At 48.7% G+C, this 142,600-nt stretch overlaps 1 protein-coding gene and 1 pseudogene across 4 annotated transcripts; one reads left to right on the top strand and one right to left on the bottom strand.

Annotated features, from left to right (window-relative positions):
* Window positions 1-50,492: 50,492 nt before the first annotated feature.
* Window positions 50,493-109,334, top strand: ADCYAP1R1 (ADCYAP receptor type I). 4 transcript variants are annotated; one of them, XM_032758390.1, is made up of 17 exons: window positions 50,493-50,862; window positions 61,356-61,477; window positions 63,004-63,109; window positions 75,838-75,945; window positions 78,456-78,476; window positions 79,553-79,594; window positions 82,003-82,112; window positions 82,599-82,696; window positions 83,172-83,304; window positions 84,228-84,381; window positions 84,787-84,847; window positions 85,471-85,540; window positions 90,520-90,611; window positions 98,021-98,101; window positions 101,107-101,236; window positions 102,738-102,779; window positions 104,378-109,334. In XM_032758390.1, exons 2-17 carry the CDS (start codon window positions 61,427-61,429, stop codon window positions 104,564-104,566), a joined length of 1,488 nt encoding a protein of 495 aa, XP_032614281.1. In that variant the 5' UTR covers window positions 50,493-50,862; window positions 61,356-61,426; the 3' UTR covers window positions 104,567-109,334. The 4 variants fall into 4 exon arrangements, with proteins under 4 accessions (XP_032614281.1, XP_032614280.1, XP_032614282.1 ...); XM_032758389.2 differs by having other exon boundaries at window positions 98,018-98,101; XM_058445927.1 differs by lacking the exon at window positions 98,021-98,101 and adding an exon at window positions 93,570-93,653 and having other exon boundaries at window positions 50,511-50,862.
* Window positions 109,335-116,636: 7,302 nt separating this feature from the next.
* On the bottom strand, window positions 116,637-118,499 carry LOC116812591 (small integral membrane protein 14-like; annotated as a pseudogene).
* Window positions 118,500-142,600: the final 24,101 nt, after the last annotated feature.

The following is a 142,600-nucleotide window of genomic DNA, read 5'->3' as shown; positions in this document are numbered from 1 at the left end:
GAGGGGAAGGGTTGGTTGTTCATGGAATAATTGTGCAAATAGCTAATTCTTTCCTATTCCAGACATTGGTGACAGACTGCATTTTTAAAGCATGTCACATGTGTCACCTTAATTAATCCTCACAAAACCCCGGGCACTATCAGCATCTCATTTTACAAATGGGAAAATTGAGGCACAAAGAGATGATGTGACTTGACCAAGGTTACTCCGCTGATAAGGAGGAGGGGTAGTACCATCAGTTGGAGAAGGTGTGTGAAGAGGAAACCTCTGGGGAAAGGTTAGGGAGCAGGAGACAGTCACGTGAGCTGCCTTCTGAAGTCTTACCCCTCAGTTTGGAGTGACTTTGGGACACTTATTTGCACACTTCAGTGAAAAATAAAAACTCCTTTTTGAGGTCCAGAGAGAATTTAGTCTGAGGAGGATAAGCCCTACAAAATGTGGTTATTGAGACAACCAAAAAAGTCAGTCAAAGTGGACAATCATAAACAATGACAAACACCTTAAATATTTGAGACAACTTAAAAATCATATATATTCATTAAGCACTCTTTTTTTTTATTATACTTTAGGGTTTTAGGGTACATGTGCACAATGTGCAGGTTTGTTACATATGTATCCATGTGCCATGTTGATTTCCTGCACCCATTAACTCGTCATTTAGCATTAGGTGTATCTCCTAATGCTGTCCCTCCCCCCTCCCCCCACCCCACAACAGTCCCCGGAGTGTGATGTTCCCCTTCCTGTGTCCATGAGTTCTCATTGTTCAATTCCCACCTATGAGTGAGAACTCATTAAGCACTCTTGATGTGTGGCCAAGGCCTCTTTTTTGAACAGGAGTCTGCTGGCTGATGAGAGTTCTTTTATATCTTTATTTTTAAAAAACCACATGCATCATGTCTCATCTTTGATTTCCTGTTTTGGTTTCTTTATAGAGTAGGGAAAGCATAAAATCCCTCGCTGGGTGTCATAAGGGCTGAGTCCCCATTCCCTAGCTCTCTTTCTTTCTGTGCATCGTGTAGGATGGCTCTTTGGTTCCCATCTGGAGTTAGTTATGGCCACATGACTTGACTTGATCAGTGGACTGTAATAGAAACGATGAGTGTCGCTTCTGGGCAGACGCTTTAAGAGTTGGCTGAGGCCGGGTGCAGTGGCTCACACCTGTAATCCCAGCACTTTGGGAGGTGGAGGCAGGTGAATCATCTGAGGTCAGGAGTTGGATACCAGCCTGGCCAACATGGTGAAACCCCATCTCTACTAAAAATACAAAAAGTAGCTGGGTGCAGTGGCAGGCACCTGTAATCCCAGCTACTCAGGAGGTTGAGGTAGGAGAATTGCTTGAACCTGGGAGGCAGAGACTGCAGTGAGTTGACATTGCGCCATTGCACTCCAGCCTGGGCAACAGAGTAAGACCCTGTCTCGGAAAAAAAAAAAAGAAGAAGAAAAAGAAGAGTTGGCTGGGCATGGTGGCTCAGGCCTGTATTCTCAACACTTTGGGAGGCCAAGGTAGGAGGATTGCTGGAGCCCAAAAGTTTGAGATTTGAGTGAGCTATGATTGCACTACTGTACTAGAGCCTGGCTGACAGACTGAGATCCTGTCTCTATTTTTTTCAGAAGAGTCAATACATACTTCACCATGTACCTACAACCTCAGGTACTGGAAAAGTTTCAGATATATTGGAGGAACCATCCATCTGGGCCTGAGGCAGAGCCCCATTTAACCCATGGCAGGCATGTAGCATGAGTAAGAAAAAAACCTGTGTGAGATTTAAACTACTGAGATTTCAAGGATATTTGTTACTGCAGCCTCCCCTTTCTTATCCTAACTGACACACTCATGAAGTTCTATGAGTATAGTCTTGTTCTTGACTAGATGTATTTAGATACGTTTCTCCAGTATTTTAATATGGGTCTCACTCAGACCTCATTCCACAACAATTCTTTTTAGATACTTGCTTTTACTGTGTGATATTCAGGAACCCAGCCCTTCTTCCTGATGTTACTTCTATAGTGAAAATATGGAACTGCAAGGAGGCATCCACTGTGCATGTACAGGGCAGCTCTTATGGGTATGGTCATCTGGAGCATCCTGAGGTCAGGTACAAGGCCCTTCTCTTCTCCTAGTTGAGAGAGACAATTTCTCCTGTTGTGAGAGACAATTTGCCATGGTCCATGAGAACATTTTCCATGGACCCATCCCTGAACATTCCTGCTGGGTGTGCCGAGAATGCAAGGGTCTGGTCACTCTTTACCCGGGCTGTTTTGCAGGGCTGTATTTGCCATGAGCAGCCATGAGAGATACAGTAACACCTCCCACCAGGAAAAGACCAGGTTTCTTTCCACTTGCAAGAGAAGTGGCAAATGTTCCAAGCTCAGTGTTACTCTCCTGTAACGCGATCCACTGGGTGACTCACCATCACAGGCCCTTTGCATTGTCTTTGTGGGACTTGGGTGACGTCGGAGAACCGAAGCAATCCTATGCAGCTCTGGCTAGTACTTTTGCTGTGAGTGATGAAGGCCTTTGTCTCTGACCCAGGAGTGTTGTATCTTTGGCTGGCATCCATGGAACAATAGCAGGCTAACTTGTTAGCTTGTAAATTTGGTAAAAATCTCAGACACTGCACTGTTCCTGACATCCCAACTCCAATTCAGCATAGGACTGGGCACGTAGTGGAATGATGGGAAGTAAGGCTTGTGCTTTTCACTTATTGATCTTGGGGTGAGGGAGTCCCAGGACAGCCTTTCTCCATACCTAATTCTCTGGTGGCCATTTCACTTCCTGAGCCTCTGTTTTACCCTCTGCAATGGGGATAACAATCTAGGACCCGTGGCGCACACTCAGGGCTGTTAGATTTGAGAGTCTGGGGGAAGATAAATGTTGCTGTCTCGTAAGCACCAGCTGACTTCTGTCTTTTCTTGAGATAATGCTAGTAAACTTAGACCCCTCCCAGAGAGACTTAGGGCAGAGGAAGGAAGAACTCACTGTCAGTGAGAAAGAGGAAAGTGACTAGGAGAGATCCAGTTGGCTGTGGAGTCTTCCTTTCTGGAGCTCTGCACAAACAAGACAGGAACTTGCATGGTTTCAGGAGGCAAGGTCAGACTGGATACCTCCCAGGGCTCTGTTTGGAATGGGAAGCATGACACCCACCTCCAAGAAGCTGATGGGAAGGACTTGCCCTAGTTTCTAGCCAAGAATTTGAGTTTGCTATGTCAGGACAGCAGCAGTGGCCTAGCAAAGGTAGATGGCAGCCAGAAACAACGTGAGATGCATGTGCCATCTCTCCCTAGGCAGTGCTGGAATTTGTCCCCAAACACATACCTAGCAAAGACAGGGTGCATTCATGCATTTCACATTTAATAAATCTTGAAAAAATAACTCAGTGCAAAATTGAGGTAAAAAGAGAAGCGATAGTTGTTTGTCTGCACCCTCTCCAACTGTGGCATCTTTGCTGTGCCCTCAATAACTGTCACATGGGAACCTGTGTGCCCCTGAATTCCTCCGCTACACTTCAGGGAAGGAGGCTGGCTTAGGGAAGAGTGATTTGTGTATGCTCACAGGTCGGACTGGAAGGTGAGAGAGAGACGAGGTGGTAGGATGGCTGCAGCAGCCCTGGTGAAAGGTGAGGAGGGCCTGAACTAGGGAGAAGTTCAAGGACGTTGGTGAGGTCTACTTCTCAGCTGGGGATGCAGCTTCTGACTGTCTGTGGGGCCCCAGGGTGGCATCCATGAAAACCCTTGTGTTTGCTCAGCCCCTGCATCTGGCTGAGGGCTTCCTCTTCTGCAGAGGATTCTGGGAAAGGTTGCCCCTGCCAGCCTTTCGTCCTCAGGGATGGGGGTTGGGCCAGGCTCAGGAACCTAGCCTGGGCCTCGCCATCCCAGACCCTCCCCACGCCACACCAAGGAAGGGCCTGTCACCAGGAGAAGTATGACCCTCCCGTGTCTGAGTCCTCATTTCACTTACAGCTCAGCACTAATCCAATTGCTGGCTCTAACCTAATTCTCCATTGTTGCTAGAGTCCTTTGCCTGCCGATATTAAAAATCTTTTCATTTAATTGTGCAGAAGATAGATCCTCCTCAGCCATCAGGTGGTAAATATAGAATAGCTGATGTGTAGCTCTAATTTCTTCCCTGGCAGGCCTCCTGCAGTTCTGAGTAATTGGGGACCAAGAAGCTCTGGGAGGAAGGAGACAGGAAGGAGAGAAGAGGGAGGCAGGGCGAGGAGCTGGGACCTTGCTATTGTCAGGAGGTTACAGATCAAAGGGATCTGGTCAGTATGTCCATTTCTGCAGGGCCAGTTGTTTTTCTTCTGAATCTCTCATGCTACCTGGTGACTGCGGTCCTGAGATGTTGCAGGAGAATCACGTGTTCCTCCACCATGGGAGATCCAGATGCACCATCCGAATGTATCTTTGGCGAAGGTCTTGGGATCCCCAGGTCACCAAGAACCACAGCTATTTGATACACCAAGACCCTTTGTGATGATTGAGTGTAAGCCTCTGGTTTGGGGACCATATAGTTTCCCAGCCAGGCACTGAAAGAGTTGATGACAGACAACAAGCATCTTGATTTCTATCCAAGGAAGGAAAACTATGTGGAACACTGTGGTCACTGTGTGTTCCCATAGGAGAGGGACAGTGGCATTGAAGTGAGGCTCCAGGAGCCATTAGGAGGCTCAGGGTCCTCTCTCATTCACCCAGCAGAGGGCAGGGCTCCAGTTAAAGTTACTGGCCTCACACTTGGCCACCAAGGAAGAAGGAAGCATCCTAGGAAGAGCCACTGGTCACCAGACACTGCCTCTCTGGTGGCTCAGTCCCAACTGGGGCTTTCCAGGACTTCACAGCTTCCAGGACTCCCTGGTGCCCTGAAGAACATGGCAGACTACTCCGTCTCTTGGAGGGAGGACTGCAGCTTCCTCTCAACTGCATGCTGAACTGCTGTGAGCTCCCAGCTCCTCATGCCTGTCCATTGGCAGACCTGAGCTTCTGAGACTGCTCCTGCTTCCCTGTAAGAAGTTTTTGCTGCACTTCAGCTCTTGGACCCCCTTCTCTCCACCCCACCCTCTCACAGGCTGTGGGGGCATTCCTCTTCCCCGACTGGGGACCTCAGGTAGCCTTTCCTTCCCTTTTCCCTCCTGCCTCAGAGGGAGACACAGATATTTCATGGGAGTGCTGGTTTCCTGAGCACTTGGGGGATTCTCAGGGCTCCATCCCCGCCTGGCCCCATCACCCCAGGCCCTCTGGGTAGGTCTGTGCTCTCTGACTCCGCCCCCTGTACTCTCCAAGACCAGCTCCTCCTCTCCCCCACTAATACTGGGTTTTGCAACCCCCTCTTCCCCACCCTTCTCTACCTGCTGATCCAAGATCCTTGGGGGAAGAGGAGGGAACCCTTACGGCTTGGGAGCTGCTGAATCCTCTGACCAGGGGATCCTGAAGAAGGTGACTAAGGTGGTTTCCAAGACCTTGGCCTGGAATATTCCCACTGCCCTTCTCTGTGAGTTATTCTCCTCTACGGCTCCTGCATCTTCGGAACAAACAACAGCAGAGCATGTGACTGCTGGAAATGCCCAGATGGCTCCAGTCACAGGATCCCTGCATGTCCGGGCCAGAATGGCCAGCACAGCTGTCCCCTTCCCTGTTCTCAGGTGAGGAAATGAATAGCATGTGGGAAGGCCACCCAAGCTCATGCAGTGGCTCCATGCTAGGACCCCAGCTTCCCGGCTCCAGTCTAGACGCTAGACATTTCTGTTCCTCTTGTGAGAATGATAGAGAACTCACAAGGACAGGGGTCAGGATGACAGAGTGTCAAAACCAACTCTCCCCTCTGTCAGCGTTGTGACCTCCAGCAAGTTACTCAACCTCTCTGGGCCTCAATTTCCTCATCTGTAAAATTAGGGTGATAATGGTATCTCCCTCTTGAGGTGACACGAGAATCTGCTTAGATAACCCTTCCAAAGCTCCAGCATGCTATCTCGCACATGGTAAGTGATAATTAGCTATCACACAAAATTCAGCTCCATTGGATTGAAAATTTCTCCTCAAACTAATGTGAGGAGCATTAGCTTTTCAAGCAATGAGCAGGCATTTAATTTACTCCCTTGGAAAATTGAAGGGTTCTGCGTCGGGGAACTATTTGGATGACTTTTCCAGAAAAAGAAGGTTGTGCAGATGTCTTTTTTGCCGTCATAGAAGTTTCCCAGCATAGAACAGGGGCAATGGAGTCCTTCTGCTCATCTAGACGCTGCCCCTGGAAGCAGAGGGAGCCACCCAGGCCAGGCTGCTGCTGGTTTTACTCTGGAAGGCCTGCAGAAGCTCAGGGCTGCCCCGACTGCAGCCTGTCCTGCATCTCCGGCTGTGCAGGGCTGTGGGAATCCCTGCCCTGCCTCCCTGGAGGCTTCAGAGCAATGACTACACCCCACGGTTCAGGCCCTGGCAGGGCTTCAAGCAAAACTGCTGATGTTTACTAGGGCTGGGGCTAAAGAGTGCCTACTCACCTGGGCTGCAAAATTTAAGGAGTGCCCCAAACCCCATAATCAAAATACATAATAATGTCCTATATTTACAAAACAAAATTAATTTAAAAATCCATGATGAACAAAACATCAAACTTAAGTAAAGGCAGCATTTGACCTTGTGCAGGCAGGAGCCTGAGAACGAGTGCCTTTCTCATTTTGCCCTACCCCAGCCCTGAGTCCTGGGGCTCCTCCCAGATCAGTGGAGTTGGCCTCTCTGGGAATGGGATCAAGATGGGAATATTTGGGAAAAGCTCTGCAGATAATTCTGCTATCAGAGGTTTGAGTACTCCCACTCTGAAAGAAATAATAAACGAAAACCAAGGGTTGCAGAGGGGAAGGGATGGGAGATGCCATGTGGTCCCTTCACAAGGGACTGCAACTGTTTAAGAGTTATATGCAGACAGACAAGAGAGGTCCCATAGGCCAAGGGGACTGCCATTCTGCTCTTCCACCTCCATCCCTTTGGGACATTCTCTGTGAATTCTCTTAGAATTCAGAAACTCCTAGAATGATTAGCTGATATGACAAATTAACTTGCTCTGTCTTTGGAGACCCTTTGCTCTATCGTCTCCTATCCCAGAAAACTAGGGTCCCTCCCTCTGCTCATCCACATCCCACACAGACTTCTAGGCCCAGCCCCATGTCTTCTCTCTTCCAGGAAGCCCTTCCCAATGCCTCCTGTTCCGGGATCTCTCCCTCCATTCCTTCTCCAGCACACATTTGAGATCCTACTATATGACAGGCCGGATTATGGATATACAGGGATTGAATTTTTAAAAAACTGTATGTGGGGAATTCAGATAATATCTTCACATAATTAAATTCTACTAGAAGGTTTAGAATGAAAAGCAGCAATCTTTGTTCCCTGTTTCTCCAAGTCCAGTGCCTCCTTTAGGTTCTGATCACCCTTAATTCTCCTGGGTGTTTCCTCTAGTATTTAACTCAATTTTTAAATATACGCTAACACAGCATTTTTTTTGATACGTCAATTTTGGGCATTAGCTTTTGCTATGGTAAATAGCAGGTGAAGCTCCCATCTCCCTCCTGCTTCTCTCCCCCTATCGTCTCATCATCATCATTATGTTCCAATTTTTCATTGAGGACAAGCACTATCGAGGCCATTGCACATTATGACTATGCATTCTTTTTTATACAGCCTTCCTTTGTTCTGGAGTTAATAATCCCCTTTTTAACTCGCCTGATGTCTAGTATCTATTGTTAATTTTTTCTAAGTGCGCCACATCTCTGCCACTCACTAATCAGAAATCGTCTCCGTTCAATCGAATGTATCCATTTCGTTTTCCCCTCTGTTTCCTGGCTCTTCTCTGAACTCCTTGCTTGCTGGGTCTGCTACTCGACTGTCCTCTTAGGACCTTTCTCTTCTGCCTGAGATTTACCTTCTCTGTCCTTCTCCGTTAAGTTTCTCATTTCTGGAATCTCTTTTCTTTCTCTTCCTTGGTTTGTTCCCTGTTTTGGTTGCATACATCCTCCCATAGTGTTCTGAGAAAGGGGACATAGGAAGCAACATGTTCAGTGCTTTTACATCTGAAACGCCTGAAAATGTGTTACTCTCTGCACATTTGATTGATGGCTTCCCAGGGCATAGGTTACCTAGGTTGGAAATACTTTTACCTCACAGTCTCAAAAGTCCTGACCATTGTCTTCTAATTCCCAGGATTGCTAAAAAGCAACCTAATGTCATTTTGATTTTTGCCCTTGGTAACTTGCTTTGTCACTGTGTTAGGCCATTCTCGCAGTGTCATAAATTCCTGAGACTGGGTCATTTATAAAGAAAAGAGATTGAATTGGCTCATGGTTCTGTAGGCTGTGCAGGAAGCATGATGCTGGCACCTGCTCAGCTTCTGGGAGGTCTCAGGAGACTTACAATCATGGTGGAAGGCAAGGGGGAGCAGGCATGTTACATGGCAAGAGCAGGAGCAAAAGAGAGGGAGGGGAGGTACTACACACTTTCAATTAACCAGATCTCAGGGGAACTCACTCACTATCACAAAAGACTGTACCAAGGGGACGGTGCTACACCATTCATGAGAACTCCTTTCCCATGATCCAATCACCTCCCACCAGGCTCCTCCTCCAACACTGGGAATTACATTTCAATATGAGTTTTGGGTGGAGACACAGATCCAAACCAAACCAGTCACCTTGGAGGCTTCTCAGATGTCTTCACTGCCCTCCCTCTGTTTGTCTGTGCATCCTTTTTCATCCATTGTGCTCGGCACTGAGTATCCCTTTTATTCCAGAAACCCTGTCCTTCTAGGCCAGTAAACTTTTATGTGTAATTTCTCTGATAATTTCTTCTTAATTTCCTCTCATCTTATGTTCTGAAATTTTCTTCAGCCAGATGTTGGGCTTCCTACAATGGAGCTCTAATTTTTATTGTTCTATTTCCCCCTATGTTCCATATCTTTTACTTTTTAAAATTTTTTAAAATAAATTTCTTGTACTTTATCTCTCATTCTTCTATTGATTTGGTAACTTATTAATACTTTAAAAAAATTTTCCAAGAGCTCATTTTTCTTCTCTGTTCCTTCTTCAAAGCTTTCTTGTGTCTGGATTTTATATATATATATATATATATATTTCATTAAGAACGTTAATCATAGTTTCTGTTGTTATTGAAGTTTTCTTCTGTTCCCTGCATTGTCTCTATTTTCTCTAAGTTATTTTTTTCAGTTTCCTTGTTTGGATGTTGGACTTTAATGTTGGAGGATTTTCTCACATGTCTGGTGATCCTTGACTGCCAGTTCATATTTAAGAGAGACTCTCAGAGGCTGACTGAAGCCCTCTGTGCCTGGGCAGGGTGGGGCTACCAGTGGGATTCACACGGCAAGCCTGCCTTTCTGTTAGGGGATGCCCAAATGTCAGATCTTACCTTTTTCTGTGGCTTTGTTCAGGCCACAAAAAAAAATTGTGCGGGCCACAAAAAAAATTCTTCTTCTTGAGAAGAATCAACATCCTTCCTGAGTGGCAGCTACTGGCTCTCTGTGATGCAGAAGCAGTAGTGGGAATCACCTGGGAGATGTTTCAGAAGCGAAATTCCATAGGACTTATTTTTTTTCCTAAAGTTAGGGATTTTTTTTTTTGTTTGCTTGTTGTTTACTTAGTTTTCTATATACCTATCATGAATTTTTCCTCAAAATCTGCAACAAAACCTAAAATGGCTTTCAATTCTGCCACCCTCTTCAGGGAATCTATCAGTTCAAATTGTTATTCTTTTTTTTGGAGACATGCCCCTTAGAGCCTCCTGTTCCTGGCTGGAAGGGCTGCTTTCCAGGTCTCCCCAGCTATCATTCTAGAACTGTCCTTCCTCATCTTGTTGAAGGCTTTCTTCTCCTCTCTTTCTAATCAGCTCCACTGTGTCTTGGAGGCAATGGCTTCCAACTTCTTTGCTAAATTCCTTGTTTGGGTGTAGCACACTCTCCAGTAACTTCCTGAAAAGCATATACAGAAGGTACATTTTGTGACTCCTTTTATGTCTGGTTGTGTATTTATTTCACTTTTATTTACTCTTTGTTTTATCTACAAGATGGATAGTTTTGTTAGGTATGATATTCTAGGTTGCAAAAAAATTTCTCTCAAAGATTTTGAAGGCATTGCTCAATTGTTTTCCCATTTCCAGTACTTGCTGTTGAAAGGTCTCATGCCATGCTCAGTCCTTGTCCTTTGTCCTTTGTATGTGACCCATTCTCCCCCTTGTTTTTAGTTTCTTCTGCCCCTGATATTCTGAATTTCATGATCATGTGCCTTGGTATGGATTCTCTATGAGTTGTCCTATGATTCATGGGTGCTTTCAAAGCAGAAACTAATATCCTTGGGTTCTAGAAAATCTTGTATCATCTCTTTGAAAAATCTCCTCCTTTTGCTTTCACTTGCTGGAACTCCTGTTAGTAAGGGGTTAGCGCTTAATGATTTGAACCTCCCATTTCATATAAAAGATATTTATATCTCTCTTATTTTCTAACTTGTCATCTTGTTCTATTTTCCAAAAGATATTTTCAACTTAATCTTTCAGCCTTTCAGTTGAACTTTTTTATTTTTATTTTTATTTTTTTTGAGACATAGTCTCTCTCTTTTGCCCAGGCTGGAGTGCAGTGGGGCAATCTTGGCTCACTGCCACTTCCATCTTCTGGGTTCAAGTGATTCTCCTGCTTCAGCCTCCCAAGTAGCTGCGATTACAGGTGTGCACCACCACGCCTGGCTAATTTTTTGTATTTCTAGTAGAGATGGGGTTTCACTATGTTGGCCAGCCTGGTCTCAAACTCCTGACCTCAAGTAATCCACCTGCCTCAGCCTCCCAAAGTGGTGGGATTACAGGTGTGAGCCACCGGGCCCCACCTCAATTGAATTTTTAATTTAAGCTATGATATTTTTCTTTTTACTTTCTAGAAACTTTTGCTTATTCTCTGGATGTTTCTTATAAAAATAGGTTGGGTGCAGTGGCTCATGCCTGTAATCCCTGCACTTTGGTAGGCTGAGGTGGGTGGATCACCTGAGGTCAGAAGTTTGAGACCAGCCTGGCCAACATGATGAAACCCCATCTCTACTAAAAATACAAAAAAAAATTAGCCGGGCATGGTGGCAGGCGCCTGTAATCCCAGCTACTCAGGAGGCTGAGGCAGGAGAATCTCTTGAACCTGGGGGGTGGTGGTGGCAGTGAGCTGAGATCACGCCACTACACTCCAGCCTGGGCGACAAGAGCGAAACTCTGTCTCGAAAAAAAAAAAAAAAAAGTAGTATTCTGTTCTTCCCCATTCTGCCAGCCAACCCCATGTATCCAATATATTTTATTAATTTTCTAAGGGTATTAGCTATATTTTTAGTTTTTTCTCCTATTTGTCTCTGTTTCCTTGAAGTCTCTGTCTCTGTCTGTCTAGTCCTTTCCTAGCTCCTCCTCTCTGGCTGATGTCTTTCACGTAGAAGACATTTCTAAAATGTTTGGGGACCCTTGGCAGGAGTCTAAGACAGAGGCACCAACAATCTGACAGGAGAGTATGTGTGCATAGTCAGGGCTTGTCCTGGCACGGGCTTTCCTGGAGGTGATCAGGTGGCAAGTCTAAGTGCTTCTAGGTCTTTTTCCTCTTGGGCTGGCTAGCTTTTCCAGAGAGGAGCTGTCTAATTTCTCTCTGGGGATGGTTAGTGTTCTGCAAGTGGAGTAGCAGCTAGGGGCTGGAGTCTCACAATTCTGTGCATAATCCCGTTTTCAGTATGGTGTCTCATCCTCCACCCTGCTTCACAGCCCCAGAGTCACCAAGACCTGAGACCTCCGAGTGCATTTCTTGTGAGAGTAAACTTTCCTTCCTCAGCCAGGTGGGAAGGGAATTTAAGAGTGCAATGGGGAGTGTTTAAGTCCTTGTTTAAGTCCTTTTTTAAGGAGACGTTCACCACTCCTTCTGTGTTCAGCCTCACTCCTACTTTCAGAGGAACTGGGAGCTCTACGTCCTGAGCCTTTCCAGGTGCCCAGGCGGATTCCATCCCCCAACAAGCACTTAGCTTTCCGCCTTCTCAGCTCTGCCAAGGCAGTTACTGTTCCTCCACTTTCCTTTTCAAACATGTTGGTTCCCATTGTCTCCTCTAGTTGTCTTTTCCTGTCAGTGGGGGCTTTGCAGGAGTCTGTGTAGAGAATATAAATGACTGTGGAAGATCCAGAAGTCTCCTGAAGGCCATCTAGAGAGGGCCTCATAAGCCTCCTGGCCCCTCTCCATGCTGACCACCCCTGGTTCCACTCACCAGCCCAACTCTTTCCTCAGAGGCCTGGGTGTGTGGTGTGGACCACAGGCCGCTCACATTCAACATCGCTGAAGCTGATCTCATCCCCACTCCCTTCAAAGTTGGTCTTTCTCTTGTGTCCTGCTATAGGGGATACCCCTGCCATTCACCTTATGCATCCCACCAAGACAGGCAGCCATCATGCACTTCAAATTCCGCTTTCTCTTGACTCTGGTCACCCTCTTTCACTGCCACCTTGACCAGTCTGGCCCGTGCATCAGTTCTCCACTGGACTGCAGCTGCCTCTTAAGTGGTATCGTTCTCCCAAGTCTGGCTCAGAGAGACACCTCTCCATCTCATCATGCTGCTCATGCCCAAATACATATGGAAGCTCCCTGGCGGTTCCTCACTGCCCCAGCCCAGGAGGCTTGTCATCAAGCCCGTCTGCTGCATCCCCGCTTCCCACCCTGAGTGCTCTGGAGTCCAAATAGTGCTCATCACACTTGACGTCTCACCTCGAGCCCTCAGAGTTGTCCCTGTCTCTTCTCCCTGTTCCTTCCCTGTCTCTTCTGTCTTCTCCTTCTCCTCTCCTCTTTTCCTCTGCCTGACTTCCCTTCTTCATCAGGTGTCAGCTTAAATGTCACTCCCCCAGAAAGCCTTCCACAACTCTGCAGCCCTCCCCACCTCACCAAAATTGCATGGGTGCCCCTTCTGCTCATCCTTCTTCATGCTGCAACATCCTCCCCTGGCCTTGTCCTGTCTTCCCATCATGCTGCAAGCTCTGTGAAAGCAGGCTCCTGACTGCCCTGCCCAGGGTGTGTGAACCTGCCCACCCTGCCTCCAGAGGCTGGCCTAGTGCCCGGCAGAAAGTAGGCATGGAGTTGTTAAACCTGTTAATTAATGTTATAGTTAATTTATAATTATATATAGATTGTATGTTATGTATTCATATAAATGTATTTTATATATAATTATACAGGTTATAAATGAATGTTACAAGGTATTTAGTGTTCAATTAAATACTTGTTAAATTATGGATGGGTGAAGTTCATTGTGGTCTGGGCAGGGGGCAGCATTTTACCTGAGGAGGGAGAACTGCCTTAGTTTTCAGGAGCCTGTGATGAGTGAGAAGTCCCTGCTAATTACTGTGCTCTGGCCTCAGAGGGACCCAGATCTGGGTTACCACGGACCCCAAGGAGAAAGGTGCGTCCAGAGTAAGCGGGGATATTTCTTCTGCTGCTCTTGCTGTGACGGTGGCTGTGCCCCTCCTGTCGCACCTCTCTGCTTTCACAGTCTTCCCATCGCAGCTCTAATTGGGACCCCAGAGAGGCTGGGCACAGATCCAGGGCTGGGTGGGTGGAGAAACTGTCACTAGCATGTGCCGACTCCTCCACCTCCACCTGGGCCTCAGTGAGAAGCTCAGTGAGGTGCAGCCACCTCAGTGGGGAACAGTCCCTGGCAGTGCCCCAGCCCTTTCCCCATTGCCACTGCCACTGCTGTCACTGCTTCCCCCATAGCCTCTTAATGAAATATCATCTCCCAGTATTTCCCCAAACCACCTTCTTCTCCCTTCTTCTCACCATTCCCACCACCCCTGCCAGCCATAGATTAGGCTCCAGCATGTCTGGTCTATGTTTTATTTGCCCCCACTTGGCACGTTGCCTGTCCTGGGTGGGCAGGAAGCAGGAGTACAGGATGGCCAAGGGCAGAGACTTTGGAGCAGCTGCCTGGATTTGAAAACCAGAGTCCCATCACTGCTCCATGCCTCAGTGTTCTCACCTATAAAATGTGTATGAATATAACACTAGCAAATTAGATTGTTGTACGGATTAAACCAGCTGTTGCATGCAAAGTGCTAAGAACTGTGTCCAGCACACATGAGCCTTACAAAAGTGTTGCCAATTATCACAAAGTGGGCACTCAGGAAAGGTTTGCTGGGTGGAATTGTGTCAGGGTGCTGGAGGTGGGCTGTCCCTTTGGCTCTGGACAGCCACAGCTTCCTGGCAGGTCCCCTTGTGTCCTGCTAACCCCCTCCCAATCTGGCCTCTCCACTGTCAGATTGCCAAGGCTTTCAGGAGCCTGAGATTTGCATGCTCTGGCCCCTTCCCACTTCTCTGTTTTTCTCAGCCATACACACACAAACATGTGCACACACACATGCATGTATATGTGCACATGTGCACACACACATATGTACACACAAGGTACATATATATGCACATGCACACACACCCTTCCCATGGGTCCCCTATGCTCCTGGCTGTTCCCATCCTCTAGGCTTTGCTAGGTCCTCTCTGCCTGCCAGCTGCTGCCCCTGCTTTTTGCCCCATGAGGTCCTCATGCTGGCCTTGGTTCTGTTGTCACTTTCTCTGGGATGCCTCTTCTGCTCAGATAGCTCACATTCAGGGAGAGCTGAATCATACTCACCCACCTCATTACTCTTACCTGAAGCTCCCTGAGGAGACCTTCCATCTCCCATGCAGTGATGGAGCCATAACTGTTTACCTGGGGGCGTCCCTATCTGTCAGTGAGCATCTAAAGCCCTTCTTGGGTGTTAGGGGCAGGTGTAAATCCCACAGGGCACAGCAACTTCCTTTTGTCTCTTAGCTTCCCTCCCCAGACTCAGGGGCCACGGGGCCCCAGGTAGAGGCAGCTCCTTGACCTGCCCCCATTGGCTGGGCCTTGGCCACCTGCTGGGGCTCAGCCCCCACCTGCCTCTGCTCCTGACCTCCACGCCCACCACCTCTCCTTCCTCCTCACCCTTACTTCCTTCATTCCACAACCTGAATTGGGAGCCTGGGGTCTGAGGTGAAGGCGAGGTCCCACGGAGGCACAATCTGGTGGGACATCATCATGCCATGCTCTCCACCACTGTTCATCCAATTGTCTCCTTGTTCAGGAGGCTAATGCCCAGGGAGGAGACACTGTGCCAAGGGAGCTGAGGGCAGAGCTAGGCCTAGACGCCACTTCTCTCTGCTCACACGTCCAAATATGGGCTCTAAGGCTCACTATCTGCCCTTTCCCATCACCTCAGTCCCACTGTTCCTCCCCCAACACTCCTTCCCACTCCTGCTGCCCAACCACCGCTTTTCAGAAGCTGCCCCACCCCAGGGGAATGGGATGGAGGGCAAGATGTTGGTGATGACTGTCCTTCAGCTCACAAGGTGAGCATTCAGGCAGTGGCCCATGCTGGTGGTTTGTCCCCTGAAGGGACTGGTGTGGGCAGTGGCTGGGGTTGAGCAGAGAGTCAGACTCACTCCCTTCTTCATCTTGTGTGATCTCAGAGAAGTAGAAAATGCTCCCCAGTGTTCAGCCTGGCTCCTCAAGACTGAAATGCCACTGTCACAGGCCTGCTCCTCATGCCACTTGAAGCCTTATCAGTCACTTATACTTTGGTGTGAATGAAGGAAGTGGGGTAGGGAGTGAAGTGGGAGGATTTAGGGAACCAGAAAGGGAGATGCCTTGTCTGAAGTCACACAGCCTGTGCCAGGCAGAGCGGGGCAGCTTCTGAACCTACATACCTGGGCTACAGCTGCTCCTCTGAGCCTTGCACTGCACCCTCCCCGCAGTCCTCTGCTCACCATCCCGAATAGTGCCAGATCAGATGGATACTATTGAGAAGCCCTGGATCAGCTGTAAGCCACCAGTGAGTATGAAGAAAAATGGAGTGCAGCCCAGGAGGGAAAATGGAACAGTCCCTTTGGAATTGCCCCACCCACTCTGCCTCTGGTTCCTTGCAGATTACCAAATTCTCAGCACTGTGCTTTTTTGGGGGGATATAGGGGAAGGGCCTTGCCCCCCTTCCCTCCTAGTGGAGGGTGGAGTTTTGTTGTTTTTGCAGTGTTTTTGGCATCAAAGGTGAACTCTGGTTGTCATGGGAACTCCAGCAGAGGGAGGGAGGGAGAGGGCCTGAGGGGGCTGAATTAATTCCAGTGTCGGCTGGTTCTCCAAGTGGGAATCTGCAGCGGGTAAAGAGTGAGGGTCCCAGGAAAGACCCTCACCCAGGAAGGCCCCTTAGTGCCCCACGTCTCACATGCCCAGCCTGGCTCCAGGAAGGCTCCCGTGTCTGCCATGCAAGCATTCTTCCTTTTGGGAGGAGGCATGGGCTTCCCCTGATGCCACAGGAGGTTCTGGGTCTAGAGAAGTTTGTCTTAGCGTGGGTGAAGAAAGGGGAGGAGGGAGCCCCCCAGAGAATGTTAGCAGGCTGGGGACCTGTGCAGACCCTTCAGTCCTGTTGGGGCAGCAGGGAGCAGCAAGTAGGGCAGGGCCAGGCAGTCCTCTGAGTGGCTTGAGAACCCCAACTCAATTGCTAGAAGCCTCAGGCTGGGACATCCAATAAGAGCACAGGACCAGGCAAGTGGTGGGTCGACATGTTGTACTTTCCAAGGAAATAGTTTCCTTTTGCTATCTTTTCTAAAACAACCTCTCATCCTCCAGTTCAATTTTCTACCTTTGATAGTGACACAGTGATAGAGTAATCATTCTCTACTAAAGCAACAGCTCAGGTCCAGTGGTAGATGCCAGCTGGCATTAGGGATGGGGAGCAATGGGGATTGGTGAGGAGTGTGGTTAAAGGGAGAGCTTTGGTTCTGGATGAAGGGAGTGTTCTACATGCTGCATCTGACTGCTGTCACATGCTGGGTCAATGCTGCCAGATTGTCCAACTGCTCAGACAAAGCCAGAAATACAGATTATGTAGGCTTCCCTGACGTTTGCCTTTTTCCTTACTATAGTCCTCATTCCAGCTTCCTCTGCCCACCTAGACCCAAGCCTTCTCAAGATCGTGGATGAGGGAACCCTTGCTGTTACCTTGAACAGTTAAGATAAACCAAGCCCTTAGAAATGGTCTCATTTGTCTCATCCTGCTACAGATAGGGAAACTGGGGCCCAGTGGGGCAGAGATCTCCTTAGCCAAAGGCACTGAATGGGTTAGTGGCAAGCTGCAGCTGGAGGTATCCGGGGCAGATAAACAGAAGGATGACCCAAGAATGCATGTGCTCCTGCGAGTATGTGACAAGCGATGTGTCCCATCAAGGTGAGATGAGACCACAAAGGTGTGAGAATGATGTTAATTTTAGCCCACATTTATTGGGACAGGCACCAGAACAAGCAGGGTTTGGGTCTATTGAAAAGATACTTTATTTTTGTACCACACAGGCCCTTTAAACTGTATTATGGGAGAAATCTTTGCTTGCTTTATGAGCTGAAAACTCAGGCAGGTCCCATGTTTTTTCTGCTCACTCCTATGTCACAGACAAGATGTTCATTAAAATTCTGAAATTGATTTAATGGCACATCTTTTCCCCATGCCAGACTCAGGGCTGGAACCTGCAGTGGAAGGGGCAGGGGGTGGGGACATAGCCAGTTTCTTTGTTCTCCTTGGCCTTCTCTCTTCCAGCCGCCCTCCAGTTTATAAGCCAGTTTCTGACCCCTCCTGGGTGTGGGTAGGGCAGGAGGGAGGTGGCAGAGAGGGCTGGTAATGGGAGGCAAAGTCTTGCTGGAACTGGCTTTGCACTCTCTGGGCCTGGCAGGTGGGTAGCACCAGCTCCTCTTCTGCAATATTCAGTGGGGGCCACCTCTATTCTGCCCCCCTGGGGAAGGAGATGGCATTCATCATGGGCAGCAATGCCCACCCCACAGCCCACCACAGCCATAGGGCCCACATCATCTGGAGCATCCCAAGGAACTTGATCTGTGCCTCACATAGCCTCTCTTGGTCTTAGTTTCCTCATCTGTTAAATAAAGAGCCTTGTATAAGGTTGTCTTCCTGTGGCGAGGAGCAGTCAGGTCCTCCAAGGAGCAGGGGGCAAGAGAGCCTTTTCTCCTGGCTCTCACCTGGGCTCAAGCAGAAGACCAAAGCCACTTCTGAGCTGCTGGGGGACTCCTGAATTCATCCCTCCACCAGCCCCCAGGACCTTTAGAGCTCCTGCTATCTGCCAGGGGCCCCTCCCGGCTCCTGTGGTCTCCCACTTCCTACCATTTCATGAACCAGGAGGGAGGTCAGAAGGCCCCGCCCTCACCCACACTTCCTCCATAACACCACCAATGCCAGCAGGAGGAGCAGCTGAGCATTCAGGGGTGGGGCGGTGGGGGGTGTGGGGAGGGCCTGGGAAGACGTGAGGCAGGAGTACTTGACACCAGGTGACGCTTTGGACTTTCTCCTCCTCCTTGTCCCCCATCTCCTGACCCTAGCCCGTCACCCAGGACAAGGCCATGCTGATAGGAAGCTGGCTATGGATCAGCGTGAGGACCCTAGAGGGCCAAGTCAGTGCCCAGATGTGAGGTGCAGGGGTACAGGGTGAGGAGCCCAGCTGGAAGCTGGTGCCAGTCTTGGTGGAGGAGAATTTGCTATGAAAGAGTGGATAATGGGTGGAGGCTTCCCAGCTGGGAGGGGAGAACTCTGTGCCTTCTTTCCACCTCAGTCAGAGAGCTACGGAAGCAGTGCCTTCCCTTCCTTGTTTGTACCCCTGGCTTCCCTGGGCATCAGCTGTGCTGGCTGGGGACAGGAGTGTGGGGTGGCGTAGAGATTGGGTGGGAGATGGGTCCATCCTCAGGAGTTCCTGATCCTCTTTCAAGCCTCAGCACAGATGTCATAAATGCCCTGGTAGGTAGGTCATCAACACATCCATGTTCAAATGAGATGAATCAGCTCAGGGTCATCGGGAAGTTCACCAGCAGGCTTTCCAAATACCAGAGAACAGGCCCATTCCTCAGGCTCCACGAGCCTCTCTATGGAAGCCTCTATATGCCCTTCACACACTGAGAGGAATTGCCACTCCTCTGCCACCCGGGGCCTAGGCTGTGTCCTTTTCACCTCTGACCCCCAGGCCCAGGCCTCGTACCTGGCACAGAATAGGCATTGGATCGGTGTTTGCAGAATGAATGAATGAATGCAGGAGGAAGGTAGATGGAAAGAAGAGAGGAGAGAGAGAAGGGGCAGGTGTCCTGGAGGAGAGGCTAGGCATGGGTGTCACTTCTGGCCAGGTGGGACCCTCTGGCTAGAAGTGACCAGAGAAGGTGGGGCAGGGGGTCTAGGATGTTTGAGCCCAAGATCTGCCCATGCTGGCTTTTGTGCTGTAAGCTCTGCAGCCAGAGTGAGCAGCAACACACCTTCCTCATTCTCACACTGTCTGGGAGGGGAAGCCACTTTCATGGGGGAGGGGCAGGTAGACATATGGAGATTTGGGGAAACACAAAAGGGAGAGAGCAGGAGGAGTGAGCCAGAGGCAGCTCCAGTTGGAAAAGGATGGAGGGAGAGGAAGGGTCGGGTGGAGACCTGGAGAAAAGAAAGAGGCCAAGAGGGAGGCAGAAGGGAGAAGCAATGGAGGGCCTGGCAGGGTTTTGTTCTCCCCATTCCTTACCCTTGGTTGGACAAAACAGAATGTCCCTGTTTATAGGAAATGCTAAAATGTACCTTCTTCAGGAATGACACCTGGTTCACATGAGCTGGTGACCACTCTGAGCCATCCAGGTTCATTCCCTCTCTCTCCAGGTATCTGGTCCTTGTAGTCACGGGGCATTGAGTGGTCTGTGAGGGGTCATGGCCTAGTGTACATTGGAGATCAGATTGTCTGGGCTCAAATATCTGCCTGCTGCTGACTAAATGATTCTAGGGGCAACTAGCTTGAATGCTGTCTCCCTCAGTTTGTCCATCTATAAGCTGGAGATAATAAAATAACCATCTTAAGGTGGTGATGTGACGTTTGAACGAGATAATCTAAGTAGAGTGCTGAGCCCGGGGCATCATAGGGTCTGCATAAATATGTATTATTATTATTATTATTATTATTATTATTATTATTTTGAGATGGTGTCTCGCTCTGTCACCCAGGCTGGAGTGCAATGGCGCAATCTCAGCTCACTGCAACCTCTGCCTCCTGGGTTCAAGCGATTCTCCTGCCTCAGCCTCCTGAGTAGCTGGGATTACAGACATGTGCCACCACCCTGGTTAATTTTTGCATTTTTTGTAGAGACAGGGTTTTGTCATGTTGGCCAGGCTGGTCTCGAACTCCTGACCTCAGGTCATCCACCCGTCTCTGCCTCATGAAGTGCTGGGATTACAAGTGTGAGCCAGTATGCCTGGTCAAATATGTACTATTATTGCTTGGGGTGCTTCAAACAGATGCAGAGACAGCAGGCAACATTTAACTCCTGCACACCTGTCTCCTTATTCACAGAAAAGAGGAGAATGAGCCTGGCTCAGACAGCCTGCCGTGGATGGTGAGAGAATCCATGTTGATGATGGACTGTAACAGTGACTGTTTCCAATGACTGGCTTCCTCCTTGGCTTTAAAAAACATTTCTCATCCTTTGAGGGAGGTATTAATGTCCATTGTACAGATGAGGAAACTAAGGCTGAGAGAAGACAGGTAGTTTGCCCAGAGCCACATGGAGGATCTCACCAGCTGGGGAGGCTGGGACCCCCTGTGCCTGGGGAGACTCCTTTCAATTTGATCTCTGGAGAGAAACCTTAGGGGGTGTCGAGGGCTGAGGACATGGTGGGGAGGAGAGAGGACAGGTTCAGTTCCTGCCCGACAACTCTCATTATCTGTCCCACTTATTGCTCCTTGCTGATTCTGAACAGCATGTACCAGGTCTTAATGCTACAATCACCTGCCTATTTGAGGAGAAAATTGGACTAAAATGGCCTGGAGCTTTCAGCCTACAGTTCAGGAGAAAGGCGGGTGATGAGCAGCACACGGAGCAGGGAGGAAGAGAACAGCTTTCGAATCAAAGGGTGTCAGCAAGGCCCGAGAACACCCATCAGTCCCAGGTACATGCTGGAGGAGAAGAAAATGCCAGAGTCAGGGGGCCTGGCCCAGGCTTCTCCCCTGCAAGATGCAGGCTCCTAAACCCCTCCCCCAACAAGACATGGTACAAAACTCACCCAGAACCACCGGAGGCCCAGAGTTTTTCCCCGAGACATAAAGCTGTTGTTCAGGCCAGGTAAGAGCCAATGGCACGAAGTGGTCTTTCCAGATGCTGGAGGGTGGTTTGCCCTGTACTCCCTCCCCCGAGTTCTGGACCCCCTTGGGAGACATCTCTAATTACATAGTCCCCCGTCCCACAGAGATTGTGCTGTGTCCTAGTTCAAGTGTTGGCTGAGAGTTACTGGCAAGAAGGAGAAGGTCAGGACCCACACTCTGGGGACCACCCTCCTTGAAGGGGAGGGGCGAGGCTCACCCAGGGAGGCAGAGGAGGAGTGGCAGTGGGTGGGATCAAAGAGGCTGAGGGGTGTGGTCATAGGTGTCCAGTGCTACAGAGACAGAGTAAGGTGAGGCACGAGGCTAGCAGGCCCAGTGACCAGGAAGTCATGGGGACTCTGAGTCCTCCTGGGGGCAGCTGATGGAAAAGCCCAAGTCTCAGAAGCCAAGTCAGGCCTGCCATTGTCAGCACCCCTTGGGTAGGCTGGGGTCTCCAAGCTGTCCTGGGAAGAATGTGGGGCTGCACTACTCCAGGCCCCCAAAGTCCCATCTTGTGATTATGGATGGGGAATCTGACTCACAGCAGCTCTACCCTATCCCAGCGCATTTGCCTTGGGTCTTGGCCAGCTGCCCTCCTACCTACTTTTCTCTCTTCCTCCCACTCTCAGAGCCAGAGGACTAGACCACCACAGGCCTGAGTGCATCCTCATTCCTGCCCTCTCCCAGGACTTAGGATTTTCTCTTTCCGGGAGTGCAGGAGTACTCAGACTGAGCCTGAATTTTATGCTGCAGCTCAGACCTCTGATTTCATAGATCGCTGATGACTGGGCTTGGGGGTGTTAGACTTTTAAGAGGAGGCTCAGGCTGAGACCAGACTTTGAAGTGACAAAGTCCACCAGCAAGTTGTCTATAGGAGCACTGGCTGGGGCAGCATGAATGGCTGTATGTTGCCCTCCCCGTCACAGTGGTCAAAAATCAGTGCTCACAGCTATGTCAAAGGTTGAGGGAAGGAGTCTACACCCTTGATAGTGGGGAGCTGATAGCACAGCCTCCTTGAGGAACATGTAGGGGCCACCTGGTGATCTGGGCAGTGACTGAGTCATCCTTGCAGCCACTGGGCCTGGAACATCCAGTCCCCACTGGTGGACAGGCACTTATTTGGTCCATCTGCCTGTCTGCCTATGTCTGATGTGATCTCCTTCAGAAGCCTATGTTTGCCTGCAGCATGGAGGCCCTGCAGATGTGGGCTGAGGAGGGGTGAGGGAGGACCCTTGAAATCTGTGGCTCCTGTATTCGTCCCTTCTCACAATGCTGTAAAGAAATGTGGGGACTAACAATAGCGATGCCATTTTTCTACATTGGTGACTGTGTTTTCTACCTTGGTGACGGTGTTCCCAGAAACAAAGCAAGTGTCAACCTCGCCCATAGTTTTAATAGAGCGTAACAACCCTAACCACAACAGAGCCTGACGGCCCTTACCACACCCTTCTCCAGCCCCAACAGTTCCAACCTGCCAGCACTTTCCCAACCCCTCCCCTATAGAAACTTTATTATAAAAACCTCAGTTTGTAAGTGATCAGGGTCTCAGCCAGATTCCTGACTGGGACCCCTCACAGGCTTATTCTTGCAAATAAACCTGTTTGGCCATCGAGTTGCCTTCTTTCTCTCTTCCTTCATATTTTCCTAACAAGAACTACCTGAGACTGGGTAATTTATGAAGAAAAGAGGTTTAGTTGACTCACAGTTCTGCAGGCTTAACAGGAAGCATGGCTGGGAGGCCTCAGGAAACTTACAATCATGGCAAAAGGCATAGGGAAAGCGAACACCTTCTTCACATGGTGGTAGGAGAGAGCGAGCAAAGGGGGAAGTGCCGCACACTTTTAAACCATCAGATCTCGTGAGAACTCACTCACTATCACAAGAACAGCAAGGGAGAAATCCACCGCCATGATCCAATCACCTCCCACCAGGCCCCTCCTCCAATTCGACATGAGATTTGGGCAGTGACACAAATTCAAACCATATCAGCTTCCTAGACCAATGCCCAAGTCTTGGGTCTTGGGGACAGAGAGTGAGCTCCTACCTGGAGAGGAAAGGGATTCTGGCTTCCACTTTAGCAACCTCCACCACGTTTGAACCCCTGAACTGTAGCCGCCTCCCCAAGAGATGCCCATATCTCACCCCTGCGCTCAAATGTCCTTCCAAGATCAGGAATGCCAGGCTATGCCCAGAACTGAGGCTTGCTGGGGGTAGGCAAGCTGGCAACAAGAAAGGCAGAGGGCCTTAAACATGGAAAGGCCTTTAAAGAAAGTCTTGTCCAGTGTGGTTTCTCAAACATTTTTAGCAGCCCAAAGGACTGGGCATCTTAGAAGCTCAAATGACTAAAACAGATGAAAGCAGTCAGTCTGATCGCAGTGTGGGTGGAAGGCCTGGGCTCACTTATTGACCCTGCTCTTCCTGCCCACCCATATCAGCCACTGAATGTCCTTGATGAACTCCTAGGGCTCCGGGTAGCAGAGTCTGAAAAACTGTCCCTTGACTTCAGTCCCTCTGCATTCTCTATTTGGCCTGCCTGTTTTATGGATAGGCACACTGAGACTTAAGAAAGAAGGAGTGACTTACACAAGGTCGTTTGTGGCACAGCCAGGGACAAAAACCCAAGTTCTTGCATCCCAGCCTGATTCCTCCCAGCTGCCTGCTAGAACTCCATCTTCCTGCCTGCTGATTGCATCCCAACAGCTCTGTTTTAAAGAATAATTTTATTGTCCTAATTATGCATTTCAATATTCTAAACCACCTTACATTTGCTCTGGAAGCAGGAAGAGTAAACATCGTAAATGCACATATAAAATCATTATGCTCCCTTTTCGTTTGACTCTGGTATCTGCTCCCTTCTGGGAGGAAATGAAGGAGGCTGAATTTGGCCCCTGCCCTTGACAAGCTCATGGTCAGGATGGGAGTTTGGAAAGAGAGGGCGGTGGACTCTGGGGCTACCCTCAGGGGCTGCAGGCAGGGTGGAGAGGGGAGCTTGCACCCTGCCACAATGGGGTGGGGGCATTCTGTGTAGTTGCAGGGTAAAGGCAGATAACCCACATTTTCTGTGTCACACAGCCTGAATGCTATTGAGAAGATGGAGTGCCATGTAATAGCTATGAGCTTCAGCAAGTTTGTTAACCTCTCTGTGCCTCAGTTTCCTCATCTGCAATTTATCATATGTCAATTTGTGCAAAACACTTAGCCCTGTATCCGGCATACGGTAAATGCTCAGAACAGTTAGCTGATAATAATGAGTGTCCGCCCTGGAGGGGAGCTGTGGTGTGCGGGCTTTCCCAGGAGCAGCCCTCTTTGTCTGAAGCTTGGTCACTGGAACTCTGGTTGAAGGTTGAATGAGGTGGCCTGTTGCCGAGGAAAGAGCCCTGTCTCAGAAACAAAAGACTTGGAACACCGATCCTCACTCTGCCACCAAGGACCTTGGGCAGGTCTGTATCTTCTCAGAGCCTCAGTTTTTGCATCTGTAAGGTGGGTAACATTACAGCAAATATACAGCTTTGTTGCCATGAGTGTTCGATTAGATAAATGCGTAAAACGCTTATCATTTTACATGGCAGGATGAATGCATGTTGGAGTTAGGGAATGTTAGTTTCCCTCCCTAAGAGGACAGGCAGGAGGGCCCTGGATAAAGTGTCATGACAAAGATCCTCCTTATAAATTGGGGAGAAGATGGAGGTGGCAGCCCCAGCAGCTAACAGAGGTGGAAGCCCTGAGAAAGGCCAGGCTGGGAGAGAGGAAACTTTCACTTTCACTCACTTAGCATGTTTCCAGGATACTGACCATGTCTGGCCCTAGGATGGATCCAGGGGCTGACAGGTGAGACCACAGCAGCCCAGGCTGACATCTCCTCAAATGAACACCATGCCAGCTGGAGGTGCAAAGGCTCACTGGAGGCAGGAGGACCCCTTCAGCTAGGGAGGGTTGGGGTTTTGTTTTCGAACTGGGGTTTTAGGGGCAACTAAGATAGAAGAAATGTAGGCATGCCAGGTAGCTTGCAGGGTATCCCAGGTGGAGGGAACCCATGGGGAAGCACGGAGACAGGAAATCGTGAGGAGTGTGAAGGTCTAAGTCACGATTATTTTTTTCCCCAAAGGGAGACAAGCTGGACCTGTAGCTGTGCTGCATCCCGACGGCCTGCCCAGGCTTCTCGTTTCCACCGCAACATTCTTCCTGGAGGAGTCCACAAGTCTTCTAGCCTAGAGCCATCTCCAAAATCCCTACAAAGCAACAAACGGTGTGACCCAGAGTCTCACTCTGAAATAGACTGAAGCTCTAGGGCCGCACAGAGGAACACTGACTGAAATCTCACAGTGGGCCCTGGGAGGGTCAGGGGACCCTGCAGAGAGCCTGGGCAGGGTCAGCCCAGGCCCAGAAGGCTTCTCAGAGGAGGTGATGCTGGCGGAGGCCTGCCTGTGTCCGTATCAGGAGAAAGCAATGTCAGGAACAGCAAGGTCGCTCACTCACTTCCTATTGTAGATCAGAGCTGGGAGTTTTCCTCAGATTACTTCTCACTAAGAAGACAGCCCTCTTCTCAGGTGCTGCTGCTGACATGTTTTGTTTTCCCCAGATGGGGATAATCAGCCTGTTTGGGAGTCGGGCTGACAGCTCAGGCAGCAGGCGGGGGCTGGGGGCGGGAGGCTGCAGGCAGCTCTGAGCTCTCAGGGAGCTGGCGCTGCCCTGCCTGCGTGACAACCTCCAGCAGGTGGGGGGATTTCCGTTTGCGCCACGGAGGAGCGGGCTGTAGAGTGATTTAGCTCAGTTATGTGAACCTTGAGAGGCTGCCCGACTCCTCTCCCCGTTTAACTTATGCTTGAGTGCCAGGGCTAAAGAGCTTCAAGCCGTCCCCTGCTATACCGGAAGGGACCCATCAGGATCCTGGCTTGGAGCTTTGCTGGGTATTTCCAGACGTTCCACAGAAGGTGGGGACAGGGCTGGCTGTGCTCTCTCCCTCCCCTTCTCTGGGAAGACTTCCACATCTTCCCCATCCCTTCCTGATGGCCCCACCCCAGCCGCTCCCAGCCCCAAGTCTCAGAATCACCTTCCAACCCTTGCGCAGGCCCAGGTCTGGGCTCTTCACTGACTCACGTTTTGGAGGAAGGGGAAGAGTCACCCACCAGCCTCGGGGCTGTCTGAGGCAGGTCATAGGTGCTCTGAGGGCCGGACCCCAGGGCCTTGGGCTGCTCAGCATTTCTAGGCACTGGGCTGGAAGGTTTGCATCCCAGACATAGCAGGGCTGAGGAACGGCTATGTTAGAATCACCTTGAGTGGAAAAACCATGCCCACCTGAGGATCATGGGTCCCCTCCTGTGGGTGGGTCTCTGGAGGTCTAAGGAGGCCTGACACCTGCAGGCAGGATGCAGTGGGCCCTTTTCTGTTCTTTCTCCCCCAGTCCCACTTCAAGGAGGGAAGACCAGGCCAGAGACAGCCTTCCTGAGAGATTTGCACCCTCCCCTCACCCAACACACAACTGATTTCCTCCTGTGTGGAATGAAGCCGGTGGACTTCCCATCTCCAAGGCCCAGCCAGCTCTCGGTTCTCTGGTTATGGGTCCCGCCTCCCAAACTCAGCACTTCTTTTCTGACTCCCCACTGGGCCTAACACAGATCCCACCTCTGCCTCTCAGTGCTTGCCCACTTACATCCTGTGCATCCAGAGCTGGGAGCCCTTCTCAGACTCTGGGCCTACACAAGGCAGCTGCTCCCAAGGACAAAGGTTAACAGAGGTCTTTGATAGAGTCTGAGGTCTTTCCAGAGGGAAATTTAGCTCCCAGAGGGGCCCGGGTGAGGGCCTGTGAGACCTGGCCACAGAGACCTATGAGCCCCTCTGACCATGTTCTTGGCTACACCTCATGAGGCCATCAGCGCTCAGCGCGGGAGGCAGGGCCCGGGCTCTGTCCTTAGCTCCTGGCCATGCACTTTCTGTGGCAATGAATCTGCCCTTCACCCCCTGCACCTCAGTTTCCTCATCTGCCCCGCAGCATCCATGGGACTGCAGCAGTGTGTAAATGCGGCTGCGGCCCCTGGGAGAGGCACCTCTGGGACCACTGGCCATCTGGCCCTCGGTAGCCGTGTGGCGCAGATTTCCTCCTCCGTGGTCTCCCGGGCAACGCAGAGCTGCCTGCCAAGCCTGCTGCCGGGCCTGGCTCCTGCACAGATCTTTAGTGCCACACAGAGATGGCTGATGGCAGGAGCCAGGGTGAGGCCCAGCCTCCCCAGCTGTCACAGGGAGCAAATCAGACAAAGGCTGAGTTGGGAGGGGTGGGGCGCCGGAGCCAGGGGGGCCTGGGAAAGTAGCTCAGAGGCCCCAGCTGCCCCCTCCCACCTCATCCTTCCAACACTGCCCTCTCAGTGACCCCTGCTTCCCAGAACACTCACTTTGGAGTTTCTCAGCCGTGGACCTCAGTTTCCCCATCTATCAAGAGGGAGGGGCCAGGTCTCTGACCCTCCAGACTAATGGCCTAAGACAAGAACCCAGCCTGGATGACAGAGGCCTGAGGAATGGACAGGCTTTGACGGCTAATGGCCTTCAGACAGATGCCAACACTGCCACTGCAGGATTTTGGAGGGTGCATGTTTCAAGGGCATTTATTAGCTAATGTCTCCAGGGCCATTTGCTCCAAACCACCCACTGCTTCTCACTCCATGCCACTGGTGAGGACTCTTCTCCCAGGATGGCTTTGCCCTTGTAGTTTTTTTCTGTTGCTCCCAGGACTTGCAGGCTCTGGAGGCTGGGCAGTTCTGTTTTAAATCACAGCCACTCCTGCATTGAGGCCACCATTCCACCCCTGCCCCGAGTGAGGCAGAAGCTGGAGCTGACCCTGGGACATGGGGTTGAAGGCAGGGTGTGCAGAGAGTAGAGAGTCCTGGAGACTGCTGCTTCTGTATGTGAGTAGCTGGGCAGGGAGGGCAGTACCCACAGACCAAGGATAAGGGAAGGAGGTGCTGTCCCACCTATAGCAGACCCCCAGGTCCAGAGCAGAGACCCAGGCATTCCCCCATCCAGGTTGGGTCCTACAAATGACCAAGAGGCTTTCAGCACTAGCAGGCACAACTGCTGCAGTGAGGAGCTCCCTTTGGAGGGGGCAGCTGGCACCATCAGGCAGCCGGCAAGGATGCTGTTGGCCCTCAGGGCCCCTTTTGTGAATTAGAATAAAAGACGCCCTCTCTTGGCAGTCTTGGTCCTGCAGTGCATGGATTTCAGTCCCTCACACCTCCCTAGGGTGCCATTGAATGGAGCAGAACCTGAATTGCTGTATATAGCAGTCTGCCAAGCAGAACTGGAGAGGCAGCAACTCTTTGACCAAATACTGGAAAATCAAGGGAGATTCCTGGCATGGTTGCATGGGGGAGGCTTTGCTGACCGTGAGCCTGAGACCCAGAGGCCAGTACAGAAAGGACATGGGTTCCTTTAACAAATATGAATTGAGAACACCTGTCCAGTGCCTGGCACTCTTTCGGATGCTGGGAAGAGAGTGATATCAAGATAGACAAGGTCCCTGTGGTCCTGGAGCTTGTGTCTTAGAGGAGAATCAGACAATAGTAACCTAGAAAAATATCAGAGAGCATGCAGAGACTTCAACCACAGGATGGATGGTGGGTGAAAGGTGATGTTAGATTTGGGGGTGGGGGGTAGGTATCTGGCAAGACCCACTGAGCTTTAAGCTGAGAACAGAATGATATGAAGGAATTAGCAACGTAAGCATCAAGGGGAGAAGTGGGGCAAGTCAAGGGACCAGGTGGGAGAAGAGTGCACTGAAGGCATGAACTTGGCCTTGTCTGGGAACTGAACAAGGAGGCTGGGAGAACTGGGGGGTGTAGAGGAGAGAAAAGGGGATGCACTCTGGAGGCAGGGGCTGGATCTTGGGACTCAGTCACCCACTGTGAGGGGTCTGGACTTTTTCCTCAGTGCAATGAGAAGCCATTCGAGGAACTGACCCAGAAGAGACTCTAGAACAATGATTCTCAATCGGGTGTTATCCCCATAACACCCATGGATTTTTAGCAATGTCAACAGAGGGTGAGGGTAGGAGTGCTACTGGCAGCTGGTGGGTAGAGGCCAGGGATGCTGCTAAACATCCTGCGATGCACAGGGCAGACAGCTCTCCACTCCCAACAAAGAATTATCTGACCCCAAATGTCAGTAATACTGAGGTTGAGAAACTCGGCTCTAGATGTTGGTGTCCCCCGGGTCCTTGCTCTTTTAGAATAACCCAGGGTCACTGTACTCCAGCCTGTGGCTCTTTCTATATATACTCTGGGTTCAAATTTTATCTCCACCGCTTGTCCAAAATGTCAGCGGTGCAGAGGCTGAGAAACTACTGTACAGGAAGAAGGGAAGCGTCGCAACTACTTAGACCTGTGCTGAATGCAGTAGCCACTGGCCGCATGTGGCTTTTGAATACCTGAAATGGCCGGGCATGGTGGCTCATGTCTGTAATCCCAGCACTTTGGGAGGCCGAGGTGGGTGGATTATTTGAGGTCAGGAGTTTGAGACCAGCCTGACCAACATGACGAAACCCCATCTCCATTAAAAATAAAAATTAGCTGGGCATGGTAGTGTGCGCCTGTAATCCCAGCTACTCGGGAGGCTGAGGCAGGAGAATTGCTTGAACCTGGGAGGTGGAGATTGCAGTGATGGTGCCACCATACTCCAGGCTGGGCGACAGAGCAAGGCTTCGTCTCAAAAAACAAAACAAAACAAAAACCTGAAATGTGGCTAGTCCAACTGAAGTGCTGTGAGTATAAAATATCAGATTTCAGACTCAGCACAATACAAAGAATAAAATATCTCATTTGTGTTTTTATATGGATTATATTTTTAAATGATAAAATTTTGTATATGTTGGGTTAAATAAAATATATCATTAAAATTAATTCCACTTTTTTTTAAATAATGTGGCTACTGGAACTTTTAAAACTCCATATATAGCTCCCATTTATGGATTGCAAATTATGTTTCTGTTGCCCAGCATTGAGTTGACTAGTGATAATACTCATTGTACCTGTTCCTATGTCCCAGCACTGTTCTGTTTTATGTACATCACTTAGTTTTCACAACAATCTCATAAGGGAGATACTGTTACTATTTTTCGGCTTATATATGAGGCGGCTATGGCCCTGAGAGGTTAAGTAACCTGCCCAAGGCCACACAGGGAGTAAGCGTAGAGTTGGTTCCAGGGTCTGGATGTCCTGAGGATGGTGGCTTGGCTATGATGAAAATGGTGGTGACAGAGTGATAGAGTTTGGATGTTCATTCCCTCCAAATCTCATGTTGAAATGTGATCCTCAGTGTTGGAGGTGGAGCCTGGTGGGAGGTGTTTGGGTCATGGGGGCAGATCCCACATGAATGGCTCCATGGCCTCCCCATGGTAATGAGTGAGTTCTGGCTCTGTTAGTTCACTTATAAGCTGGTTGTTTCAAGGCACCTGGCACTTCCTCCTCTCTTTCTTGCTCCCTCCCTCACCATGTGATACGCCTGCTCCTCCTTCCCCTTCCGCCATGATAGGAAGCTTCCTGAGGCCTCACCAGAAGCAGGTGCTGATGCTATGCTTCTTGTACAGCCTGCAGAACTGTGAGCCAAATAAACCTCTTTTCTTCATAAATTACCCAGCCTCAGGTATTCCTTTATAGCAAGACAAAATGGACTAACACAAGGAGAGAGGGGAGATGGTTCAGGGTCTGCAGGGGCTCCTCAGGATTCACTGATGGAGTGGGCGTGGTGATGTGTAAGGGAAGGGAAGAAAGCAAGAATACTCAGTAGGGCTTTGCTGTGAACAGCGAGGTGGGGGGTGATGCCTTTTGCTGAGATGGGGAAGCTGGGGGTGGTACAGCCTTGGAAGAAGCGCTCCAGAGTTCTGTGTTGGTCCTGCTAAGTTTGAGATGACTATAGACATATAAGAAAGCAGCTGGATTTGCAGAGAGACACCAGGGGTGGAGACAGACATTTGGGGGTCAGCCTTAGTACATTGATAGAATTTAAAGCCATGAGAGGCAATGCAATCACCTAGAAAAATTGTAGATGTTGGAGAGAAGGTTGCTAAGACAGAGCCTGAAGCACACCAGCAGTTAGGGGGTGAGCCATGGAGAAGGATCAATGCAGGAGGCTGGGAGAGAGACTCCAGTGAGGGAAAAGGAAGACCAGGCACGAGAAGAAGTATTTCAAGTGGGAGGGTGTAGTCAGTTTCCAGGCTCACTCACATTTTGCCTGTGAGCCTGTGGCTGGTTGGAGCAAGACAGCAGCAGGGCTCATTGACCAAAGGTAGGGCATCTGGGGAGCTGGGCTCATTTCCCGGCCCAAGGCCTGCAGGCTGGCCAGCTTCATGCTGAGCCCCTGCCGCTAGGCATTTCTGGTTCCTGAAAAGACACGGAGGAGCAGGAGAGTGTCAAGTGGCCCCATCTGAGGCAAGAGGAAGGCCCTGAGGCATGGGCAGAGTGGCCCAGGTAGCTCATTTGAAGCAGGTAACCCTACCTGCTTCAAAGTGATTTCTGTACTTAAGATAAACTTAGCTCCTACATATCCTTCTTTTGGGTGAAGACAAAAGACACAGGGAAGATCTAGGGAGAATCATGCCCACAATGGGTGGATGTGGGACTCCCTCCCCTAATCTCTCTTAAACATGTTAACCCTATCTCCCCTAGACTATGCCTTCTTTCTCAGGCCATAAGAGAAGTTTCTCATCCTTGTAAAAGCCCCACACATTCAGCTCTGGGCTCTGACAGAGTTTGAGGTTCAGGACATGAGGGGAGAGGTGGGTAGAAACTCTGATCTGAGCTTTTTGTGTAATGACCCTGGCACTAGAAGCTTCCAGTTGGCCCCCATCCCTCACTCTGGCTGTCTCTCAGCTGATTCACAAGGTCTCTGTCTCCAGGAATTTGTTCTCTGCGGCACGTGTTTCTGGTCTGGCATCTGCTCACCGCCACCTGGATCTTGGCACTACTCGACCTGGCTTTTGTCCTCAGTCTGCCCACTCTTGGCTGCCTTGGGCACCCCCAACCTCTAGTCCAGGCCTGGTTTTGTCTCTCCCACCTCCTCCTTGGATCTGCCATTCCAGCTTGCCAGCCTCTGTGCGTTCCCTGTCACTAATCTCCCCATCAGCAGCTTCCCTTCAACCGCACTGCCCGCAGAACCAAGTGCTTTGTCGATGAAAAAGCCCTCTGGGGGCAAACACAGGAAATTAAAGACTCTGCACACAGTAAGAAAATCCATTCTCTTTCATGGATTTCTGCAGTCCAATTGCTTCTACTTCTGCTGAGTGGGTGGGATCTTCTGGTCACTCACACCCATGGGGGCTGGCCAGTGGGGGTGATGTTAACAAGGAGGGCCTCTGTCTGAGATTCCATCATCCACAGTTCATGTCTTTGGGGCATGGAGGCTGCCTCCTGCATCACTAGGGTACCTATGGCGGGAGAGCGCCTTCGGATCACTGTCAGAGGCCAACACCTAGAGTGGATGTGTTGTTGGCTGAGAAAGAGTGTGTCCTGCTGGAGGAGAGGCACACAAGTCCAACCTACCTTTGTGTTCTGAGAGGAATGTGCTAAGGGAACAGCCTTCTACAGGGAGAAGAGGGAACCACCCATCATGTGTTCTACTCCCAGCAGGTTAGTACTTTTCATCTCCTTGTCTAAAAAATAAAGGGGCTTGGATCAGATGGTGTTTAAGGTCCCCTCCAGGTATAATTTATTCAGCAAACAGGGGTGAAGCTCTATCCATGTGCCAGAACTTTCAGGAGCCTCAACTAATTGTGCCCAGGACCCCAAATCAAACAGGCAGAAGCTGCCTCTCTCTTACCTCCCAGGGCCAACCCGTGTGGAGAGGCCAGGCTCAGGCTGCAGCCCAGAGAACAAGCTCATTGGCCTTGATGTTTGAAAGCCCTTGAACCACAAAGGGGCCTCAGGGACACTCAGATCAGGCTGGCATCTTCTCTGAGAACTCCAAGACCCCATCAAGGGCACTTCAACACCATGGCCAGGCTCTGAACAGAGAGGTGGAGGCTTGGTCACCAAGAAGGCAGGCCAGATGCTGGGAGAGGAAGTCAGGCAACTCCCTTAAGGAAGGTGGGCAGAGCACAGGGAAACAACCTCAGATTGAGATGCTCCCCTCTCCCCCCAACCCCGAAGAAGGAAAGAGCAGGGCCTGGGCAGATGGGAAATGGAAGACTCCTTCAAGTTACTTAGGACCTGCCAGTGTGTCCCAGTGGAGGAACTGGGAGCTGAGGTTGCAGCCAGCCCTGGGAGAATCTTCCAGCTCAAGGATCTAGGTGGTGGCCACAGTCCAGACATTGGGAGAGCAATTCCTACAGGGCAGGATAGGCAATCCTGGTCCCAGAGGCACAGCAACAGGGGAAGATGGAGAGGCTGGAGAACCAGTAGGCATGAGGGTAGGGGCTCAGCAGCCAATTATCCAAGTCTGCCTGGACATGGGATCCAGGGGCCCACCTATTCATCCATACATCTACCCACCTGCCTTAGTCATTTGTGCTGCTATAACAAAATACTTGAGGCTGGGTCATTTCCAAATAATGAAAATTTATTCGTCACAGTTCTGGAGGCTGAAAATCCAAGAGTAAGGCACCAGAAGATTCCGGGTCTGGTGAAGGCTGGCTCTCTGCTTCTAAGATGATGCCTTGCTGCTGCACCTTCCTGTGGTGGAAGGCAGAGGGCAAAAAGGACTAGGGCACTCCCTTCAAGCTCTTTTATAAGGTAACTAATCCCATTCATGAGGGCTCCACCGTGACTTAATCACCTCCTAAAGGTCCCTCCCACCTCTTAGTACTATCATATTGGCGATAAAGTTTCAACAAATGAATTCTGGGGGACACATTCGGACCACAGTACTACCCATCCAGGAAATGTTTTCCTCTAGGCTTTCCTTTCCTCCCCATTCCCACAGTGCTCCTGCCCAGTGGGTGCCTCCCACACCCACCCACTGCGGGTATGATTCTCTCTAGACCTTCCCTGTGTCAGAAGGTCCTCCTAGTCCTGTGTCTGCCCTTTCACATAAGATCCTAGCAGCCTGGGTGGATAACCAGCTTCTCACACTTGTGGACGGTCAACCCAGCTCTGTCTTACAAAATCCTCTCCCCTACAAGCCACAAAGCTGCTGGACATCTCACTGTTACAGCACATTGACAGTCTTCTGGGGCTATACTTGGGCCACACTGAAGGTTTACATGATTAAATTTAAATGAAGAAGTGGAACAAATATATTGTGAACATCTAATCTAGGTCAGATTTTTTGCAAGTTTACTCACAGCCCTCTGGATTTGGTATAACCCTGTTAACAACAAAAGTAGCTAGTATTTACTATTGACTGCTACTATATTCTAGGCATTAAGCTGAGTAATCTGTAGAAGAAGAAACGGGCTCAGAAAGGAGAAGCAATTAGTAACTTTCCCAGTGGCACATAACCAGAGAGTGGCAACGCTGACATTCAAAACTGGGTCTGGCTGACCCTTTGGAAAATCCTTCTGGTGGGCCTCCCTGCATCCTCCCTTTCCCACTGGCCCTAGCCCTGTAAATCACGGCCTCCTCCTGACCTAAATGCTACGGGCTTTTTCCCTTCTGGGCTTTCACTTGTGTCTGGCACATGCTTCTGTAAGCTCCCTAAGAGCAGCAGGGACTTTATAGGTCCGCTTCATCTCTCTGTCTCTCTCTCTCTTGCTCTTCTGTCCACTCTAATCCAAAGAACAGTAGAGGTAGGTCCAATGAAAGGTACTTCATAAATTCTTATTGTTTCATTAATGATTTTGATGCTCACGAAAAGCCTACCTTCTTGGTAGTGTTGAGCATAGCTATTCCATTTTATAGATGAGCAAGTTGAGGTCCAGAAAAACAAACAAACAAAAAAACTGGCTAGTCATACAATAAGTAAGTGGTAGATGTCCCTGAGTGCTCATCTGTGTGTTTGCAGTGCAGCCTGACCTGGCACTTGAAGACAGGGCCATCAGCTGCAGTGACAGACATTTGTGGTCTTGCCCTGGGCAGGGGCTCCTTCCCAGGAGGGCGAGTGGAGCTCACTCCTTGTCAGCCTGTGGCCAGGTCAGCTGTGAAGACCAGACAGCTTCCCAGTGGCCAGGAGGCAGCCCTGGGAGGGAGGGAGGAGACAGACCAGTGCTGTCACTCCAAGGCCCTGTCTGAGAGGACTGCTGTGCTTCCTATCTGGTTTTCCTTGCCACAGTCCATATGGGGACTGCGCTGGGGATGGCTGGACTGTTGCTACGTGTCACCCGCTCTTTCTCACATCCCAGCAGGGCCCAGGAGATGTGAGAGGCACTGCAATGACGGGACCTGAAGATTGATTCATTTCTCACTCTATCCTTCCTCCCTGGGCCATCTTATCCACTCCCATGATTTCAATTACCATCCATACCAGTGGTTCTCAGCCCTGGCTGCATGCTAGAATCACCTGGGAGCTTTTAAAAACATGCCTATGCCAGGCCCCCTTCCCAGACCTGATAAACTCAGAATCTCTGGGTTGGGACCCAGGTGTCAGGATTTACCAAGTTCTCCTGTGCAGTCAGAGTTGAGAACCGCAGATTAATTCACCCTCTGATTGCACTTTCTTCCAACTCCCATCTCTCTTCTGAGCGCCCTGCCATCTCCCTTGATGTTTCTCTCTGTGTTCCCCTCAAGGTACCTCAAACTTACTTGCCCAAGTCATAATCTCTACCACCACTGCCTCACTCCATCTCAAAGCCTGTTTCTCTGACCAGGGCTCCCTGTGTCAATGAACATGACCACCATACATCCAGTGGTGTAAGACGGGGACCTTAGGGCCAGCCGGCCTTCCCTCTCTTTTCCATCATCTTAGTGTGTAATCCACCACTCTGTGAATATTTGATTCAGCAGCTGTAGCAGAGAGACCCAAAATAGCAGTGCCCAAACAAAATAGAAATTGCTTTCTTCCTCACATAAAAATGTGAGTAGGCAATTCAGGGCTGGTATGCCAGTTCCGTAATCATGGGTTTGGGCAGCGGTGGGGTTGGGTGGGCGGGGGGGCTCCTGCTAAATCACATGCCTTTGCTCTCCTTACAAAGTAGCTTCCTCCTCTTTGCCCAAGATTGTTGTCCTAGTTCTCACCATCGTGTCACCATTCCAGCCAGTGGGGAGAGAAAAGGGAAAGGGGAGGCCATACCCCTCCCTTCAGGGGCACAAACTGGATGTTGTTCCTATCACTACTGCTCACACCCCACTGCCCTGAATTTAGTCACAACTCACACCTGGCTGCAAGGGAATCTGGGAACTGTAGTCCTGCTGGCTTTAGCTCCTAAGGTGGTCTCCAGTTCCTCCATCTCTCTCTACCTCTCCCACCATTCCATTAGTCCAAACCACAGTCTTTTGCTTCATCTACTGCAACAAACTTCCTTATTGATTTCCCTGCATCCTTCAATCCGATTTTTCCCCTGCATCCTGGGTGATATTTTTAAAATGCAAATGAGGCTTCCTCATGTGTTCAGCAGCTTCCCACTAGTCTGAGGTAAAGCCCCAGGCCTTGATGGGCCCTGGGCCTGACCTGGCCCTCCGTCCTCAAATCCAACCTCTCTCCCTTGCTGTCTGTCCTCCAGCCATGCTGGTCTGAGTCCAGTGGGTTGAGTGCTTGGTGCCTCCCTCTCTACTCACAGCTTTGCTCTTGTTTCTTACTCTGCTGCAGTATCCCCACCCTCTCTGTCCCCACCCAACTCCCAGCTCCCTTTACTTGTTCTTCAGACCTAAGATAAACTGACTATTTCTTTGGGAAGCCTCCCTGACCCCTGGGTGAGATCAGACTGTCTTGTTACATAGGTTTATGGCATTCTATTCTTTATTTCACTATCACAGGTTGTTTTACATTATTTGTGTGATTATTGTTTCAATTCTGTGTACTGCATCTGACTATAAGCTTCAGGAGGGCAGGGACCATTGCGACCTCAGTGGTTGGCACTATGCCTGGCCCACAGGAAGCCTGTGCTAAATGCTTGTTACTCAGGTGAATCATGGGGGCTGGAGAAGTGTGAAGAATGACTTCCAGGTTTCCAGTTTACCCAGGAGATGAATGCGGTACCATCTGTGGAGGTGGAACATGGCGGGTACAGATCCTGTGTCCTGTGTTGCAAAGACTGGGCTGGACATGTCTATGAAGCCACTGGGGTCAATAGGCTGCTGGACGTGGCTCTGGACCTCTGGGGAGATGTCCTATTTCAACAAACTGACATTGGATTCTCAATCTGGACCCAGATTATCAAGGGTCAAGGCTGCTAAGAGGGCAGCCATTCCGAAGGTCTTGGCATGTGTCCAACATTAGATGGGAGGAATCTGGGAACTGGGAGCTACTCTAATTCTCCTTACTGAATTCTAATCTTGAAAGGTCTTGTTCTGAGTCCTTCAGGTGGTCAAGGAAGCCAAGGTTCTGAGTAGCAAGCACAGTGAGCACAGGAGGGCTGGATCTGTGCTCCCCCTCCTGTGTAACATTGCACACTTCCCACCACAAGTTCAAATCCATGAGCAGTCTAGCTCAGCAAACACTCATGGAATGTCCACTGAATACCAGGCCTGTGGGATGGGTGATGATGGCTGTGGTAGTGGCAGAGTAGTGGCAGTAGTAATAGCTACTGTTTATAAGGTAGACTCACACCAAATACCATCCTAGGCATTACAACATTTAAACACAATCTTCACAGCAACCCTATGTGCCATTATTCTTCACATTTTACAGCTGGGAAAACTGAGGCAATAAAAAATTAAAAACAAGATCACAGCTAATGAGTGGCAAGAAATGAAAAGAAAGACTATAGTCCCTTTGCTTAAAAAAGTTTAGAGGTGGCCAGGCTCCGTGGCTCAAGCCTGTAGTCCCAGCACTTTGGGAGGTTGAGGCAGGTGGATCACGAGGTCAGGAGATCAAGACCATCCTGGCTAACACAGTGAAACCCCATCTCTACTAAAAATACAAAAAATTAGCCAGGTGTGGTAGCAAGTGCGTGTAGTCCCAGCTACTTGGAAGGCTGAGGCAGGAGAATGGCATGAACCCAGGAGGCAGAGCTTGCAGTGAGCTGAGATTGCGCCACTGCACTCCAGCCTGGGTGACAGAGCGAGACTCCATCTCAAAAAAAAAAGAAAAAAGTTTAGAGGAATGGAGCTACCTCCTTGGATTCTCTGTAAATAATGAGGATAGGCATTGTCGCTCCCATTGAACAGACAGGGAAACTGAGGTCCATAAAAGGGTTTCTGGTAAATATAACGTTTAGCTGCACGAATTCTCACTTGTTTTCTTTTGTCCTTCCCATCTTGTACACGTTAAGACTAGTCAAGCTTTCCTTGGAAGAGACTAAACCAATTTTAAGGAGACAGGTAGCTGATGGCCTGGCTGCAAGTCAGTGAATGGTAATGGGGAACAATTTCCAAGGATGACTTTCAGCAATCTGGTGGAATTCACAGAGCTTGGCAGTTTAACAGGTCCTTTACAGAACTTGACGCTGTGAGATAGATAGTATCATCCCTGAGTTATAAATGACAAAATGGAGACTCTGAGAAGTTACGTGACTTACCAGAATCCTAAGGCTGGCTGGTAGGTTGTGGAAGGGACATATATGTGAATTCAGTTCTCTAGACTTCCAGCCTAGAGCTGTCTGTCTGACACGCCTTCTTATTGCTTCTGTCTGTATCAGCAATTCCAAATCTAGGGGTCCAGATTTATTCCCACCTAGATCTTTCATTTTCCTGGTGGCACATTTTCCTTTTTCATCACCCCATCTAGTATCCATTCTTTAGTGCCCTGTCTGTGCTAAATTTTAATTGCTGTATGGGTGAATCATTGAATTTGTGCTAAAATGTTAATGACTAATAATGGCTCAAGGTATTTATTCTCCAGAGGTTTTCCCTATTTTTCTTCTTTTTTTAAAAAATGATTAAAAACATTAACAAAAATTCTTCTTATGGGTCCTGCCCTTGGAGTTTTCAAAAATGGTTCCCATTCATTTATCTTATGTTCTTCTCAGATCCCGCCCTGTCCTTTTCCATCTGTGGCCACTGCTCAGCCTTTCACCATCTGTCCTCTGGACAGTTTCAGTAGGTTCCCAACTGATCTGCCTGTCTCCGATACATCCTCCATCCTGTAGCCCAAGCGATCCTGCTTAACATTCCTTGCTCTAAGCTCTTCCCTGGCTTTGCATCCTTCAAGAATAAATTCAATCTCTTTTCCTGGCATTCACACCCATAACTTGGTCCTGTTCACCTTCCAACTGCTTTTCACACGCGCTTCTTCTAGCACCTTATCCCCCAAACTGTCCATTGTTCTTCCTACACCTCACTCTGGGATGTGTCTCTGTGCAGTCAGCTGCCCATCCCTGAGTCACCCAATTTCAGGGGAAACTTTCCAAGATCTCCAAAGAGTCTTTCAAGCTCCTTTTACTTGATTGAGGTGACAGGAAGATTCCCTTCCTACTTGCCTTGCTTGGATGTCCCCAAGAAAAGTATCCTCAGAGGTTTTCACTTTCTAAAGTCCTCACCTTCTATTACCTGCATATAGGGGTGGGGTGTGGGATAATGTTGGCTAAACAGGTTTGAGCCCACTCTCTTTGAAAGTCTTTCATGGACAATCTCTCAAGATAGTTCTCAAAGGGGTAAAGGGTGGGCAATGTGTGGGGGTGTTTTGAATGTCACAGTGACTGGGCAATGACATTTAGCATTTAGAACCAAGGTCTAGAATGCTAACCATGTAGGATGCTAAATGGTTTGTGTGGCAAAGGGCGGCCTACCAATAAAGAAGAAGTGTCCTGATTAACACACCTGTAGTGCTGCCCTCCTTGAGAAGTGAACATGGGGTCAGGTGGCAGAAGCATCAGGAAGGAGCAGAGGATTGGAGCTCTGAGAGGGTCCCTCCTTCCTTCCCAGACAGAACTCCCTTGAACTTCTGGGAGTGAGCAGGTGTGTCAGACCAAGTGTCTAAGGGGGAAGCCTCTAGCTCTGCTGTGCAGCCATACTGGTGGGAAGAAGGTAACTGTTCCTCCACCTTGGAGATGCTAAAAGGAGAAATAGGGAACATGCAGACTCAGATTTGTTATTCGGATTGTTACAAAATTCCTCCTAAAAATTTCCAGACTCATGAAGGAAAATCAAATGAGAGAAAAGAAAAGTGGAAAGACCCACGTGGGTATGTGGCTACTGCTGGGTTTAGGAATATTCATCTGTAGCTCCATCTCCATTTGTTAACATCATCAAAGTCTGCATCTCCACCTCCAACACCACCAGGGCCACCTCCAGGATCACTCATCCACCACCACAATCAGCATCACCTCCAACTTTGCCAACTCCATCCCCAAGACACTGTCCCCTGTGTCTTGACTCTGGGTCAAATTAACTGTCTGGTCCACCAACCTCCTTCCAGATACTCTTTCCCATATTGGGAAGCGCTCAGTGTTTGGAGCAGAACTGTTCCTGGAGCAGAAGACTCTCCTCCATCAGGAAGGGGATGAGTCAGCTTGCTGTGGGCTTTGACAAGGACTGCAGCTCAAGTTTTTGCAGCTGTAGGTTTCCATAAGCCAGCATGTCTAGGGGGCTCCGTTTGACCATTTTAAGGAAGTCCACTGGTCTTTTGAACTTTTAAAGATGAATCCTGTTTTCAGCGATCTGTGGGCTCATCTAAGCATCATTTTTGGAGGAATCTGTAGTTGGGATCAGGACTCTGCCTTAAGTTAGGGTTAGAGGTCAGTCTGTGGCCAGAGCAGGAACTTGTTCTGGGGCTGGGATTAGAGGCCGAACTGAGATGGAGTCAGGGTTGAGTGTCTTACCTGGGCCAAAGCTCTGGCTGGGTCTGAGTTAGTTCTTTGGGTAGAACTAGTGTCAAGGTTATTAGTTGAACTTCTGTCATATGTCCAAAATTTCTTACAAAGTACCCCCATTTTATCTATTTCCTTGAGGGATTCCTCCACCCTCCAGCCCCCGCTTGTCACCACCCTACTTTTAGCCCTAAGTTTGCCCGGGCTCGAGGCACAGCCACACTCCTGCTCTGGGGTAGGGACTTCAGAACAAGGTGGAGAAACTTTTGAATCCAAAGCCCTCTGCTGCCTGAGCCCACAATTGGAGGAGGGGAGGGCATAGCCAAGGCCTGATGCCTGCCAGCCCTGGCAGCTGGATGAGCAGCTGTAATGGGATTAGGGCTGGCTATGCCCGCCTCCCTGCGTGCCGCCCCGAAGCCCTCCCTCCCTTCCTCCCCCAGCATTCTGATCAGGATTCAGCCCTTGGCTCTACCTACCCCAGCCAGGCCAGCCCCATTGTCCTCTCCTTCCCTGGTGCCGGTGCCTAGCAACACTCACAGGGGAGCTCTTTTCCCACCGCCATCCTGGCCCCTCACCCTGCCCCTCGTCTCTGAGCACACACAAGCACCACTTGCCTTTTTATCACTGCAAAAAAAGTCAGTGAAAGGAAGCCAGCTGGTTTCACCAGATCCTCCCAATGATCCGATTCCAAACCTGTCTTCTGAAATTCTGGGCTTCCTTTCCAAGATTCCTAGGTCCTACTACCAGCAATTCTCAGATTACATTTGAAGATTGCAGAGTTTCATTCTGGAATTCTCAAGTCCTGGAGTCCATTCTAGGACTCCATGAATTCTAGAATTCCAGGACTTTGCGACATGGGTCTCAGACCATTTAATTGTATTCCAGAATTGAGTTATTGTATTTCAGGGGAGTCTGTGATTCCAGAAACGGAGTCTGTGGCCATGAATCAGGGTGAAAGGGGTTAAAAGATGATGGGGACATGGAAGATGCATTTTTATTCTCTTTAAATTGCAGTTTCTGAGAGCGAAGAGAAGAATGAACCTGCTATCTGGAGAGAGGGAAGGTGGGATTCATTCACCAACTCAACAAACACTATTAGCTGTTCTAAGCAACTCTAAGCACAGGGGACAGAGCATTGAACAAAGAAGGACCCTGCCCTCAAGCAGCTCACATTCACCTAGGGGAGACAGATTTGAAACAAACAGACAGTATGCTACATGTCAGATCTATGAAGAAAAAGAGCTAAAAATGAATAATTGATACTATATTGTACTTATTCTGTGCTAGGCACTGTTCTAAATGCTTTACATGAATTCACTTATTTAAATCTTACACTAACATTAAAAGGTAAATGCGATGGTTCAATCCCACTGAATAGATGAAGGAACTGAAGCACAGCAGGTTAAATAACTTGTCTAAATGGCAAAGCCAGGATTTGAACCCAATAATCTAGCTCCAAAACCTATGGGCAACCACCGGGCAGGGTTAGGGGTGGAGAGTGATGGAGGGTGTAGCTTACATAGGGCGGGTAAGGACCTTCAAACAGATACTTAAAGAAGGTGAAGGGGTGATGTACATGGATATCTGGGGAAGGGAAGTGGGGCAGACGTGTCCCTCAGGGATTGAGCCAGGTTCCTTCTTCCAATAAGGCGGACCAGTGTTCTCTGTGCTGGGGGGCTGGAGGAAGGTTTTCCAGGGGCACCTGGTGGGAGGGGCAGACTCAGAGAGATGCTTATTGCTGTGGGCATACAAAGACCCCTTTGCCGGCTCCAGTCAGATTCCTGTGTGTCCTCTCCTCCCTGGCCACTGCAGATGGATCCCCTCCTTAACAGAGAAGTGTTCTCAGAACACAAAAGAAAGAGCTGGAAGAGACAATCCCTCATGACAGGACTAATCAGGCTGGCTAATTATGAGTAATTAGAAACACCTCTCTCCCCCATGGGTGGCCCTGTCCCAGTGTGAAACAGAGGGAGGACTTAATTCCCCTGGGAAGGAAGCAGGACTGGGCAGAGGCATGGGAGGGAGGATGCATCCCTCCCTGCATACCTGGCCTCCTGACCCTGCACTCAGTCTGTCCTGCTTGCAGACACAGACAATGGCACATAGAAAACGGAGCATCTGGGACATCAGGGTGGAGCCGAGACAGAGAGAGCTAGAAGCATCTTTGGATGAGTTGTTTCACCTCTCCAAGACTTGGTTTCTTTATCTGTAAACCTGGGACAATCATAATTCCTAATCACAGCTTTACAACAATCTAGGGAGGCAAACTAGCAAGATAGCTGAGCATGGGGCCTCAGTAAACTGTAGTGCTTATTACTGTTTTGTTTTGTCATCTGTTTCTTTGAATGACTTAAAACAGTTCTTTCCCTTCTCTGGGCCTCAGTGTCCCCATCAAGGTACTATGGAGGTAGGGATTGGTTACTCACTTACTCAATCAATAAATATTTCCTGAGCACTGACTTTATGCCCAGCCCTGGAGGTGGAACAAGACTGACATGGGCTCTTGCATTCCAGGGAGCTCCTCAGGGAGCTTGGTCAATGGGTTGCCCCCAGCTGTCACATTCCAGGCTAGAAGGAGGGGGACTGTAGTAGACTGGCTTCTAAGGTCCCCAAGGTTCCTGCCCCCTAGAATACAAGCCCGTACAAGTCCTTCCTCTTAACTATGGGCAGAACCTATAGATAAGATGGGGTTTTGATCTCCTGATTAGGCCAGTTATGTGGCAGAGGGGAAGGGATTCTGTGGATGTTATTAAAAACTCTAATGAGTTGTCTTCAAGTTTATCCAAAGAGAGATGATCCTAAAAGGACTTGAGCTAATTACATGAGCCCGTTAGAAGAGGGCCTAGAGAAAGCTTTTACACTGTTGGTGGGAGTGTAAATTAGTTCAACCATTGTGGAAGACTGTGGCGATTCCTCAAGGATCTAGAACTAGAAATACCATTTGACCCAGCAATCCCATTGCTGGGTATATACCCAAAGGATTATAAATCATGCTACTATAAAGATACACGCACACGTGTGTTTATTGCGGCACTATTCACAATAGCAAAGACTTGCAACCAACCCAAATGTCCATCAGTGATAGACTAGATTAAGAAAATGTGGCACATATACATCATGGAATACTATCAGCCATACAAAAAGATGAGTTCGTGTCCTCTGCAGGGACGTGGATGAAGCTGGAAATCATCATTCTAAGCAAACTATCACAAGGACAGAAAACCAAACACCATATGTTCTCACTCATAGGTGGGAATTGAACAATGAGAGCACATGGACACAGGGCGGGGAGCATCACACAATGGGGCCTGTCGGGAGGTGGGGGGCTGGGGGAGGGATGGCATTAGGAGAAATACCTAATGTAAATGAGGAGTTGATGGATGCAGCAGACCAACATGGCACATGTATACCTATGTAACAAACCTGCACATTGTGCACATGCACCCTAGAACTTAAAGTATAATAAAAGAAAAAAAAAAAGAAGAAGGCCTAGAAATCCAGGATGGAGAAGCAGTGGGGTCTCTCTCCTGTGGCCTTGACAAACCACACTGCCATGAGTGGAGAAAACCATGAGGTGGCAAATGGTGGGTGACCTCTAGAAGCTCAGGGCCTGAGTCCTACAACCACAAGGAACAGAATTCTGCCAACAACCTTGGGAGGGGACCCTAATCCTCAGATGAGATCCCAGGCCTGGCTCACTTTGACTGTAGCATTATAAGACTTTGAGCAGGGGACCCTGACCCATGGGAATGGTGGGATAAACAATGTGTGCTTGTTTAAGCCACTGTTTGCTGTAACTTGTTATAGGGCCCTTGAATGTATGCAAGACCTTGGGCCAGCCCCATCCTGCCGGCTCACACTAACCTTCCCAGCCCCTGATTTGGGACTAGAGCCCTGGGTGCCTCAATGAATTTCTCACAGACAGTCCTCCCATCACCCATGGCAAAATATTGTTTCATCAGCTGCCAACCTGTTCCCAAAGTTGGTCATCAAAGATTGTTCTATTGGCCCTACTTTTAATATAATTATCGGCATCATTTGCATGACACCGAGTCAGGGCTCAGGCTGTCACAGGCCCCATATTATCCTGAGCTGCTTTTCTGGGAAAGGCTGTATCCCTGCCTCATGCAGGCTGCTTCCTCCCACGCAAATTATCTGTAATTTCTACACCTCCATGCTTGCCGTGGCCCTGCGTTAAAGCCAGGACTTGTGTGGGGCTGGAGCACACTGTTATTTTCAAAGCAGTCAAGCCAAGCTCCAGGAAGCTATAGGAACAGCAGGAGGGATCTAGTTTTGACTGCAGCACCTGCAAGGGGGGACAGGCAGAGGGGGTACGGTGTTCACCCCAAGAGTAGCTAGACCCAGACCACTGAGGACAGCAAATGTGCAGAGGGCAGGGCATGTGCAATGTGGCTCCTGAACACACATGATATGGCCTATTTGTAGGATACTCATGAGGGTCCCTTCTGTAGCCAACGAATATTATGCACAAATGCCAGGGTGTGCAGAAGATGGAGGAGAGGATGTGGGTAGAGATAAGAAAAGGAAGTCCTGTGAATAGAGATTTGGAAGTGAGAATGGAGATATTTCATTATCCTTCAACCAGGGGCCCTGGAGGGTACTCAGCTCCCATGAGTAAACAGCTGTGTCTCTGGGAGGAGACTACAGCAGGTGAATGGAAAGTGTCACTCACTCTCTGACAAGAATTGCCTGACAGTGATGAAGCTATGCCTCTGCAGACAGGCCTGCTGCCTGCCTGAGAGTCTGCAGGAGAGAGAACATCTCTATCTTGGTAGAGAAGATGTGCTTGCCTATTCCAGATCTGTGGATGGCGTGTATGTGTGTGTGTGTGGCACGCCTGCGCATCTGAGTGCATGCACATACTTGGACTGTATGTGAATGCACCTCTGGGCATACATATTAAATGGAAATGCACGTGTGCATGTGTGCACAGTGTACTCAGGTGTAGCAATAAGTACACATATTTGAGTATATGCTTATCTGGGTATAAGGGTGCATTTGGATATTTACGTATACTAAGGACAGAGACTAAGGGCATTTGACTCTTCACATATGTCTCCAGGCTTCAAGAAATTACTTCTTCCACCCACCCCACCCCCAACACACCCACACTTTCCAACTCCCTAGAGGCATGTCTTCCCTTCTAACGTCATGATTCTGGGGACAGAGCACAGGACTAAAAGCCCAGAGAACCTGGTGTGTTGGCCCAGCTCTGCCACTAGTTAGCCCATAACAGAACAAATCATTTCTGTTTCTTGAGCCTCATTTTCTTCATCTGTGAAAGTGGGTGCTAAATGGTCAAGTCTGCACTTAGCATTTACAGTCCAAGTCCTTTGACCCCGGCCCCACCCGCACCCACTCCCAACGGCCCTTCTCCCCTTGCTCGTCCTCACCCATTGCTGTGCCCTGTGGTCGGTGGGGGACAGAGAGGACTCAGGCCTCATCTGTGAGGAGCTCCCAGGCATCTCTGAACATGCGCATCTCTTCCTCCTTGACTCCAGGCTTTTTGTGAGGCAGCTTCAAGGATTTCTAGAGCTCTTGGAATACAGTTTGAAAATCATGGATCTAAGCAATCTAACCTTCATTCCCTGGGTTTCTCAGAGGATTCCAAGAGTCCTGGGGACCAGGGTCCATAGGGTGACTGAAAAGGCTCTAGATGGCATTGGTTCATCTGATGAGGATGCTGCCTCCTGGCTCCTCTATGAGACATCAGGGGAAAGGAGTGCACCTGACCTTCTAGGGCCTGTTTCTGGGGGGGTGTTCTCCCGGGGAACTCAGTCCTGCTGCTGGAATGTCTCTGGAGCCTGTGTGTTCAGGGACAAAGGGCCTTAGTGGGGCAATGGGCATGGCTTACCCAGCTTAGGGGGGCTGAGCTTTCCAAACCTCTCTGTTGCTTGCTCTATTCTGATGCTGATGCTTCCAGGCCTTCCAGGGAGCACTCCCTGAGACACCTGGGGCTTCTCAGAGTCTCTCTGGCCATCTGACCCCAGTGCAGATGTAGCAGACCAGAGGGCATTCTGAATGAAGCTTTCCCATAGACAGAAACGCTATTTCACAGTCTGGCATTCAAGGCTCACACCATTCCCCAAACAGGGATTAAATGGGCCAATGCACAAAAGGCAGTTACTTCCCAGCCTTTCCATACCCTGGTGCCTGTGGAAAATGAAAACATTTATATGTCTCCTGAGGAAAGTGGAAAAGGCTACTTATGGCTGCCCAGGAGGCTGAGGGACCAGCAACTCAGCACACTTCTAACCTGTTCTGGACATACGAGTATGCTATCTTGGGATGTTTGCCCGCAAAGTATTAGCAGAGGGCTGACGACAGGGGTTCCTAACCGTGGCTGCACATTAGCATCCCCTGGGGAGTTGTAAAAAATTATCTTGCCCAGGCCTCACCATGGACCAATTGTCTAATTATCTTGGGTGGTGAGGCCTGGGTGTAGGTATTTTTTAAAAGCTCCCCGGGGGGATTCTGTAGCGCCCGGAGGGTTGACAAGCATTGGTGCAAGACATGGTAAGCATTCGGTCGATGTCAACTGTCTACAATAAAGCACCTGGGTCCTTGTGTGTGCTGTTCTTGCCTGAGCAGTGTAAAAGCTGGAGTGGAGTGGGGTAGGGTGGGGTGGGCTGGGGTGGGGGCCCTGTAGTCAGGGAGGAAACTGCTGCTAAGGAAAGATGAATGCTGGGTAGGGTGGTCTGGCATCCATCTCCCTCAGCCACATCTCAGAAAATTGAATTAAGACCCATATTTTTCAGCTGCTGCCCGCCTGGCTGGCTGGCTTGTGGAAGGGAGTGAGGCAGTGAGCACCTCAAGGCAGGGAAAAGCTAGCGAGGGGCCCCCCAGCCTCCTTCCCTAGGAGAGAGAAGGCAGCCCAAGGGGTCCTCTGAGAGAAGACCCTTCCCAGGGGTGGTCCCTCGGCCTCAGGTCTTCCCAAAGCCAGGCAGGTAGGGGTAGGGTGGGAGTGGTAGGCTGGCTGGCTTACAAGGTCGGAGCTAGATCTGGAGGTGAAGTTGACTTTTTGGGTGAATAGGTGGGAAGGCAGAGAAGAGGGGCCTGTCCCTGGGGAGGCCTAATCTCAGGGAACAGAATTGGCATAGCTCCTCTTCCAAGATTATTTGGAGAGACCACAGTGGCATGCTTGAGATAGGCGGAGAACAGTGCAGGACGTGAAAGCCTGAGTGGCTGCCAGAATTAAGGGGGTGGGAAGAGCTCACAAGGTAGAACAACACTAAGTTGGGCAAAAGGATAAGATTTCTGATAAGAAAGTTGCCTGTGTGTCCTCGGGCTAGTCTTGTTGCCCCTCTGGTGGAAGGCACCCCACCCATAGAGAAGGAGACTAGACAACCCTCCTGGATCCCAGCTCTAATGTGTGTTTCATGCCTCACACAGGCTGATGCTACTCGGGGGGCTGGAATTAGAATCGAAGTCTACGAGGGCTGCTAGCCTACACGGCATCTTTTTAAGAGAGTTAGAGAGGTGCTGCCTCCAGGTGAATCCACTAGAAAAAAGTGCCCTTTTTGGGTAGATGGGGGCATGCCTGGTTTGGTGGGCAGTGGGTAGAGCAGGATCTGGATTTCCAGCCCCACTGGCCCCTTCCAGGGGATCTGGAACCCACAGTGGAAACTGAAGAACCAAGAGTATGGAAAGGGAATAAATCTGGAACTGAATGCTGAACTTCAAAGTAGGGGGGCCTCTATCTGGAAGCCTGGCCATCCACATTCCCAGGATGGGCTGGTCTGCCATAGATGACCTTGATCTTCACCCTTCCTCTCACTCCCAGGCCCTCTACATCCTGCACTCTGAGTCCCTCTTGACTCTGAGACTCCTGGCAGCCTCCTTTCCCTCACACTTAGTTTCACAGTTTACAGAGAGCTTTTACACACAGCATCTCATTTGATCTTCACAACACCAGAGTTGGAGGCAGATGAAGAAAGTGGCTCTCAGCTCTCTGGGGTTAGGGCAACAAGCTAAGAAGGGGTTAGCCAGGATTAGAGGGAGGTTCTGTCTGTGTCTGATTTTAGCACAGCACCTGGCCCTTTTCTCTGCATTATTTCTTCTCTCCATTCTCTTCATTCTTTCTTGATATAAATAAGACTGATATTCTCCTCCACCAGGAAGCTTTCCTGGACTGAAAGGAACATGAACCAATCAGACTACCAGTGTGTTGTGTCAATGGGGGTCAGCAGTCATTGGTCAGTAAAGAGAAACATGGACCTAGGAACCTCCACGCGTCTTTCTGGGACCTCAGATTGCTTCTTTCAAGTTCCCATATGGATTCCTCTCCATCCACAGGTCCTTTCCTCTTTGGTAGACCGGGGACCCCAAAGGAAGTTTCAAGGCTCTCCCTCCTCCTTCCCCCTCCTTGAGGCCTCCTGGACAAGGTGGCCATACCTAGAACTTGGGCCCAAAGGGAAGCTGAGCGAGAATTTACTTGAATGGGCAAGAACAGAGCCTGGCTGCAGAACTGAGAGCTCTTAGAGACTGATGCCTGAAGCAGGGACCAAAAACTGAGAGCAGAGGCAGGCAGGAGCAGCTGTGGGATGGGGGCTGGGGTGGGGTGAGCAGAGGGTGAGAACTTGCCTGGGAGTGGGTAACTAACTACTCTCAGTTAAGTTTGGGCTTCACTGCCAACCTGCTAGGCCACCTTTACCTGTGTAGTTCTCCTTATTAAGCCGTTTGTACTAGGAGGAGGTTAGACAGGACTGTAATAACAGTAGCAATAGTAATTTATTCAGCATCGGCGAATCAATGATACCAGGGAGAAACTACTATGGGGTGAGTGTACTATTTTTATTTAATGCTGCTGTGAAGAGCCCTGGGGGCCAGTACTACTGTTCCCTTGTGCAGATGAAGAGGCTGAAGCTCAGAGAGGCTGAGCCACTTACCCAAGCTCACAGAGCTGTGGCACAGCAGGGACTGGAGCCAGGCAGTCTGATATTTTAAGTTGCTTCTGTCCTGTAAGCACCACCATCCCCTTTCTGATCTTTCTCCGGGGTGGGGGTCACATTTGAGGACATCCCGACTGGCACCCCAAAACTAGCTGACTCTCCCAGGCCTAGGCGGTAGGGGCAAAGAAGAGCCCAAGGAGGGTCTGAGACTTGCCTGGTAAGGAAGGCTTCTTGGAGGAGAGGGAAGACAGGCTCTGATACATAGGAAATCTTGAGGACCTAGGGAGAAGAAAGAAGGCTTTCTAGTCCTGACTATGATGGAGAAACTGGAAAGAGGGTGGTGAGCCCAGGAGGCCCAGAGACAGAGGAGACCGGGATGACAGGGGGCTGAGGCCTCCACCTCAGCGCCCTCGACCCCCGCCGCTGGGATTTCCCGCCGCAGCTCCTGCTCCAGTCTGTGCTGCGGGTGGGATCAGGTTGAGCAGCCCGGCGCCCCCCACCGCGCCCCCCACCGCGCCCCCACCGCACCGCCCTCGGCCTAACCCCGCCCCCGGGCGCTCATTGGCCTGCAGCACCCCCTCCTCAGGCTGCGAAGTGAGCTGGGGGAGGCGGTGGTCGGTCACCTCCCTCCAGCGCCCGGCCTGGCTTCGCGGCGGAGGCGGCGCCTCTCCCGCAGGACGGAGCCAAGCTGGACTGCCGCGCCGCGCGGGGCGGGCGAAGCGGGGCGCTGCACTCGGCCCCGGGCGGGGACTGACGGCGGCGGCGGCGGCTCCGGGCGAGCGTGGTCCCCGCGTGCGCACACGCACACGCCGCCGCGCAGGGACACACAGACCCCGGCCGCCCGCGGTCACACAGGCGCGGAAACCCGGCTCGGCGCGCGCTGCTAGGCGCACACGCTCCGCATCGCCGCGCCGCGCGGGCCGCGGACTCGCAGGCTGCGCGTCCTTTGCGGAGTCTGCCCCGGCCCCACGGACAGGCCCAACAGTGAGCAGGTAAGGGTCGCCCCGCCGCGGCTGCCCCTCCACGCCTCAGCCGTCTTCTCCCGGCTCCAGAACCTTCGCCCAGCCGGGACTTCGGATCCCCTCCTCTAGCTCGGCGGTCTCCGCCAGCCGCGACCTCCACCGACGGAAAGCGGGCGAGGGCCGGCGCCACGCAAGCCTCCCAGATCCGAAATGAAGCCCCCTCCCGCCGCTGCGCCCTTTCTGCGCGTCAGGCTGACACCCCCCAGCCCAAGTGTCTGGCGCTGCGCTCGGGGCGGCCGATCGCCGCAGCCTCCTGGGGTGGGGGTCGGCCTAGCTATCCCGCGCCCCTCTTGATGAGGAGAAGGGAGACCAGGGGCAGGGAAGCCATGCGGCCGGAGGGACCCGGAGGGACATGCCTCCCTACCCCTAGGTGGACGGACGCACCTACGCGGATCGGGAAGGCAGGGCTAGAGGGTCCCCCGGGGCTAGGTACCGCAATCTGCACCGGGTTTGAGGGGTGGGCAAGCAATGTGCTAGGTAGGGGTTGGGGTAGGGGCCAGCGTAGAATGCCCCACTGTGGTGACACATTCGGGATTGTTCAAAAGAGCATCGTCTCCGTTTCCCGTGGCGCGGAGGGGCTGGGTTTGGGGATGCCAGGGCTTCGGTGGTCCCCAGAAGAAACGCCCTGCGGGGTCTGTGGGGAAACGCACCGGCCTTCCCAGGCTGAAGTGGGCCCGCCGAGACCCCTGCCGGCCGCTTTAAAGGCAGAAGCTCCTGCGGCAGCTGCGGGGGGCGGAGGCCACATCCTCGGCGGGATCTTGGCAGGTTAGGGGGCTCAGAAGGGACAGGGGAGCCAATGGATGCAACTAGACCCTCAGGAGGGAACCCAGCCGGAAGCCGATTGCATTTCACGTGGAGCTGAGGAGCGGAGCCTCACCCCTGGATGGAGCTCAGCCCCCTTTTGGAAGATGGGGGTGGGGTGGTGGACACCTGCTAATTCTTTCGATCATTTTTATGTTTTTGAGTGCAGGTGCGTCAGACTCCATTTATCTTCCCCAGCCTTACAATGTCCCACAAAGCCCCCCTGGCCCTCTCCAAGACACAGCATTTGGTTCTTCCCATGAGCGGCCCTGGGGAGGAGTTGGGGGATGGGAAGGGGCTGGACGCAGCATGTGGAGGGCAACTTGCCCTGGGACTGCAGCTGGCCAGAGGCAGACAAGCATCCTGAAGGTCAGGCTAGAAGCTTTGAGTGGCGGTAGGATTCCCAAGAAGATGAAAAACTATGTTTGAGCCTTTGGGGGCAGGGGCAGCAGGCAGCACCCAGGTTTTCTCAGGAGACCCCAATTAAATGAGTTTGGTGCTGGGTACAAGTAGGAATGGTGGAGTCCCCAGTCCTAAGCTAAGTTCTGCTCCTCACTGACCTTGGGGAGGGCAGGCAGAGGCACCAGCTTGGACACAAGCCGAAATCTGAACATACAAATTGGAGATGGAACATGCTGAGCGGGCCCTGGGCCAGATCTTCCAACCAATCCATCAACAAGTGTGTGTGGGGTGACGATGGAGGCGGGCCTGGTCCTTTTCCTCTTTGGCCATGGGTAGTTCATGGGTGGTTGGGTGTGTGGGACAAGACCCCCAAAAGTCTGTTTGCCTCCGTGTGCGGTGAGGGGAGGTGTCTGTGGGGAGCCTCTGAAAGGATCCCTCTCCTGCACTCTCAGGACTGATCTGGGCTAAGGGGTGCATTAAGTCCTGTTTTGTATAAAGTCCAGGCTGGCAGGGGATTGATTGGAGAAACACTTTGGGGCCCATGCTTTTTCACATGGCCACCTCTCTCTGTTGTGCATCAGCTTTGGGACACTGTCAATTTGTGTCGAATAAATAAATACACACACGGGAGTTTATATATATGTGGCTGAGAGGTTAGGAAAGCTAAGGCCACAGGGTGGCTTTTCTCTTGGGGACAGGGCTTAGGCTGGAGTGTCCCAGGTTGCCGCCCTCCCAGGGACAAGCATTTCATTGACCTGGGGCTGGCACTGATTAAGTGGAGGACATCTTGTGCTGTCTGCCACAGGGCAGAACCAAGGTGTGCCAAGTGCAGAACTGGAGCTTAGCTTGGTGCCAGGAAGGCCTTGCTTGCCTGAGACCCACCAACCATGGGGCTGACACTGGAGGTGACAATGAGTTTCCTGTCCTGGGCAGGTTTGTGAGCAGAGGACTGATGCCCCAGACAGGAGCTGCCAAGTGGCTTTCCACCCTGGAAGGCCTAGAGGCCTCAGAGACCCTCAGCCCTCCCTGAGGAGAGGAATCTGATTCCTGGGTCTGAATGAGTTGGGCTTAGTGGTCCAGCCACCTGGCAAGATGGAGACTGGAAACTCCTCGGCTGCGACGTGTTTGTACCGAGCTCTGGATGCCGTCAGAGGCAAACGGTGACAGCCACCCCCACAGTGACACACAGAGAAGGAGTGACACACAGCTGGGAAGGCATATAGGCTTTCTATGACACCTGCCAGAGAGCTGGGGCACAATAGTGACAAGCAACACCAGAAAGACAAATGGACGTTGAGACACACCCTCTCACACAGATTTGGGCACACCCGAGGACTCAGAGATATTTGCCCAAAGAAGATCACAAAGGTCTTCATTAGTAAAAGTCCAGCTGAATATTGAATTGAATGGAGGAAAGTGTGTGTGTGTGTGTGTGTGTGTGTGCATGCGCGTGCGTGTGTTGCATAAGCCTAGAACAAGGATAGGCAACCTTTTTCTGTAAAGTGCCAGATAGCAATTATTTTATGCTTGTGTCCATATACAACTACTTATTTCCACTGTGTAGCCTACTGCAGCCTTAGATGATGTGTAAACAAGTGAGCATGGCTCTGTTCTGATACATTTTATTTATGGACACTGAAATTTGAATTTCATACATTTTGCCTGTGTCGTGAAATATGATTCTTTTAATTCTTTCCAACCATTTAGAAATGTAAAAAGCATTCCTGGCTCACTGGCCGTACAAAAATAGGCTACAGGCTGGTTCTGACTGGCTGGAAGGGGTTGCCAGCTCCTGGGTTGTAAGGTTAGGAAAGATAAATGGTCGGAGAGGTTGACGAAGAGAGGGGCTTAGTGCTGATAGCTGCAGATGCCTGATGGTACCTTGGATGCTTCGCTCCATTCTACATGGAGCTCAGAGTGCCCATCTGTTTAATGGGTCAGGCCCAGGAGAAGCTCCCTGCCTGGCCTTAGCACCCTCCTCCAGATTGGCCCCTGCTTTGTCCCTGTGATCGATTCCCCCACTCTAAAGACACCTGGAGACAACATTCAGGACTGAAAAACTGACTCTGTCACTTGAGCTTGCCAAAAAGTTCCTGGGCCCCCTTTACCATTCACCCTTTGTGTCCAAGTCTGTGCCTATCCCCATGGGTGGGGAAGCCACGCGGAAACCTGGGCATGCCCCTTGTTTCTAGACAAGACTCAAAACTCATAATGAACATGATGAGACCTGAAACAGCTCAGAGGAGAGGGGCTCCTTATCTCAGGGCTGGGGCTTCTCAGTGGAGGGCAAGGTCATAAAGGGCAGATGCTGCCTGAGGTGGCTTCCTGGAGGTGGTGTTGGGGGTTTGAGTTGGCCTTGGAGGATAGCTGGACACTCTCGTCCCAGCTCTCCCTGTGGAGACTCCATACATTTTCTTAGCTGCCCTCATCTTTCCCTCCTGATCAATGGGCACTGCGGAGTGTTGGCTAAGACAAACATATATATATATATATATCCTTCCTGGGCACCTCTGAACTTCCCAGCTGCTGATCTAAGGCTTGTGGGCTTGTGTAGTGAACCAGGTCCTGCTTTCTGTTTCTTCCTTTCTCTACTGCCTCCTCCTGAAATTTCCTTCCTGCCACCTGTGGTGGGGATGGGCCAAGGAGACACTCCTTTCTCATTTTTCCATGTCTCTGGATTCTGTTCCCCACCTTCCATCCCAACTGCCTTCTGCTCAGCTTAGTCCCCCATCACCTCTATCCTAGATCCAGAAAAGGGGCTCAGGGTGCATTTCTTCCTGCACTTTCCCCCTTCGTCTCTGCTCCCCAGCCTTTGAAGGGATATTTTCTAAATGAGAAGCTCATCACTCCACTCCCTTGCTTAGAACTCTTCATTGCCCCATACCTGTCTGGTGGAACAACCCTCCAGCTTCCACAGACTGGCACCAGCCCTCCACCCTCTCATCCACCTCATCACCTCCTGATATCTTGTTGTGCTCCTTGACACGCTGGAATCACCTTCCCAAATCCATCCAGGGGGCACTCATCCAAGTTTTCTGGGCACTCGTGTGTCTTGCCTGTGCCAGGTGCTGTGGGCACACGCACGTCAGAGCTGGGCTCATGCTCACTTAGGAGAGACTGAAGCTTAACCAGGGTCTGCACAAAGGGAAAGGCATTCAGTGCAGAGCTACTCCTCCCCAAACCATACCCCCTGCCATGTAGGTGCTCAGTGAACATTTTCCACAAGCTTGTGCCTCCCTCTGGCCAGGCTTCCTGTTCTCCTTCCTCCTCTCCCTCCTCCTCTCATTCCCTCCATCCTTTCCCTTCCTACCTCCCTCTTCTCTCCACATTTATTTTCTGCCTTCTTCCTCCCCCTCCTCTTACCTGGCCCAGGGGGTGCACTCCCTGACTCCTGCAGGTCAGGAGAGGTCCCTGCACTATCCAGTATGGAAGAGAACTCCTCACAGGACCCTGGGAAGGACTCTGCAGCATGACCTTGGGGAAGTTTCCTGGTCTCCTAGGGCCTCAGAGCCTCACCAGTGAGATGGGATGATACTGCCAATGTGCACGGGTGCCCCAGCCTGGCCCTTCCTTGCCTTGGACCTGGTTCCCCACCCAAGCTTGTGCAAAATGCAGGGCATGAGTGGGATCATCACTGGGGCCCATCTGGTGGCCTGACTCCTGTCACCTTGTCACGCCTGCCATTGCCAGGAGGCCCCTGGCCCAGGAGTTTGTCTGTGCCCTTTATCAGCTCTGGTCTTCTTGAGGAGGAAAGAGGTTCTAGAGGGTTTCCCCTCCTTCCCTGCAGCAGCTTCTTTCCCTCCCTTTGAGGGGTGAGTAGGAGGGGGGCAGTGTTTCATCTTTCAGCTTTCTCTCCCTTATTCCTGGCCCTAGGAGGGAGAGGAGGAAGTAGGGGCGGTCCAGCTCCCCTGTCATGAATAAAGGGAGCATGGGGAGAGCAGGGGAGGCGAGTGATGTACTTAGCCTGGCCATCTCCTTTCTGGTATCCAGGCTTGTCCTGCCCTCTAATGGGGAGGGATGCCGAGTGGCCAGAAGATTCCAGTAGGAGGTGACACAGATGGCCCCAGGCCCATGATGGGCAGATGAGAGTCCCAGGGCTGTGTGGCCCAAAGAAGAGGTGGGGTAGGCTGTCCACACACCCCTGTGTGGGCTTATGTGAGGCAGAGGAAACTGTGCTGCTCTGGGCTGGTTGGAAAGGGCACAGGGACATCAGAGCTTCCCACTGTGGGCCTGGGCCAGACGCTGTAGTGGGGCAAGTGTCCATCTCAAGAGCAGAGTTGCCTTCAGCCAGGGGAAGCAGAAGGGCTCTGCCAGGCTTTGGACAGTACAGGGATGGCTGGAGGGTCTCTGAGTCCCCTCTGCACGGAGATGTGGAAAGTCTTCGAGCCCAGTGAGTCACTGCTCGCTCCCATGTGCTGACTGATGACGCCATCCTCTGTGTGCAGGGGCCACCGCTTCCTGGTGCAGCGACTCAGAGGAGGACATGGCTGCTGTAGTCAGTTTCACTGCAGGTTCGGTGGCTGGGCTTATGAGGCCTGAGGAGGAAGGGGGGAATGGTGTGCTATTGGGATCCCCCTGAATTCGCTTACAGTCCAGGTATCTGTAACACATCCCATTCCTGCCAGGCAAGCCTCCAGCCTCTATACTGTGTGACCTTGGAAAGTGTGTCGCCTTCTCTGGCCTCAGTTTCCCCATCTGCACCTTGGGAGGTGGGCTTTAAAGTCTATTTCAGGTCTGAAATGTTGTATCTGTAACTAACTCTTCCTAAGGAGGAAACTAGATATAGATATGTGAACAGGTGTAGTGGCGGACTTGACCAGCCCCTGGAAGTGTGTGTGGGTGTCCCTACTAGGGTACCAGTGGACTCTGAACTGATCTTCATTTGACCAGTAAGAGAGAGCAGTGGAAGCATAGGGATGGAGTGCACCAACTTTGGAGCCAGACTGCTTGGGTTTACTTCCCAGCTCTACCAGGGACCTGCTGTGTGATTTTGGGGAAATTGCTTACCCTCTCTGTGCGTCGGTCACCTCTGCTATAGAATGAGCTAATGCTAGTAACTATTTCAGGCAGGTTAAATGAGTTAACACATGTTTATTGCTTGGAAGAGTGTCTGGCACATACTGAGTATTTAATGAATGTTAGCCATTAGTAAATAAAAGCACAGGAGGCCTGCTGTTCCCGTTTTGAATGTGACACGGTGCTATGGGGATGGAGGTGACAGCAAGAGGGTGCAAAAAGTCTGAACACAAAGTGGTGAGATAATAATAATAGTTAACACATAGCCCTTACTGAGTGCCAGGCTATAGTATATACTCTACAGTTTATTTGTATAAATTTGCTGATGCCTCACTATAACATCTATGAGATAGAGATTAATATTATTCCCATTTTACAGATGATAAAAAGAAGGCACAGAGAAATTAAGCAGTTTTCCCAAGCTCCTAGGGCAAAAACCTCTGGCAAAATGGTCCCAAGTCTGTCATACTAAATGCCAGGAGGTGACTTTAATCATCCTCAAAACTATCTGCCCCAACAGAGTCTGGACCCAAGAGAGAGAGCCAGGGAATATGGGGTGACCCATTTTCCCATACTAAGCCACTTTTGTGGCTGGACTGAAATCCATCCTCAGGGAGGGGAGAGATCAACCCTGGGCTGCAGTGGTGGGGCCTGGCCTGTCTCTTGAGGGTGTCACTAGCAGCTTGGGAGAGTCTGGAGGAAGAGGAGCCACTGGCAGGGCTGGGGTGGCCAACAAGTGAGGGGACGCATCTCAGAGGGACACTGCAGAGAAGCACTTGGTTTGGGGCAGGCGGCCTAAGTCTGTAAGCTCTGAGTGTTGTCCAGGGGCAGGCAGTGCAGGGTTGTCGTGGGGGCAGAAATGCCTGGAGGGGCTGAAAGGATTACCGCCCAGAGAGGGGAGAAGCTGCAGGAGGTGAACCCTGAGGTCCCCAGAAGAGTCAAGGCCTGGGAGCTCCCAGGTTCTCTCTCTCCTCCTCTTTGCTGGCGGGGGCATCTGTGTCCAGTTGGGCAGGGGGTGGACTGTAATGGGTGTGGGGACCAAGAGAAGGTAACAGTGGGAATCAAGAACCTTGGGTCTAGTTCCAGAGGAGGCGCCCTATTGAGAGTGCCCCAGCTCCCTTACCCTGGGTCCCTGGGCTGGGAGCACACCTGTCTCCTAGTAAGCAGCCTGGCGATGAAGCAGAGGGCTGGGGATGGGTCGGGGGTGAGGCTTCTGCTGGAGCTTGTCTTCAGAGCACTGCAGCTATAGCTGAGGAGCTGCCCTTCCCACAGCAGGGGCGAGGCCCCTGCAAGTCTTGGCATCCCTGCATGTGTACATGCATGTACACACATGTGCATGTGTGTGTCGTGCCTATACCTGCACCCATATCTGAATCCAAATATATCTTATTGCCTCTCTATACCTGAATGCCTTTGCTGAGTGAGTGTGTGTAAGCGTGAATTGTTCTGTATATCTACAGTCTGATATGTGACATATCTGAACATCTGAATTGTCATGTGCTTGCATCTGCACATATCTTTGTTCTGTGTGTGGTCCTCTATGTGTCTGTGAAGGACTGTGTGTGTGTGTTTGTGGTTGCCTGTCGGTCCCTGAAGGAATCTTCACCTTGTGTATCCCATCATGGGAGTTTGTATTGATACCTTCAAGTGGTGGCCCTGGGGATAAATGTCTCTCTGTGTCTCTGTAGGGTTGACATGTCTTTATGATCATCTCTGTGGACCTGTTTCTGTGTATTTGTGTGTGTGTGTGAGAGAGAGAGAAAGAGAGAGAAACAGAATCAGAAATCCACCAGTCCTCAAAACACACTCTCTGTCTGCTTGCTGCCACCGGCTCCCCCACCCCACCAGAGCTGTTCAAAATCCTAGTTCCTCTGTGCCAGTTCCCTGGGTTCTAATAAAGGTTAAAATAGAGGCTTTATAATCCTAGCTATACACTAGCATCACCTGGAGAACTTTAAACAACACTGCTCCCCGAACCACAGCTGAGACCTTCTGATTCATTTGGGCAGGGGTAGTTTTGGAAAGCTCAGATGACTAGTGGGCAGCCCAGGTTTCATACTGGGGTCAGAGGTTAGGGCTTTGCTGGGGAAGCAGTGAGTATCCGCTAGGGGGCAGCCCAGTTCTAACAGGGGTAGTGCTGCTGCCATCTCAAGGTGTCCCTGGGAGCAAGGAGCTCTGTTTTCACCTTTTTGGCCTGAGGTCGCGGAAGGTGAAGGGAATCAACCCCTGATCTTGGAGGTTCTCTGCCTTGCAGGATCTCCCTGCAACGCTCTGCTGGCCTAGAGAGATGGCCTCCAGCCTCTGTCACTGGTGCCAGACACTCCTCCCTCACAGCCAGGCAAGTCAGGAGGGTTGTCTCTTTGCAGGCAGAGCCTTGGCTTCCCCAGGGCTGGTAGAAGTGACCAAGCCCTTTGGGGGCCACCAGTGCTAGGTCATGCCAGAGGCAGCCTGTGGCCACCAGGGGCGTGGCAAGCCCTGGGAGCTGATACAGAGACGGAAGCCTGAGTGCCTGGTAGAGATGGTGCCTCAGGGTGCCTAGGAGTGCTGAGGCCAGTGCTTCCCCAGCCTACCCTGTCCTCCCTGACCCACAGGGGGAGGCTGGGCCAGTGTTGCCATGGCTCCCAGGCTTCTTGGAGCATCTCTTGGGATATCTGAGGCCTCCCTCCGCATCTCTGAGTGAGCCCTGGTGCATAATATGGGGAGATGGGGGCTCCCTCTTTTTGAGCCTTCCTGCATCTGGTTTAATTTCTGCTTTTTGGATGCCAGCTTATCTCCAGCTTGAGCTTGGAGAGGCCCTGTGGGAGGCAAGGAGAGAGGGAGGGGACGTGGTTAGGCAGAGAGTGAGGGACACAAAGGCCCCTGGGGTGCAGCAGCTCTGCCCGCTGGTGGGGGGTGTGCAAAGACTAATGGTTGGGATGCACATGTAGGATTTGCTTGGGCCCCCCACGGCCTCCCGGGCCAGGCACCTGTGGGTTAGCAGTGCCCTGATATGGGCCTACTCAATCTCTTTTATAATAATTTAGTAGTAATAATAATTTTTAAATAACCATAACCATTGTACAGCTGAACTGGAGCCTATTTAGCAGTGCCTGTTGATGGATGCTTTGCTGTCCCATTTTTTATTGTTGATGCTATTTTAAAGGATGTTGTGGTGAATGTGCTTGCATATGCTTCTTTTTGTCCAATTGCAAATATTTATCAGATGCAGAATTGCTGTGGTGTAGGGTATATGTCATAATGATCAATTTTAGAAGCAGAGTATACTCTTCCCCCCGGGAGCGTGCTGGGCTCTTGCAGCCTCCTTTTTTGACTCCCTGTAACCTGTCTCTCTGGTCCCCCACAGTGGCCCCAGTCCTTGCAGGCCTGCTCCCTTAGAGCTCCTGCAGCTCTGAGGCCTGAGCACATGCTTCAGCTGTCACTGTGTTTTCCGTGTCATGGTTTAAGGCTTCGTCCCGAAGATGAAGTAGAGTGAGGTGGGGCAAAAAGTGGGTGTTATTGTTAGGGTACCAGGCCAGGCAGCTGGAACAAAGAGGCCCTTTAAGGGGGTAAATTAGCTAGAAGGTGGTTTCCCTCTGGCATAACAGTCTGGAGCTAGGTGGGCCTCCAGGCAGGCTGGGTGGCTGGGCTGCATGAGGTCACTTGGCGATCTTGCCTCCTCTTGCAGCATTGCTCCCTACCCACTCAGATACTGTTCATGTCCACACTGTCAAAGTGGGGTTTGTTATTTGGGAAGGGTTAAAGAGCAAGAGCAGAGATCATGCCATGCCCTCATGCACAGAGGGTGCAGATGTGGCCACATGCTGCCACCCACATTCCATAAGTGCTAATAACTTCATCATGTGCCCACACCTCCAAGCAAGAGATACCAGGAAATATCATCTCTAGGTGAGCATGCATGTGCTAGCTAAAACTTTGTCACTGTGGAGGAGGGGGAAGATGCGAAGGTTTGGGGAGGCAATCCTTCTGTTGCCAAGGAGAAAGCCATTCCAGACCATGCCAGGAGACTGGTGGAGCTGAGCCAGTGTGTGCCCACAGTATCCCCAGCACCTAGCACAGACTGAGTGCCTAGCACATGTTTGCAGGGCAGAAGAAGAAAGAGCAAGACGGACGCAGGCAGGGAGGTGGGGTTATCCTTGGAGGCTGAGGGCCGTGCTGCAGGGAGCTGGGGGAATAAGGAAGGGAGGTGGTCTTGCCCCCGCCACTGCACTGGGCTCACAGGATTCACACCTTTCCTTCCTCTCTAGCTCAGAGACACGTTGGGGCTGACCCGCCGCCGCTGTCAGTGGGAGGCCAGTGGTGCTGGCCAAGAAGTGTCATGGCCGGTGTCGTGCAGGTTTCCCTGGCTGCTCTCCTCCTGCTGCCTATGGTAAGGGCCCAGGAACATCTCCTGGGAGCCCCAGGCTCACCTGAGCCCCCGCTCCAGAGAACTCATGTTTTTTCTGTGCCCTCAGCTCAGCTCTTCATCTGGCTGGTATTTCTGCCAACACCACCACTGGGCCACCCAGTGCCTTTGTGTGAATCAGAAAAGACATGCCTTCCTCAAGACCCTGTACTGATTTGACCAGAAATGGTTACAAAATTTACAAATCTTTATGATGGTAATGTGTGGCAACCTTTAGAGTTGCACAGTACACAACTTGCTCAACTGAATGCAGGAGCCCTGGTCAGAGCTGCAGAAGCCTCTTTCGATTTTCTCGTCACCGGCCCACAATGCCCTGCCAGGATAGAACTCAGAAGCCTGCCCTCTGCTCAGGTCTCTCCCTGAGTGAAGGTGGGGATGGTGAGTGAGCAGAGGAGGACTCCCAGGTTTTGGTCCCACCACTCTACCTGAGAGTTCAGAGCAGCAGTGGGTGAGGCTGTCCTCAGAACCCTGGGTACCAGTCCTGCCTCTGGCCTGACTCACTGTGTGGCCACAGACAAGCCTGTCCCTTTCCCTGAGAACTGCCTGCACATCTGTGAATAGTAGGGATTGGATTGTGTCCCCAAACATGGCCCTTGGCAACTCAAATGCCTTGTGACTGCCTCCACACTTGCTGACATCTCCCTGGGAACCATCCTTGCCCTGGGGTTTTGAGTTAAAGGGACAGCATTTGGAAGCAGCTGTCATGATGGCAGTGCATGGGTTGTGAAGTTACTTGGTCCTGAACTTGAAGCCCATATCTGCTATTAACCAGCAGTGTAACTTTGGGCTGAAGTTTCTTAACCTCTCTGAGCCCCAGTTTCTCCTTCTGTAAATAAGGGTGGCAAGTAGGCCCCACTAAATGGCAGCACTGCTCCTTAGCCTGCAGCTGCTGGGGGCACTTTCTTCCTGAGCCCCTGGAGAAGAGAGACAATGAGCTTTCTCAGCCTGACTTCTCCCCTACCACTTGTTTTCTCCTCTAAACTGCAGTAGTAGCCTTGTGGCTGCTGGAGACAGACCTCCTGGGTTCGAATCCTGGCTTTTCAGTCTACTGAGCCATATGACTTTGAGCAAGTGACTTAACATCTCTGTACTTAAGTTTCCACATCAGTAAAATGGAAAATGATAAAAATAGTACTTTATAGTACTCTCCAGATCCATACACATGCACACATATGACACTCAGAATAATGCATGCACAGAGTGAAGTGCTATATGCACTTGCTAATATTATTATAAGATGTGGAAACTGAGACCCCAGGAGGGAGTGGGACCTGTCCAAAGCCGCACATTGAGTTGGTGACTGAGAAGAGCCCTTACGGTATCTCTCAAGGTGAAAGTCAGGGCCCCTTCTCGCCCTGACATCTCTTGTCACCCTCCTCTCTGCTTCTGCTCCCCACTCCCCCCGGGACACTGCCCCTGGGGCTTTGGTAGGAGAGCTTATAGATGGGCCTCCTACCCACTCCCACCATCCATCCTGTGTTCTCCTACAGGCCCCCGCCATGCATTCTGACTGCATGTTCAAGAAGGAGCAAGCCATGTGCCTGGAGAAGATCCAGAGGGCCAATGAGCTGATGGGCTTCAATGATTCCTCTCCAGGTGAGCGGGGCAGCAGAGAGCATGCCACGTCCCCAGTGCCAGCTTTTAGAGCTGTTTTCCTGTGCTCAGGCTCACTGAGCAGTGAGTGGTCAAGGGTATGGGTTTCTGGGGCCTTCAGAAGGCCCTCCGGAATACTGATGTCCTGGATCTGCTCTGGGCAATGATGTTGGGGCTGCCGTCCTCAAGGCTGATGTGGCCTGGATGCCTCACAGCTGTTCTGGGTGACTGGACATGGCTGCCTTCTCTCCCACAGGAGCTGGGATAGCACTGGTGCCTGAGATGGGCAGTGGCTGTCAAGAGCTTGTTAGCAGGCAGCATGGGCCTGGTGGCAGCAGGGACACAGCTGTTGCCTGTGGCTGAGCGTACAGCACTTGGTCAACCCAGGGCAGGAAATGTGGGGTCCTTTCTCACCTCTTCTGCTTATTGCATCAGAAGCCAGAGAAGAAAGCAGCAGCAGGAACTTCAGTCTTGAAGACTTGGGTACGACGCTTCTCCTGGAGCTGCATTTGAGGAGGGTCCTGCTTCCCTCCACTGGAGGAAGCACACATTGCAGGACATTGAGCATTCTTAGCCTCTCCCTCTAAATGCCCATAACGTCCCCGATCCCAGTGACAACCACAAAATGCCTCCCAAGATTTCAAATGTCCCAAGGGAGTGGCACGATCCCTGGTGAGAACCAGTGGCCCCATTGAACCCCTCTCCTCCTAACTCTCCATTGTGCAGATGGGAAGCTAAGGCTCACAGAGCAAAGGCACCCTCAGCTCTTGGCCTCAGGGGAAGTTGGGGATTTAGGGGAGGGGGCATCACAGAGGCCTCTCCAACCTCGCTTTTGCCTCAATCGTTGAAGGACTGGCTCTGTGCTGCCTAAGGGTAGGGCTCTCTGCTCAGGTTGCAGGGATTCATTTTTCCTTCTGGATCCTCCTGGCTCCTCTGAGCACCATCTGTTTAAGCGCTTGATTAATCTGCAGCCCAGTTAAATGGAATGGTCCCACTGGACGGAGCTCCCCAGCCAGTTGCTTCTCAGTGAACATTAACTGGTGAGGGAGCTACTGTGGACCGTGCCGGCCTTTGTCTCCACTGAGCTCTTGCTCAGCCCTAACCAAGGTTGAACATGGATTTGGGGCCCCACCAGTGAGGGAAACTGAGGCAGGCGGCCCAGAAGGGCACACAGTTGGAGGAGACCCAAAGAATATCCGGTCCAAGCCTCTGTTTGGAGGATGGGACTGCCAAGCCCTGAGGTCAGGGATGGTGTGGATCACATGGAGGATCAGGCTGAGGTGGGTCTGGAACCCAGGTGTCCTGCTCCCAACCCAGGGCCACTGTTCCTGCATCGCATGTCTCAGATACATTTGGGGTTGAGCAATAAAATCATCCAGGAGGGAAGAATAAAGGCAGGGGCTGGGGTGGGACAGGGACCTCGGTGTAAGCTGTGTGCAGTTTAATTGCACACCTACTTGTTGAACTCTGGGCTGAGAGGGCATGACAGTCCTGTCCACAGGGATGTCATGGCAGAGACAAGGGAGATGGATGCCAGGCTGGAAATACAGCATCCCTGGAAGGGCCAGGCCAGTGCTGGGGAGGAGGTCTCACCTGCAGGTGTGCTCAGGAGAGGAAGAGATGAGTTCTCTGTGGGAAGGATTCATATATTGAAACTGGATCCTTGCTTCTTAAACCTGGCTGCACATCTGAATCACTGGGGAACTTTCAGAAAAATGTACTCCAGCCACAATCCAAACCAATTAAATCGGAAGCTTGGGTCCATCATAGTCACCATGGTTTTTAAAAGCTCCCCAGGCGATTCTGATGAGAAGCTGGTGTTGAGAAACCTTGAGCTAGGCCCAAGGGATAAGTAGGCATTTGAAGGCGGTGGAGAATTGAGGGATAGACGAATGGGTGAACACTATAGGCTGAGGAGTCCACAAGAGGCAGGAGCCTGGTGTTTTTGGCAGTAGTGAGTAACCTCCTGTATTTGGAACTCAGAATTGGAGCAGATGGGTTGGGCTATTGAGGGGGCATGGCTGAGGGCCCAGGGAGCAGATATTGTGTATTTCATGTCATCTCCACTGGAGTTGAAGGTAGGGGAAAGCAGTGGCCAGCTCCCACTGAGCTGGCATCTCTGCAACTGCCCCAGGGGCTCCACTTATGCCCTCTCAGAGACCTTGTGAGTCAGGGCTGGCCATAGGAGGTCAGGGTGTGAAGGATTCTCCAAGAGGTGAGTGAATAGCTTTCCTTTAACCCTGTCCAGATGGGAGAGGAGGCTGCACCCTCTCACGATCTGCCTAAGGAGAGGGTCCCTCATCTATCCCTACTCGTCCCCTCCCTTGAATCATAGGATTGGGCTTTATAAAACAGAGCTGAGCTAATTAAGCAGAAGCAAAGGGCAGCCATTAGTTGGGAAAGAGGAAAAGAGTAAAGGCCCGATTGGACCACCAACTCCATAGCCCTTTCCTGCTCGGGGCCTCAGGAGCTTCTCTTTTAAAATGAGTGGGGTGGGGTGGATCATGCTAATAGCCAGACCCTCTATAGACTTCCTATGTGCCAGGCTCTGTGTCAGCACTTCATTCTACCACCACAGTGGCTGGGGGGTGGGGGTGGGTGTATTATGACCCCTATTTTATAGATAAGTGAACTGAGGCACAAGGAGGTACTTTGCTTAAGGACATAGTCCAGTAAGAGGCAGAGGCAGCCTGTACCCTCAACTGCTGGGATGCACCACCTCTGAAGAGTGACATGCTCTGGGTCCCAGCACCACCCCGCCTCGGGCACAGCACCAGCCATGGGATCTTTGAAGGGCCCTTAACACCTTAATTTTCATGTCTGAAAAATGGAGGAAAAATGATACCTACCACACAGGATTATTGCATTAAGTGATAAAAGCCTGTGAGAAGTGCTAAGGACAGCGTATGGCACTTGCTAAGCACTTAACTAAGACACTGTAGTTATTAGGAGCTGTCATCTTGGCATGTTGAGGATTTCCAGGGCTCCCACCTTCTGCTAGATCCCAGTTCTTCTGGGGAGTAGAGAGACATCTCTAAGAAGCAGGTCAGTGCCACTTGGAACAATCCTGGAAGGCTCTCTGGAAGAGCAGGGGAGAAGTTAGGGAGCAGATCTGGGCTTCAGAGGGCAGATGGAGAGTACGGGAAGGTGGAGAGAAGCATTCCGCTGGGGAAGGGTGAAAAGGGAGCAGTGAGTAAGGTGGGTGGACACTGTAACAGCCAGCACTTCAAGGCGGGCACTGGATTCTCTGTCTCTCTCTCTCTCAGACATGCACGCATGTGCACATACACACACACACACACACACGCGCGCGCGCACAAGAACTCATTTAACCCTCACCAACCTATGGGCTGGGTAGAGTTTTACCCCCATTTAACAGATGAGGCTGCTTAGACACAGAGAGGTTAGGTTGCTTGTCTCTTACCTAGTAAACCCCTCAGCCGGGAAGGTGGAGCCAATGTGTGCATGTGGATGGTTCTGGAGTCCGTACCTTCACCCCTGGGCTGCATTTGCTGCTCAGAAGAAGAGTGAGGAGACGCCCTGGCCCTCAGCTTTCCCCTTGCCAGGGTGAAAGGTCATACAGCAGAGGCCTTGGGAGACGGGGACCCTGAAATGTGCTCGAGGTCTGCCCTTTTCTTAGCTATGAAAAGGCCAAAGGGTGTTTGTGTTTCTAAGGCCCAGGAGAGAATGAGGTCTCGGCCTCTAATGACTTGCTTGGGAAGGAGAGGGGCAGTCCAGAGTGAGGGGAGGCCCCTGGGGAGGCTGTCCTGAGAAGCAGTGTCCATCCCGCTCACTTTGGGGCTGTGGTCTGAAGAGCTTGCCCTGCAGGTTGAGGTTGGGGGACTCCCCTCAAGGGGCCTCAGGTTCAGGGATAGCATTGACCTTGCTGTCACTCACCAGGGGAGGCCTTACTTTTCCCCCATTGCACCTTCGAGAACCTCTGGCCTGCACTTAGGGGCGCCCTGGCTGGAGCTGGGCTTCTTGTGAAAGATGGGCCTCTACCCCTCTCATCATACCTGCAGCACTGTAGAGTCCCCAGGAGCATTTAAAGGTGCTGATGTCCAGGCCCCTCTCCAGACCAAAGTCCTCAGCATTTGGGTCCGGGGGGCTCCATGCAGATCTGTGTTAAAAGCCTCCAGGTGATTCTAAAGTGTATCCAGGTCTGAGAACCACTGGCCAGAGCACAGCATCCATCAGGGTACTCAAGTGATCTCAGGCAGAGAGCAGCCCCTCAGGGCCCAGATAAACCAGGCTGGGGAGCTCACTACTAGCTGAGTCAAATCTGAGCGTACCAAAGAATTGACATCTGTGCGTTGTGTTATTAATCCGTGCCAGTCTTCCTGCTGCATCTCTTTCCTGTGCCTTCCCTGCCTGGGTGGTCCCCAAGCACACACACCATGCACAGTACGCTGGCCAAAGGTCAGCTGATGTCCTTGAAACACACTTGGAAAAGGAAACCTGGCAGCTTGTTCCAATGCCTGTGAGTGTAAACTCACAACAGTGTCTTTCGTAGAGGTTTAATATACTTGTATATATTTTGTGTGTCTCCCATAATCTTTTAAATCTAGTAATATGAGTCCATTGGAACAAGAGCCCTGATCTGTTAGTTGAATTATGTCCATGGCACTGTGTGTGTGGCTGGGGGTCTCCAGGGGGATCTAGGAAAGTACTTGTTTCCTTCAAGACGCTGCTCCTCACTGGTCCTGGGACCTCCACCCTAAAGAGAACCTAGGATGGTGCTGTGCAGAGTGGCCTTCAGAGTGGTAGCCAGGAGACAGATGCACTGAAGGGAGGCACCCATGGTAGCAGGCAGCTTAATGGGGGTGTAAAATAGAGCCCAGAGAGGTGGCCGTGGGGAGTGAAAGCAAGCTTGCAGCCTGACTTGCATTGTTTGCAAAATCCTTGGCATGTTTTAAAGGTGTTTATTGAGGAGAGGAGGGGGTTTGGAGACATAGTTAGTCATTTTGTCGCTTGTTCCAAACCCCCAAATGCTAATGGGATTTGAGCCAATACCAAGTTGGCTCTGTCATATGATGCCCACAGAGGCTGAGGCCAGAGGTGGTGGTCATTGGCCAACCACACTGGGGGCCAGAGCCAGCTCTGGGGCAGGACCCAGGTCTGTTATCTCAGACAAGGAGTGCCCTTTCTCCCACAGTGCTCTTGAGACCAGAAGGAAGGGACAGAGGATGCCTGTACCTGGGAATTGGCATCCCCAGGCCACACAGCCCCTAGGCTCTGTTCCTTCTGCAGTCTGCCTGCCCAGGATGAGACCAGCCAGCATCTCCTCTTTGCAGGGCTGCAGGTTTTCATCAGCCCAGAAACCTTGCCTGCATCTAAGCAGGGTTGGTCGGTGTGGTCCTCCATGGGGGTCCCCACACTCTAGTGGAGGAGGAAGAGGAGGCCTGTAGTGGCCATGGCAGGGGCAGCAGAGAGCAGACTTGGAGGGAGGAGGGAAAGGCCTGCTCATTGCTATTCTGACCTGGTCTCAGAGGCCTGCGCAGGGCACCAAATGCCTTGAACCAGTCCTCTCTACCTTCACTAGAGGGGAGAGGCCAAGAGGAGCGAAGCACATCAGGGCTGGGCCCAGGCTTCCCCATCCTTAGAGCAGGAGGAGCTTCTTGTCTGGGCCTGTCAGCTGCTCTGAGACTCAAAAGGCATCAAGCCTGAGGAAAGGGTGGTGTCTGCAGGGACCCTCATGCTGAGGAACTTATTCACTGTCTGACATAGGGTATCACTTCTATCCAAACTTGTGTCTTCCTGAAGTCTGGTCATTCTAAAACTTGAATATCAGATCTTCTGTTAAAACACAGATTGCTGGGGCCACCCACAGAGTTTCTGATTCAGTAGATCTGGATGAGGCCTGAGCATCTGCATTTCCAGCAAGTTCCCAGGTGATGTTGCCAGTCTGTGGTCCATATCTTGAGAATCACTGACTTCCAAAGGGGAGGGTGGCATCTTTAGTCCTATGCCACCCCCAGCACTCAGCTCACAGTGGGATCCTCATTTTATGGAACAGAAACATTGGCTGTAAAGTAAGTTTCGGTAAATTGAATTGTTTTTACCCTTAGATTGCATGCTAAAATGGGGACCTTGTTCGAACAATACCCGGGCATCCTCAGGTGGCTTCTCAAAGGGAGGACCATGGCTTTGTCTGAGTCTCTTTGGTGCCCTGCTTTATGGAGTTTTGAACACTGTGGAACTGGACAAAATCATCACCATGACAACCCAGGATTAGCTCCTTATTTTGTTCCAGACAAAAGCTAATAGCTTGTGCCTTCTCTTTCAGTCGTTCTGCCTGAGTGGATCCCTTTCCTCCTGCTCCCACACTTCACTGCCACTCCTGGGCACTTTATAATGTCTTAGGTGGAAGCAGCTAGGGAGAGTGTACGCAGCACTCCCCGACCCACCCCGGGGCCTGAATTCCTCTCCCCATGTCCCCCAGTGGGGGCCTACACACAGATGAAGCCATGAGGCTTGGAGTGCTGTCAGGAGTGGAGAGGTCTCACAGAGAACAGGATCTGTTCTCATTTTCAACCTCTGGAGGAGGAAGGGGAGGACGGGAACTTGGCCTTGGCTGCACTTGGCCATCTCCTCCCTGAAACATGTTTTCCTGGCTGCTGTGTCCCTTGCCTGTCCTGGTTTTCTTCCTCAGTCTTCTTTGCCAAGACCTCTTCTAAATGCTGGCATTTCTGTTGGGGCCAGGCCTATTCTCTCCTGTTTTCTTCCCTGATCTCTGCTCTCTCACTAGACAAACCATCCATGTCTGTGGCCTAAATAGCATCCCTGTGCTGCCTACTCCCTGCCCTCTTCTCCAGTTGCTACTTCTCTACATTCCAGACTTCTTTCCAGCTGCCTACTTCGACAGCTGTCTCCTCTTGGCTCTTAGCAGCATCTCAAACTGAACGTACCCCAGACTAAGCTCTCGCTTTCCAACTTGCCTAATTCCCCCAGCATCTGCTTCTCACCTGGCCCTTTCCACTGTGGTAAATCATCCATCCATCCATCCATCCATCCATCCATCCATCCATCCATCCATCCACCCACCAATCAATCTACTTGTTCATCCAGACACTGAAGCCAGAAACCTGGGAGACATCCTTGGTACCTCTCTCCCCTGCACTGAGTTAGTCAGGATGGCCTCGACTCCGCAGCAGTAACAAATCAATCTTAAAATCTCAGATACTTAGCACAGTAACATTTCTTGCATGCATGTATCATAGGCCAGTGTGGTCAGCAAAGGTAGGAAGTGGAGCTCGACTTCACCGTCATTCGGGGATCCAGGTTTCTTCCATCTTGGAACACTGCTACCCTTAAAATGTGGCCTTCAGTGGTGGTCCAGAGAAGGAAGAGAGGCAGGCTGTGGAAGCTTGTGAGGAACATTTTAGAGGCGGATTCTGCACTTCCACCCTCTCACCATTGGCGTGCCCTCAGTCATGTGATGTGGGTGAGCACTAACAGTCTTTTGCACACTTGCCAGCCAGGTCCAGCCATTGTGTCGCCAAGCCCTGTCAGCTCTGCTCCCGACTGTGTCCCACACAGGACTCCTCTCCAACTCTGCTGCCATCGCTCCAAATCAAGCTCTTTCATCTCACCCCCAGACTATAGCCATGTCCTAACAGGCTTCCCCATGTCTGCATCTCTGCTATTGGACTATATGATCTTCCCCACACAACCGAATCCAAGTGTGACTCCTTGTCTTAAAGCCTCTCTGTGGTAGGTCTTATAATGCCCCCACCCTGCCCTGAGAGGCCCACGTCATCCTAATCCCTGAAACCTGTGAATATGTTACTTTACATGGCAAAAAGAACTTTGCAGAGGGAATTAAGGATCTTGAACTGAGAATTTTATCCTGGGTTATTTGGGTGGACACAAAATAATCACATGGGTCCTTATAAGTGAAAGATGGAAGCAGGAGGATCAGAGAAGAAGAGAGACTTGAGGATGCAAAGCTGCTGGTTTCAAAGAGGGAGGAAGGGGCCATGAGCCCAGGAATATGGGTGGCCTCTTAAATCTGGAAAAGGCAAGGAAATGGATTCTCCCCTAGAACCTGCAAATGAAATGCAACCCTGCTGACACCTTAATTTTAGCCCAGTGAGACCCATTTCAGACTTCTGACCTGCAGGAATATAAGATGATAAGTTGTGCCATTTTAAGACAGTAAGTTTGCTTACAAACTTACAGCAGCAGTAGAGAATGAATACACCATCCAGTGTCATCTCTAAACATTGAGCATAAAAATCTAAAATTATTAACACGACCCACTGGACTATGAGCTCTGTGAAGGCAGAGACTGGGCCCTTTCTGTTTACTCTTGTATTGCTCTGCATTGTCTGACTCGGTGTGTCTTGAATAAACGAGTAATTAAGAGAGAGAGGGAGAAGAAAGTGGGAAGAAAAAAAGATTAAAGGAGGAGGGGGAGAAGAACGAGAAAAGGCATCTTGAAATCTTCCAGTCTCAACAAAATTTAGCTTTGTTGAGACTGGAGTGTGGAACATATGGGTCTGTAGAAGCTGGACATACTGTGTGTGAGTGGAAGGAAAATCAGTTGCTGTTTTTAGTTAGAAAAACCCAAGGCTGCCTCAGGAGCCCAACTCCCATTCTCCCAAGCTCCAGGGAAAGGGGCCTGGGAGGATTCAGCTCCAATCCGCTGAGGCCAGAGCAATTTCCATTCAAAAGAGGAGAGGAGGTTGGAGCCTGCTGGGTCCTCCCATCTGCGCTGGGCTGGGAGGTGGTAACTGCAAGAGAAATGGGCACCAGGGCATTCTGGGGAGCCCCAGGGAGGCAGCTGTGAGTCTCTTGAGACCCCAGCAATGCAGGCTAGAGGGCTGGATGGAGGCCTTCCAGCTCTCGATAGGGTCAGGGACATTGTCTTCGGGTCCCGGGGTCCTGAGGTCTCATTCTAGGTTTCCCACCTGCCCTGGTACTATACAAATTGTCTTTAGGACTCTAGAGGGGGCAGGCTGGGGATATAAGGGGTACCAGGAGGGCTTTGAGAGCTGTGGCAGATGCATCCTGAGAGCTCCCAGGCCCCGGCCTGGGGTGGGGCACCTTAGCAGATGCCCTTTAGGCAGCTGTAGCTGCCCCAGCCATCCTCTGGGCACCAGTAGGTCCTGGGTGAATCTCTGTTCCAGATTTGAGCTCTGGTCACTCAAAGCTGGGAGTTCACAGAGACACTCAGTTGTCCCTGTACACATAGGAAATGTGAATCATGGTGGAGGGGAGGGGGCAGTGACTGGCCTGAGTCACAAGTGAGCCTGTGGCGGAAGGAGATCAGAACTCAAGTTTTAGGGCTTCCGGTGCTAATGCTGAGTAGAGACCTGCCGTTTCCCCTCACTCTGCCCTCAAACATCAATTTCACAGCTTTGTCTTTCTCTCCACCACTGGCCCTGGTGCATAGATGGTCCCTGGCACGAGGCAGGCACTCAGTAAATAGTAGTTAAGAGAATGCATCCCCTGTCCTGCTGCCAACATGAGAGCCCCCTTCTCCCCTTGTGCCACCCGCCCGACCTCTGCAGCCCTCCTTGCCCTCAACACTCATGACCGTGCTCATTCTCTCTGAAGTGGCCCTGTGACCTCAGCAGTGTCAGCTGGCAGCAGCAGCTGGCTGTGCCTGGGCCTAATGTTCTTCATTAAGGGAACATCTGTTGGCTGGGGCTCTTGGGGCATGGGCCAGACGCAGCCATGCTCCACGGCCATTCCACGGTCAACAAGGGCTGCTGTAGCCAAAGATGTGCTATTGGGTCTCTTTCAAGGACATGATGTCACAGCCAAGCACATGCTGGCTAGATGTCCTCTGCTAACGGTTACACAAGAATTATCGATGACTGGCCTATTGCTACAAGACCTGATACCCAGCTTCCCTCATCTGGCCTTTAATGTCTTTGCCTTCTTGGGTAATTCTTCTCAGAGCTTTCTATGGTACATCTGGCTCCCGAACTCTGTCTTTCCATGAGCAGGATGCTATGGGCCAATGTGACTGGGTGCGAACTCCAAAATAGCCGGGTGTGAATTCTGAGACAGGATTTTCTCCGTCTAAAAGCTGTGGATACTTTCTGGTCCAAATAGCACCCAAGCGTCACGGACCTCAACAGAGACTGTGAGCTCATGGCGCCTGCTCCAGGCCCCTCCTCTTCCCAGCACCTTCCCAGGGGTCCTCTGGACCTGTCAGCAGCCCTGCCCCAGGCCATCTCACCTTGCAGGTCCCCGCTTTACCTCCCTGCCTATGGAGGCCTCTCAGGGCAATGGTTCTCAGGGACACCTAACTGGGATAATGAAATTAATGATTCTGTCAGCAGTGAACAGGCATTGAACGAGCCTGGCTCTGTTCTGAGAGCTTTGCACATATGAACTCATTAATCCTCACAGCAGCCCTCTAAGGTGGGCGCTGTCAGTCACCTGCTGTCCCTGACATGGCACAGAAGCCCTCTCCATAGCCTTCCTTTATAATCCCCTAAGAGCTGCAGGCCTCTTTCCTGCAACTCTCCTCTGCTGCCTGGCACTCCACACTCCTGCCTCCCCACCATCCTCTGCCACTCTCTCCTGCTCGCATCACTACCTGCGCTTCCTCTGCCCACTCCATAAATATGGGGTCTCCAGGGTTCCTTCCTCCATGCTCTTCTCACTTTATGTCCCTTCTCAAAGTGAGCTGTCTTATCCCATGGCCTCAACCACTACCCACAGGCTGGAAGGAAAAGTGAGTGGCAGGGCCGTAGGTAGGGTCGTAAGTACCGTGTTAAGGATTGAGGGTGCTAAGAGCCCAGAAAGCGTGGGATTGTTGATGGGGGGCTTGTGACATGGCCAGATATTCATTTTGAAAAGCTTGTGGTCATAGCTGTGTGGGGTTTGTGTACCTGTGGTCTCAGTGAGGGGTCCTGAGCCTCTTCACTGAGTAGGGTGAAGGGATAGAGTGGTGCATGGATTTCACAAGGTTTCAAGGTAAAACCAGGGAGGGCTTGATCAGGAGCACTAAAGGGAAGGAGCTGAAGTGGGGTGACTCCCAGGTTTCCAGCTAGGGCTGGAACAGGCAATCAGGTTTGGGCAGGAGATGCTGCACTGAGTCTTGGACTGCTGTGTTTGAATCATCTTTGGTTCTTCAAGGTGGGGGTGTCCAGCAGGCAACTAGCTGTGGGCTCTACCCTCACAGAGTAGACAGGACAGAGTTGTCCACATGAAATTCTGTAACATCCATGAGCAGGGTGAGCTCATCCAAGGTGGGCAGGGTAGGTGGCGGCAGGACCCAGTAAGGGCTGAAATTGTTCCTTGGATTTGGCAGCGAAGAGGTCGCTGGTGACCTTGGTGAGAGGTGTTTCAGCATTGTGGGAGGACAGAGCCAGAGAATCAGGGATGGAGCAGGAAGAGGTGGTGTCAGGCAGTGTGGGCAACTCTACAGAGGCTGGCAGGGCTGGGAGGAGAGGCGGGCACAGGGGGAGAGGGGTCAGAGGAGCCACTGGGCCCCCTAGACCTGAAAATCTGGTCATAAAGCTTGACAGTTTCCTCTTCCTCACAGCTCATATCCAATGAGGCACAAAATCTTGGGGATTCCTCAACACCTCTCAATTCGTCTGTCCCTTCCTCTCCATCAGTCTAGAGATGCTGTGGGGGCCTCTGCAGCAGTCCCAGCCTCCACCTCTTCTGATTCCGGGTCCTTTCACAATTCTTGCTTGGTGCGTGCAGGCTTCTGCCTGGCTGACTTTCCCCTCTTCTCCAGCTGATGAATTTGTGTCCCCTGCTGGGCCTGCGCTGAGGGTAGGTGGGGGGAGTGGAGCAGCCTTAGACCAGCCTGTTCCTGCCCCTCCCCCTAGGGCGGGTTGGGGGCCCTGCTGAGGGGGTGGATCTGAAGTGGGACCCCTCAGTGGTGGCTGAGGAGGTGCTAGGGTGGGCATGTGGGAGAGGCTGCTGCAGAGACCCCTGCATCTCAGCATCTCATTCCTAGGGATCCAGCCCTGGCCTGCTGTGTCTCCCCTCCCCACAATCCTGTGATGTTGTGCAGCTGTGGGGCTGTGGGGCTTTGGGGGTGCGGGGCAGTGTAAAAACAGGTGAGGGCTCCCTCCTTCCCGACCCAGGAGCTCCTCAAGTGCCTTGTGTCTCCATTCCTGTTTGAGGGATATTCCCGGTACATGGCTGAGCCCTCCCTCAGACTGTAGGCCATGCCTTCCCTCTCCTAAACCACTCCCGGCCCCCCGCAAGGGCCTGGCTTGTAAGCCATGGAGCACACCTCAATGTGTGTATATATAAGTGTGGGTGTGTGTGTGTACATGTGTGATGTGTGTGTGGTGTGTGTGGGTGTGGTGCATGTGTGCACATTCATGTGTGATGTGTGTGTGGTATGTGCTTACATGTGTATGGTGTGTGTGATGTGAGTGGTGTGTGTGTGATGTGTATGTGTCTGGTGTGTGTGTGGTATGTATGTGATGTGTGTGTATATGTGTGATTGTGTGTGGTGTGTGTGGTGCATGTGTGTGGTGTGTGTAGGATGTGTGTGTGTAGTGTACGTGGTGTATGTGGTGTGTGTGTGATGTGTATGTGTCTGGTGTGTGTGTGGTATGTTGTGTGTGGTGTGCGAATGTGGTGTGTGTGTAGTGTGTATGATATGTGTGTGTGGTGTGTGTGATGTGTGTGTGGTGTGTGTGTAGTGTGTATGATATATGTGTGTGGTGTGTGTGATGTGTGTGTGGTGTGTGTGTATGGGTGTGTGTGGCTGGCCCCTCTTACCATGGCTGTCTTACCCACAGGCTGTCCTGGGATGTGGGACAACATCACGTGTTGGAAGCCTGCCCATGTGGGTGAGATGGTCCTGGTCAGCTGCCCTGAGCTCTTCCGAATCTTCAACCCAGACCAAGGTGGGTTTAGCCCAGTCTCTTTAGGCCACGCTGGCCTAGCCTGCTCCCCAAACTCAGCCCCAGGCAAGCACCAAGGGCAGGGCGGCTACCCTGTGGGCAGACAGTCCCTGCTCCTGAGCTCACATGTGGTGTGGGGGATGAAACCACAGACATGTGCACACACGGGGACAGAGGTACACGTGGGAACCATCGTTGTGGATGAGAGCAAGGCTGTGCCCTCACACGTAGGATCCATGCCGGCTGTCACTCACCCTCCAGCCCAGGCCCCTGTCTGTCAGCTGGGTATGTGGCCCGGTGGCCCCCTCCCAGGGTGCTTCTGTGAGGGTAATGTGAAGCGATGCTGTGGACACCACTTAGCACAGGACTTGGCGCGTTTTGAATGTGCAGTAGTAAATGTTAGCTGGGATTATTGTCACCATCCTCCCACAGCCACAGATCCTCAGCGCCCAGTGGGAGGCATGGAGAGAGACGCGCATGTAGACACCCCCCTCAGGCAGAATGAGACGCGTGGGGAAGGCAGCTGGACACAAGACACCCACGTCCACATTCAGAGCCAGTTAGACGCAGGCACAAGGCCCGATGGGGCTGGCGCACACTCACGTTTGCTCAGCAGAGCATTTTCTGGACCCTAGCTGCCCTCAGGCAGTTACACAGGCTCAAGTTGGGAGGAGCTGGGCCTTGGGCTACCTGGGGAGAGGGTGCCACACACGGGGAGCAGTACCACAGTGCTGTCAGTGACTTGTGGATGTGGGCTTGGAGGCGTGGGTGTGCGATGGCCCCTCCCTGAGAGGGAAGGCTGGGTGGGTGCAGTGTCCTGCAGACCTGGGTTTGGGGCATATCTGTGTTTGAGGTCTCTGGGGGCCACTGAAGTGCTGAGATCCAGGGGCCACCAAAACGATAGAGGAGCCCCTGAGGTGGGCAGAGTGGCTGAGCTTTGTGCACAGGTGGGATGTAGGGTGAGGGCAGGGGAGAGAAGGCGATGCTCTTCCCACAGGCAGAAGCCACGGTAGCCCCATCTCCATTGCAGGGGGTGTCTGAGAGGAAGGGGTAGCTGTAGATGGCTTCTTTGGATATGGGTCCCTTGGACTTTTCCAGAAGGGTTCCTGCCTTTCGTCTGGGACCTGTGAACTCCTCCATGGGCCTTCTACCCCATCCCTGTGAGTGTCACAGGAGGCAGGGTGGCCAGCTGAAGGCACTGAGTTGGGGCTGGGCAGGGAGAGCTGGCGGGGCTGGCTGCAGCCAGGTGACCTACTGAGCCACCTCCTGGCCATCAAGCCATGGGTGACGGCTCCCGAGGGTATCAGAGGGGTCTGAGTTGTGTGTGGCCATGCGACCTGGCCTTAGCGTTCCTCTTTTCCAGCCTAAGGCTTAGGCTGATGTCCTAGAAGGGGCGAGTTTCCAGGCTCCACTCCAGCACTGAGTCCTGCCTGCTGCAGTCCCCTGTCCTCTCTGAGAGGCAAAAGGCAAATTTGCTAATTTGCTGTCAAACCTCGAATTCCAATAACTGACTCTGCCCTGGAGGGGGAGGGGCTTGCAGGAGGTGGCAGAGAAAACAGTGGCCTGTGTTGGGGGTCCCAGGTCCCCCCGTCTCTGGCTCCCACTCCAAGGTTTGTCTAAGATGCACTGCACTCTGCAGCAACACCTCCACCTCCAGACCACCGGCCGGCCCAGGAAGAGGGTGACATTGAACTCTCCCATCTGAGGGCTTGGGGATTGGGTGTGACCTGAGCAGGCCACAGTGAATTTTGAAAGAGGATACAGGCAATGGAAGCGCTGGAGTGAGAGATACAGTGGGACTGGAGGGCAGTCAGGCATGGTGGCAGCCAGTGAGTGATTCAGCCTGATTTCCAATTCATTCCTGTAGAAGCCAACTTAATCACTTCCTCCATTCATGTATTTCTTTCGTTCTGTCATTTATTTAAAGTTTGCTTATTGAACATCTACTCTGGGTCAGATTCCATGCCAGACTCCTTCTTCTCAACAATGAAAGGCAAAATGAATCAATGGTAAAATAAGATTTTCTTAAGACATACTTTCCTCCACACTCCCTCCTTCCTCTGGCAGTGGCACAATGAAGGTGTTATTTACACCTGATTCTTAATGGTTCATTAAGGCAGGGCCTTTTGGCACCTCTGTTCACAAAACTTGATTGGTGAGACTTGCCTTGAGTACTTCGCAGGGAGAGAATGAGATTCCTCTGTTTCTTCTCAGTTCCCAGGTAGCCGGTTGTGATGACTGTGGCTGTGTAGGATATTGGAGAGATTGGAGATGTGGGAGCACGGATCTCCCTCCTCCTCTCAAATGCCTCTGCTTGTTTCTGTTCTGGAGGTCTCCAATGTCCCCAGCTTATAGTCCTGATGGCTTCTGGGTCCCCCAGAGCCCCTCTTTAATGTTTGGGGTTGAGAAGGAGGAGGAAGTGATCAGCAAGACCCAAGGAGAGCAGTCCCTGACTTTTCTCACCCTGCTGCTCACCTCTGACGTTTCTCTCTCTCTCTTTCTCTCTGTTTCAGTCTGGGAGACCGAAACCATTGGTAAGAGGAACTTGGTGAGGACAGACCGCTGTCTTTCTGTCCATCCAGCAGGAGCCCAGCCTCAGGAGATCCCAGGCTCTGGCTGCTGGGATTGGGGTGGGGGTGGAGTAAGAGGCTCACTGGGTATCAGGTTCTTTCCTCCTTCCTTCCTCCCCTCTCCCTGACCTTGGCCATTCTGGAGGTTGGAGGGCACAGGAAGATGCACAACACAAGCACGACCTCAGGTCCCTCACAGGCTTGTTTGGGAGGACGGGACTTATCAATGGAGGGGCTAAGAAACAAGCTCACACATGAGTGTAGGTGCATGTATGTGCATATGCACAGACCTGAACATGTGCATCAGTCCGTGCAGATATTGACATCCCTGACAGCTAAGAAGCCAGAATGCACAGTGAGCAAGAGAACAGAAGAGCAAATGATGCAGCATGCAGGCAGAATAGTGAAGAAGTCAGGGGAGGCTTCCAGGAAGAGGTGGCATGTCAGCTGGACCTTGGGAAAGGAGTTTTGAGAAGGGGGATGGGGTGGAAATGGGGTCTCATTGCTAGCAGGGGGTTTGGCATAAGAAAAGGGTGGAAATGGGAATAAAGAGTAGGGAGAGAAGAAAAAATTGTCTGAAGATGAAGTCTTCTGGATTCCCTTTGATGAAGAGCAGTTTTGGAGCCTGAGGTGGAGGGTTGAGCACCAAAAAGGAAACCCCAAGCCCTGGGCCTACGTTGCTGTTGTTTGCCCTTTTTTTGAAAAGGCCCAACCATCCCTTTTCATTTTCTCCCATTCCTCTCCATTCTGGAGGCCCTCCCATCCTCCTGGCAGTGCCCATTTCCATTACCTGTGGTGGTGGAGAACTCAGTCTGGACCATCCTGAACATCACAGAAACGCAAAGCAAGTGAGAGTGGTGTTAGAGGATGTAGTGTGTGAGAAAGGTGCGCGGCTGCTGTGTGTGGTGTTGCCTCTTGGCCAGGACTCCATCCCCTACTTCCTGTAGACCGGGGTAGCCTGAACCTTCCAGGGTAGAGAGTAAACAGTAGCTAACTGTAAGCCAGGCATTTTGATACATGCCTATGTCTGTATTTTTCAGGAGAGTCTGATTTTGGTGACAGTAACTCCTTAGATCTCTCAGGTAAGGGGTTAGGCTGGGGTCGACCATGGACTGGCTGGAGGGAGGGCATCTGCTGACATGCGAGCTTTGAGAACCCCATCCCAGGCTGGGCTCTGCTCCTCTGTGGCTGTGTGATCTTTGGCAGGTGACTTTTTTTCTCTGATAAAGGTACAGATTATCTTCATGGAAAAGCGCACAGACAGAACATCGTGTGTAGAATTTCAGGGGAGCCGCAGATGTCTTAGAGTCCCTTTGTGGACTTCAAATAAAGAACTCCTGGATTGGATGATCCTTGACAGTTTCTGAACTCTAACATGTAGAACAGTGGCTCTCAAACTTTAACCGTGCATCACAGCTACCTTGTGCGCTTGTTAAATGCAGGTTCCTGGCAGTCTCTAATTTATTCCGCCTGGGGTGGGGCCTGAGAATGTGCTTGTCTCGCCAGTCTCCCAGGTGATGCTGATGGGCTGATCCGGGACTGGCACCCCTTCGGGATCCCGGCACCCCTTCGGGAACGCTGCCCGAAAGTTTCGTGTTCCTGTGCGGTTACTGGGGCAAATCAGCCTAGTGAAGTAGGCACAATCGCTGCGGGGTTTTGACAATCTCAAGAGCACTCCATCTTCCGGAGATTTCTATCAGAACAATACAGTGGCAAATTCACAGAACAGTTCTGAACAAAGGGGTTTATACTTCTCTGAGCCCACACTGTGTTATAAAAAGGAAAAAAAGAAAGAAGGAAAATAAAAGAAAGGAAACCGCTTTTCCTTCTAGAACACTGTTTTCAAAAAAATTGTTTTTCAAAGCAGCTTCCCTTTCCTCTTCCCACCACCCTGATGTGAGCAAAGCAGAGAGGAAATGAGGCCCAGGGAGGGGAAGGAACTTGGCCACGGTGATGATTTCCCTGGGACATTCAGACTTTCTGAAAGAAGTGTTCAGAGGGACTTAAAAGGAGGTTGCCTGAGACAGATTTGCTGGAAGAAGGGACAGTTTGGCATCAGCTGTGGGACAGAAGTGAGCTCCTTTGCTCTCCCTGGGCTTGCCAAACTTCCCCCTTAGCCTGTGCCGTAGAACTCAGAGCTGGAGGGAGGGCTGGAGCCCAGTCTCCCTATTGTGGGCAGAACTCTCCTTTCTGGCAGAGTTACCCACATCCCAGGAAATTCATTTCTGACTTTCTTGGCTAAAGAGAACTGGCCTTAGATCTTCTAATGCAGGAAGCGAGGGACACAGATTGGAAAAGTAGAAGGATCTCTTCTCTTGGCCTCTGCCTCCCACAGAGGCTGACCTGCTGCCCTCCTTGCCTCTTTCCTGAGCTCCCTGGAGGTGGCCTTGGCTGCAGAGGGGAGGTTTCTGTCCAGCAATATGGGTACTGGAGCCCCTTTTCTGCAGGTGTCTCTTGTTTTATACAATGTCTTGGTCTTTGAATGCTGTGAAGGGAAGAACCAACCACAGGTGTCCTGATAGACCGGGTACACTCCCAGTGTCAGGCTGGGGCCACGCTCAGGTGCTGGGCTGGAGGAAAAGTGAGCTGCTTGCTCACCCCCCTGCCCTGGACATGAGTGGTCCACCATTATAAACCATCAGATGAAGGGAGAGTGAAAAAGCAATCATGAAAGACTAACACGGCCCCGGGCAGGGCAAAAACCAGCCTGGACTCTACTATGCAGCCAGCAAATGACTCATTTAATGGCCATGACTGATCCCACCCCCTCGAGCGTCCCACTGAATGGCCTTAAAGTCAACCAAAAGCAAATTAAAGTACATTAGTGACAGGAAACAACCCTCCCAAACTCTGAAGGACAACACTTTAAAAGAAACCCAAATATATATCTTCGTAAGATCCGGCCCTACGTTAGTGGAAATCTGGACCTTGTTAATGAAGCAAGCCCTGTGTCCCCTTGATGTGAGGTGTTGCAGCTGCTGTGAGGCTCAGAGCTCCAAGGGAAAGCATCACATCAAGCCATGTTCCCAAGGTGTGCCAAGGACCCCACACACACCCTGCAGTCTCCAGAGGGGATTCCTGAAAGTGCCCAGATCTCCTGACAGAGAATCCCTAAGGGCAGGCCTAGAATCTGCATTTGTGATCAGTCTCCTAGGTGGTTCTGCACACTGACATTTGAGAAGTGCTGATCCAGGTCCCCGGGAGGACTCAGGCCCATCCCTGATGAGCATTTGGAAGTGTTCGAGAGGGGAGGGATGCAGGGATGCTGGATTCAGCTGGTGCAGTCTCCCCATCTTTGGTTGAGATGAGCTTGCTCTTTGTCTCTCCATCCCTCTGATCAGCAATCACTGATTTCTGAAACCTTTCCCCATGCTTCCCAGTTGGTCATGGGGGTTTCCAGGAATTCCCACTGAACACGTAATTTTTGCATAAGAATTTCAGGGCCCTCTTAATCATTTCTGGGCCTTGCTGAGTTTTCTTTTTGCTGCAGACATGGGAGTGGTGAGCCGGAACTGCACGGAGGATGGCTGGTCGGAGCCCTTCCCTCATTACTTTGATGCCTGTGGGTTTGACGAATATGAATCTGAGACTGGGGACCAGGTGAGTGTCTGCACCCTGCTCCCCAGAGGTGGTGAGGGTAGGGCTGAGGAAATTTAGGTCAGTAGGCAGCATTCATGAGCACCTGCTGGGGCTGAGAAGCAACTGGGATGCTGCCTACTCCTCCCCACCTGCACCTGGCTACTCTTCCAGGATACTGGAATTAATGCCACTGGGTTAATGCCAGGCCCAGCAAGGGGCTTCCTGGACCTTTGTGCAGGCCAAGGCTGTGTCTGTTCTGATTGGACAGCGCTCTTGCCTTCAACAGCATATATTGAGCATCTGCAGAATGCTGACACTGTGCAAAGGGGAGTAAGAGGCTTGGCCAGGGGTGGGAGGTGGTGGAGATGACGTCAGCAGAAGAGAGGAAGGAGGAGCTAGGCCTGGAGGTGGGCAGGCCCTGGCCTGGGAGACTAGGTGCAGGCCCGAGGCAGCCTGGCTGTGGGCAGGTCTCACATGAAGTCCTGCATGTCCTGTGCTCTGCTTCAGGATTATTACTACCTGTCAGTGAAGGCCCTCTACACGGTTGGCTACAGCACATCCCTCGTCACCCTCACCACTGCCATGGTCATCCTGTGTCGCTTCCGGTGAGACCCTCAGCAACATTCAAGCAAGCACCAGAGCTGGCCAAGGCCTCAGAGGCCTCGGTCCATCTCTCCCTTCCCCGCTTGATGTCAGCCCTAGAAGACCCCTTGGAAGGCATTTCCCCCACCCCAAGGATAACAGATGGGAAATTTCACTCCAGAGAGGGCAACTGACTTGTCCAGGGCTATGCAGCCAGGCAGAGCCTGGGCAGGAGATCTGCATTCCTTGCTTTTGTCTTCCTGGTTTAGATAGGCAGAGGCCACAGGAGGGAGAAGTCTGGCCATGTGGGGTGGTGGAGCTGGGTTATAGCGGCCTGGAAGTGAGTGAGGATTTAGAGAGGTGGCAGGAAGGAGGGTGGCCTGGGTGGGAGACCTGCTGAGATAAAGCCACAGAGTTGGCCCACCACAGATGCCCACATGGAGGGTGTGAAATGCTGTGGGGTCCAAGGCTTCTTTCTCCCCTGGCCCACTCATGTAGGAAGCTGCACTGCACACGCAACTTCATCCACATGAACCTGTTTGTGTCGTTCATGCTGAGGGCGATCTCCGTCTTCATCAAAGACTGGATTCTGTATGCGGAGCAGGACAGCAACCACTGCTTCATCTCCACTGTGAGTGAGCCGAGCAGGCCCATTAGGGCTCTGCCGGGAAGGCCCCGCACCATCCCCTCGGTTCCCCAGGATGCATATTACCTGCCTGACACCCTGCAGGTCAAGTGTGTTCCTGCAGGTGAAGGCATTGCCCCATTACCCCTGGTTTATGTGAAAACTCAGGAATTAAGTTACTAGTAGCCGATGAGCCAATGAACGACATCACTTCCAGCCAAAATGCTTCCTGTCTCTTGGCCTGGGTGTTGCATTTGGCAAGGCAGAGGAGGAAGGTCAGGTGGGAACACCAAGTCCTACTTGACTGAAGAAGAAACTGATGCTGAGAGAGGGCTTACCCAGCCCCTGGTCATTTAACTAGCCTGGGATGGAGTCCAGGTGCTGATTGGCTTTGGGTCTTTCCGGACACCTCCCCAGGTCTCACTTCTGGAGGAGGTAGCATGTGGAGAAGCTGGTCTTTGAGGAGGGAGGTTAGGAAGAAGAGTGTAAAGTCCAGGGCCTTGACCAGGAGGACATGCTTGGGGAGCCTCTATGAGTAGAGATTTCTGGAAGCCAGGAATGTGTATCCCCCTATCTGAAATGTGTCCAAATCCTCATTATACCAAGGAGCCTCCTGCAGGGTCCTCTGGCTGCTTCTCTCCCTCCTCCCCTCCTCTGTGGGAGACAGGGAAGGAGCAGGAAAGTGAAGGAGGATGAGCTGGCGGCGGGGAGGCTCTGTGTCTGCCACCTGTCTTTGTCCTGTGTGTGCAGTTTTTCCTCCATGGGCAGCTTTGACTCAGAATCATGGGATGCTGCAATTTTCAACTCTTTGATCCGGGAATATTGACTCTCTTAGATCCTTGGGATGTTTGAGCCTGAGCATGCCAGAGCCAACGGGCCCTAGGATTCTCCCCTGCGCCTGTTCCTCACCCTGGTGCTTCTCCCTGCAGGTGGAATGTAAGGCTGTCATGGTTTTCTTCCACTACTGTGTTGTGTCCAACTACTTCTGGCTGTTCATCGAGGGCCTGTACCTCTTCACTCTGCTGGTGGAGACCTTCTTCCCTGAAAGGAGATACTTCTACTGGTACACCATTATTGGCTGGGGTAGGTTCCTGGCTATGGCTTGGACAGGCTCAGGTCCCGTGGTCAGGTGTGTCCAGGTGTGTCTTTGGTTCCGCCTTCAGGAAGTGTCAGGTGAGGAGGGGCCACTGCCCTGCCCGAGTCTAATGGCCTAGGCTCTGTCTTGGACTCTTTCTCACTCTTCTTGCCTGTGAAAAGTCCACTATCTCAGGGAGGAGTTATATGCAGGAGTCCTCTGAGAGACAAGACAGCCCTTGGTCTGAGGGAGATACAGACCCTCAGGAGGCCTGGGTGTGAGGGACAGTTAGAATTCCCAGGAATTCCAAGTCTCATGGGGGAGCGATAGCCTCTCGGAGCCCCAGGTCTGTGGTGGACATTGGACATGTTGGTTTTCCTGTTCTCATGGACCTCTTTTTCTTGTTCTCCCAGGGACCCCAACTGTGTGCGTGACGGTGTGGGCTATGCTGAGACTCTACTTTGATGACACAGGGTTAGTACATGCTCGAGAGTCAGGGCCACAGCACAGAGTAGATTCTTACAGATGGATTCTCAGTAGCTGCCCTGACTTCACATGAACTGTCCCCAACAAACCATTCAATGCCAGGCCCACACTAAAGCCCAGCACTGGGCACCACCTGAGCCCTGGCCCCATACAGGTGACCCACCCAGCTGCGTCTCAGCCAGCAACCCAGCAAGAGAATGTGCTAGGTCTCTGAGTCCTTGTCTACTTCTGCACTCAGCTGAGTGTCTGTTTTCCTTTTAGGGAGGGGAGGAAGCATGTTGAGGGGGAGGTCACATCCTAAGAGCTGTAGGTCTTATGGGAAAAAATGGTCCTTTTCCAGGAGCTCACTGGTGATCCTGACTTCTGGGCCTCATGCCCTGCCTTGATAGGTGAGCGGAGGGAAAGATAGAGGCTCAGAAGGAGGGGATTTTCAGAGCCAGGACCAGGCTGGAGTCTGCAGCCCGCTGGAGAGCTCTTCTTCCAGCCAGTCCCTCCTCAGAGAGCTGCGGTGGTGAAAGTGTCGGGCACCCAGCTAGGCGGGGCAGCGTCCTGCAGGCTTCTATGCTGCCGACTCACAGACACGATCTTGCTTCTCTCTGTCCATCTTTCAGCTGCTGGGATATGAATGACAGCACAGCTCTGTGGTGGGTGATCAAAGGCCCTGTGGTTGGCTCTATCATGGTGAGTGTCCTTGGGAAGAAGAGGAAGGGAAGAGACAGGGTCTTGGGCAGAAAGGCACGCGAGGAAGAGAAATGAAAGAGTCCCCACACAACCTGACTTCCTCCTCCGTCATGGCTGCATTATAATCTGTAACAGGGATGCACAAACTTTAGCTATTCCCCTAGCACTGGAGATTTATATTGTCCCATTTTTTTCCTTATTACAAAAAATAGAAATAGTTTTGTGCATAATTTTGAGCATGTGGAAATATTTCTTTAGAATAAATCCTTAGAAGTGGAATTGCTGGGTTGAAAGGGGTGCACGTTTAAAATTTCAGATCCCAAATTGCTTTGCAAAAACCCTTTAACAATTTATTCCTCCTCAGGAAGAGTGGCTCATTTCCCTATTTCATTGTCTACACTTAAATCAATAATTTAATTTTTTGCATAGGCTTATGGAGGATAATGCTGGCTTATAATTTTAATGTACATTTCTCCATCTCGCTAGTGTGACTGAGCACTTGTTTCCAGACATTAATTGGCAATTTGTTTTTATTGTGGATATTCCTGTTTATTTTTCTTGTTCAGTTTTCTATCAGATTTTATTAGTTACAGTTTAAAGGATAGTTAACACTTCCTATGTTGTGTATGTTGTAAGTATATTTCCATTTCTGCATAGCATTTATACAATCAAATGGTCAAGATTTCTCTTAGTGAGTTCCAGGCCTTATTCCTTGTTGATGGAGGCCTTTCCCAACCCAAGATATAAAAATATTATTCTTGTTTTGTAACACTTTTGTGGATGTAAAACAAAGTCTACACTTTTTGTGGACTATTACATATGCATCTTCAATCCAGCTGAAATTTTATTGGTTTGTCTGGTCTGAAATGATACTCAATTTTATCTAATTTTCAATGGATGGACATTCTACCCTCTCAATCCTTTTTACTGAATCCTTTCTCCATTATGTTGAAATGTCATTTTATTATAAACACTCAATATACTGGTCTTTGGTTCCAGACTTTCTATTCTATGTTACTAATGTATTGTCCATTCCCATGGCAGATGCACCATTATGCTAGTTACTGTAACCTTGTAGCATGTTCTGGTATGCAGATTTTCCCTTCATTATTCTTTTGTTTTCTTCAAATTTTCCTTACACGTTTACTGCTTCTGGTGTACTTTTGAATATCCTTGTCAAGTTGCACCAAAAAAGTCTAGTTAAGATTTGTGTAGGAATTGCATTGCATTTACAGACTAATTTGGAGGAGAATTTATTTTCTTAAAAGATTGAGTCATCCTCTCCAAGAATGCGGCATGATTCTCCATGTATTCAGTCTTCCTTATAGAGTCATTTTGGTTAAGTTTTTTAGTTTTCTTCCTTGTTCTTGTTATGTTTACCTCTAAGATGTTTTCCAGTTTGGGCTTTAAGTGGGTCTAGGAATCATTCTTTCATTGTATTTTCTAATGGGCTATTGCTGGTGTACAGGAAAGCTATTGTTTTTTATGTATTGTGTCTTTTCTTAGTTATGTTTCTGAATTCTCTTATTGGTTTTTATCCCTTTTCACTTGGTTCTCATGGATTTTCTAGGTGGAAAATTATATAATCTTCAAATGAAAACAAATTTTGCTCTTTCTTTCCAGTGTTTACATCTCTTGGCCCTTGTTTTTGTAGGGATGATGTTTGCTCTAGTTTTGGCAGTTACCCTTCATTGAATTGGGAAAATTTTTCTTCTTGGCTTGTTTCAGTGTTTTGTTTTTTTTTAATCAGGAATGGATATTGAATTGTATCAATGTGTTTTGGAGGCATTCATTCAAGTAATGATTTATTTAGTGATGGATGTTTATAGTATTCCAGTTTTTCTTCGTTATGAACTGTGCTACAATGAATATATTTGTGCCTATCTTGAGCATACGTGAATACGTCTTTAGAATAAATCTCAAGAGTGGAATTTCTGGGACAAAGGGTATGTACATTTAACATTTTCATGCAGATCAGATTGCTCTCAATGAGCAAGGTACAAGAGCGCTCATTTCCTATGTCTTCGTTGATGTTTCTGTTGCTGAATTATACTTGCTGGTCTTATGGGGGATAATGGAAGCTTGTTGTTTTAATCTGTTATTGTAACAAATATTAGATTTTTGGGGGTGCATTTCTGGGGTAAAACCTTTATTAACATGATCTGTTTATTCTTCTACTGTATTGCTAAATTTTGTTTTTTAATATTTTGTTTAAAGTTTTTGGCATTGTTCATAAAATTCTATGGTCTTAGGTACATGTGTGTGTGTATCTGTGTGTTTTCTCTCCTTATTCTGTTTTTATAGCAAAATTTTGTTAGCCTCATAGGTAATCCTAAAGGTTTTCTTTTTTTATTTGCCTTGAAACAATTAAGCAGTATGTAAATTACATCTTTCTTAATGTTATTCTGGAACTGGTCTATAAAATTATCTGGACCTGGTACCTTTTAATGTATACACCTTTAACTACTTTTTAACTTCTTCTGAGGTTATCGCTCTACTTAGATTTTCTATTTCTTCTTATGTTGATTTTGTTAATATTTATTTTCCCATTTTGTTCAATTTTCTCTCATCATTTAAAATATTGTGTATGTCTACTGTCTTGCCATCTTTCTTATTCCTAAATTTGTTTAATTATATTTTCTTCGTTTTCATTGACTAACACATACAGTTAGCAGTATTACTAAGTACCAGGTATTGATTTTTTCCTTTTTTAAAAAATAATTGCAACTTTTATTTTAGATCCAGGGAATACATGTGCAGGTTTGTTACATAGGTGTATCACACGACGCTGAAGTTATGGGTACAATTGATCCCATCACCCAGGTAGTGAGCATAGTACCCAATAGTTAGTTTTTCAACCCTTTGCCCCCGATCCTCCCTCCCTGTCTAGTAATTCCCAGTGTCCATTGTTGCCGTCTTTATGTCCATGAGTACCCAATGTTCAGCTCCCACTTCTAAGTGAGAACATGTGGTATTTGGTTTTTCTGTTTCTGTGTTAATTCACTTAGGATAATGGCCTCCAGCTGCATCCATGTTGCTGTAAAGGATGTGGCTACATTCTTTTTATGGCTGTGTAGTAGTCCATGGTGTATAGGTGCCACATTTTCTTTATCCAGTCCACTATCGATGGGCACCGAGGTGGGTCCCATGTCTTTGCTACTGTGAATAGTGCTGTGATGAACATACCAATGCATGTGTCTTTTTTGTAGAATGATATATTTTCCTTTGGGCATATACTCAGTAACGGGATTGCTGGGTCTAATGATGGTTCTGTTTTAAGTTCTTTGAGAAATCTCCAAACTGCTTTCCATGGTGGCTGAATTAATTTACATTCCCACCAACAGTGTTTCCATGTTCCCTTTTCTCTGCCGCCTCCCTAGCATCTGTTGTCTTTTGACTTTTTAGTAATAGCCATTCTGACTGGTGTGAGATGGTATCTCATTGTGGTTTTGATTCTCATTTCTCTGATGATTAGTGCTGTGGAGCATTTTTTCATATGTTTGCTGGCTGCTTGTACATCTTCTTTTGAGAAGTATCCATTTATATCTTTTGCCCAATTTTTAATAAGATTATTTGTCTTTTGCTTTTGAATTGAGTTCCTTATAGATGCTGGATATTAGACCTTTGTTGGGTACATAGTTTGCAAATATATTCTCCCATTCTGTAGGTTGTCTGTTTGCTCTGTTGACAGTTTCTTTTGCTGTGAAGTTCTTTAGTTTAATTAGGTCCCACTTGTCAATTTTTGGTTTTGTTGCAATTGCTTTTGAGGAGATAGACATAAATTATTTCCCAAGGCCTATGTCCAGAATGGTGGTTTCTAGGTTTTCTTCTAGGACTTTCATAGTTTGAGATCTTACCTTTAAGTCTTTAATTCATCTTTAGTTAAATTTTGAATATGGTGTAAGGAAGGGGTCCAGTTTCACTCTTCTGCATATGGTGAACCAGCAATCCCAGCATCATTTACTGAATAGGGAGTCCTTTCCCCGTTGCTTATTTTTGTAAACTTCAGACATTGATCAAACTGGGCATGTAGCGGAGAACAAAATTGACAGAATCCTGCCCTCGTGGAACAGGCTTTGTCATTCAGTTCATCTGTAAAAACCAACAAACAAGATAAAAGCAAAAATAAAACTTTATTTTTATTGATCAGTTCTCCTATTTTTTCTGATTTCTTTCTGATAATTTTTTGTAATTATTAATTTATTTCTTATATAAGTTACGTTTGTGGTAATCTTTCCCTAGCTTTTGATTTGAATGCTTAAGTGTTCTTCAGTATTTATTATTTTTTTAATCAGTTAGTTTTTGGCTCTTCGTTTTTTTCCTCCAAGGGCTGCTTTGGCTACGCCTGAAGGATATTGATGTGCAGTCCTGTGTAGTCCTGTCATTGTGCCTTGTTTCTATTTCTTTGCTCCCCTTCTTCCTCCTTTGTGACTGTTCACATTGCTTCCTACTTTGTTTAGGAAGCTTTTGTCCCCAGTCTTTATCTGAAGGCAATGCTACTATTGCCACTCCCAGGCAGCCCTTTAATTAGCAATGCTTGTGGCTGTCCATTCTAGTTACCCATATTTGATGACTCTGAACTTGGAATTTCTCTAGAGAACAACTCTCACTTCTGCAATAGCCTTACTTTATCTCTTTTAGGCTGTAGTTTTCCCATCACCCTGATCCTGTTTTCTCTTTCTCTTTTAGAAATGGCTCATTTTTCTTACTTACTCATGACGTCCTTTCCTATTTCCCATACCTCTATGGAATTCTTTTTCCTCTATCTCTTCCTTCATTTTAATGATACTGTGGGAGGCTGGAGAGATAAATGCGAATTATCACACCTCCATCTTGGACTAGAAGTGTAGATGGGATCTTGACTAGGTGGAGGGAGGGTCCTGCTGGGGGAATAATAGCTTATGCTGAGGCAGAGGTATAGAAAGTCTTTGCCCAGAATCATGTCCATCTGCTTTTTTTTTTTTTTTTTTGCTCCTCAGGTTAACTTTGTGCTTTTTATTGGCATTATCGTCATCCTTGTGCAGAAACTTCAGTCTCCAGACATGGGAGGCAATGAGTCCAGCATCTACTTGTAAGTACCATTGTGTGGATGCCACAGCCATTTCTGACAGCCAAGTGGGCCCTGCATTCAGGTCACAGGCAGAAGAAGGCCTGGGCTTTGCTGATAGGGTGACCTAGCATCAGCATTTGCAGATCTTCTTCTGATTAAAGAGCCTTTAATATAGTTGCACTTCCAGCATTCAGCAAACCCAGGAGCTCCTCAGCTGCATGGCCATCATATGGATGGGCAGGAAGAGAGAGAGAGAAAGAGAGAGAGCCTGACAGAGAGACTGACTAGGAAAGTCAAAATGGAAAACATCAGATTTCCTAAGGGAGGTAGGGTCCTGGTTGGTTAGAAGTTGAGTTTCCTTTGGGGTTCCTGGTTCTGTGGGAAGCTCATGAATACTATTGAATACACTGTTGCCTGATATTCCCACCCCCAGCCCAGACTGTGGAAGTTGCCCAGTTCCCACCAGCGAGTCAGGTGGACACATTCTCACTGGTCTGGGTGTTGGAAGGCGGGTACTTTCTTTCCTCCACTGGCCCTCAGGGCAACTCTACCTCTGCATGTGGTCCTGTTTCTTCAACTCCTTCCTTTCTGATGAACATCTAATTGGTTGGGGATTATTGGGTTAGAGGGCAGCCTCTTACCATAGAGCATAGGGCTTTCTCCACTTCCATGGCCACTTGATTTCCAGGAAGTATTTCTGCAGTCATGTCCCTAACAGCCTATCTTTGCCTGCCCTTTCCCATTTCTCTCTCCACCCTGTCTCATTCTGAAATCAGACAGAGCAGCTTCCACCTCCCATCTCTGGCCTTCTGAATGGGAGCATGACCAGCTGGGTGTGTGGGATATGAGGACATTTCTGATGCTGGGGAGGAAGGTTGGTTGTCACCTGTGGTTGGCTGGAGGGGTGGATGGGCACACTCTGGCTCTGAGGGCAGTCCCTGGGGTCCGTCTGTTGGTAAGGCAAAAGCCCTATGTGTGGCTTCCTCCACTCCTTCAGAAGAAAGCGGATGAGGAGGAGCTGAGGTATCTTCACTGGGTGCCTCATTGGGTCCATGGCCCTGCCTTCATCAGAGACCCCAACCTGGGGTGACAGCATCTACTGGCTCCCCAGTAGATGACAAGTGGGACAGTGAGAGATCCCAGTACAGGTTTCCCCCAGGGTCCCCTTAATCAGCCATTCTCCTAGCGGGAGAGGCAGGAACTGCTCAGAGACCAAATCCCAGATCCTTCCCTAAGGCTCCTTGAGGCTTCCTCAGGGGAGTGGAGCTTGTTCTTGGACTGTCAATCTGTTCAGCCCAGGGACCTCCCCATGTGGAAACCCTTTCACAGGGGTGGGGTACTAGCACAGGGCCTGGAGTGTTCAGCCAGGTTTTTTCTACCTATACAATGATTGCATTACATTGGAAAAAGTGCTTTTTTTCCTATCCATTTACTGTTTTTTCTTTCATGTTTTTGCAAGTTTTTACCAATTCTTGCTTATATGTGTATATTATGTAGTAGAAAATTATCAATATAAATCATAAAGTCTTAGAAGCCCTGCACTGTCAGGTGGGGGGCCAACCCTTTGCTGTTACATAACCTGCCCTAGAGATATCGTTCCTGCCCTCATCTCAAGGATTCACAAAATAGGGCCCCACTGCTCGCCTCCTCTCCTGTCTAGTGTTGGACATTGCCCTCGTGTCTGGCCTCAGTTTCTCCTGCTTGGGCGTGGATCAGGTCACACACTGATCTGGTCGTGGATCAGGTCACACACAGTTGTCTCCCATATTTGAAGCTGGCAGGGAGCTAAGTCAACCTCATCTCTCATTTGAGCTCTAGTGGTCTTGATTTCCTCCCCTTCCTGGTAGGATTTGTTCTTCTACTGAGGGTCCCCCAACCTCTTCTCTGGGGGGTCCTGTCAGCTTTCCCTACTAAATAGGATACCCTACTGAACCCTGAACATACTTTGCCAACTCAGACATTCTGCTTTGGGCAGCAAGAACCCCCAGGGCCTGGTGGGAAAGAAGTGTGAGCCAAGGTTTCAGGTTCTCCACAGACCAGGAGCCTTGAGTCTTGTAAGGTCTTCCTAATGCATAGATGAGAGCTACCTGTACTTAGCACGTGGTTTGTACATTTAAGTACGGTATTAATCTGGGACGTTAAAAAATCCAGCTAGTTGGTTTGCTTCTGGCATAAAAAAAGAAAAATCCCTTTGCAATCTCAGCAAATCCTTTTTTTTAGAGAAAGCCAAACCTCTGCTAGTCTTGAGTGCCCATGATTAAAAACTCAGATGGATGAAGTCTGTGAGCCAAGTGGGAGTGCCCACACAGGACAGGGGATCAGCTTGATCCCATTCAGTCCAGCAGCATGACTGAGTGACAGGGTCAAGGAGACCCTGTTGGCCCATGTGAGTAGTAATCCAATTGACCACGCTGCTAAGAACCGTAGAGCACTTGGAAATACTCGCTACCACACCCATGCACATTTAACACCTGCAAACATCCAGTGAATATGGTGGAATAGGTAAGCCACTGGCAAATAGAATCACCATGTTACAGCTGAGGGAACTAGTTATCAGTGAAGTGACATGAATCCAGGAGGAAGGAGGATGCCATGGCTATGGTGCAGGCAGGCCTTTCACCCCAAGCTTGACAGCACCATCATCGCTGTCCTCAAGGAATGTACAGATGAAAAGATAGCATTAAACAAGTGTACAAAATTAGGCTTCCTGGAAGAAGAGGCCCCTGGTGGGTTCCAGCCTGTGTGAAAGCTCCCTCAGCCCAGAGTGCTTGGCAGAGCTGGCTTTGAGCTGGGAGGTGTCTGCACTGGGAGGAGGGGAGAATGTCAGGCACAGGGGAGGTGAGAGGGCAGGGAATGGGGGGAGAGGGAGATTCCCGGGCTGTGCCGGAGTCCCCTGGGGTACCAGAGTTATGTGTGGGGCCGAGAAGCCCCTTCAGATCTGCGCACAACAGCTCTCCGGTTTTTTCCTCTTATTTCCAGAACAAATTTAAGCCCGCGAGTCCCCAAGAAAGCCCGAGAGGACCCCCTGCCTGTGCCCTCAGACCAGCATTCACTCCCTTTCCTGTAGGTTGGTTCCAGCTGCTCAGGTGATAAGGGTTTGTCCTCCATAGACCAAGATGGTGTTCCTGGCCCAGCCTCAGAAGCACCTGTTGGGGTCTGGGGCCTCTGCACGGGGACGGTGGCACTGAGCCACTTGTTGTCTCTGACCTGATGCTCCTGGTAGGATGAGTGGCTGGGGACAGGACTTGGGCAGTGGGCATCAGGGGCTGGGTCAGGGCTCAGCATGTGCTCAGGGTCGACTTGGTCTGGGGCAGGGGTGATGAGGGGGGTTAAGGCTTAGCCCTCAGCTGGGGTTGGCACTAAGCCTTGGGTAGGTCAGGGTTAACTGGCGTTGACCTCTGTGAGCAGGTAACTGGTTCAGAAAGGGGAGAGGTGAGGCTTCCAGGGTAGACATTAACTGTTCGGGGAGAGCATCAGCCCCCTGCCTTGAAGTGAACCAGCTTCATTCCAGGGGCCTCCTCCCTGGAAGATAAGCATTGGAAGCTGCAGCTTGGGTGGAGGAAGGAAAACCCATTTGTACTCCCATGGGGTCTCCTTGGGGAAGATGCACACATCTCTGGAGATGGCTGTGCCAGGGCCAGGCAGAAGTGCAGCCGAGCAGCTTTCAGTCTAGGGGCTTCCTCCACAGCCAGAGCCTTCCAGCTCACACAGCCTCCATCTTCCATTTCCACAGCACGTCCTCCCCTGCTGAGGAGCACCTGATCCTCAAAGTTCATGTTAGGGGCTGGCAGCAGGGAATAGTTACCCTCATGTTGCAGACAGAGGAACTAAGGCCCAGAGAAGGAAAATGGCACCACCTAAGATGACCCAGCAGTCAGTGGCTGAGCAAAACCCTGAGCTAGGGTGCCCAGACTTCCAAGCTGGGACCCCTCCAGACTGGCCGGGAGTGTGGAGGAGTGGCTCGTCCTTGTGGTTGGGGAGGAGGTGGTGGTGGGCAGGAAGTTCCCAGGATCCGTGAGCTGTGCTGCTAGCTGGGGTGCCAATGTGGTAGGGAGTACTTTGGGGACTGGGCAGGGCTCTGGGGGTGGGGTGCACAGCATCTTAGCATCAGGAGAGACCCTAGGGAGTGTGTTCAGCTCAGCCCACCACATTCTGTGGACTGCCAAGTGGCCAGCACCACATCGATCCCTAGGAATGCAGACGTGAAGAAGACAGGGATGCTGCCTGCAAAGGGCTCCCTGCAGGTGTCTCTGTGTAGCGTTCCTCTGGGTGTTTCCCAGGGCTGTAGCTCAGCCAGCCCTACACACGACAGCTGCAGAAGCGTTTCTGGAGTTTGGCCCTCATAGAAACTGTGTGCTGGATCCCCGGCTGACAGATGTGAGTGCTAAGACATGGAAATAGCTGTGACTTTCCTGTGGACACACAATGAAGCTGTGGCGGAGCCAGCCCTAGAGGCCAAGGCTCTCTGAATGGCAGACGTGGGGGTGGGCCCTGCACCTATGATAGGGTCTCCCACTTTCTGAGTCAGGCTGCTGTGCTCTCCAGACAGCCCCACCCAACACCCTTGCCTGAGCTTTTAGTCTCTTTTGGATCCAACTCGGAATGTACTGCATCAGCCAGTCTAGGTTCATCCATTCTTCCTGACTTAATTTATTTTCCCTTTTCCCCAGTTGTCCTGACTTTTCAGAGATTCTGGCGTCTTTCTTTCTCCCACCCCGTCTCTGGCTTTCCTGCACTATTTGTTCTTTTTCTTTTCCTTGAGTCCTTTTGTGCAGAGCCATTGAAGGTTTGGGGAAAGCCTTTTCCTTAGACCCATCTCCTTCAAGAGCCCTCCAGGGCCGGTCCTCCCCCAAGCTGCTCCTTGATCTGCCCTCCCCGACCCCCATCAGAGCCACACAACTTCACCAGGTGCAGGGTTTCCCAGTAAACTTGTCACTAAATGGTCTTTGGAATACTTTCAAAAAATCCTTAAAAAAAATCAGAGGAGTCTGTGTTTACCATGGAAACATCTAGGGTCCAAGAGGGACAGGAACAATCTTGAAGCTAAAGAAAGCAGGGCTGCAGAGCAGAACTTCAGAATTTGGGGTGAAGGTTTAAGCTTGGCATGTAGGAGGCAACAGCTGAAGTTGGGGGGGGTCTCCTGGACCCTGATTTCTGTGGTTTACCCAAGCCAAGGTTGAGGGGTCACTGGCCGTAGGAGAGAATAACCAATTATTATTATTATTATTTTTGAGACAGAGTCTTGCTCAGCTGCCCAGGCTGAAGTGCAGTGGTGCGATCTTGGCTCACTGCAACCTCTGCCTCCTGGGTTCAAGTGATTCTCCTGCCTCAGCCTCCCAAGTAGCTGGGACTGCAAGCACCTGCAACTATGCCCAGCTAATTTTTTGTATTTTAGTAGAGACGGGGTCTCACCATGTTGCCCAGGCTGGTCTCAAACTCCTGAACTCAGCCGATCCACCTGCCTCGACCTCCCAAAGTGCTGGGATTACAGGCGTGAGCCACTGCTCCCAGCCTGAGACTAACCAACTTTTCAGCTAGGAAAAGGTACATAATAAATTTGAAGAATAGAATAGGTACCATTTCTGTATACCCAGTTAAGCTATTTTAATTATTGAGAAAAACATACTTATTTGAGTCTGTCTCTTTGTATGACTGTGAAACAGACTTTTGACATTCATTGAGGAATCATGAAGAAACTTCTCAGATAGATGAATACCTCCTAACAGTGCTTCTCAAGCTTTGGCATGCATGTGGATCCCCCAGGGATCTAGTTAAAATGCAGATTCTGACCACAGGTCTGAGGTGGCACCTGGGATTCTGCATTTCTAAGAAGCTCTCAGGTGGTGTTGGTGTTGATGGTCTGGGGACCGCAGTCTGAGTAGCAAAGCATCAAACTAAACCTCAGCATTCCTCTTCTGGAAAAGGGGATCTGTAGTGCCCACCTCACAGTGTGGTGTGACTTGAATGGTGCTGTTTATTGAATGAGAACCCCAAACCCATTATGCACAGATGCGGGGGGGACCTGGGCTTGCCCCATCTTGGAAATGTGTGACACAAATTCTGGCCTCAGCAAAATGACACGACTCCACCTGTCGGGTACCTTCAGGCTTACTCTTAAAGAGCTGGAATCACACAAGGCAGATCCTGAATGCCAAGGGTGTGGTCTCTGTAGCTGTCCTCATTTGCATCAGGTCCAATCTGATTTATTAATTCATTGACCAGCACCGGGAGCCTCAGAGCCATGTGGTACCTGAGGAGAGTTAGTGAAGTAGCAACCTTTTGCAATCTGAGAAGATGATACAGCTCATCATCTATCTCTGACACATCTGTCAGAGAAGGGGAAAGTGTTCATGGCGTGTGTCAGCCCAAGTCCAAGCAGGACCATGGTGGGCTGGAGACACGGAGAGTCAGCCTGAGACCTCCCTGAGGAGACAGAAGTCCTGGGTCCACCCAGGAGAATGTAGAGCGAGACTGCAGCCTGGACCCCCCTCCTTGAGGTGGTTTGTTTCTGCAAGCCATGGGGCAGCACCCAAAGGTGCTCTTCTCAGTCTTCAGCCCCTGCCCATTGAACTTTTATGAAGAAGTCCAGCCCAACACTGTCCCCCAGAACTCCCTGCAGTGATGGGAATGTCCTATGTCTGTGCTGTCTGATATGATAACCACTAGCTCCACGTGGCTGCTGAGCCCTTAAAATGTGGCCAGAACAACTGAGGATGTGGGTTTTTAATTTGATTAATTTAAATTCAAATAGCCACATATGGGTAGTGGCTATCGTATTGGAATAGTTTAGGTCTGGATGAATTAACAATTCATTCAATCTGACTTACCTCTGTCCCCTATGTATGTGCCGATTCTGAGTTGCTGGGGGGCTCAGAGGGAGGAAGCTATGGACCAGAGGAGAGGGAGAGGGTAGAGGGGAAAGACCAGTGGACGGACACCCAAATTGACCTTCACAGCCAAGCCCAGAACTGGCCTGATGTGAGGCTCAGGTTGCCTGTGCTAGGCAGTGCAGAAGATCGGCAGTGTGAGTTTCCAGCTCTCATCTTGTTGAGTGGGACCTCGATGAGGCGGGGCTCTAAGCTTGGAGCCAACTCTGTAGGCAGCCTCTGGCTCCCCGTGTGAGACCTATCCCAGGCCACCTTCTGAATACACACCTTCCCTCTAAGTCCACCCACCTATCAGTGGTCCCAGTGTGAGTGTTCGTGCATGTGTGCGTGTGCGGCCATGCACACTCATGTCCACTTATAGGCGTGCATTTCTCTGTCCAGAGCTGCCCATGTCTTGGCCCTTGGCTCCCTCATTCTCCTCCACATGACTGCCCTGGCCCTGTCTCCATACCCTCCTCTTTTCTGCCTTCCCTGTAAACTGAGTTTCTTCACTGCCTGGTGCCCCCCAGCTGACAGAAGTGCTAATCTTGTCACACCCAGCAGCTGCGTGCAGAAATGCTACTGCAAGCCACAGCGGGCTCAGCAGCACTCTTGCAAGATGTCAGAACTGTCCACCATTACTCTGTAAGTGTGCGTGGCCGAGGCTGTGGCCGGGAATCCTGGAGGGGTGGGGGACGCATGCTGCCACTGCCGCTGCTGGAGGAGAGTGGAGAGCCAGCCTCTGCCTCCCAGCCCCAACCTATTCCCGGCTGTTGCATGTTGGTGTCTGTGTGTCTTGTGAGTTCTCTGCAGCCTCGTGGTCATGGGGTGGGTGGGCAGGGTGTGGGGATGGATCTACGGCCATTGTGGGTGCTTCCTGAGGAGGCAGCACCCCCGTGTTCTCTGCCGCTGCTGCCTGGTGTGTGGCCTTCCTCGGTCCCCAACTTCTCTGAGGTTCAGTGTTCTCAACTGCCAAATTATTTCCAAGAGTCTTAGAGCCTGAGTTCATATAGAGCTTCCCCCACACAGGGCCGGGAACTTCACTCCACTGTCCATAGCACTTTGTGTGTGAGTCAGCATGAACTCACTTAATCCCCACAACAACTCTATGAGTTGGGTCCTGGTATTATCACCATTTTACAGATGAGAAAACTGAAGTGCTGAGAGATGAAGTAACTCACTCAAGGACCCCTAATTGACAGAGGGAGGATTTGAACCCAGAGAATCCTAAGCACTTTGCCCCAAGGAGTCTCTGGCTGGAATATCAGATTTATTCAATTTGGACATCCCTTTTACTTAGGGTGCCATTGCCCCCCTGGGCAGCCCACTGTAATTTGGGCATCTCTGATGCCCTTCTTGGTATTTTAGGACTCTTCTGCCCATTGCTGGCTCCTCAGGGTAGGAGGACAGAGGCCTAGGCCCCGTGTCATTATGGGTAGTGGCTCACATCATATGTTTCTGTTGCAAGACCTCGGTTAGCTTAGAAGCCCCAGAACCCTGGGCTCTAGAGACCCCTTGTCTGTCCCTACTGCCCCATTTGCCAAAGTGGCCACTGGGATGCCCTGGCTCCCCAGCAGAAGTCCCTGATTGTTCTGGGGCTGCTGTGGGGCTGCTGGGGAGGGAAGGTGTTGCCCTTGAACTGTGCTGTGGGATGCCCTCACTACCATCACTGCATCCACCTTGTGGCTGGGAAAGGCCTGAAGGGTCACTGTTTCTCATACTCCGAATCCATCCCATGTAATTCCACCACGGAAGCTGGAGATATTTGACTTCTTGGTTTCCAGGGCCCTTTTCAGACTACAGGGACAAGTACTTGGAAATGGTCCCACCTATGGAAACAGATGCCAGGAGGAGGAAGGCAGGGGCCACAGGCATGTTCCAGGGTCAGCTTCCTTTCCTGGGCTCCTTCAATAGACATCTTTTAAAAAGTAGCCCCTATAGGTAGGGCCACAGAGGAATCCCCAAGACATCCATGTCCCTGTGTTTCTGGCCATCTTCCTCTGCATTCCTGACTTTCATTCCTTCTACAAGCACCCCCTGTTGCCTTCTGGTGCCAGGCATGGATAACCAGAGATGAACAAGACCCGAGTGCCCAAGGGAGAATTCAGTTTTGAGGATGCTGAGGCTCTCATGCTAGGCCTGTGTGCCACATGGATTTCTTCATGGAACAGGCAGCTCCCTGCCCCAGATAAATGAGGCGCCACCCCCACCTTCAGGGAGTCACAGTCAGAGACAGACAGATAAGAGGAAGGCTGGAAGGATGGACTGGTCAGGATCGCATCTGGGCTCAGCAGGAAACTGCTCGGATCCTGTTGGCCCTTGTCTGTGAGCAGGGTGGGAAGGGGTGGACGCCTACACTCATGGTCCTCTTCCTTTACGGGCTGAGCTCCCTCTGCCTGAAGATCTCCTCAGGCTGCTCCTCCTCCCCCTGTGTCTCCTCCTTCCTTCCTTCTCCTCTCTCAGTGTAAGCTAGGAAGTCAAGGGCCTCACACAGACTCCAAGAGTTCAGCTTCTCTAGAGATCTGGAGCTCCCATGTTCAACAGAACATTCTCTCCCAGAAAGGCTGGATGAGGGAGAGAGGGACACATCGTGTAATTGCCCCACATCAAACGACTGCTTCATGCCTGCTGTCCACCCCGGGGGACTTAGCTGTGCCGGGAGCTGGGGAGGCTGATCCTCTGGAGGAGTCGGGCCAGGTGCAGCGTGGGGGCAGGCCGCATCTGCAGGGCAGAGCTGGACTCTCTGGGGAGACCCACAGGGAGCCAGTGTGCCCACTCTGGGTGAATGCTTGCGAGTGCCCCCTATAGAGCAGGACCCACAAGTGCACATGGTCCCGGTGTCCTAGCTGTGGGCTTCTGTGACCCTGCGCCTTCAGAACAGAGCCCCACCCTGCTGTCAGCCTAGTGCCAGAGGCAGGCAGGGGAACTCCAGGAGAGCTGCCTCAGGAAGCACTGCAGTCCTCCGGCCCTTCCTCCCCTGCCTGGCCCACTTCAGAGCATTCTCTTCCATCTTTGACTCAGTTTCCCAGCAGCAGGTTCCCCCTGCCCAGTTGGAGATTGCCGATGCCCAGGGTCAGTAAGTTCCTCCTAGAATCCCTCCCGAGTTTCTTCCTCTCTGGTCCACTCACTGAGCCTTTCCTCCCTCCCTGTCATCAGCACCTCCCCATCACTTGGTGAGTGTCCGGTCTAGCCCCAGACTCTGAAAAGCCAACTGTCTCTGTGGCCCATCGAGGGTTGCTTCTTTCAGGCACAAAGAGCTTTCTTCCAGAACAGGAGAGCAGCTGCTCTGCCTGAGGACCCTGCATTTCCCTTAAGCTTCTCAGTCCGATCCCTGTGTTTTGCCCTGACTTTGCTTTTCCAGAGGGTTTTGCACGTCACCCAAGGGGTCCCTGTAAATTGTGTGCACATTTTTAGTGGTTCTACAGGCTACTGACTGGGTGCCCTGGAGACTGGGGATGTCTCCCCACAATATCCCAGAGAGTCCTGGCAGCCCAGGCCACTTGCACTGGGAGAGAATGCTGAGGGGTCTGTGGACACGGGCCCCAGCTTGGAGGGAGAATAAGGGACTGGGGCTGAGTTCTCTGCCCTCCGTGGCTCTGGCCCCGAGCCCTGGAAGTCCCCAGAGCAGATGTTTTGCTTTCTCCTGACAGGCGGCTGGCCCGGTCTACCCTGCTGCTCATCCCACTATTCGGAATCCACTACACGGTATTCGCCTTCTCCCCAGAGAACGTCAGCAAAAGGGAAAGACTCGTGTTTGAGCTGGGGCTGGGCTCCTTCCAGGTAGGTGTGGCGCATGGGGAGGGCAGAACTCACTGGGAGCCAGGGCCTGGCTGCTCACCTGCAAGTGGTGCTGGAGCCTCTTTAATCTAGACTGTGAAGTGAGTGCTAGAGTAGAGGTGATGAGGGAGTCCTGTCTGCTGTCTACACTTAGGGCTCCTGTAAGAAGACACACTGGTGTCTGCCCATCACTGCATCTGAGTATCCTGAGCCAGCTGCCCCCACTCCTGGCCCCCACCCTGGGTGACCTGAGATGGCATCTCCCAGCAGCCTGGGGTGGAGGGTAGAGTGTCCTCAAGAGCCCAATGTGTCCACATCCTGCCTTCAGCTTTTTAGGTCATGTACCCGTTGAGTTCTGTCTTACCTATGTCTAGGTCCCCAGCACAGGGCCAGGCCACAGAGAGCCCAGTGAGCTGCACAAATGCATGAGCAAACAGACATCAGTGAGTGGGGAGATGAGAGGATGAACAGAATGCTGCCTTAGTGCCTGGAGGAAGGACTGGATGGACTGGAAATGAGTAAGGGGCTAGGTGAATCACCAGGAGGAAATGAGCAGGCGGGAGCAGCAGTGGGTGGATGAAGGCAGGGGCAGCTCCCTGGAGTGGCTGGGGATAGAGCACCTCTCCCTAAGCCAGCTGTTTGAATTAGGATTTGATCTTGATGGTCAGAAAGTTACTCTCCATATCTGACTTGACCTCCTCCACCATTTTAATTCAAGGCCATTTAACCTGGCCCAGGTTCTTAGTCTGGTGAGACTGACCATGGGTCGCACCTGAGACTGGCCTCATGGGCTCATAGACAAAGCCCTGGCCTTGGAGTGAGAGCCCAGGGCTCTTGTCTCTGTGCTCGCTGACCGGTTCTGGGGTCCTTGAGCTATCATTCTTCCAGCACCTTCAAGCGACAGCACAGGGCACAGGGATTGCAAGGAACTAATTTGCAGCATTCAAGAAAATGCTTCTGCTTTTTTGGTGTAGATTTAAAGAATATAGAGAGAATAGCTAAGTGCATATGCTGTGCCAAGTACTCGCTCTGCGTGGTGTTCTGCATTGCTGTATATGATAGTATCTGGCCCAAGGAGGGCAGATTGGGGAGATGATGGTGGACAAGGATGGCACAGGTCTGTTCTGTCCTGGAGGGGTCCTGCCCTCAGAAGCCTGCAGGATGGTTAGGAGCTAAGAGAAATTCTAGGGCATTCAGGGAAGGCTTCTTATAGGAAGTGGGATAAAGCTGGCCTTTGGGAATGGGAAGGATCTGACCAAGGGAATGTGAGATCCAAAGCTAGAATGTATCTGTGGGACAGGACTTGACCACCAGCCACGTGGCCTCATGGGTGTGCCCATCTTGGTAGAGTAGAACTGTCCCATCTTACCCCAGATCCCTGGTCAGGTGTCCCCATCCAGGTCATGGTATATTTCTGCTTCCTAGAGTCAGCCCCTCCATGCCCCACACAGCATTTCAGAAAGTCCTTCGCTAGCATCCTCAGGCTTATTTTCTCTATTCCCAGGGCTTTGTGGTGGCTGTTCTCTACTGTTTTCTGAATGGTGAGGTAAGACCTTGGCCCTCTGGCTTCTTGGCAGTGGAAGTGGAGCTTTCTGGGGAGCAGACAGGGGAACCAACCACCTGTTGGCCACATGGGACTGACTCCCCAGAGAGGGCTCTGCCGGCTCCCAGCACTGAGAGGAGGGGCTGGTCACACAGCTCCTGGCATTGTGTGGTGCCAGGACCTCCTGATACCCACACCCTGTGCTGGAATCTGCCCCACTTTGCCAGCTGTGCAGCTAAGGCCCCACCCGAAGAGCAAAGCTCCTGGTAAAAGCGTCGGCTCTGCTGAGCACAGATCTGCCTGGGAGGGTCCTCTCCATAAGACACTCCATGGTGAGGAGGAATTGACAATAAGGAAGGGTGGGGCACAGTACGTAGGACCTACAGGCCATGAGGCTGTGCTAGGCAGAGCTGCTGAGCCAGGAGCTGCCCAGCACTCAGGGTTGCCCTTAACTGGCCAGCCAGCCTGGCCCAAACTGTCCCCTGGTAGAAGGGAGACTGTGAGAATTTGGAAGAGACCCCAGGGAGAGACCCGGAACCTTCTAGTAATACTCCATTGCCAGAGCTGTGGTTCAGGGGCTCCCTCTGTACGCTGTTGGGGTGAAGCTCTTGAGCATAACCCAAAACAGAGGTGCCAGGGCAGCAGTGGGGACTGAATGGCTAGGGTGGATTTAAGAGTAGGCGGGAGTCTTTGCACCAGTGCTTGGGTCTTAGCTGCATCACTTTGGCAGGCTCCTCCCTCTTTTGCATCTGAGCAACAAAGAGATTGGGCTCTGTGATCGCCCAGACAACCTACAGAAGGATCAGATTAGGACAGACAAAGAGAGGCAGAAAGAGCCCTGCAGGTAGTGGCCAGGAGAGCTTAGAAGTGGGTATGTATGTAGCTTGTTCAGAGCTTGCAGTGGAAGTAGGAGCTGGAACTGGAGCAGGTGGGTGTAGGCGCTGCTTCCAGTTGTGCAGTCTGTGCACTGCACAAAGGTGCTTGACTGAGAAGGCACATGGAGGCTGAGACTCAGCATGGCCCCCACTCACCATGCTAAGAGCTACGTGGGTGTGTGTTTTCCCAGAGGGGTGCATTATTTAATCGTTCTCAACCCTGACTGGGAAGCTTTAAAAAATATGATGTCTGGGTCTTGTGCAGAGCTTTTGATACAGTTGTTCTTGGGTATGGCCTGGGCATCTGGAATTTTTAAAGCCCCCCAGGTAATTCTAATGTGTAGTCTACTCTTACTGGTCAGCCGAGAGTGGGGATCCTTTCCTGATCCGTCTGCCATGTGGGGCTGCTTGTTAAAGGATTTCCTGAAGGACCCGGTGGACTAGTCTCTGCCTGGCCTGAAAACAACAGGAAGCCGTTAGACGGCCTTGCTCAGAAAGTGGCAGGGGAAGGGGCTGTTCCGGTCAGGTCAGCTCCTCAGAGGCGTCCCTGCCTATAGCTGCTAAAAGCCCCCACTGGAGACCTTGAGGGCCACAGGCTGCAACTGGGGAGTGGGGAGGGTGCTGAGGGTGGCAGTGCCAGCCTGAGAAGGGCCCCAGGCCAGGACAGGGCCTGGAGGCTGGAGAGGATGTCCATCTGGAAGTGACCGCCCAATTTGCTCCCTGCAGGTACAAGCGGAGATCAAGCGAAAATGGCGAAGCTGGAAGGTGAACCGTTACTTCGCTGTGGACTTCAAGCACCGACACCCGTCTCTGGCCAGCAGTGGGGTGAACGGGGGCACCCAGCTCTCCATCCTGAGCAAGAGCAGCTCCCAAATCCGCATGTCTGGCCTCCCTGCTGACAATCTGGCCACCTGAGCCATGCTCCCCTCCTCCTCCTCTCCTCCATCCACAGGCTGGGACTGCAGGCAGGTGCCAGCCCACGCATGTTTGCGCCTCTTCCCTCCCCTTGGGCAGGCCCTGGGCTGGAAGCTTGGCTCCTGAGTGGGGAGAAGGAGGCAGGGCACAGACTGGGATTGTCCTCTCCTTGTTTTGGTACTGGTCCCACCCACTGTGGTCCCCTGGGCCCTGACCCCAGACATGTAAATACTCCTCAAATTTGGAAAAGTTGTCCCATCCCTTCCCTCTTTGCCCCAGTGTCCCTGCTCACTTCCAGTCAGGTCTCAGCTCCACCCCACTGTGTCTTGGTCAGCCTCAGTGATGGCCTGACCCCAGCTGTGAGGCCTTGTGAGCTAAGGCTGAAGAGACCTTGCCTGTGGGAGCTGGGGTGGTACCTGCCCCAACAGCGCCCCATCATCTGATTTTGGGTGTGATGCATGCCACCTCAAGTGTGCATGCCACCCTGGGGCTCTTCTCAGTCCTGAGCCCAAGTCCCTGAAGCCTAGCAGAGGGCCAGCTCGGGTGGCCAGAACACCCCTTGGTGCAGGCCTCCTGGCACTCGCCCGGCATCTTGGTGTCCGGGTGCTCAGCTCCTGGGTCCCAGGGCAGTGGGACAGCTCCCAGGCTCTTCTCATCAGAGACTTCAGTTTGGGTGGGGAGTCTGCAGGTCAGGGAAGGTTCTGGTGCTTTTCATTTGATCCAAAAGGAGCTGAGAGCCAGAAATGTGGCTGTGATTGGGAAGGAGATGGAGTTTGGGAGACCCATGGAAGAAAACCTTCGCCATCTCCATTGTTTTACCCCCAGCTCAAGATGGACAGGGTTCTTCTGGTCACCTCCCTTCCACCTCTTCCACCCTCATGGATGCCTTCCAGAAGCTGTCTCCAACCATGCACACCACAGAGAGCCCTTAAGCCCTCACCTCCCCATTTCCCCTAAGTCAAAGCCATGACTAGGATGTACCAGCCACCTGCCTCTGATGTCGGCGAATCCTGAAGCACCTGCACCCGAGTCTGGGGCCCAGGGCTCCCCGACCCCCACCCCCATAGATGATGAGGAGCCCCAGACACCAGCTCTTCGGGCCTGGACTCAACTATTGAAATCTCTCTGAGACCTCTGCAAAGATGTCCCTTATATGCCCTTGACCTTGACTCACCATGGGCTGCTGGGGTGTCGGGAGGAGAAGCCACACCCACCATGCCCATTAGCAGAGGCTGCTGCTGATGCGGCAGCTGCTCCCTACCACCCGCCCTGGCTCCCCAGCTGCAGGCTGCACACCCTCAGTCTGAGGATGTAAAGTAGGGCAGTGACCAGCTGGGAAGGTAGAGGAAAGTGCTAGAGTACGTGGTCCGTGTGTGGCCTAGCTTATTCCATGTCAGCATTTGGTGTTACTCCTGTCCAAGTTCTGTTTGCAGACTTGTTTCATGATGATGCTCTGGAATGCTTGGGGACTTTGGGTGGAGGAGGATGTTACTTCATTTTATAAAGAGGAAGGGGTCTGGGGGACTTGGGAAAATGTTTCTGGAGAGGCTTTCGGGGTGGCTGGAAAAGGCTCTTGTTGCTGTAATTTAGAGAGGAGCTCTGTGTCCTTGGCCAGTCAAGTAAGTCCCTGGGTCTTTGGCAAAGGCAGAGGAAGAAAGGAGCTACCTGCCCTTTCCCGGGCATGCTTGGTGACTCAGATTGATCATGGAGTGTGCAGTGGCCCTTCTACCCTGCACCTGACCTCATGATCCCCTCCACCTGCACTGGTGTGTATTACTGAAGCAAGGGTCCTGTGACCATCTTGCATTTTGGGCACTGCTAGGGGGTCTGGGCTGCTTGGAAGGAGCCATGGCCTGGGGTTCAGGGAACTAGACTGTATCCCATTTGGATTCAGACTGCTGTGACTGTGGACATGATGCTCCCTGTTCTGGGCTCCAGTTTTCCCATTTGTGAGATAAGGCAACTTCCAATGCTTCTCTAGGCCCTGCACTTAAGTGATTTTTCCAGTTCAAAGTCAAGGCAGGTAAAAGCGCATGCATCATTGTGCCTCATATCAGGTTTTGATGAATATATGTGGGTGTGTGTGTAGAGGGATGGACAGGATGCTGTTTATTTTCCCTTTCTTGGAAATGGACCTTCTGTCCCTTCCATTTGGACACCACAGTGGAAGCTGGTGGCCTGGAAAGAAGGATTAGGTCATGGACATTTGAACAGGTGCCTTGGGCATGATGTCATATATACCTTGCTGGGGTGGGGTGCCACCTCCAGCGGCCAGCTCCAGATCCAAGGAGCAGTCCCCTGGGGATGGACCCCATTCATTCATCATCATTCCCAACAGCAGTTCTGTTTCATTGTGGAAGAAGAAACTTTGGCATTATAGAGACATCATCACAAAACAGTAAAAACAAAATCAACCCTGAACCCCATGCACTGTGCTGCTTCCTGAGCCTGGCCCTGCGTCCTCATAGAGGTGCCGGGTTCCTATTGGTTAGTTGGTTGTTTTTTCTGTCTGAATGAGTTTTTGCCAGTCTTGTGAGCAGATGTACCTGATGTATTCTCAATGTTCCAGGAGGTTCTGGCCTTCAGGGTCACAGGCAGTAGGGGGACAGCATAAGGTCTGTGTAAAACCCTTCCCTCTCTGACCCTCTGTTTTCAAATCTGTAAAATGGGCAATAAGACTAGATGATTTGTATATAGCCCAATGCATCTCTGGAACTCTGTCTAAACACCAGCCATCTACTTGGAATGGGCCCCAGGACTGTGGTATTTGCCTGGGCCAGGAAAGGATAAGAAATCCTGTCATGTGAGGACAGCTTGAGAGGCTTGGGAAAAGTGGGGCTGGGGAGGAGCAGGCTTGTCAGACTCCACTCCTGTTGATGATCATTCCTGGGAAGGGGTTTCTCGTTCTGTGTAATCCTAAAGGACGAAACTCACCTATGGGAGGCTGAATTCTCCTTGGGATGAAGAAATTGCTCTTTCCCCGTCACGACTGTCCAGCCAGGGAGCAGGGAGGCAGTGTCAGGGAGAGACTGTCATCCTGGGGGAAATGGGATTCCAAGTCAAGGATGCTGAGGCTGTCAGGGAGCCAGAGAGGGGGCCCCAAGTATGGGATGTGGGTGGCTCTGTGGTTCAGTGGCTCTGTGGTGGTCCCTAGCACTGCAGACTTCATGACTCCCCACTTAAGTCCAAGCCACATTCTCTATCCCAGTGTGTAGCTCTGTCACCCTGCTTGACACATCCAGTGGCCTACAGTGACTCCTCTCTAACCCCACTCCCTCCAAGCTGGGTTCTTTGTGGAACAAGGACAGGGAGCTAGAGCCAAGCCCGAGGCTTGAGAGACACCTGCGTCTATATTCCCTGCCAAGGATGCCCACTCACCTCTCTCATCTGACCCTCACTCTTCGTGGAAGGGAAAGCTCAAAGGGACTCTCTCTCTCTCTTTTTTTTTTTTGAGTAGTACCCTTGCCCTCTTCATGGCCACTTCAAAGTGAAGCCAGCAAGTATTAATACTTTATCATTTAGTATTATCATAAAGTATTAATACTTTGTCATAAAAGCCGTCCTTGAGCCCATGGACTATGGAAGTCAGCTAGAAGAGCCCTGAGCAAGGAGCAAGGACTTGGGCTTTCCCAAACTTTGCTCCTGGCTTGTTTGACCTTGACTCATTCCCCATATGTCTTTGAGGAGGCTAACAAAATACTAAAGCTGGGAAGAAACTTGGAGATCTATAGGTCAAACCTCCCCATTGGGCTGATGAGAAAATACACGCGGGCCTAGCATGGTGCCTGCGACCATGGTGGGATCCAGTATGTTTTATACATCTGAATGAGTAAATGGCTCACCAATTTATGCACAGCCCTGCAAATGAGCAGAATGTGACACTCAAAGCATCCATGCAGTACGCATGTAACCTTGCACAGGAGTGGGGCTCTGGTGACCGAAGGTTGTCCAGGACTCTATTGCAGGAGAAGCAATGGAGTCAACGTGGTGTGGGGAGACCTACTTTTTAACCTGGGCTTAGCCACCTGTTCTGGGATCCAGGGCTTACCTTCTTTGGGCCGCGGCCTCCTAATCTGGGTAATGGGGAGGATTTCATTGGCATTGTTAGTCCCACAGGCCAAGGATAAGGTTGAAATGAGATGGCTTGTTTGTGAAAAGATTTTGGAAACTACACAGGTGTGGGCTTGTTATTGGGATGAAGACTGCTGGAAGGGACTCCTTGCTGTTTATCTACTGCTTTGAGCCCTCCTAAGTTAACCTTTGCCTCATTTGTAAAACCACCAGCATCAGGAGTAAGGGGAGGCCAGAGGGCTCAGATGGACACAGAATTCTAGCTTTACCTGCATCAGCTGATTCAGTTTTCTGTGGGGATCAGAGTGAGGATACTTCCATATGGGTGATAGCAGCCATGCCCCTGGGAGTCAACTTCAAGGATCTGGGACATTTTGGTGTGCCCATTCCTTCTTTTCCTGAACTCACAGTCTTGGGATGTTTCTGCACTTGGCTATGTGTGTCTTGTCTGATGTCTGTCTTCTGTAGCTTTGCCTCTGTCAGGGCTGGAGTGGTGCAGCCCCTGGCATCTCAGACATGGTTCCTGCCTCACTCGTGGGAGCTGGACCAGCCTGGGTTTCATCTCCCACAGTAAAGATAAGCCCCACAGACCTTACTGCTACCGCTCCTGCCATTAATGCTGTGCTCACAATCTTGTCCAGGATTTTAAGGATGTCAGACTGCTGTAGATGACTCAATAAATGTTTTGCCATTTTTCCTGGTGGCTGTAACTTGGCATAAGTGGAGGGAAGGGAGGAGAGGAGGGGGAAGGGGAGAGGACTACCCCCAAAACTTGATCATCCCAGAGTAATCCAGTGTATACAAGGCCCAGTGGCCTTTAAGATTCCAAAGCAGAAATACGAGAGAGGGCCTGAGTGAGCCTAGGATGGAACTCAAAAAGTAAATTAGAAGTCTTGGCCTTAAAGGATCTCCAGGGATCATGGAAACTGAGTGGAATCATGACCTTCCTATTGTACCTTGGGAGTACCTACCAGATATCCCAAAACATTGACTGCAGAGAGCATTTCATCCCGGGTAACTACAGGTATATCCTTGGCTTCCAGGATCCCATCCCCTAATACTTCTGGATATTCCAAACCATCAGTCCCAGCCAGACCAGATAACCAATTCAAGGTAACCCTCATTTCCTGGAGGTTCTGTTGATTGTCACAATCCCAGTGTCCATTTTCATATTGGTCATAATGTTCGTTGCTAGCAAAAGAAGATAATTTTTGCTAGGTCAGAAAATGAGTTTATGAAAAAGATGTTGAGCTGGTCACAGAATTCTTGTAAGGCTGGAGAAACTAGAAAAGGTATCTGAAGCCATATCATGCTGCATGACTGATGATGAAACTGCTGCCACTGTTGCTGCTGCCACCCCAGTGATGTCTCTTCCATGCCAGGGACATGACTTTGCAATTATTTCCACCTCTGAAAGCAGAGAGCTTTGCTGCTGTTCTCACCATCAAATGAGATTCCACTTTCAGCCCCCTTCCTCAAGTTGCCCACTTCCGAATCAAAGTTTCAACACCATTGGATTGGCTGTGTCCTCGCTACAAGGAAGACTGGAAATTGGACTTTTCTGGATTCTACCTTGAGGTCAGGGTCACAAGCCTGAAGATTTTCTAAACATAACAATAAACTCCTGGGAATAATAAATGCCCACTACAACAGGCCTGAGGTTTACAGCAAATGCAGGGCCAGCTTCCTCCAGCAATCAGGTGGGCCACTCTGAAGAAGTCAAGTCAATGAAAAGGTGAATTTTAGCCTAATAGTCTGTGAGCCCTGCAATCAGCTAGGGCTGTGTGGATCACTCACCAGATGCCCCCAGGTGTTCATGGGGGTGTTCCCAAGCTGGGACACTGGTTAGTTCTGCTTTCAGAGGCTGTGCCTGCTCCTCTTTCTCCAGACCCACCTCTTCTTTTAGTCCTAAAGGAGAAGACCAGGCTATGTTATATGACCCACTTAGCAGATATTTTGAGTTGCTTCCCAAATGGAACCTATGCTCAAGGCTGAAAATTAGTCTCCTTGTGTGTCAGCCTCTGCTGGCTGATCTTAAGGAAGAGTTCCCTAGTGTTTAGAAAAATATTACTTTCACTGATGTGACCATAATGAATTGAGCTTCCGTATGTTTCATTCTTTGAAAGAGGTCACGTCCAAAAAGCAAAGGTAAGAGCCAAAATTTAGTTGAAAGGCTTGAATTTCACATTAAGCTTGAATTTCTTGGCAACAGTGAAGATCATCAAACTCCTGAGTCCATGTGAGCATTTATTAAATTCTGTTTCCTATGTCCACTTCCCAACATTGATAGACTAAGCCCTCATTTCTCCCAAGACCCTTTAAAAATGCCTTGAATCTTGGCTGTTCCTGATGATGCTGTCTGTTTTACTGGTACTGCGTATAATTCCTCTTGGGAACCCAGGCGTTCTTAGACATTATCCTGCATCAGAGTCACCTGAGGGGCTGTTAAAACACAAATTGTGGGACCCACCCCCAGAATTTCTGATTCAGCAGGTCTGAGGTAGGGCTGGACCATTTGCATTTGTAAAAAGTTCTCAGCTGTGGCTGTTATGCTGGTCTTGAGACAGCACTTTGAGATCCACTGTTCTACAGGTTCTAACTGAGGACACAGGAAGGGCAACATAGTCCCTGTTTGTAAACCATGGGCCTGGGCAATGATTACCTTCCCAGGAGGCAGAGAACAAGCATAGACATTCACAACAGGAGCTTTAATTTCCTTTTCCTCTCAGGCCAGTGTCTTAGAACACAAAGCAAAATGTTCCAAGAGGAAATCAGCCGGAAGATGTCCATTCAGTCTCAATCAGCGTAAGTATTAGACCATCTCCGAAACAACTAGTATCAAGTTCAGTGGGATGTGACAGCAAAAACTCCAATAACAAGTGGCTTAAAGCAGACAGAAGTTTACTTCTCTCATATGAAGTCCAGAGGTAGACAGTCCAGAACAGGTGTTGTGGCTTTGTAGTCTCTCTGAGGACTCAAGCTTCTATCTTTTTGCTCCTCTATCTTTAGCAGGTGAGTTCTAGTATCGAGGGCACCCTAAGCTCCAGGGCCCCTGGAGCTCTGGATGTCACTGGACTTAGAAGCAAATGGGAGAAGGCAAAATAACTCTTCCCCTTCTTCAGTCATCTTCTTTTAAGAGGCCTATGTCTGCTTACATCTCATTATCCTGTGTGTAGCCACATGGCCACACCTCACTGCAAGGCAGGCAATGCAGTCAACCTTAATCACATTGGAAGGAAAGAAGGGATATTGACTGGCAAAAAGTAGTTTGTGTCATAAAAATCTTTGGGCAGTCCTTAGTGGTGAGTTGGGTTCATTCAACACCTGTGGAAAACCAGAGTCATATGGCTCTATGTCCTATTTTACTATATTGGGAACAAACTCAGGAATACAGTCTCTAGCCTGGACCATAAAGCCCCCTGATCAGAAGTGAGGAGCTGTGTCTTCCCACACATTGAAACTAGTCTAGTTTCAAGGGGTGAGAGCATGTCTGCACCATTTCTGGTAGGCTCTGTCTCATGGATGCAGTTCCTGAGTGGATTCTGTGCCCTGGTGCTTTATACATTAAGTAGTCTCTTTTCAATTTGGGGGATCCTCAGAGTAGTGATGGGAGTGTTGGGAGGGATGAAGGTCTTGTAATTTCTTACTGTTAGTTGCCCTCAAATGAACTCATGTAGATGCTCTGAGCCTCCCAATGTTGTTATTACTGTGCCCTTGTGGATAGCCCGTTGCAGTAGTTATTCTGGTGTGAACATGGAAATTCCCTCTGCCACTGTCCTGGATGCAAAGTTGTAAATTCTGTGGGTGAAACCCAGTCATGAAGAGCTCTTATATGCTCTTTCTAGGCCAGAGAGGCAGTCCTTAGCAGATGGCAGACCTTTACAAAGACATCACATGCTTCCATTCCAATTCATACAGGCTTTCAGCTGAATGGGGACTTTGCAGTCATATCTCAGCTTCAGTCAGCAAATCTTCCACCAACGCAGTGGGCAGGGCCTTTGTTCTGACCCTCAGGGCCCTCTCAGGACCACCCCTCTCAGTCACCCTCTTCTCCCTTCCCCTTTCAGAAGGCCCTCACCTGCAGTGTATTGTATCCTAGGTTCTTCTCCCTCACCCCAGGTCCCTCCTCCCCTCTGCCCCTGATGTAAACTCAGGCATGGTTTGGGGTGAGTTCTTGAGCTGATACTCTTGGTGTCCTTATCTTTTGGGTGTCCCCAATACTTGAGAATCATCTGTAGTGTTCTCCTTAACCCTATTGAGACACTTTTTCCACAGATAAAAGCATCCATTCCTATGACATTAAGCCTGACTTCCATTAATAAACCCAACTATTCACCACCAGGAGCAGCTTTGGCTTGGGCAGTAAGTACCATGGAGAGAGCCAAGTGAACCTTGGGTCCAGCACCACAGACAGTTCCAAGACTGTACCTACTTGGCAGTCTGTGTGGCCTATTTTTATCTGATATGAACAAAGGCAGATTTAGATTTTATGAAGTTGGAAACTCATATAATTTGGGGAGTCCTCTTTCACACAAAATGAAAATTTTTTAATTAAAATTAGTTATAAAAATAAGGGTTTTTTTGAATAAGAAAAGTTGACAACTATCATAAACATTATGAAATCCAGAAAAACAACATCATCTTTGTATTAATTATTCTCTGATGCTTTTTGCCTACTTGTTTTGGTTGCATACTCTTTGATCATCTCTTTATTAACTGATAACATTTATATCATTTTCTATTCATAAAATTTGAATATAATTTAGTCACATAGTTAATCAAAATGTGTGTTTTATTATTGAACATTTGGATTCAGCACCAATGAAAACAGAATCCTCCAATTACAATGTTACACATAGGATGACTGGAAATTTTTTTCACAGACTAGCACCTGGCTCCATACACATCCAACTTTGTTTCTGCAGCACTGTGCACACTGCCAGGCACTATAGGACATTTTAATATGATGATATGATATGATCTCTAGCCCTCTCTCTGCCTTTGTACATAATGCTGAGTGAACAACAGGAGTATTCCTGGAAGGACAGTATAATATCACTGTATAATGAAGCAATGGCACACACTCATGTGAAACCCACTGAACCAGACTGAGTGTCTCTCTAACCCCAAAGTGTTCCTGGCAGTTGAGTGCTACCCTACATATAAGAAGGTGTGGTAGAGGAGATGCTAGGGTGGAGAGATGCGTGCAGGCTTATCCAATTTGGGGCAAATAATTTACTTTTCCAAATTTTCCAAAAACATAAGATCTTGTGAACACACTTCTGAGATCCAAGTGAGAGAGAGGGGCTTGGAAAGTGCTGTATATGACCCACATTTATCTGTCATCACAGGAAGATATTTTTCAGTTTTACAAGACTTAAGCCTGTAATGCAGAGAACCAGAGATTTCTGAGGTCCCTGTTTTCAAATGATATCATGTGCTCTCTGGAGCATTCAGGTCACTCTTTAGATGGATAGCTGTTACCCCTCCATTCAAGAATCTCTTACTGGAAACTAACTATGTGGTAGAGGCACGGAGGGCACAGTTTGGCATCCAGAATGAACCAGAAACATTTTTTACTCACAGTCAAGTGGAGAAGACTAAAATAAATCAACCAGGCATGGTGTGTGATAAGGTATAATTAAGGTATTAAGGGATCTGTGGGTTAATATTTGTAATTGCTGCTTCAGCCTCCGTTGCCCTCAGCTCCGTCCAATAATTCCCTGATTTTGTTTTATGGAAACTGCCCACCTCATGATCAAACACAAGGTTTGGGTGCCTACCCTCCTAGCCTCTGGGGTGGGTCCAGATAAACAAGCCAGGCCACATGGCCCTTATCACTCATTCCTCTGGCTATAATGACTGGCCCAGGGACACATAGGCCATGTGAGGAGCCTATTTCTAGGGTTTCTGGGAAAGAGGGATTCCTCTTTTTTTGTGAGGAAGCTTTTTGGCGAGACACCCGCTTGTCCCCTGGAAAGCATGACATGAGAATGTGAGGCTTGCACGTGCCACAGTCATTTGCAATTGTAAGGGAAACAACTGGAGCTGTTCAGAGAACATGGTAGGGATCTTCAAGATGAATCAGACAACAGGGGAGGCAGAGGGGAATAACAAAAGGAAATGGAGTCCTTGGCATTATCATCAGAACCACTTGATCAGGCCTCACCTGAAGGCTGATCTACTCATGGACTTTCCTAGGGACTGATGGGTAGGAGGGTTATTTGAATGGGCAAGATATAGAAAAGGCATCCTTTTATCATGAATTTTAAAAATAAACGCACTAAAGTACAGAGACCAATACAACAAATTCTGTGTCCACCCCAGAACTAACAATATGCTATTATGCTTAATTCAGATATTTTAATTTTTTTATGAGGGAACACATGACAGATAGAATTTGGTCTGCATTGTGGTATTTCTCAGTTTGATTTCCCTCCCTCTCCCTTTCCAGAGGCAGCCACTAAGAAGAACTTAGTATGTATCCATACCATTTATGTTTTTGTACTTATACTAAATATCCATCAACATTATTTAGCCTGTGTGACTGTGTGCTTTTAAATTCCATCAATGGCATAACACTAGGTCTATCATTCTGCCTTTGTTTTCTAAGTAATTCTATGTGCTACTTATTTATTCATACTTGTACATTTAGATCTAGATGATTCCCTTTTAATTGTGTAATATTACATCAGAGAAACATGCCAGGCATAGTCATTGTCCTCCCTGTGGAAACATATGTACTTTCCATTTTGAAGTTCTTCCAAATAATGTCTTATGAAGATCTCGTTATTTCCATGTGCAGGAGTTTCTCTAGACTTAGAATTGAAAGAGCTGGATCCAAGGGTGTGAAATTTTCAACAATTCTCGGAGAAGAAGGAAGGAGAGGCAGATAGCATTTCATTTTTACTACTAAGGGATGCCTCACTGTGTTTCTATTAATGCTTATCTTTTTGCCTTAAATTCTATTTTGTGTGATAGTAATATAGTTGCAACAAATTTCTGGTTAATGTACACACGATGTTACCTGTTTCTACCCATTCACTTGCAATTTTTTTGCCCCTCTATGTTTTTTAACTGTACAATGACATACAGAAGTTTATTCAGTTTATACAAGTAATTTCTCAGATTTATAAAGTAAAAAGCTAGACTGCCAGAGGAAAAATTCCTTACATTGATATCAAAATATCTTCTAGTCCCCATAAATCATCTGCAACCACTTGATAGAAAAAATATCCACAACCATATAGGTCATGCTTTTAAAATGCTATTTGTATTCAAAATGCTATTTGTAATTCGACTTTTAAAATGCTATTTGTATTCAGTTTGTTTCAAACTGAGCAAAACAATGCAACTTTTACTTTTGTATACATTTAAAAATTATATTAATGTTCCTTCTCATTTCGACTCATCCCATTACCAATAAAACAGGAGTGAGATAAGAGGGGAGAAGATCCTTGACTGCTTCTCATTTTCCTTGAAATAAACTAATAATTCATTAAAATTTTAATAAGTCATTATAAGGATAATAAAAGCCTCAAAAGCTTTTTAAAATAAAATTATATAGTAAATAAGTAAATAAGCATTCAAATGTTAGTAACCTAACAGGCCCTAATATAGCTTTCAGACAGTTTCATATTAACAGGGAAATAGCACAGGAAAGAAGTTTCCCAAGAGGGACTTATTTTAAACATAAATCATAGCTTAAATTACTACTATACAGATTATACTGAGCAAAGACAGAAAGAATGAATGCTTTCCTCCGTTCATGAACTGTATAAGGCTACATTACGAAGTCAGATAATGGACTGTGAATCACCTACCATACCGATCAATCATGTTTATTTAAAGTTTTCTTAATATTAGACATTTTTAATGGGGGTAGGAAAAAGTAAACAACCATTTCGCTTCTTCTCTTCTTCTACTCTAGCCACATAAGCCAGTTGTAATGGATGATACAGGTTTCAGCTGCAATTTGTAAAATATTCCAAGAACTGCCATAGTCCCAAGAACTAGAGAAAACTGCCACCCACAAATCACCTACCAAAGTAAATATAAATACAGTATGATTCTAATTTTCTTTCATACAATCCCAGACAACCCCAAATAACTTTATAAATACCTTATAAAAAAGGAATTTAAAAAGCTATCAAAACTATTTAAAATATTTAAAATATTTAACATATTTAAATGCAGAGTGGTCAAATTTCCTTCAATCAGGCCAGAAATCATCACAAAAATTATGATCACAGTTACAAGCAGAATGAGTGGCATACTTAAATTTAGGACAACCAACCCCATGTAACTTTTAAAAATGCAATCATTTACTCAAATATACTGTAACTAGAAATTATAGGAATACAGGAAGTAAAAATAAGCTTGCGAGTGAAATTTCTAGAAGCTCATAGAAACCATCCCATCCCATATTGCAAATGCAAAAGGAAAAACAGCTCTCATAGAATTAAGAGTACTCTGGTCATTGTTGTTCGTTTGGTCCTGCAAGGTGTTAACCACTTTCACTTCCCGTATCTCAAAATTAGCCACAGGAGGAGCAAGTGGATCTTGTTCATTATGAGGACTGGTTGGCTTTTCAGGTACGTCAGATCCTCTTCGATTAGGAGGTCTCAGGAGGAACAAGATCACTGCAGTCACCAGTCAGGCCATCAAGATCATAGTAGCGCTGATGCCATTATCATCACAGGGTCCTGGTCATTCTTGCAGGCATCTGTCTCTGTGTAGCAGAGTTGGGGCTGCCACAACAGACTGGTCAGCCTTCTCATCGCATATTCATGAGAACAAACATGTTCATAAGGATCAAGCCCACTTTCTGCCATGATTACCCAGCTTGATTTTACTTGACTGTTTAAATACATCTGGAGGCTGGGAAGTCCAAGATCAGGGAATTGGCAGATCTGGTGTCTGAAGAGGACTCGCTGTCTGGTTTATAGATGGTGCCTTCTCACTGTGTCCTCATAGAGTGGAAGGGGCTGTCTTTTTTATATTTTAGATATATCTTTTCTATGTAACATATTGCTGAAAAATTTATTTTAATCCAAACTGATAGCCTGTGTTTAGATGGGCATAATTAGTCTATGGTTATTCACTGCGACTGAGGACATTTTGAGCTTATTTCATTACCTTATAGTCTATACGCCATGCCTTTGTTTCACCCCCTACCTGCTCACCTGCTCTCTCTCTCTTTTTTTTTTTTTTTTTTGCCTTCCATTGCATTATCTTATTTCCCTTCCCTTTCTTTTACTGATATGGCAAATATCCATTCTAGTCTAATTGTGTTGTTTACATTTACAATTTTAACAAAATACCTAATTTTATGTTTTTCCATAAAACTTTAAAGTTGATCATCCTTCTTTCCTTCTCCAAAACAAGATACATACTTAAGCATGTGTAACTTTCTCCAAGATTTACATTTCCAGAATCTGTTATTGTTGTCTACTCTTTTAGACATACCTTATTTAAAATCCTAAATATAGTTACTACTATTGTTTGTAGTTTGAGCTTATTGAGCTCTATCAGTATACTTCTTTGCTTAAAATATTTGATTTCCAATCTTTCCTTCTTGTTGAAGTTAATCTTTTGAAGTAGTTCTGTGTAGGGGAGAGCACTCAGTCTTTATAAGATTGCGTTCAGAAAGTGGCTATGTATTTTAGTTGGGCAGTTATTTTCTTTCAGCACTTTTACACTGTGATTGCTACTGACATTTATTGTTTTTGAAGATAAAAATAGCCTGACACTTTTTGCATTCTTTGGTTGCCTTTAAGCTTGATCTTTATTATTGATGTACAGTTTCATTTTTACCCTGCTTGGCACATGTTATGCTTTTGCCAGTCTGTTAATTCAAGTCTTTAGTTCTGGAAAATTCTTTACCAGGATCTATTTCAACGATGCCAGTTGACAACAGAAATCCAGAGTGTGGATGTAGGAGGAAAGCCCGGGGAGTGTAGTGACAGGGAAGCCAAGAAAGGGTTTCCAGAAGGAGAGGAGAGTCATCTGGATCAAATGCTGCTAATGGTCTATGAGGAGTGGAATGGAAACCAGCAGCTGGCTGACAGGAAGGTGGCTGGGTCATCTCTTGCCCCAGGCTTTAGAGGGGAAGGCTTGAGGGTCTCCATCCTTGGCTTTGACTGGGCACCCCCAGGACTGTCTAGAGCCCCATCCCTGTTTGGAACCTGACACTCAGCTTGGAGGAGAGGTCTGCATGCCCTGTAGCCTGTGTGAGACCCAGGCTGCACTGAGCCTCTTGGCAACATCAGGCCTGAGTTTGGGTCTGGCCCACAGGGCAATGTTATAAAAACCAGAGTAGCTTTCCCCAGGAGGGTCTGGGATTCATTCTGGCTCCCCAGGGCTTCTAGACCTAGAAGTCATCTGACAGTGGTGAGACGGGGAGCTGGTTGGTCCTTTTGCAGTCCTCATTTATCTTCGCAGTTAGGGGCAGGCTCCACACCTTCAGGAACCAGGAGGCCACTCTCACCAAAGCCCAGACCTCATCCCAGCCTGCCCCATGGCTTCAGAGCTGAGAACCAGGCAGCAGAAATGACTGCGTGGGGAAGAGCTGGCAGCTGGCTCGGAGCTGGGTGGCTCAGTTGGGAGTCTTCTTTTGCCCCTAGGATCCACTGGGACAGGCCCCAGGGTTGGTAGAAGCCGTGGAGAGTTCTCCCATGAAAGCCCAATCCTCATCCTCATCCTCACTTCCTGGGTAAGGAGTAGGCAGGTTCCAGGTCTCACACGCAGGCCCTGGAAATGATGGAGTGGCAATGGAAAGGCCCCTCCCTGGGAAAAGGACCTGACAGTTTGCAGTTCTTATTTGTCCCAAGAAAGAATTTTGCTGGAAAGGAGTCCTCCCACCAGAGTGAAAGGGATACAGAGGAAAGGATTAGGTTGGGAATGGAATGATTTATATCTTTGGGGGAAATTTAAGGAAACACTGCTCTCTGTCGCCCACTCAAGCAATCAAAATATCAGACCCAGCTCTGGTCCTCACAATGTCCCCATCTTCAGCTTTGACTGGCCCCCCAATGACTGGCTGGAGCCCCATCCCTGATTGGAACCACACATTCAGCTCTGAGGAGAGGTTTGCCTGCCCTGTGGCCTATGGGAGACCCAGCTGCACTGAGCTTCTCAGCAACACCAAGCCTGAGATTGGGCCCAGTTCATGGGGCAGTGTGAAAGGAAAAGAAATCTTGGGACAAAATCAGTAGGCCAAAGGGAAAAGTGAAGCTGGGAGCTGGGGGCAAACCTGTCTCTCATTTTATTGCTAAATGAGATAGCTACAAAAATTAAAAAAAAAATCCTCTCTCCCTCACAATTTGCCCACTGGGAAATTCCTTGTGGGCCCCAGTGTCTCAACCCTAAAACAGTTCTGTTGAACTTCACCCCAACAAAGTACACTGATAGCTTCTCTTCATAGGTATGGGACAAAGAACAGGACTCAAAGCCATCCCTCTGCTCCCCTGAGACAAATGCATATCTGATTGCTTTCTCTGCCCTATGTTTATTTTATCTTATGTAAAAGTGCAGATCCACTGAGCTAGATGAATTAATAAGTGACTGTTCCTCTACCCCTCTAGCACAGAGAAAAGCTGATCAGACTCAAAAGAATGCGACTGTTTGCCTCTTATGAAGCCACACCTTTTAAAAATGTCTGCCTCTTTCCCCATTAGCTGCCCTTTCCCCTCTAAATATTGAAGTCCTCAAAATCATCTTTGGAGAAAGGCACAGACCTGTCTCTCCGGCATGAGTCCTTAATCTCGACAAAATCAACTTCTAAATTGAGACCTGTCGCAGGCTCTTTTTGGTTTATAGCAGCAAACCTGGAAGCACAGAAAGGCAGATCTCAAGCAGATGAACACTTACAGCGGGCCGTGATCCAACCACGGTCACTTAGTCTGAGTGGCGGGTGAGGCAGCAGACAATAGAATATGTCTGGAACTCAGAGCCACTTCCTGCCGCAGCCAAGCTGCCCCTCAACAAGTTCACCATCTTGGTTTCTTAGGGCAAAATTCAGCGTCTGGGTGTGCACTGCCCTCTTCTGGTCAATCGGTTGTTAACACAAGCAGCCAAGAGCTCCCCTTTGGAAATAGCAGGAGCTCTTCCCAGTTCCGATTTTTCTGCCAACCAGGCTTGTTTCCACACAATGACTCATAAGTGAGATAATGAAGGGCAAGAACAAGTTAAAATATTTACTATAATTTACATTTGGAGGAAAAACTTTAGTCTTACATTGCCTGTAGAAAGAATGTGTCCTACAGAGGATTTTGCAGTGGCTTAACCCCTTGTATTTCTTTTTGATAAAACACACATTTACCTTTTTTTCTGATTATACAGAAAATTTATTTATTGAGACCACAGAAATATAAGAAGCATGGCTTTGGTGTCATTTAGAAAGTGAACATGTGTCTAAGAATTTTCAAGGTAGATTGTAAACACTAACGTAACTGATCCATCCATCTTTGGATTTTCATTGAGATATTTACTAAGTCCATCCTCCAATGCTTTTGAGGACATGAAAGTTAAAGAGATAAGAATCTTGACCTCAATAAGCTATATTGTTTTTAAGAAAGTTAATAATGACTGTAAAAGAAGGCAAACAGGGAAATGCATGCTCGCAAAAGCTGCTAGTGCCAGGACCAGGCGCCTTCCCCAGTCCAGCGGCTGCAGGGTGGGTTGCTAAGAGCTTACCCTGCCCTCTTCTGCAGACAATTGCTGGCACATTTCTGAGGGGTAACACTACCCCCTTCACCCTTCTCATCCAGGGTGGCCGGTAGCCAGTGATTGAGGGGTGTAGGGGTAACTGCCCAGCCGCCTTGTCTCTGGGTGGGACAACCTCTGTGGTTCACATCAGTGCCTCCTGCTGGATCAGCATGAGGCTGATTCTGCTGAGGCCTGGCTCCTTCCTCCACCCATTCCCGCTTCCTCACTGCCCTTCAATGTCTCCCCGCACACTCCTTCTGTAAGTTCCCTGCTCAAGGATCTCTACTTCAGGCTCTACTGCTACAGAATCTAGACACAAACATGTGCCATCAACAAGGCCCAGAAAAGATAAGGTCCAGTTTCAGGATTAGGGAGAATTCGCCTTGAAGGTCAGGTTAGATCTGGGCATGGAAGAACTGTTCATCTAGCCTACTGACACATATTGACTGAGTGCCTTCAATGAGTTGGGCACTCTTCCAGGCCTTGGGACATAGCAGCAGATATGACAATCTTGTTATCACTGGCACAATAATTCTAGCAGAGAGGGAAAGAAACAGGAAATGCATAATGGAGAATAAGATGAATTCAGTTAAGTTCTTTTTTTTTTTTGGAGACAGGGTCTCACTCTGTCCCCGAGGCTGAAGTGCAGTGACTGGATCACAGCTCACTGCAGCCTCGACCTCCTGGGCTCAATTGATCCTCCCACCACCTCCTGGGTAGTTGGGATACAGGTGTGCACCACCACACCTGGCTAATTTTTTTTTTTTTTTTCAGAAATAGGGTTTCTCCTTATTGGCTAGCCTGGTCTTGAACTCCTTGGCTCAAGCGATCCACCCACCTCAGCCTACCAAAGTGCTGGGATAACAGATGTGGCCACCGTGCCTGGACAACTTATGTTCAATAGTGAAAATAAAATATGGCAACCAGCTACTGTCACCAGATCCATTTTCCTACACTTCTCCAAAAATTTACCCTTGAGAAATTACGTGATTCATTTATCTAGTTATAACCATTGGAACATTTCTTCTGTCATAATTCTTCATTTCCAATGGTACTGGCTCAGTCAATGTCAACTTCCATTGAGTTCCTGCTGAGGATACTCACTTTAAACCATGGCATTGACCACCAAACATTTTTCAAATATTTATTCTACAGTCTGTATTTGGGGCCTGGCACAGTAGCTCACACCCAGCACTTTGGGAGGCCCCAGCAGGAGGAGCCCTTGAGCTCAGGAGTCTGAGACCAGCTTGGGCAACATAGTGAGACTTCATCTTTATTAAAAATAAAAAAGAAATTAGACAGGCGTGGTGGTGCATGTCTGTGGTCCCAGCTACTTGGGAGGCTGAGGTGGGAGGATCACTTGAGCCTGAGAGACGGAGGTTGCAGTGAGCTGAGATTGTACCACTGCACTCCAGCCTAAGTGACAGAGTCTGCCTCAAAAACAAAACAAAATAAAACAAAGCAAAGCAAAACAAAACAAAAAACAAAACCCAAAATAAACCAAAGTCTATAGTTGGGATCTTGAAACAGTCTCTGGGATTTCCACATAACATTACAAGCATTGAAGCATTTTGTTTGGGTTCTGGACTCACTGCAGAGAGGCAGCCTTTCTAAAGCAGTGGTTCCCAATCTTTTTGGCATCAGGGACTGGATTCCATGGAAGACAACTTTTCCACGGACTGGGTGGCAGGAGGATGGTTTTGGGATGAAACTGTTCCACTCAGATCATCAGGCATTAGATTCTTGTAAGGAGAATGCACCTAGATCCCTCGCCTGCGCAGTTCACAATAGGCTCGAGCTCCTGTAAGAATCAAATGCAGCTGCTGATCTGACAAGAGGCGGAGCTCAGGCGGTAATGCTTGCTCATCCGCCACTCCCTCCTGCTGTGCAGCCCAGGTCCTCTGGTCTAAAGGACCAGGGGTGCTCTAGTTGCTGCCCTTGCTGGCAGCCAATACCTGTGGCTGCCCAAGAGATGCCCCTGGGACAAAGGAACTGTGCCTTTGAGAGAACCCAGGGTCGACGCATCCTGTACAGCTGCTCTCTTGATTCCATTCTCTGTGCCAATGTCCTGCAACCACACTGTCCTTTGATCCTATAAGCCTTCCTAAGGCCTGCAGCCTCAGGAGAGAAAATGTCCTTTTTTTTTTTTTTTTGGCCTATAAGCCTGGTGGCAGGCATGTATTTTATTCATCTTCCTATGCCTCATGGGCACAGCAAAATCCCATTACACAGGAGTTAACCAGTGAAGTCGGTGGAAATAAGTGAACTTCAGGGTCCTCCATAACGCCCACTTGCCCTTTTCCTTCTTAGGATCCCAAGAACCAGGCCAGAATCCTCTCTCTATTCAACAAGCCTCTAGCTTTCCAGCCACTGTGCCTCGGCTCAGCCTGTTCTCCCGCTCAGAGGCTGCCTGGTAGAACAGAAAGGAACCCCAAAGTGTGTAACTTAGGGCAAATGGCTTCTCTGTAGAAATACTGCATACAGTGTCCAGCTCCTATCAGTATACAGTAGGTGCTCAAGATACTTCACTCTCTAGCTGTCCACATTACAATAGACCAAATGTTTGTGGCCCCCTCCCCACCCAAGTTCGTATGTTGAAACTTAACTGCCGTTGGATAGTATTAGGAGGTGGGGCTTTTGGGAGGCAATTAGGTCATGAGGGTGGAGCCCTCATGAATAGAATTAGTGCCCTTATAAGAGAGATCCCACAGAGCTCCCTTCCTCCTTCTTGCCATGTGAGGACACAGAGAAGACGGCCACGGATGAGCCAGGAAGTGGGCTCTCACCAGACACCTTGATCTTGGACCTCTGCAGGCACCTTGATCTTGGGCTTCTCAGTTTCCAGAACTATGAGAAGTGAAATTCTGTTGCTTATAAGCCACCTGTTCTCTGGTATTCTTTAAAGCACCCTGAACGATATCCATCTTCCACCCAGTACACTTTTTGTTTCTTTTACTTTAAGTTCTAGGGTACATGTGCACAATGTGCTGGTTTGTTACATATGTATACATGTGCCATGTTGGTGTGCTGCACCCATTAACTCATCATTTATGTTAGGCATATCTCCTAATGCTATCCCTCCCCCCTTCCCCCACTCCACAACAGGCCCTGGTGTGTGATGTTCCCCACCCTGTGTCTAAGTGTTCTCATTGCTCAATTCCCACCTATGAGTGAGAACATACGGTGTTTGGTTTTCTGTCCTTGCGATAGTTTGTTCAGAATGATGGTTTCCAGCTTCATCCGTGTCCCTACAAAGGACATGAACTCTTCCTTTTTTATGGCTGCATAGTATTCCACCGTGTATATGTGCCACATTTTCTTAATCCAGTCTATCATTGATGGCCACCCAGTCCACTTTTGAAAAGTCTTCCTCTGTTCCCATAACCTAACAGCCCACCTTGCAAATCTCACCTCCTCCAAAAAGGCTCCTGTGATGACTCTGATGCAGACTGACCTTGGAGTCAGAGTTATTTTTCTCTAATTTGTGTGGGATAGGATCTTCCTAATGTAAGACTTAACAACTTCACAAAATTGAACATTCCTTTTTTTAACACTTGGGTTGTCATTAGGGCTTTTCCAAATATTCTGATCCTTTTCTTTCAGGGAACAGAGTTGGGTGACTTTGGCCCGAGGTCCCTGAAGTTGGATGTGACCATGTGGCATGCAGTGGTCAATGAACAGCAGGAAGCTGAGCCACTTTGTTGTTGAAACACTAAAAATCTGTGTATTTGGCATGCTCTTGTTCCCTCTGCTGGAGCAAAGAACAATGTGCACATGTAATTTGAGCCAGAAACAACCCTCTTCAGCACAATGTAGCTCATTATGACTGTTGCACCTAGTTTACTCTCCTGAGATGAAATCTGTAGTATCTATGTGTCTGTGTATGTGTCTGTATGAGTATGCATATATATTACTTATTTTTTTAAAGGGATTATAATGATCTAGCTGCATTAGAAAAGGGGGAGCATTAAATTGTAATGCTTTATATCCAATAAGTAAATGCTCTTATCGGACAACACTAGGAGACATAAGGAAGTAGATGCTTGTACCTACATATCTCATCACCTCAATGCAGCAGTTGCAAGTACAGACTCTTGCCGATGTGCCAGTGACTCAAAGACCACTGTTGTCACTGACACGATTACCCAGAAATACCAACCCATCTTAGGAAAGTTTTTGACAAGAGAGAGTTTAATCCTCCCTCGATTGGCAAAGCAGTTACATTCCTGGGAAAATGCAGTGGATTTGAAACTATGCCCCAAATACTTTGTGTTTAAGTAGTATAAACAGGAGTTGCATTTTTTTTTTTTTTTTGCTGGAGTCTTGCTCTGTTGCCCAGGCTGGAGTACAGTGGTGCAATCTCAGCTCACTGCAACCTCTGCCTCCCATGTTCAAACGATTCTCCTGCTTCAGCCTCCCGAGTAGCTGGGATTACAGGTGCCCGCCACCATGCCTGTCTAATTTTTGTATTTTTAGTAGACACAGGGTTTCACCAGGCTGGTCTCGAACTCCTGACCTTAGGTGATCCACCTGCCTCGGCCTCCCATAGTGCTGGGATTATAGGCTTGAACCACTGTGCCCGGCCCGGGAGTTGTATTCTTGATCTAGGTTTAAATGTAAACCTACACTTGGCCTAGGTTTTAAGTAAAACCCTATGTGTTTTTGCCTATGTAAAGGTCTATTAGGACATTGGAAAGTTGTGCAGGATATGGGACAGTTCTTTCTAGTGTGACCTGCCCTGAATACTGCAGGACATCCACTATCCCTGACCCTGCCAGATAATGCAAGTAACACCCCAGCTCCAACTGTCATGATGATGAAAAATGCCCCCAGTATTGCCAAAGTGGCCCTTAGAAGCTGGTTTTTCCCTTCTTGAAGAGCACCGAAGCCTTTTTGAAGAAGGATGCCACCTATGTGTCATCTGGATGCCTAATAATAGCACCCAGCACTAAGTTGGGTTGAAGGTAGCTTCCCGACTCTGTTGAACCAAGTCTTTAAAGCCAATTCTGTTAAGCCGGGTTTGTCTCGCCAGCACATGATGAAGGGTTGTTCCTATGGACTGAGCCTCCAGGATTCTATCTGTGATGGTGGGACTGGGGCCCATGAAAGAGGACAGCACAGTGGCTACCCCATGGGCTGGGTAACACAGAGATGCCCTCTGGGCCAGCACCCCCAAGTGCCATGGATATTTCCAGAGCATCCCTAAGTTTCACTGGCTGTGAGACCTCATCCACAAGGCCTTCCCCTACCTCCTCTGATGATCTCTGGGGTCGCCACCTCATCAGTGCCTTCACAGCATTCCTTGGAGATGGCAGTGCATGGCTGGGCTGGCTCAGCTGAGAACAGCCGTCCAAGCAGAACAGGAGCACATTGGAGGCAACATGTATTCTCGGCTACTCTGAAGAGTGATGTTTCCAGATTCTGGTGGCCCTCCCTCTCCAACACAGCATACCTGGCTGACCTCCAGCTTGGCCCTGGAGGGGTTTCCCTCCTCCCTTTTTCTCCATAGCTTCATTTGAGAGCGGGATTCAGGAGGATTCTCCTCCACCAGCAGCTCACTTCCTGTTTGCATCGTTCGGAAAGCCAGGCAAGATCTGGGGATAAGTAACCCCTGCCCCCTGCATTTAACAGCTCTGAGGATTTTCTAAAAGGCTGATCAACAATCTGATTCCTGGGGACTCTGCTCTACTCTCTAATTTCAGAAAGCATGTTGCACTGTGGCCCTCAAGTGGGCATCCTGCCCTTAAGAGTTCCCGTCTCTTAGCATATCCTAGGTCTCAGCTAGTTGGCGGCTTTCCTCTGCTTGTGAAGGTAAACAACAGTAGCAGAAGGTAGAAGCCAGCTGTTCCTTGCCCCCAGGCCTCATTTCTAGGGCTGGCACTCCATGATGGCAAGAGACATTATCTCTGGCAGACAGCAGAGGGTGGCAGGGGACTGAAGATCTCATTTTGCCCATTTATGCGATTCCTCTGCGGCCCCAATCTTATTTCCTGTCATGTTCCCACCTTCTGCCTCTGTTCATACATAAGCTTTAGCACACGGCAGACATTTAGCACACGGCAGACATTTGACATTCTGCAACTCTGCAAGATGTTCAGTTTTCTGATTATTGAATACCTAGACCTTCTTAATAAGCCTGAGCTTCATTTCCATTCTCATTTCCGGTAGGCCAGCTTGAACCAAACCATACTGCTTTCATAAAGAAGCTTACTAGAAAAAGAAAGAAATGGGAGAGGCTATAGTGTGTAGGGATTTACATTGCATAATAACACTTTAAAGAAATTAAGGAAGTGATTACTGTGAAAGTCAGAATCATTGTTAATTTGGGCAGCAGAGACTGGACTGTGGGTGGCCTGGGAAAGTTCTACTTCTTGATTTGCGTGCTGGGCTTCAAGGGTATTTAGCTTATAATAATTCATCAAGCTATGCATTTTTGCATACTGTGTATATATGTATTTATTTTCCAGTAAAAAGTTAAACAATCCAATCAAAAGGCAGAGATTGTCAGGCTGGATTAAAAATCATGACCCAACTTTAGATTCTAAGAAACAAGTAGGTTGAATGTAAAATAATGGAAAAAAAGACGTAGCGGGTAAACAACAACCACAAGAAAGTGGAAGTGGTTATAGATATGCACTTAATACTGAAACGTCAAAACACACCAAGCAAAATGGACAGAAATGTGAGAGAAAGATAATTCGACTATCATTGGATACTTCAGTACCTCACTCTCAATAATAGATGGAACAACCGGACAGAAGATTGCTGAGGAAATAGAAGACTTGAATAATACTCTAAACCAACTAGACCTAACAACATCTACAGAACATGTCACCTAACAACAGAATATATACTCCTCACAAGTACACATAAAACACTGTCCAGGAAAGATCATATGCTGGGGCATAAAATAAACGTCAATACATTAAATAGGGTAGAATAATAAAAAGTGTGCTCTTCAGTCACAATGAATAAAATTAGAAATCAATAGCAGAAAAAATCAGGAAACTCACAAATATGATATAATACTCCTAAATAATAAACGAGTCAAGGAGGAAATAAAAAAAGTATTCAGGAAGTGGCTGGGCACGGTGGCTCACACCTGTAATCCCTGCACTTTGGGAGGCCGAGGTGGGTGGATCACCTGAGGTCAGAAGTTCGAGACCAGCCTGACCAATATGGTGAAACCCTGACTCTAGTAAAAATACAAAAATTAGCTGGGCATGGTGGCACGTGCCTGTAGTCCCAGCTACTGGGGAGGCTGAGACAGGAGAATTGCTTGAACCCGGGAGGGGGAGGGTGCAGTGAGCCGAGATCACACCACTGTAATCCAGCCTGAGTGACAGGGCAAGATTCTGTCAAAGACAAAAACAAACAAAAAAAAAGAATTCAGAAACTACTTTGTGGTAAATGAAAATAAAGATCAATATATCAAAAATTTATAGGATGCAGCTAAAGCAAAACTTACAGGAGAATTTATCATTGTAAGTGTCTATATTCAGAAAGAAGAAAAATAAAAAAACTTGTATGTAAATGTTTCAAGCAGCATTCTTCATAATAGCCCAAAGTGGAAACAACCAAAATGCCATCAACTCACAGATGAACAAATGTGCTATATGATACAATAGATTGTTAACTGGCCAGAAAAGGGAATGAAGTACTGATACCTGCAAAAGCATGGATGGATCTTGGAAATGCTATGCTAAGTGAAAGATGCCAGTCACAAAAGAATATACATTATGTGATTCCATTCGTGTGAAATTCCAGAACAGAAAAGTCTACAGAGACAGAAGGTGGAATAGTAATTACTTAGGGCTGAGGGAGGACGGGGAGGTGGATACAGGGATGATTGCTAAAGGGTGTGAGGTTGCATTTTGAGTTAATAAAATGCTCCTAAATTGACTGGGGTGATAAGTGCAAATATCTGTGAATATACTGAAACCACTGAAGTGTACACTTTAAGTGAGTGACTTGGTTGGTATCTGAATTACATATCAATAAAGTTGTTTTTTAAAAAGTTAAAAAGTGTTTAGAAACATTGCTGTAAGTACCTTTGAATACACGAGGCAGACATATTTGGGAGGATCTGTAAATTCAGATTTAACCAATATAATAATATTAAACATTAAAAGTTTAGTTTTACTCATCTTTATCCAATGTAAACTGTATTTTATACTAATACTATAATAGAATAAACTCCACTTTTTATATTTAATGTCTTCAGCATTTTCTAATATTTCAATTCAGTTTTTGTAATTAGTTATTTTAAAAGTCTGTATACAATTTCAAGGAGTGAATTTGCTAAAGTTTATGTAATAATTCTCCCTATCCCCTGTAAGAAATTGTCAAACCATTTTCCAAAGTGGTTGTACCATTTTGCATATCCACCTGAAATAGATCAGAATTCCAGTTGCTCTACATCCTCACCAGCGCTCTATGTTGTTAGCTTTTAAAAAGCTATTCTGGCCAGGCACGGTGGCTCATGCCTGTAATCCCAGCACTTTGGGAGGCCAAGGCAGGTTCGAGACCAGCCTAGCCAACATGGTGAAACCCTGTCTCTACTAAAAATACAAAAAATTAGCTGGGTGTAGTGGCAGGCACCTGTAATCCCAGCTACTCGGGAGGCTGAGGCAAAAGAATACCTTGAACCACAGAGGCAGAGGTTACAGAGGCAAAAAAATCACTTGAACCCCAGAGGCAGAGGTTGCAGTGAGCCAAGGTCATGCCGTTGCACTCCAGTCTGGGCAACAAGAGTGAAACTCCGTCTCAAAAAAAAAATCATGTCTTTTTCCAGTTTTTCTTCAGCTATTCTAATAGGCGTGCAGCAAGATCTAATTATAGTTTTGATCTGCACTACTCTAATTATGCTGATGAATATCTTTCTACGTGTTTATTTGCTACTCATATCTTTTTGGCTAAATATCTGTTCATGTCTTTTTCCAGTTTTTCTAAAAGTTGGCTAATTTGATTTCTTATTGAATTGTGAGAGTTTTTAAAATCCATATTATTTATACAAGACCTTCATCAGATATGTGATTTACAAATATCTTCCCCCAGTTTGTTGCTTGTCTTCATTGTCTTAACCGTATTTTTAGAAGAAAAGACTTTTAAAATTTTTGTCTAGTTTATTAACTTTTAATTAATTAATTTTGTTAATTTTGTTCACAGGGACTCTTTTTTGTGTGGCAGGAAATAGGGAGATGTTGAAGAATTTTGAGCAGGGGAGCAACATATTAAAAGAGACATTAGGATAAAAATTGGTTTGATTGTAGACAACAATATAAATTGAAGTAGAAATAAATCTAGGGTAAGAGAAATTAGCTGTTACAATAAATTAGGCATGAAACAAATGAGGAATTTAGGTAAGTATGGTAACAACCAGAATTATACCTTATTAAAATTTCATCTATCTGCTTAACTAGAATCTGCTAATGATTGAATAGATTTTCTTATAGCCAGGGTTACTTTGGATGACTCCAAAGGGAAATCCAGAGATTTCCCTGATCAGCAATATGAGGGGGCCCAACCTCCTTAATCCTATTTGGCCTGTTCCTCGAATGCCCTTTTTAAGAAAATGTGTATTATGGTTTTCCATTCAGTCAGGAAACATAAACTTTCTAGGATGCAATTTAGTCATAATGCTTATATCTATTAGTTATTGCTATATCACAAACCACTTCAAAAGTTAGGGTCTTAAAACAACTATCAGCCGGGCGCCGTGGCTTGCTCCTGTAATCCTGGGCCGAGGCAAGCAGATCACTTGAGATCAGGAATTCGAGACCAGCTTGGCCAACGTGGTGAAACCACATCTCTACTAAAAATATAAAAATTAGCCAGGCATGGTGGTGGGTGCCTGTAATCCCAGCTACTCGAGGTGCTGAGGCAGAATCACTTGAACCCAGGAGGCGGAGGTTGCGGTGAGCTGAGATGGTGCCACTGCACTCCAGCCTGGGCGACAGAGCAAGGCTCTGTCTCAAAAAAAAAAAAAAAAAAAACCAACCACCACCAACCAAAAAAACAAACAAACAAACAAACAAAACCAAAACCATTGTTTTCTTAGCTCATGATTCTGAAGATTGACCATTTGGGTGGGAACAGCTGGGTTCTTCTTCTTCCTTCTGGGTCCTCTACTTGGCTACAGATGGCTTTGTTGATCTTGGCTGAGCTCTCTCAAATGTCCTGGTGCCTTGGCTAGCTTATTGAAGCCCAGGCTCAGCATTAACAAGTGCCTTCCATGGTATTTAATTGGACAAAATAAGTCAAAGGCAGCCCAGATTCAAGGAGTGCATACAAGGAGGGGGATAATCGTAGGCATTTTTGCAAACAATCTACTTCGGTGCTTATCTTCAGACCTGAGATATGGTCATGTTTGTGACATTCCTTGGAAAGAAAAGCATCCTAGAGACCTTTCTAGGAGTTATTGGTGAAGGAAGTATTTATAAGGTAAACTTTCATTAAATTCACTGTAGCAGGATCTGGGAACTAGGATCTCAAGGGGAAATCCCAACTCTTGTTTGCTTCCCATAAGAATAAGAAACAGCAGCATTAACAAGTGCTGTACTTTACTACAAATATTAACCGGCAGCAATTGACCCTCTCTGGGACTTTCCATTTAGTTATTTGCTGGAAGCTGTTCCTGTAATTTTCAACAGTGCTGTTACTATGAGATTACTTTTCTTTTAGCTGTGCTGGGTTTTCAGATGCATTAATATATCTTAATATCTCTTCTTGTTGCTTCTCTAATTAAAAGCTTGTTGGATTTCCAAATAAGAAATAACATACACAAGCACTGGTAATACAGGCTGCTAATAATTGGGAGAAAAACCTCAGCAAGGAACAGCATCAACCAGGCATGAGGGATCTTATGATCCGGCAAAGAAAGAGGCCGAGGAGTCTGGGGAGGATTGCAGGGCAGTGATCTGGCTCTGAGCAGCTGGCCTCCCTGAGAGGGGCTGCTGCAGATGGAGGACCGCCAACAGCCTGAATATAGTGCATGTGCCCTGTCCCGAGCTGGATGTTTGAATCCTGGGTCCCAGAGAAGAGCTCATGTGTGTCTTTCCAATCACTGCCTGTATCCTTTCCTGCTTCCCCAAGTCCCTCATTCCTCTCCTCCTGGCAGCTTTTGCCCTCTTTGGTCCAGGCCGCAGGAAACCGTTCCTCTAGTTCTAACAATCGGCCACTAGATGGCACTAGATGTTCGAATTAAAGTGCCTTCCTGAGCTCCACCGGCCCAGGGCGAGGGCAAGCAGGGTCTGAAGACAGCTTCTCAGCCACCGTCATTCTCTCTCCCACTTCGCTCTTCACTTCTCATCCCTTCCTCATCCCATTTAAACATTAGATTCCTTCCAGCAGCGGTGTTTGCGTGATTTCGAAGGTAGGGAAACCGTGTGTTTGGTATGGTGGGGTGCCGGTGGAAGAAAGGGAGTTTGTGGGTTCCACAAGAACTTTAGGTGCCCGCTAAGGACACAGATCTAACTCTGGGCAAGAAAGGCGCAGCGACTGCTTCCCTCTCTCACGCCATGAGCACTGGCCCCTCTTAAGCATCCCCGCTGAGCTGTTCGATAGGCCCCTCACACTGTTACTTCAAAAACTCAATTCTTGGTTGGGAGCGGTGGCTCACGCCACCCAGCACTTTGGGAGGCCGAAGCCGGTGGATCACTTGAGGTCAAGAAATCAAGACCAGCCTGGCCAACATGGCGAAACCCCATCTCTACTAAAAATACAAAAGAAATTAGCTTGGCATAGTAACAGGCACCTGTAATCCCAGCTACTTAGGAGGCTGAGGTAGGAGAATCGGTTGAACCTGGGAAGCGGAGGTTGCAGTGAGCCAAGATCGCGCCATTGTACTCCAGCCTGGGCGGCAGAGTGAGACTCCATTTCAAACATAAATAAAATAGGCCTGGAGCGGTGGCTCACGCCTGTAATCACAGCACTTTGGGAGGCCGAGGCGGGCTCATCATGAGGTCAGGAGATCGAGAACATCCTGGCTAATACGGTGAAACCCCATCTCTACTAAAAACACAAAAAGTTACCCGGGCGTGGGGGCGGGCGCCTGTAGTCAGCTACTCGGGAGGGTGAGGCAGGAGAATGGCATGAACCCGGGAGGTGGAGCTTGCAGTGAGCCGAGATTGTGCCACTGCACTCCAGCCTGGGTGACAGAGTGAGACTCCATCTCAAATAAAATAAAAAATAAAAATAAATAATAAATAAAATAAAATAAAATAAAATAAAACACAAAAATTGAACTCTTCCTTCTCTCCACCCTCTCTCATCCAATCCATTCTTCTTTTTATAGTTCCATCCTCACTGATGTGAATTTTTTGTTTGTTTGTTTGTTGAGACAAAGTCTTGCTTCATCACCCAGGCTGGAGTGCAGTGGTGCGATCTCGGCTCACTGCAACCTTCGCCTCCCATGTTCAGACAATTCTCCTGCCTCAGCCTCTGGAGTAGCTGGGATTACAGGGGCCCGCCACTACACCCAGATAATTTTTGTATTTTTACTAGAGACGGGGTTTCATCATGCTGCCCAGGCTGGTCTCGAACTTCTGACCTCAGGCAACCCACCCACCTCGGCCTCGCAAATTGATGGGATTACAGGCGTGAGCCACCGGGCGGCCTCAAGTCACCTTTTAACCCAATCATTTCTGGAAGCTAAAAGCCATCCTGTTTTCTTACATAAGTCTAGCGCCTTTTCCAATCTGCTACCATAACGCTCCCTAACTTCATGTCTGCCCCCCATCCCTCCCTCTCCGTTTGTACTGAATAATGGCACTGGTTTTGGGATCATCTAATTACACAAGCCCTGGTATTCACACTGGGAATACAGCAGTGACTTCCAAGCTGAAACTTTAAGGATGAGTTGAAGTTAGCCAGGCAAATAGGGGTAACAGCATTCTTGATAGAGCAGATTTCAGCTGGGAGTGACTGTGCCTGGAAGGAGCCATTTGACAATATCCATAGACATTTTTGGTTGTTACACTCTGGGGAAGGAGTGGGGTTTTCTCCTGACATCTAGTGGGGAGAGGCCAAGGATGCTGTAAATATCCAGCAATGCCCACGACAGTCCCCCCACAACAAATATTTAGCTCCCAAATATTAGTAGTGCTAAGCTTGAGACACCCTGTAACAGAGAAAGCTGCAGAGAGAACATGGCTTTTTTGAGAAACAAAGTTTTCTTAGAATGGGAATGAAGGCTGGGAGATGTGACTAGGGTCCAGGGTGTGCAGAGGTGCACGTTGGAGTTTGTACTCTCTCCCCAGGCCAGTGGAAGTAACCGGAGCTATTGGGGCCACTGGAGACTTTATTCCAAGGACCATTGAAAGCCATTGGTAGGAGCTATGGACCCTCACAAATATGTGAATGAATAGGCTCCATTTCTGTCACGGGTTTGAACCAGGCCTTCTTGTCTAGACTTCTGTAAATAAATATTGCTATGCTATCAGGCTTCTGAAATAAACCACAAGTATAATATTCACTTATTTCATAAACAAGCAAATACTGTAATTGAACTTGTGTGACAAAGCACTGTTCTATGCTTTTCAAAAAGATTTTTACTTTTCATCATCATGATGTGTCCAGAATCAGTTCCTTCTAGTGGGTTCTCGGTCTCGCTGACTTCAAGAAAAAAGTTGCGGACCCTCGCAGCGAGCGTTACAGTTCTTAAAAATGGTGTGCCCAGACTTTGTTCCTTCAGATGTTTAGATGTGCCCAGAGTTTGTTTCTTCTGGCAGGTTCGTGGTCTCGCTGCCTTCAGGAGTGAAGCTGCAGACCTTTCCAGTGAGCCTTACAGCTCACAAAAGTGTGCAGACCCAAAAAGCTAACAGCAGTAACAGTCATTGTCAAGACACACAGAACAATGCCTCCACACTATGGAAGCGAACCCGACAAGGTTGCAATGGGGAGCTCGGGTGGCCTGCTTTTATTCCTTTATTTGGTCCCACCCACATCCTGCTGATTGAGCCATTTTACAGATTGCTGATTGGTCCATTTTGACAGAGTGCTGATTGGTGCATTTACAATCCTTTAGCTAGACAGAGAAGTTCTCCAAGTCCCCACCCGACCCAGAAGCCCAGCCAGCTTGACAGCCCTCAGTAATAAATATCTTTGTGTTTTTCAAATCCTTATTTTTTCAGGTAAGGACACAGAAGCCCAGGGAAGATAAGTAACCTCCCAAAAATTGCACAGCAGGTAAGTAATAAGGTCGAGAGTTTAATCCAGAGCTGCTAGATGGCAGAGTCCAAGTTCGCAGCCATAAGCTATACTATTATTATGCTGTTTTGCCATATTTCCAAAGAGTAACAAAAGTAAATGACCACCCATCTTCTATATGTTTCAAGGCTACTATTCATGTCTTTTATATATGTCAAGGCTACTATTCCAGTAGCCTTGAAAATAGAATATAGATTTAATGTACTTTCTTAGAAAACTTTGTTCTATGTGTATTCATTTTTTAAATAGTATAATCCAATAATAGTTGGAAAGAACTTGAAAAAAATACACTCCACATACTTATGGTCATAAAAAATAAGCATTGAATTAAAAAGTTAGGAATAAAATAATCAAATGAACCCAAGAAAAGCAGAAAAAATAAAAGCAGAAATGTATATGTTAGAAAATAAAAACATTTATAGAAAGTAAATAAATGCATGAGTTTGTTGTTTGAAAAATCAGAGAAATATATAAACTATTAGGTCATCTAATCGTTTTTTAAAAGGAAGACATAAAGCCACGTATTAGAAATGACAATGTAGAACTAATTGCAAAACCAGAGGAAAGTGAATGAACCAGCATAACATGATTTTTGCTTAATATTTACAAATATACCTATATGCAATTGGTTGACATTATAGGAAAATATGAAGTAACAACATGTATCTTTTTTTTTTTTTTTTGAGATGGAGTCTCGCTCTGTCGCTCAGGCTGGAGTGCAGTGGCGCCATCTCAGCTCACTGCAAGCTCCGCCTCCTGGGTTCACGCCATTCTCCTACCTCAGCCTGTATCTGGGACTACAGGCGCCCGCCACCACGCCCGGCTAATTTTTTTGTATTTTTAGTAGAGACGGGGTTTCACCGTGGTCTCGATCTACTGACCTCGTGATCTGCCCGCCTCGGCCTCCCAAAGTGCTGGGATTACAGACATGAGCACCGTGCCTGGCCTTTTTTCTTTCTTTCTTTCTTTCTTTTTTTTTTGAGACAGAGTCTCGATCTGTCGCCCAGGCTGGAGTGCAGTGGTGTGATCTCGGCTCACTAAAACCTCGGCCTCCCCGGTTCAGGCAATTCTCCTGTCTCAGCCTCCCTAGTAGCTGGGACTACAGGCACCGGCCACCACGCCCAGCTAATCTTTGTCTTTTTAGTAGAGACGGGTTTCACCTTGTTGGTCAGGCTGGTCTCGAACTTCTGACCTCAGGTGATCCACCTGCCTCAGTCTCCCAAAAATGCTGGGATTGCAGGGGTGAGCCACCGCACCCGGCCCAAAATGTATCTTAAAAGAGTTAAAACATACATAGGCCAAAGACAGTAGAAGAAATAGGGAAATTTGCCAAAGAGTTACTGCTAGCCTCCACAAAAGGCAGCAGGACCAGATGATTTCATGAAACTATATGACCATAACTTTGCTGAACATGGAACTTTAATGCGCTTTAAATATCTACAGAATAGAATGGAAAAAGAGAAATCCTTCACATTCATCTTATGATGTGAAAAACATGCTAGTATCAAGCCTGTCAAAGAGAAAATAGAAAATGATAGATAAATCTTTATTTTGAATATTGATGTAAAACTTGTGAAAAGAATTCAGTAGCAGATCGATGCAAATAATATTCCGTGAATTGTGTTTATTCTGATAATGTTAGAATTGTTCCGTATTAGGAAATGTGTTGGTTAATTGTGTGTATCAACTTGGCTGGGCTCAGTTTCTGGATAGTTGGTTAAACATTATTCTGTGTATTTCTATGAGGATGTTTTTGGATGAGATTAACATTTATTTTGTGTTTTCCTCTAAAAATTTTTTATTTTTAATTGTGAGTATGTAGTAGGAGTATATATTTCTGGGGTACATAAGATATTTTGATACAGGCATGCAATGTATAATAATTAAATTAGGGTAAATGGGGTATCTATCCCTTCATGCATTTATCCTTTGCGATACAAAAAATCCAATTATACTCTTAGTTATCTTAAAATGTATCATTAAATTATTATTGACTATAGTCACCCTATTGTGCTATCAAATACTAGGTCTTATTCGTTCTTTCTACTTTTTGGCACCCACTAACCATCCCCACATTCCCCTCCCCCTGCTGCACACCCCCCACCCCAATTAGCCTTCCCAGCCTCTGGTAACCTTCCTTCTACTCTCTAGCTCCATGAGTTTCATTGTTTTATTTTTTAGCTCTCACAAATAATTGACAACATGTGAAATCTGTCTTTCTGTGCCTGGCTTATTTCTCTTAACATAATGATCTCCATTTCCATCCATATTCTTGCAAATGACAGGATCTTATTCTTTTTCTATGGCTGAATAGTCCACAATTGGGTATATGCACCACATTTTCTTTATCTGTTTGTGTGCTGATGGAACTTGGGTGGCTTCCAAATCTTGGCTATTGTGAATAGTGCTGCTGTAAACATAGGAGTGCAGATATCTCTTTGATATACTGATTTCCTTTTTGGGGGGTATATACCAAGCAGTGGATCATATGGTAGCTCTAGTTTTAGTTTTTCGAGGAACCTCTAAACTGCTCTCCATAGTGGTGGTCTTAATTTACACTCCCACCAACAGCGTACGAGGTTTTCTCCACATCCTTGCCAGCTTTTGTATTGCCTGTCTTTGGATAAAAGCCATTTTAACTGGAGTGAGATGATATGTCATTGTAGTTTTGATTTGCATTTCTCTGATGATCAGTGATGTTGAACGCGTTTTTATATGCCTGTTGCCCATTTGTATGTCTTCTCTGAGAAATGTCTACTCAATTATTTTGCCCATATTTTAATTGGCTTATTAGATTTTTTTCCTCTGGAGTTGTCTGAGCTCCTTTTATATTTTGGTTATAAATCTCTTGTCAGATGGGTAGTTACGAAATATTTTAGCCCATTCTGTGTGTTGTCTATTCTCTTTATTGATTGTTTTCTTTGCTGTGCAGAGGGATTTTTTTTTTAACTTGATGAGTTCCCATTTGTCCATTTATTCTTTGGTAGCCTATGCTTATCTGGTATTACTCAAGAAATCTTTGTCTACTCCAATGTCCTGGAAAGTTTCCCTCATGTTTTCTTGCAGTAGTTTCGTAGTTTCATAGTTTCAGGTTTTAGATTGAAGTCTTTAATCAACTTTGATTTGATTTTTGTATGTGGCGAGAGATAGGGGTCTAGTCTGATTCTTCTGCATATGGATAGCCAGTTTTCCTAGCACCATTTATTGAAGAGACTGTCTTTACCCCAGTGTATGTTGTTTTTAAAAATGAGTTTGCTGTAGGTGTGTGGATTTGTTTCTGGGTTCTTTATTCTGTTCCATTGGTCTATGTGTCTGTTTTTATGCCAGTACCATGCTGTTTTGGTTACTAAAGCTCTGTAGTATAACTTGAAGTCAGGTACTGTGATTCCTTCAGTTTTGTTCTTTTTTCTCTAGACAGCTTTGGCTCTTCTGGGTCTTTTGCAGTTCCATATAAAACTTTTAAGATTTTTTTTTATTTCTGTGAAGAATGTCATTGGTATTTTGATAGGGATTGCACTAAATTTGTAAATTGCTTTGGGTAGTATGGACATTATAACAATATTCCTTCTTCCAATCCATGAACATAGAATATATTTCCATAATTTTCATGTCCTCTTCAATTTCTTTCATCAGTATTTTATAGTTTTCATTACAGAGATCTTTCACTTCTTTGGTTAAGTTAATTTTTAGGTGTTTAACTTTATTTATAGCTTTTGTAAATGAGATTACTTTCTTCATCTCTTTTTCAGATTGTTTGCTGTTGGCATATAGAAATGCTACTGATTTTTGTATGTTGATAGTGTATCCTTCAAGTTGCTGAGCTTGTTTATCAGTTCTAATAGTTTCTTTGTGGAGTCTTTAGGTTTTTCCAAATATAAGATTATATCATCTGCAAACAGGGATAATTTGATTACTTTCTTTTCAGTTTGGATTTCCTTTATTTCTTTCTCTTGTGTGATTGCTCTAGCTAGGACTTCCGTACCATGTTGAGTAACAGTGGTGAAGGTGGGTATCTTTGTCATGTTCTACACCTTAGAGGAAAGGCTTTCAGTTTTTCCCCATTCAGTATGATACTAGGTGTGGGTCTGTTGTGTATGGCTTGTATTATGTTGAAGTATGTTCTCTCTATACCCAGTTTTTTGAGAGCTTTTATTATGAAGGGATGTTGAATTTTATCAAATGCTTTTTCAGCTTCAATGAGGATAATCACATAGTTTTTGTTCTCCATTTTGTTGATACGATGTATCACATTGATTGATTTGTGTATGTGGAATTATCCTGGCATCCCTGGTATAAATCCCACTTGGTCACGGTGAATGATTTTTGTAGTATATTGTTGAATTTTGTTTGCAAGTATTTTGTTGAGGTTTTTGGCGTCAATATTCATCAGGGATATTGGCCTGTAGTTTTGTGGGTTTTTTAAAAAATGTGTATTTGTTTGATTTTGGTATCAGGGTAATACTGACTTTGTAGAATGAGTTTGGAAGTATTCACTCCTCTATCTTTTGAAATAGTTTGAATAGGATTGGTATTAGTTTTTCTTTAAATGTTTGGTAGAATTAAATAGTGAAGCCGTCGGGTCCCAGGCATTTATTTGCTGGGACAATTTTTATTATGGCTTCAGTCTCATTACTTGTTATTGGTCTGTTCAGGTTTTGGATTTCTTCATGGCTTAATTTTGGTAGGTTGTGTGTGTATAGGAATTTCATCCACTTCTTCTAGATTTTCCAATCTATTGGCATATAGTTGCTCATAGTAGCCACTAAAGATCCTTTGAGTTTCTGCAGTATTAATTGTAATGTCTCCTTTTCATCTCTGATTTTATTTATTTGGATCTTTTTGCTTTCTTTCTTAATCTGCCTAAAGGTTTGTCAATTTTGTTGATCTTTTCAAAAAACCAACTTTTTGTTTTATTGATGTTTTGTAATTCAATTTCATTTACTTCTGCTCCGATCTTGATTATCTCTTCTAGTAATTTTGGGTTTGGTTTGCTCTTGCTTTTCTAGTTCTTTAAGATGAATCATTAAGTTATTTATTTGAAGTTTTTCTTCCTTTTTGATGTAGGCACTCATAGCTATAAACTTCCCTCTTAGTACTGCTTTCATTTTATCCCATAGGTTTTCATATGTTGTGTTTCCATTATCATTTGTTTCAAGACATTTTTCAGTCTCCTTAATTTCTTCATTGACCCACTGGCCATTCAGGAGCATATTGTTTAATTTCCATGTGTTTGTATAGTTTCCAAAATTTCTCGTTATTGATTCTAGTTTTATTCTATTGTGGTCAGAGAAGATGCTGGATATTATTTCAGTTATTTTGAATGTTTTAAGACTTGTTTTATGACCTAACATGGTATATCCTTAAGAGTGATCCATGTGCTGTGGAGAAGAATGTGTATTCTGCAGCCATTGGATGAAATGTTCTGTAAATATCTATTAAGTCCATTTGGTCTATAGTGCAGATTAAGTCTGATGTCTCTTTATTGACTTTCTGTCTGGGAGATCCATCCAATGAGGAAAGTGGGTGTTTAAGTCTCCAGCTATTATTGTATTGGGGTCTATCTCTGTCTTTAGCTCTAATAGTATTTGCTCTATATATCTGGGTGCCCCAGTATTGGGTGCATATATATTTACAGTTATTGTATACTTTTGCTGAATTGACTTCTTTATCATTATACAATGACCTTCTTTGTCTCTTCTTACAGTTTTTACTTGACATCTATTTTGTCTGATATAAGTATAGCTACTCTTGCTCTTTTTTGGTTTCCATTGGCATGGAATATCTATTTCCATATTTTTATTTTCAGTCTATATTTGTCTTTATAGGTGAAGGGTATTTCTTATAGGCAGCAGGCAATTGGGTCTTATTTTTTTTATTTTTTAATTTTTACTCAGCCACTCTGTCTTTTGATAGGAGAGTTTAGTCTATTTACATTCGGTGTTATTATTGATAAGTAAAGACTTACTGATGCCATTTTGTTATTTGTTTTCTGGTTGTTGTGTGGTCTTCTCTTCCTTCTTTTCTTCCTTCCCATCTTACTTTTAGTGAAGGTGATTATTTCTGCTGGTATGATTTAATTTTTTGTTTTTTTATTTTTTGTGTATCTGCTGTATGCTTTTTGATTTGAGGTTATGATGAGGCTTGCAAATACTATATTATAATCCATTAATTTAAACTGATGACAACACTGATTGCAGAAACAAATGAGCAAAAAGGAGACTAATAAAAACTCTACAAACCCCCCCCCACTTTTAATCTTTTTATTGCTTCTATTTATATCTTACTGTACTGTCTATATCTTTAAAGGTTGTTGTAGTTATTATTTTTTATTGGTTCATCTTTTAGTCTTTCTAAGAGTAGTTTACACAGATTAATTACAGTGTTATAATATTCAGTGTTTTTCTGTGTCTTTACTATTACCAGGGAGTTTTCTACCTTCAGATGATTTCTTATTGCTCATTAATGCCCCTTCCTTCCTTCCTTCCTTCCTTTTCTTTCTTTCTTTCTTTCTTTTTTTCTTTTCTTCTTTCTTTCTTTCCTTTCCTTCCCTCCCTCCCTTCCTTCCTTCCTCCCTCTCTTTCTTTCCCTCCCTCCCTCCTTCCCTCCCCCCCCTCCCTCCCTCCTTTCCTTCCTTCCTTCCTTCCTTCCTTCCTTCCTTCCTTCCTTCCTTCCTTCCTTCTTTTGCCTTTCTTTCTCCCTTTAGCATTTCTTTTAGGACACGTCTGGTGTTGATAAAATCCTTCCGCTTTTTTTTTGTCTGGGAAAGTCTTTATTTCTCCTTCATGTTTGAAGGATATTTTCACTGGATATAGTATTCCAGAATAAAATTCTTTCAGCACTTTAAATATGGCATGCCACACTCTCTTGGCCTGTAAGATTACGCTGAAAAGTCTGCTGCCAGATGCATTAGAGCTCCATTGAATGGTATTTATTTCTTTTCTCTTGATGCTTTTAGGGTACTTTCTTTATCCTTGATCTTTAGGAGTTTGATTATTAAATGCCTTGAGGTAGTTTTCTTTGGGTTAAATCTGCTTGGTGTTCTATAAC

This window comes from Hylobates moloch, unplaced genomic scaffold (genome assembly GCF_009828535.3).
Source record: "Hylobates moloch isolate HMO894 unplaced genomic scaffold, HMol_V3 SCAFFOLD_1, whole genome shotgun sequence".
NCBI classification, from domain to species: domain Eukaryota; kingdom Metazoa; phylum Chordata; class Mammalia; order Primates; family Hylobatidae; genus Hylobates; species Hylobates moloch.
Note: the sequence above shows the minus strand (reverse complement) of the source record. Positions and strands in the feature narration are given on the sequence as shown.

Bases quoted from the DNA above. Each gene is read 5' to 3' on its own strand.
- ADCYAP1R1 (XM_032758389.2), top strand. From the start codon at position 61,427: ATGGCCGGTGTCGTGCAGGTTTCCCTGGCTGCTCTCCTCCTGCTGCCT. The intron at 78,477-79,552 runs GTAAGAGGAACT...TGTATTTTTCAG, and splicing joins CTGGGAGACCGAAACCATTG to GAGAGTCTGATTTTGGTGAC. The intron at 98,102-101,106 runs GTAAGTGTGCGT...TTCTCCTGACAG, and splicing joins GAACTGTCCACCATTACTCT to GCGGCTGGCCCGGTCTACCC.